Genomic DNA, 141,350 nt, shown 5'->3' with positions numbered 1-141,350 from the left:
GGTGCTCAGAATTCCCACCTTCAGGGAACACTTTCCACGTTGACTTGTTCTGCTATGGCTGTGCACAGCACCGATCATTCCAGGGAATGTTCTAGAGTGCACATCCAATTCTCAGAGCACTGACTAAGCTTTCAGACTTCCCCAGTGTGAGAACTGAGTGTGTGCTCTTCCACACACGCCATATCATGACAGGGAATGACCACCAGTAGTGAGCAGACTCTCTTCCAAGCAGGCTGCTCTAATGTAATTTGGGTTTCTCTCATGGTCAGCTCAGCCGTGAAGTGCCTTGCATCAGGGCAAGTGGTGAGGTCGGGGGCGGGGGGCTCTCTGCCACAAATCTGCAGTCGCCAGTGTTCGCCAGCCCACTGCAGGTGCAAGTGACGCTAATCTGCCTCCACTCACTAAACACGACTGGGAATCACAGAGTCCCTTTCTCTCCACACTCTGTTCTGGCATGAAGTTCCAAGTTTAAAGGGAACACGCAGGGAAGCAGCACTTTGCTACCCCCTTCATTCACTTGTTTGCCCGCGTGCCTGCTACCCCCACAAAGGTGGCAAGGGGAAGAATTGAGGCAGCGCAGGAGCACGGAGAGGTCTTGGGCTGGCCCCGTTTCCACACTAGCATCTGGTTATCTGCTGTGGAAAACGGAAGGCTAGACTAGGTGGACCCTGGCCTAATCCCTTGACCTGTTCCTACGTTCTTATGAAACCCCTCAGGCTTCAGAGAGTCCACAGGGATCCCAACAACACAGTTGGACAAGCACTGAGCTCCCAGAGTTAACTGCATCCATTCCAGCCTCCTGTTGGATGTTTTTGAACCATGATCCAAAAATCTACTGGTCTTCCATTCGGATCTCTCAGAAGGAAATCCAAGCACCACTGGCAACCGTCCCCTGTCCAGCTTGGCCAGTGCTTCCCACTTGTGGCAACTGTGAACAGCCCACTGCGGTGAACAAAGCGGCAGCTTCCTGCTGTCTTGAGGGCTCTGGTTTTGCACCTTGCAGCATACTTTTGTGTAATGGATCCCATACAAATCATTTCATATATATACACACAGGTATATCCACAGAAGAGTGAAGGTAAGTACTTTACCTGGGAGGTTATTCTCATGTGCAAAACAAAATAGAGTTGCTTAATACACTTGACGCCAGTTTCACAATCTGGGCAAGAAGTGTGTGACCGTCTGTGCGAGCGAGACTTTGCTTCCTCGCTTCACTCTCCCGTGCTTGCTGAGTGCCACATAAAAGTCCCTGTACAGGAACGATTTGTAGGCATTGTAGTTATTGGGAAGCAGAGTTTCTCTGAACTTGCATTCATCCTGAAAAGTTGCCTGGAGGCGGTAAAGAAAGAAAAAGAGTGGTTGCAAGATGTGGCGGCATTTACTCAGAGCCATTCCACATCTGGTTCGTGCCCCCCCCCCCATTTGGATTATCAGTGCTGCAAAGGACCAAGCACATGGATGGGGATGGCCAAATAAAGGAATAAATACTCTGGGAAGGGGGGAGGACACCTGATCAGGCAAATTGGCTGTTTCGTTCCTGCAATGGCCTTTTGAGTAACCAAGCAGCTTCTGTAGTCCACACCTTGTGGCAACTCCCTGAAAGTGTCCCTGCTCCGTGTCTCCATGACAAAGAAGGACCTGGGAACTAGGAACCAACTTTAGCATTTAGGAAAGAATGGGCTGCAGCCAAAGCAGCTAATGCAGAAATAAGGGGGCTTTTTGAACTGCCTCACATGTAGTTGCACAAGTGCATGTGGAATAAATTGCACAGTACTGAGGAACTAACCATGTTTTGTGGTTGTCAGCTTGTACAACACATTATGCAAGCACAAAGCCAAGTCAGAATGGGCTGTCTCTTAATGCCAGGTGCAAAGGAGTGGTACAAAGATGCAGGATTACAAGCCAAGGTGGGCCATGTGCAACCTCCTGGCTTTAGAAACAGGCTACCTCAGAACGCCAGCTGCAAGAGAGGGCACCAGGTCTCTTGTGGTCTTGTGTGCTCCCTGCTGGAGGCATTTGGTGGGCCGCTGTGAGATACAGGAAGCAGGTCTAGGTGGGCCTTTGGTCTGATCCTGTGGGGCTCTTCTGATGTTCCTATCTTTATTAGTGCTATGTTTGCATTCCAGTGATGTATATCTTGCCTTTCCAGTGCTTGATCTTACAAAGTGCAGGCATGAACATTCTAACTATGCTCCTGGGCATGGTGGAAAAAGGCCACATCCGTACTTTGTAAGACTGTGCATGAGGTGCTAGCTGATGGGCAGCCCAATCCTGAGCTGCCCGGAGCATGGGGCTGCCGTAGTGCCAAAATGGCTACTGCAGCGTCCAGTGCACAACTGGGCAGCCAATGGCAACTCCTCAGGGGAAGGGAACTTTTGTCCCCTTCCCCCAGGTAAGGGAAGTAGCCCTGCAATGGGGCTACTCAGTTCAGTTCAGTTCTGTAAGACCTTTATTGGCATAAAATACAGAGAAAGAACAAAACAAAACAATAATATACAAAGACAACACAACCTAACCATAAACATCAGTCTTCTCCTCACATACTGCCCAGAGTTCCAGGACTGTCTGGCTATTACCCCAGATAAAAAGGAAGCGACATTATCCAGAGTCTCAGAATCAGGTGTGGAAAGGAGAGACTGAAGCATGATTGAATCCTCCCAGCCCTGCATCCTAGCTAACAATGGGCCTAGATATTTCTTGCGTGACGCATCAAGTAGCGGGCAGTAAAAAAAGATATGCATTAGAGTCTCAGTGCAATCCCTACCACGCCCTCTCTGAGTAGGGAATACCATTGAACCTGCCCGTTAACAAGGCTGATGGAAGAGCGTTACATCTTGCCAGTGTGAAAGCTCTCCGAGCCTGCGGGCACACCAGGTGGTAAAAGAAGGAGGCCGGTTTCCCAGAACTGACTGGAATATGGAGATGGAGTGGAGAGCATGTGGTTCTGGTGGCACTAAACAGCTCTTGTTGTTCGATATCCAGAATTCTTTCTTTGACGATTCTGTAAGCTGCATCACAGCCAATCATACCTAACTCTGCAGTGTCCAGCCCTATTGACTTAATTTTAGTTAGAAGATCAGTGATCTCTATAGGCAGGACTGGATCCAATAATAATTGGTGCATTAGACCAGAGGAGGTAGGGTTAAATTGGGTAACAACCCCTGCTAATTGGGTAAGAGGCACTTTTTCAAGTGGGTGCTCCTCTTTTTAGCAGGGGAGAGTAACTGGCCCACCTCACCCCAGCACTGTCTGTTTTAGTGGCTGTCTGCTGGTATTCATTTGCATCTTTTTAGATTGTGAGCCCTTTTGGGACAGGGAGCCATTTAGTTATTTGATTTTTCTCTGTAAACCGCTTTGTGAACATTTAGTTGAAAAGCGGTATATAAATACTACTACTACTACTACTACTACTACTACTACTACTATTATTATTATTATTATCATTATTATTATTAAATAAAATCCTAAACCAAAATTTCAGTAGTCTTAACCATGCAGTAGTCCTTAATCGAATTAACCCCACCTCAAGACACAGAACCAAATAGGGAACACACCTGGGTAAGCCCAAAATCTTCTGTAAAAAGGAGGCTTGGATGCGTTCTAGTGGTTGGTTAATGACCTTATACCAGACAGGAGAGCCATAAAGAACCTGGGAAAGAACCTTTCCCTTAAATGCCTCCAGAGCGGCCGGAACATAACCATTGCCGCAGGTGAAAAAGAAACGGGAAATGGCTGAGGAAGCTAGTTTGGATGCGTTCTGCACTGCCTTACAATGAAAAGCCCAAGTGAGCCTGTAATGGAAGTTGATACCCAGGTACTTGAAATGCTTAACCTGTTCCATTTTGTTGCCATTACAAGACCACTTAAAAGCTTTCCATCTGTTAGCAAATATCATTATCTTAGATTTAGCATAATTAATCTGCAATTTGTTGGACAAAAAATACTCTGTGGCGTGACTGAGCAGACGTTTCAGGCCAATCCTAGTACGAGATATCAGTACTGCATCATCCGCGTACAGAAGTAGCGGCACTTGGCTTGCGCCAAGCTTTGAACAATGGCCATCTACTTCCTTCAGGGAAGGGGCAAGATCATTTAGAAATAGATTGAAAAGCATGGGGGCCAAGACACAGCCCTGTTTGACCCCTTTGTTAGTGATGGTGGAGTGAGTTCGATTCCCCCTCCAGGAGCATCTAACCCTGCAGGAGGTATTTAAATGGAGAGACCTTTTATCAATCCCCATGTCTTCCAACTTGGCCCAAAGAAATGGGGCTACTCAATTTTGTGGCTGCTCTTGAGCCGGTGCAGAATTGGATAGTCCAGTGTTTGTCCGCGCAGCCCAACATGGGGCTCAGGATCTGGTGGCGCCTCCCTCCACTGATCCTGCCCTCCTCCTGCCATGCCTCCCTCCTGCCCTCTCCCTGTCCTCCCCCACCTCCTCCCTGCCTCCCTCCACACCCTCATTCACTTCTCCGACGCTCGACGCTCGATGGTCCAGGTGACCACTGGGTGGCAGAATGTGGGCCCAGTGCTGGAGCTGGCCCAGTGCGGGCTTACACTGGGCTAGCTGTGACACTGGACCTGCGGTAAGGGCTCACAAACGTGCCTTATGGCACATTTGTGACAGTGCATGCCAGCAGTAAGCCAGCATGCACTGCTCAGGATCAGGCCCTTAATTAGGCCAGACCATGCTGGGCACAAAACAGATCCACGGGGGCACAGCACCAAAAGCTGCCAGGGGAAAGAAACCATGGACATAAGAAGAGCCTTGCTGGATCAGGCCATAGGCCCAGCTAGTCCAGCTTCCTGTATCTCACAGCGGCCCACCACATAATAAGAGGACGCTCTTCCTTTGGAAACAAACTTAAAGCTGGCGGCTGTGTCCTGATCCACCTCTCCTGAGACAGACCTGCCTGTTCTGAACAGGGAAAGGCTGAATGCCAATCGTTAGAAATAAAACTAACAATGCTACTTGGGAGGACTCGCACACCTGTGCAGACTGTGAGCTGTGACAGACAGCAGCTGTGAAACCGGGGGCCTGGTTGTCAGGGTCTCACGGGAGCAGTGCCTCCCTCCTGAGGTGGGGGAAGAGTGAGCAGGGCAGTGAGTGGAGGGAGGGTGAAGGAGGGGCAAGTTCAAGGAGGGTGAGGGAAGAGGAGGTGAGGGAACAACAGGAAGAAGGCTTTGTGGAAAGGGGTGAGGAGCCCTGGAGAGTGGTGCATATGAGAGGAGGGCAGCAGAGGCCAGAAGGAAGCTGGGGGAAGTCTGGGGGGGGGAAGGGCATGAAGAGAATGGGGGGTGGGGGCTTGGAGGGAGGTGCAGAAGCAGGACCCTGGGGGCTCAGGCAAACCTCAGAGACCAGGAGCCGTAGCAATGCCCCATCCCTGCTCCAGCCACCAGCAGGAGACCGGCTTCCTTGAGCCAGCAGCAGCTGCCCTTGAAGGGCAAGTTTGAATCCCAGCCTTCTGGCCCCAGAGGGGATCAGTCTAGGGCAGTGGTTCCCAAACCGTTTGGCATCTCTTTTATAAATGACATTCTGTCAGGATGCACCTCGGTATACCAGATCTCATTTTAAAAAGAGAAAGAAATGTTTTACTTACTTACAAGCAATAATAACCTGAAAAAACCCTCAAACATTTATCTGACACATAAATACAATAAAGTACAAATCAGCAGCAACCATCACCTCCTTCATCTTTACATCTACATCTATAGATCTCCTTTCTTCTCTGGATGTTCTTCCAATCCCCCCACAACATGGACCTGCCCCCCAGGGGCAGGGTGGAGACGAACAAGTGCCCACAGATATAAAGCAGAAGCAAACAAAACGTGGACTTAGTGAATCCAGATAGTATCCCCTCCACCCACACCTCAATGCCAAGCAGACTTGGCCCTTTCCACCATTCCCAGAGATAGTTTTTGTCTACCTCCTGCTTTTGCTGAATGTTCAGACAAAAAACAAACTTGAGATGTTAAAAGATTGCTCATATCTTTGCGACATTTTAGTCAGTCCTAATAAAGGTATTGTGTTACTGTTCCTTTAGGATTTTTTTCCATGTCTTGAGTGACATCTCAATTCATGAGGACTTATCAATGTGTTTTATTGTCCAAGCTTTGAAGTCACTTATTTTGCATGTGTAACTATAGAAAATTTATTTGCCAGACCACTTTCCATATTATCCTGTGGCTGAGCAGCTTAGTTTTGATGTGTGGAATCCCCACAACAAATTTGTTGAGTTTGATCAAAGCTATTGGATTCCTTGAACTTCCTCGTATCTTTGTTTGGTTGAACCTTCAATCTCAGTTCATGTCAGTGTTTCTCAACCAGTGGTACTCGTATTATTGGTGGTACTTGAGGTGGTGTCCACTGGAAGTGGGACCAGCAATGCAACACAACAAACAGCAGTGGGAGACTCAGCTCAGTGGGAAGAGCTTCAGGGTGTGCTTTTTGTGCACTCTAAAAAGCCCTTCCATCCACCCTGAGCCCCTTACCAATGTTCGTTGCATTGTGTTTGGCCTTCCAATCTGGAAGTAACTGGCAATAACATAAGAACAGCCCCACTGGATCAAGCCATAGGCCCATCTAGTCCAGCTTCCTGTATCTCACAGCAGCCCACCAAATGCCCCAGGGAGCACACAAGACAACAAGAGACCTCATCCTGGTGCCCTCCCTTGCATCTGACATAGCCCATTTCTGATATCAGGAAGTTGCACATACACATCATGGCTTGTAACCCGTGATGGATTTTTCCTCCAGAAATTTGTCCAATCCCCTTTTAAAGGCATCTAGGACAGATGCCATCACCACATCCTGTGGCAAAGAGTTCCACAGATTAACTACACACTATATCATTGCCAATTACTTTCAGTGGTACTTCCAATAGGTGGACCAGGCGAAGCGGTACAGCAGGGGACAAAACATTGAGAAACGCTACTTTAGATAAAATTGAGTGGCAACTGTAATTAGGATTTCAGACTGTTTCAGACTGTTCAGAGATATCATTGGCATGATCTCATGAAACCATTGGGCAGGTGTCCATGACATCATCACAGCAAGCACTCCCCTCACACACAGTTGTGCTTCTTTGAACAACCAGCCCCAGGCAGCTGACTGAGAGTTGATATGCAGAGCAAAGTGAGGTCACACTTGGCATGTTGGCAGTCCTTTCTCAAATCCTTATAATGTGTGTGTGTGGAGCTGATTAAAGAACCAAGAAAGAAACTCAGCCAAGGACAGCAGAACGCGCACACCCCGCTACTTACTTCTCACAAGCTTTCCTCCCCTCCCCATTCACTTGATCTCCCAGTTTTCCAGTTGACAGTCTTTATTGAAACAGGTGAGCCCTAATCCCAGACTAATTAGGGCAAACCTGTATTTAAAGAGAGGACTCCTACAGTTACATCTTACTGATCAGTAGTAAGTTTCCTAGGGACTTAAACATGACTAACCTTAGCTGCCCCTTTGTTTAAATTAGGGCTGTCAACTGATCAGATAATTGTTCTGTTGCCTGGTCATCTGCTTCTAAGTGATAGTACTTGAATTTGCTCAATATTTCCTTGAATAGTTGAATCGTGTCCAATATTTCCTATTCTACTTGTGGCCAAATCCTATCCAACTTTCCAGAACTGATGCAGCCACAATGCAGCCCCAAAGTAAGGGAATAAATGTTCCCTTTCCTTGAGGAGACCACAGGATGCAGCATACACCCCATTGCATCAGCTCTGTATTGGGCCTTTAATTGGTCAAACTTAAATTTCTATAGATCAGTGTTTCTCAAGGTTTGTCTTCCGCTGTACCGCTTCACATGGTCCACCTATTCAAAGTACCATCGGAAGTAACTGGAGATGACACCATTGCCATTTACTTCTGGGTTGGGATGCAATGCAACAAACACTAGCAAGAGGCTCAGGGTGAATGGGAGGGGTTTTTTGAGCACAGAAAAGCATGCTTTGAAACTCTGCCCATTGAACCAAGCCTTCTACTCTGCCCATTGAACCAACCCCTGCTAATTGGGTAAGAGGCACTTTTTTAAGTGGGTGCTCCTTTTTTTTAGCAGGGGGAGAGTAACTGGCCCACCTCACCCCAGCACTGTCTGTTCTAGTGGCTGTCTGCTGGTATTCCTTGGCATCTTTTTAGATTGTGAGCCCTTTTGGGACAGGGAGCCATTAGTTATTTGATTTTCTCTGTAAACCGCTTTGTGAACTTTTAGTTGAAAAGCGGTATATAAATACTGTTAATAATACTGTTTGTTGTGTCACGTTTGTGGTCTCCTTGCCAGGTGGCAGGGGTCCAGGGGTCCTGCAAATGCCACCAGGTACCACCTCAAGTACCACTGATGGTACCTGTACAGTTGGCTGAGAAACACTGCTTTAGATAAATGTGCTTATCATCAGTGTAAGTAACATTTAGAGCAGGGCTGGGTGAATCCTGGCCTGAGGGCTGGATCTGGTGTTCGGCTGAATCCTTCCCTCCTCTGACTGCTGCTTCTCATTCTGGAGTGCTGCGGGGCTTCATGTTCGACGCAATGCTCCAGCTGGTTGCATCTTCCCAGAAATCTGGACACAATGCCAGCTGGGGCATTGCACCATAAATGTGACTGGCTGGAGTGTTGCGTCATCCTCATCGGGGAAAAGAAGCTCCATTGGTGCTCTGGAACAAGAAGCACCGGTCACGCCAGGGAACACATTCCCAGCCTGCAGCAGGCAGCACTTTGAGTACTGCTGGTTATTGAAGGACATGCTTGATGGCAATTTAATAATTTTTAAAAATCAGATTAATGTCAGTGGGAAAATCAAGTGCATATTTAAATCTGTTCAGTGGAACAATGAATGGAAATAAAAGGGAATTCACTTTCACTGGACTGTGCTCTTGTCCTTATTCATTCAGAATCTACTTTATTAATTTACATAGACTTGGATAACCAGCTCTTCAGCCTGGAGGGTTCCAGAGCAGCATATGCATTTTGAACATGACAAAATATTGAATAATTGCTAAAAACAATGGAGTCGCAGAGTTGGCATACATAGAATAGCAGACTGACAGCGCAATTCTATGCATGTCTACACAGAAGTAAGTCCCATTTGAGTCAATGGGGCTTACTCCCAGGAAAGTGTGGATAGGATTGGGCTGTAAGGGCCCAATCCTATCCAACTTTCCAGCACAGGGCCCAATCCTATCCAACTTTCCAGCACAGGGCCCAATCCTATCCAAGTTTCCAGTGCCAGTGCAGCCATGCCAATGGGGTGTGTGCTGCATCCTGTGGTGGGGATGCAGTCACACTGGCCGCTTCAAGGTATGGGAATATTTGTTGCCTTACCTTGGGGCTGCATTGCAGCTGCACCGGAGCTGGAAAGTTGGATAGGTTGGCCCTAAAACCTCTATAAGGCCAGGATGGATAAAAAGATGGGCCAAGGGGATTGGCCCTGGAGAACTCTCTTTAAAGCTGGCCACGTTTATTCAGAAAAAAAAATGAGTCTTTGCATTTCCTTTCTATGAAAGCAGCACTATTTCACTTAAAAATAAAAGAAAATTCAAATATAATATATCAAATTCATCCTGGAAACATGACCAGCAGGAAGTAATACAATTAGTCGGATCTACAGATATAAAGACACCGGAACCATGAAAAGCCTCAATGGTCAATCTACACTGGACAGGTTGCTACACCAATTACGTTTTATAGCCAAACCACCCCCGCCCCAGTTTAAATTAGCCCTGGAAAAAACAGATGATGACAACACAGGAAGCCCTTTTCTGCAGTTATCTGACAAGGACCTTGTCTGGATTCTCTGTAAAAACGACCAAAGGGCAAACTTTCCTTGGGAAAATTGCTAGTATGGAAGCTACTGGAGACTAAAATATCCAGGGCTTCAGAGTAAATACGTCTCCTTCACAAATCAGTTTCAACGATAGAAAACCTGCCCCCACCTGTACTCACCGTGCCGTACAGTCTCCCTTTGTTGTTCATGGCGATGAAGAGGGAACTCTTCAAGCCAAACAGACTGACCACACCTCGCTCCACCGTTGATATTTCCAGGAGACCTGAAGAAGCAGAAGATGAAAGGCAGGCTTACTATGGTGTACCATAGCTGCCCACAGAAAAATTAAAAATATCAAAGGAATCCCTTGTTTTAAATCTTCTGTAGAAATTAGTAAAAGGGCATAAGCTTCATGCATTATATTTGTAAACAGTTGTATGAAGTACAGGAATTTATACTGTACACAGAAGTAAGAATTTAAAAACTGTAATATAAGCAGAAAAGTTACGTTTCAATAATGGGTGTGACTAATTAATGCATTTTAACCAATTGCTCACCTGCCCTTTCGCTGAGTCAGAGGACCTTCTGCCCAGACTTACCCCACTGCTTTCAATGGTGGAGATGAAGCTTAATCAAAGAATTTAAATATTTGACTGAATTGTTCCCCAAATTTAAATAATTTTAGATACTATCAAAACCTAGATACAAATGCCTTTTGATGGTCAGACTAGATGAAGCAAGGGCAGTTGTGTGTGTTGTTGTTCATGCGCTTGCCCCAGTTGTGGAGCCTTCACACTGGCCCTGGTGGAGCAGGTAAGTGCAGCACAGGGGTGGGGGGGAAGGGCACAGAGGAGGTTGAATGGGGCAGGGTGAGGATGGAACAGAGAAGAGACGGGGTGAGGTGGGCAGATGGGGCCCGGGAGGGGGCGGGATTGGTGGCACTGGTGGGCCTCATTAGCCTGCATAGACCAATATGGACCTGCGCCAGTCATATTGCTGTTGACAGAGAGCATGCTGCATGCCATGGGTTGCAGGAAACCAGACATCCAAGGAGAGGAAAGAATATTTTTACTAAACTCCCCCCCCCCCCCATAGACTGCCTGATCCTCAATGTGTCTCCTCAGAACTATGCCTGCTGTTTAGCCAGCTTAAGTCTGAGAAGACTCAGGGGTGGGCCTGGACCAGGAAGGGGCAGCTGGATCCAGCATGTGTGGCTGCTGCCAAGATCCTCACCCATGCTGTCCCAAACCACCCCCAGCCTGGCCTGCTTGCCACCCCATCCACTCCGTCTTACCAGCTGCAGCAAAGGTTCTGTGGGCTGGTGTCAGCCATGCACAACCACCAGAACAGCTGCACCAACAGCCCAGGCCTTGCAGGGGCGGATCACGAGTTCCGCCAGTTTAAGGCCCAGACAGAATCGGGCCCTCAGGGAAGTTCAGTTGTTTTAATCTGCTGATTAAACAGTCGTCTGCACATTTGCACTGCACTCAGTGGGGATTACTTCTGAAACATGCAAGCAGTTAGGCTTAAAGCTTATAGCCTGACTTAGCATGTTTTTGTACGAATTTCCAAGGTACTATTAACAACATGAATAAAGTCTACAAGCTTTCAGAGCAATTTTTCTAGAAAGGGCAATACTAGATGTGGTATTGTGATCAGATCTTCCAAGAGTTCTTTTTTTTTTTAAAGTCCAGTAGCACCTATAGAGGAGCCTAAATCTGATTTTGTGTGTGTGTGTGTGTGTGTGTGCGCGCGCGTGCGCGTGTGTGTGTGTGTGTATGAGAGAGAAATTGGTGACATTGCTTTTTAAACATCATCCTTTCAGTCTGGTGGATTAAAATAAACACCCATAATATGAAGTTAGAAAAAGATATCTAACTTTGTGCTTTGTGATTTCTCCGTATTCTCAGCATTTTGGCAAATGGTGATCCCAAATCATGTACTTATAGTGTGTGAGTTCCTGACAGCAAAGCAGCAAAACTCAAGGGAGGGGAAGGAAGGAGTATCAGAAAAAAAGATTTTTCTCCACCCTCCTTTGCTTTTTCAGGATTGTAAAATCAAACTAAGGCTGCAATCCTAACCACACTTTCCTGAGAGTAAGCCCCATTGAACAAAATAGGACCTACTTCTGAGTAGACCTGGTTAGGATTGTGCCCAAAGTTAGTATCACCTTTTGTTAAAATATTTGGGTCAAGTTTCAGCCTGGAGACTTTGGGTGCTGGTTTATCCTAACCCCCCCCCCTCCCAGCAGCAGATGTACCTTAGAATAATTATAAGAAACAGTTGTCTTGAGATTTCAGGCAGAGCAATTATCAGAACTCAGAGTAATTACATGACATCTATGTCATCATTTCACACTGTGATGCAAACTCACTGTACTGGTTTTCTGCATGAACGCCACTGATCCGTCCATCTGGAAATATCTGGAGGTGAAACCCAATGCCCACATTGCAATACAGCCTCCGCTGCCTCTTGATGCCTAGCAAATAGTCGGTCTCCCAGTTGGCTTCAGACTTCTGCCTAGACACTCCAGCAGCAGCAGCCGCAGCAACAGCAAGCGACCTGGACAAGAGAGACTCCCATCCTTGCTCCAGAAGGGTGCCATTTGTCCTGCCCACCACCGGGTACGAGGAAACAATCTCTGCCAGGAGACCCAGGAGAACAAAGGCAGGGAACGTCCAGTGGACACCGGCCTCACAGGACATAGTGATGAGGAGTCTTTGTGCGATTGCCATCCGGTTCACCTCCTGGGCACGTGGTCAGAATTAATGGCCCTAAAAATACCGCCCTTCTTGTTTTTCTCCCTTCAGCATGGCGGCAGTGGCTTATTTTTGGAAAGCAGAGGGAGATTTTGGACATGAAACTGAAGCTTGAGAGCAGTTGGGTCAGGAAGGGAGGCAGAGAGGCACTGCTCGGCCTGTTGGGGACCATGTTTTGAATGCCTCCAGCTCTCCGGTGGGGCAGCCTGCTATATTTGATTGACCTATCTTTATATTTCAAAGGCTGTCCCACCCTGCAGCATCACTCTGACATCAATGCTTGGCCCAAGGTAAGCTAGCTGCAGCTGTAACCCTAGTCCACACCCCGCCCCGGCTCTCAGAAACCTGACCCAGGCTGTGATCCAAGATCTGAGGTAGGAAGAACAGCTCCACTGGATGGATGCAGCAATCACTGCATGCACAGGGGCCGAGCAGTCAGGCAGTTGGATGCCTGCTTTGTGGAGAGACGGCGGCAAGACTGGCATGAGCCTCATGCGCGCAAGAAAAGTGGTACCTGTCACTTCATTCTAGACTCAGCATCCCTGAGCAACAAAGTCCTAACAGGGCTCAGGCATTTTCAGCTGAGCATACATGGCAAGGTTGGCACTGCTGGTTCTGTTCACTGGTTTGTGCCATGAGGACCTCCTTGATCATACCCTCCCTTAGTGAGAACAGCCTCCACAGAGGCCTCCTCTTGCCACTTGCCTGCTCATGCTGAGACACGAGCCGTGGGCTCCTTTGCCTACTTCTCTGTGCCGAGAAGGGCGAGAGATGCCAAGAGCAACCATCAGCCTGTGACTTGGCTGCTCGTTTCAAGGCATGGATCCTGAGCAAGGGGAGAAAGACCCTGCTGCTGCTCTTCATGCTGGAGAGAAGGGGTGATGGCGCTACCTGGGCCAGGACTGAATGTGAGAGTAGCTCCTCAGCGCCGAACAAGGGGAGGCTCTGCCCAACCCTTTTTGTCTTTGGCAGCTGGGAGCAAGAGTGATGAAAAGCTCCGTGTCAAGTCTCTGCTCACATAGGAAGGGTCCCTGCAGAGTCAGATGGTGTCTTGGGATAGAAGACTAGGCTGGGGGTAGATGGGAAGAAGCCTTTGCAGGCCAGATGGGGCTGCTGGCCTCCCCGGCACTTAGGTCAGACACAGCAGGGCTGCACTGAGGGAGAAGGGGCACCTTCAATGATGGCAATTGCTCCAATTTCTTTTCTGTGCCTGAGTAGAAGGGGAAAGGGGGGCTTTCCCCCCCCCTTTTCCTGAGATTTGTAGAGCACATTCTTCTCCTGCTCTAAAGGCATGCTGGGACACATAGACAACCTGTCTGGGAGAAATGACACAGGAATCAATCTCAGGCCCAAACTACATGTTACACTTGAGGACTTTGTCTGGCCTTGTATGTGCTTGCTTGCTTGCTTGCTTGCTTGCTTGCTTGCTTTCTTTCTTTCTTTCTTTCTTTCTTTCTTTCTTTCTTTCTTTCTTTCTTTCTTTCTTTCTTTCTGTGCTTCCCTTCAGCAGCGAGAGGAAAGGGTTTGACTGGGGGCTGCAGTGCAGTAGAGGCAGGGGAAGTTGCTTCAACCTCTTTCCTTTCCTTTGTGGCAGTTCAAGTCAGCCCCCACCCCCTTTGGCTGATACAAAAAAACAGGGAACCAAGCCTGCAAGGACCAACACAACTTCATGTGCCATGTGTGTCTTCTTTGTAGCCAGAGCCTCACCCGAGGAAGCAGCAGGTTGATTGTCCACAAAGGCAGGGATGAGGCCAGCACCCACCTGCTAGCTTTGCTTATGGCACAGAGACTGGGGTCCTGCTCCCAGCAGCTTCCCCAGTTCAAGTTTGCTGGTACTTTACAGATTCCTCACAAGCAAGCAAGTGGATTGATCGAATGAGCCTTCTGCATCCCCTTGCCAAAGGGAAGGAGGGTTTTACCACACAAGATGCTGAGGTGGAGTAAAATGGCATCATTCTACTCTACACATCTGCACTATAGACCAATGAAGTATATCCAGTCTTGGCTCTCTTCCATGCGGTACAAAGCTCACCAAAATACACAAAGGGCACTTGACTGGCACTCAAGTTGGAACTTTCTAAACCAAGAAATAATAGATTTTGATGAATCCATTTTGGAAGAGATGGACAAGAGAGCATCTTGAGGGATTAAGAGCCCAATCCTGAGCTGCCAAGGGCGCATCCTCCGTGCCCAAGGCAGCCGCGGGTGACACCTCGGGAGAAGGGGACTTTCATCCCCTTCCTCCAGATAAAGGAAGTAGCCCCGCAATGGGGCTATTTGATTCACCGCCGAGCGGTAAAAGCCTTTGTGTCGGGCGGCAAGCCCAACACGGAGGCTTGGATCTGGTGGAGCGTCACTCTCTCTCTCCCCGCTCCCTTCCCCCCGACACCTGACACCCCCCTGGCCCCTCCTAACCAAGGAGTTAAGTCAGATAGAGGTTAAAAGAGAAGATGTTTCAGACCTCATTGATAAATTAAAGATCAATAAGTCACCGGGCCCTGATGGCATCCACCCTAGAGTTATTAAGGAATTGAAGAATGAAGTTGCAGATCTCTTGACTAAGGTATGCAACTTGTCCCTCAAAACGACCACGGTGCCAGAAGATTGGAGGATGGCAAATGTCACGCCTATCTTTAAAAAGGGAAAGAGGGGGGACCCGGGAAACTATAGGCCGGTCAGCCTAACATCCATACCGGGTAAGATGGTGGAATGCCTCATCAAAGATAGGATCTCAAAACACATAGACGAACAGGCCTTGCTGAGGGAGAGTCAGCCTGGCTTCTGTAAGGGTAAGTCTTGCCTCACGAACCTTATAGAATTCTTTGAAAAGGTCAACAGGCATGTGAATGCGGGAGAACCCGTGGACATTATATATCTGGACTTTCAGAAGGCGTTCGACACGGTCCCTCACCAAAGGCTACTGAAAAAACTCCACAGTCAGGGAATTAGAGGACAGGTCCTCTCATGGACTGAGAACTGGTTGGAGGCCAGGAAGCAGAGAGTTGGTGTCAATGGGCAATTTTCACAATGGAGAGAGGTGAAAAGCGGTGTGCCCCAAGGATCTGTCCTGGGACTGGTGCTTTTCAACCTCTTCATAAATGACCTGGAGACAGGGTTGAGCAGTGAGATGGCTAGGTTTGCAGACGACACCAAACTTTTCCGAGTGGTGAAGATCAGAAGTGATTGTGAGGAGCTCCAGAAGGATCTCCCCAGAATGGGCAGCAAAATGGCAGATGCGCTTCAATGTCAGTAAGTGTAAAGTCACGCACATTGGGGCAAAAAATCAAAACTTTAGATATAGGCTGATGGGTTCTGAGCTGTCTGTGACAGATCAGGAGAGAGATCTTGGGGTGGTGGTGGACAGGTCGATGAAAGTGTCGACCCAATGTGCGGCGGCAGTGAAGAAGGCCAATTCTATGCTTGGGATCATTAGGAAGGGTATTGAGAACAAAACGGCTAATATTATAATGCCGTTGTACAAATCTATGGTAAGGCCACACCTGGAGTATTGTGTCCAGTTCTGGTTGCCGCATCTCAAAAAAGACATAGTGGAAATGGAAAAGGTGCAAAAGAGAGCGACTAAGATGATTATGGGGCTGGGGCACCTTCCTTATGAGGAAAGGCTACGGCGTTTGGGCCTCTTCAGCCTAGAAAAGAGACGCCTGAGGGGGGACATGATTGAGACATACAAAATTATGCAGGGAATGGACAGAGTGGATAGAGAGATGCTCTTTACACTCTCACCTAATACCAGAACCAGGGGACATCCACTCAAATTGAGTGTTGGGCGGGTTAGGACAGACAAAAGAAAATATTTCTTTACTCAGCGTGTGGTCGGTCTGTGGAACTCCTTGCCACAGGATGTGGTGCTGGCGTCTAGCCTAGACGCCTTTAAAAGGGGATTGGACAAGTTTCTGGAGGAAAAATCCATTACGGGGTACAAGCCATGATGTGTAAGCGCAACCTCCTGATTTTAGAAATGGGCTGTGTCAGATGCAAGGGAGGGCACCAGGATGAGGTCTCTTGTTATCTGGTGTGCTCCCTGGGGCATTTTTTGGGCCGCTGTGAGATACAGGAAGCTGGACTAGATGGGCCTATGGCCTGATCCAGGGGGCTGTTCTTATGTTCTTAACGACAATTCCCAGGAAGCCTTGCAGGTCTCTTGTTATCTGGTGTGCTCCCTGGGGCATTTGGTGGGCTGCTGTGAGATACAGGAAGCTGGACTAGATGGGCCTATGGCCTGATCCAGTGGGGCTGTTCTTATGTTCTTATGACACGCCTCCTCCCTGCCCTCTGCCCACCTTCCTCCACGCCCCTGCTTTCCACTGCTCGGCAACCCATGCAACCGCTGAGTGGCCAAGGCTGGGCACCTGCCCAGCGCTAGGAGCTAAGCCAGCACACGGAGCTCAGGATTGGACTCTAAGATCTGTACATTGCACCCTGAGTTCAAGGGGAATGATTCTGACCTTAAGACATTTGAGTACCTGAAAATATGGCAGTTTTGGTCACCACAGCTCTGGTGCAGAAGAAAGTGACAAAAATGATTACTGGACTGGGGCACCTTCTCTATGAGGAAGGGTTACAGCATTTGGGGCTCTTCAACCTAGAAAAGAGACGCCTGAGGGGGGACATGATTGAGACATACAAAATTATGCACGGGAAGGATAGAGTGGATGGACAGATGCTCCTTACTCTCTCACACAACACCAGAACCAGGGGACAGCCACTAAAATTGAGTGTTGGGAGAGTTAGGTCAGACAAAAGAAATCATTTCTTCATCCAGCCTATAATTAGTTTGTGGAACTCAATCTGGCCTAGATTCCTTTAAAAGGGGATTGGACAAGTTTCTGGAGGAAAAATCCATTACAGGTTACAAGCCATGATGTGTATGTGCAACCTCCTGATTTTAGAAGTGGGTAACCTCAGAATGCCAGATGCAAGGGAGGGCACCAGGATGCAGGTCTCTTGTTGTCTTGTGTGCTCCCTGGGGCATCTGGTGGGGCATCTGGTGAGCCACTATGAGATACAGGAAGCTGGATTGGATGGCCTGATACACTGGGGCTCTTCTTATGTTCTTATGAGAGCCCAGAAGCCCAATAAAGGCACTTTGAATGCCCACTTAGGAGATAAAGTGGAGTATGTATGTGTGTATAATAAATAAATAAATAAATAGCCAGTGCTCATGTCCATCCCATTGTGCCTCTGCCTTTCTCATCCCTCTGCAACATGACACAGTCAACATGCAAGCATCCTCCAGCTGGGACCCTACAGGATGTGGACAGCAGAAGAAGCAGACAGACAGAGATCACTGGACTTCTCTTCCTGTTCGTTCTCTCTGTCACCTCCTGTAGCATTAATCTAGTAGCTCTAAATCTAGTGTTCTCCATGCTATCTTTTAAAATGCCTGCACTTAAAAGGAGATTGGACAAATTTCTGGAGGAAAAGTCCATCACAGGTTACAAGCCATGATGGGTTTGTGCAATCTCCTGATCTTAGAAATAGGCTGCCTCTGAATGCCAGGTGCAAGGGAGGGCACCAAGATGCAGGTGTTTTGTTGTCTTGAGTGCTCCCTGAGGAATCTGGTGGGCCAGTGAGAGATATAAGCCGCTGGACTAGGTGGGCTTTTAGCCTGATCCAGCAGGGCTCTTCTTATGTTCTTATGACACCACTGGCTTCACTGTAGAACTACATCATTCTTTCTTTATCCCATTTGGGACCCCAGTCCTATCTTGCCTATAAGACACTCTGATAATAAAGGGGGTCAAGAATCCAGAGGAAAGATACATACAGTGGGACCTCATCTCCCAAATGCTTGACCTGACACTACCTTCCAGTAAGAATCTCCAAGCAGAACTGCTACCTTGGGTTGTAGGCCCTCTGTGAGGATGTGTGACATCAACAAATGGAGAACTTCTCGTTGTGTTCAGCTCTCATTGCAAGTTGTCTGCTGTGATTTTCATCATGGTGCAGGACGCTTGGCAGTGTTTTAAGGGCTTCTGGTTCAATGTCCCTTTCTCCAATCCTTAAGGGTAAAATCTGTTTTGCTTCAGGCTACTGAAGACATAATGATGAATTCAGCCTCTGCAGTTTCCCACTTGCTTCTTGAAAGCAAAATTATTTGGGCAGAAGTTCCCCACCACTGGAGCAGGCCACTTCTTGATCTGATGGAATGTGGTCGTATGCCTCGATCCCAGACATATGAAGCCCCTGCCTCTTGTCTTCCACTTCTTTATTTCTGGAAGAAGTGGTCTTTGTGCAGCATGTGTGTGAGGAGGAAGAGAGAGAGAGAGAGAGAGAGAGAGAGAGAGAGAGAGAGAGAGAGAGAGAAACTTTGGGAGTTGCCACAGTTGGAATAGGAGCCCAGTTTTTCTTCAGTTCCTACATGGTCTTGGTTGTGGCTTGTAGTTCAGGGAACTTTCACCTCCGGTAGGTCTAACCTCACTTTTAGTTGTAATGAAGATCTGTTCTTGTCTCTCAACCTTGCTTTGGATGACAGGAACTTTGGTGCCCTCTTTTCAACAACAGGGTCCTTACTGTGACTGAAATCAAGTGTGGAATGATGGTGAGGTCTTATGTTCTTATGAAATCTCCAGGGATCATCCAGACCATCAGTATTGGACTCAATACTGTGGACATATGAGACAACTCCAGATTACTACAAGTCTCCAGAGTATTTGGATCCTACTGTCATCATACAACTGACCCACTGCAGCAATGTCAGCTGACCTTTGTATTAGGCTCAGTTTAATACCGTGGTTCCCAAAGTGTGCGCTGTGGCACCTGTGGATGTCAGGTGTCAATCAGGTGCCATGGGATGTCCCTGGCAGCCTCTCCTTCCAAGCTCTCCCAGGAACCACCATCTTGGATAGTGGGAGAGCTGCGAAGAACAGACCACCACAAGTGAAGAGTGCTGTGACTATGGTAATTTTAGGAAACTCTGGCTTAATGGTTTGCTTTTCAAGGGCATTATTAGCAAAACCTTCCTCCCAAATCCATTCTTTACAATCTGTACTGTTGCATCATAATTTCCTCCTGATAATTGCAGCTCCACAATCACACCTGGAGGATTGTGTCTAATTCTGGGCACCCCACATTAGGAAAGATGCTGCCAAACTGAAGCAGGTTCAGAGGAGAGTGACGAGAATGCTCAGGGGGCTGGAGGACAAGCTCTACGAGGAAAGGTTGAGGAAACTCGGCGTGTTCAGCCTGGAGAAGAGGAGGCCAAGAGGGATATGAGAGCTTTCTTCCAATACCTAGAGGGCTGTCGTATGGCAGAAGGGAATCATTTATTCTCAGCTGTCTCTGAAAGCAGAACTAGAACCAAGGGGTTCAAGCTGCAAGAGAGGAGATTTTGATCAGACATCAGGAGAAAATTCCTGAGGGTCAGGGCGGTTAGGCTGTGGAACAGATTGCCAGGGAGGTGGTGGACTCTCCCTCACTGGAGATCTTCAAGCAGAGCCTCAGGGCTCAGCCTATTGTCTTCCTGCTCTTTGGAGATCTCACCTGGGAAGACCAGCCCCTTTTCAATCAGCAAGGAGGGAGGGAGGAGGAACTAGCTGAGAATATGAAGCTAGAGCCTGCTACCACATGAGCCTCTGCATGAAGTATGACCTCTGACAACCAAGTGACTCAGGAACAAAGCTCCAAGGAAAGACAGAGCAAGTTTAGTGTAGTGTTGTCTTCTGTGCTCCCTGGGGCATTTGGTGGACTGCTATGAGATACAGGAAGCCGGACTAGATAGACCTTTGGCCTGATCCTGTGGGGGGGGGGGGGTCTTCTTATGTTCTTAACAGCTAGGCAAGGAAGCCAATGCCATAGATACTACCTTTCACTTCCCTTGAGAAGAGGGGCAGCAAACCAGTGTAAGGTTTTTAAGTACCCCTAAACAAAAACTATGCAGTTAGGCAGCCAAGCAGCAGGGTGGGGGCTATCCAGTGTTTTGCATCAAGTGCCACATGTATGATGATATGCCTCTGGGGCATAAGTCATGGGTGTGTCCTCAGTGCAAGGCGCTCCAGGGACTCAGGGAACATGTCTGCTCCCTTGAAGTCTTGGTTGCCAACCCAGAGAAGCAGATGCAGGCAGAGGAGGACCATGGGGAGACTTCTGGGGATGATCAGGCTTTGTCCCACCCTCAGGTGTGCAGCACCTCAGCTGCCCAGGTGAGAAGTCTTGGGGCTGGAGGATGTCATCGTGGAGAGGAGGGAAACAATCCCCTAGGGGGAACCCCTTCATCAGGGGACGGGCCCGTATACTCAGGATACTCCTCAGCAGAAGGGGGGTCGGGGGCTTCTTGTAGTTGGTGCTTCAATTATCAGAAACGGCGGGGGGGGGGGGTTGCAATGGATGTGAGGACCGCATGGTGACTTGCCTGCCTGGTGCGAAGGTTGTGGACATCACTTCTCCTCTAGACAGGCTGGTAGATAGTGCTGGGGAGGTGGTAGCGGTTGTGTGCATGTTGACATCAATGACGTGGGGAAGTGTAGTCAGGAGGTCCTGGAGGCCAAATGTCAGCTACTGGGTAGGATGCTGAAAACCAGGACCCCAAAGGTAGCGTTCTCGAAAGTGCTACCAGTTCCATGTGCAGGGCCAGCTAGGCAGGCGGAGATCAGGGGTCTCAATGCGTGGATGAGACGGTGGTGTAGGGAGGAGGGGCTTAGATTCGTTTGGCACTGGGGAATGTTTTGGGACAAGCGGGGCCTGTACAAGAGGGATGGGCTTTACTTGGAACCATCCCCAGAATGGAACCAGACTGCTGGTGTATAACATTAAAAAGGTGGCAGAGCAGCTTTTAAACTGACCCCTGGGGGGAAGCCAACAGGACCTGAGGGACATTGCTAAAACTCTGTTCAACATATCACTGTACCCCCGCATTTAATCTAGACACTGCACTGGGATAAAAACTGTTCTTTAAACTACTAATTCTTGTTCTTATCACCCTATATCTTCTTCCTGATGACAATAATTCAAAAAACTGGTAACCAGGATGCGAGGGATCTCTCAGAATTTTTAAGGTTTTCGACATACACCTTGTACTGTAAAGCTCTTCCAAAGAAGGGAGGGAACAGCCAATAATCCTCTGAGCAGTGTTGACAACCCTCTAGAGCGCTCTTCTCTCCACCACTGCACAACTCGCAAACCAAACACAGAGACAATAAGAGAGAATGCTCTCTATGTAGCTGCGATAAAAAAATTACCAACAGTGTCTCAGACAGTTTTTGTCTACTGAGGAGTCTCAAAAAGTTGTTTGGTGTTGTGTGAAAGTGTAAAGAGCATATTTCTTTCCACTCTATCTTCCTTAAAGAGCGTGGGCTCAACAGATAGTCCAGCCAATGAGCTAAACGGATAGCCAATAGTGATGAGAGCCACCAGTAAGGCACTCCAGGAGGCCCTTCCCAGATCTATATTACAGGTGGAGGGCCTCAACCTAAGAGTGACTGGGAAGGACTGGACTAGATGTCTTTAAAAGAGGATTGGACAAATTTCTAGAGGAAAAATCCATTATAGGTTACAAGCCATGATGTGCGTGTGCAACCTCCTGATTTTAGAAATGGGCTATGTGAGAATGCCAGAAGCAAGGGAGGGCACCAGGATGCCGGTCTCTTGCTCTCTTGCGTGCTCCCTGGGGCATTTGTTGGGCCACTGTGAGATACAGGAAGCTGGACTAGATGGGCCCTTGGCCTGATCCAGTGGGCTGTTCTTATGTTCTTCACAGCCACAATTTTCCCCCCAGAATGGCTAAGCACTAAGTGAAGACATAGCATCACTCAGAAAAGACACTGAGGAGGGACTGGCACTCAACAGCAACTGGAAGAAGCACTGCTACTGCCGGTGGGTTTTATATCACCCCAATTTTGCATTTGCTGCCTCCCCCCCAAATCCTACCAAAACAGCATGTGAATGGAGTTGGAAAAATGGGGGAGGGGCATTTTGATTTGGCCCCAACCATTATATCTGTTGCTGAAAAACTGCAATTGTGTTGCATTGTGCTATGTGCTGCCACAAATTTGTCAGAGGTTCATCATGTCTCAACAATTAAAAAATTAGGCCTAACTGCAAAGAAGACCCTGTGGCTGTACACAAGAACAAACCTGCAATTCCCTTTCCTCCCAGCCCTACAGCAAAGGCATCTGTTTGTGACGGCTCTTAGCATATGCAAGATCAAGATCACATTTCGAAAGTATTCTGAAAACCAGTAATAGCCCCAACACTGACAGTGGTTAAATATAAAACATAAGTAATTTGTTCTATTAAAGAGACAGAGGCTTATTTTTGTCAAGTGATGTTATGAAAGCATGTTCTATATCAGCTGGAAGCTGTTGTGACTGTGGGATCTCCACTCCTGTTCATTTAAAAACCAATTATAAATAAACAAGTCATTATCAGTAACAACAAAGGCTTTCAGCTGATTGAAAGATCCATGATTGATTAATAATCCAGTTTTTAATTTAAAAAAAAGAATGATAAAACCAAGGATAGTATTAGAATAGAACTAAAATGGGTCCTGTACCCCCCAAAAAGTCCAGAATGTTTTTACAGTCCAGAACCCTCTGATGGACAGGGACAGCTTGGATGACTACAGGTTGGCCCACCCAGGAGACCAACTGAAGCGGTTGCCTCAGGCAGCAGATGGGTGGGGTTGCCCATCTCTGTTCACCTTCTTGCCTCCACTGCTCCTCCTTCCACTTCCTGGTTTGAAAAAGAGAGGAAGAGGAAGTGTGAAGAGGAGGAGAGTCCTGAGCCGGAACACTGTAGAGTGGGAGGAGCAGAAGCGGAACATCATAGAGAAAGGGGGGCAGCACTTGGCGGGCTGCATCAGTAGAGGCGGGTGAAAACAGATTTGTTTTTTCATGGATTTCGGTGTTTCCAAAGTTAGAAGTACAAAAGGCAATGTTATGTGTTTTTATTCTAAGGGTGCACTTTTATAAATTATAATTATAAATTATTATAATTATTATCTTTAAAATTATCTTTATATCTTTAATAATATAATATCTTTCTAGTATAATAAATTATAAATGCTTTAAAAGTGTACTAGGTAGGTGGTACAGGTGGTATAATGTCACATGCATGTAGAGGTGTTAGAGAAGGGTTCTATTTTTTCACATTAAAAAAAAAATAACAATGAGAAGTGCAGAAAGCAGCGTTATGTGTTTTTATTTTGTTATCACCAAAAAAACCCACTTCTGTGCATCAGGCATCAGCAGGTACTGGGATGGCCCTGGATAGATATATGGGAGGCATACATGGACTCACCAGTCAGTGATGACTTGTGCACTGTATTCCATGTGAATGTGCCCAGAAGATGCACTTGTAACTAGGGCTAACTAGGGCAGATTCCTTTGTTCCAGCTCATTCTCTCCTTTTTAGCTTAGTTGTGTCCAGTGATGTTCTGGGGGGTGGGCAGCAGAATGGTAAGTTTGCAGGTCCTCTATCTACCCTTTTAGTGGCCCCTCCCCCTTGCTTTCAGAGCCATTTTGGGTGGCAAGAGCAATGTGGAGGCAACTCCTCCATGTTGCTGTTGCCACCCACGATGGCTCTGAAGGCTAGGGACCACTTACATGGCATGTTGAGATGCCTGCAAAACTTATTTGTGTGTGTGTGTCCCTTCCAGGGACTGCCTCTGGTTTTGCCTAAGCTGGGATGGGTTGTATGGTGTGTTTTGTTTTTTTAATTAAGGCTGAATGATTAATCAACTGGCAGTCAATCTGATCTTAGGTTGTACAATCACAACAATCATCACTATTGATTATTTACAATTAGTCTTTTTCAAAATGGCAATAGGACCTTTGGGGCCATGTAGAACACGCCCTCGGAATATCACCTGATCAAATGGTGCCAGGAGCAACTTTGTCAAAACCACTGGAGCGTGTTTGCAACAAGAGTAGAACATTGTTCCCAAACAGAGGAGCTTCCACAGACAAAAATGAACACAAAACTGAGCAAGTAGTTTTGACCAAGCCCTAGTATTTAAAGAAAAAAGAATTCTGCACACTAGGAGGAGGGTACAGATTCCACGATCTTGTCACCACATCCCACTTGATTAGAGACCTGCTGATTCATAGAGACCCCCTGCATACAGAATGCAAAGCATAATGCGGGCTCAAGACCTCTAAATAGAGGAGACCCTTTCGTCGCTGCTGTAACTCACAACGATACACTGCTATTCCAAGCATCTCCTGTACAGAATGCCTATTCCGCATGGGATTAGGGCATAGCTTCTGTCTGATGCACATTAGATGGGTGGAATGGAGGGAGGTCAAGGCAAGCATGCGAGGGAGCACTGAAAATCCCCCTTTGGAGCAGACTAGCAGCAGCCATATGCTCACAGCTGGAATGCGCATGGAACTTGCTTCTGTGGAGTCTCCACACTGACCTTTTGCTGCATTCTCGCAGCAGCTGTAACATGGTTGCTCTGAAGCAAATTGACATTCCCAGATGCAGCCCTCAGCTGTCCCCTTCGGCTCCCACCCTTCTCTCTACTTCTTTGCAAAAGGCAACCAGAAAAAGCATGCAGGTTTTTTGTTTTGTTTTTTAAAGATAATTGGAAACAATTCATACTAGAACTCAACTTAGTCCCCTGAAACTGAAGCAGGTTCGGGAATAACTTCATACAGCAAAGCATTAAACTTCTGAAATTCACTGCCACAATATATAAGGGTGCCCACTACTGCAGATGGCTTTGAAAAAGACTGGGGCATAGTCCTGGGGCTACAGATCTGTTGGAATCCAAAAGGGAGTAGAACTCCCATTATTTCACACCATTTCAGGTAGTGATGCCTAAGCTCTGGCCCTCACTCTCCCCCAGTTCACTCTTCCTCCCGCTCAGTTGTTTCACAACTGTCTCAGGAAACCCTGCTCAAAACTTCAGGAAAACCCACTGCCACCAGCCCAAGAACTGGGATCACTAGAGGGATTCCCTGGGCTAAATCCCTCTTCCTATGATACAGAAATATTTCAGTTCTCTTTAATTTCCTCGCAATAGCCCCAATGAGGGGAAAAACAAACTCTCAGAAACTTTGAAAGAAACCCAGACAAGGAAGAATAGAACTTTAGAAAATGTATTAAGATGATCCATTAACCAATATGAAATAACAAAAAGGGGCTTATCTACAATTAAGGTATGGAGTCAAATAAGAGTACTACAACCATAAGAGGTTCCCAGTCCTGCAGGACTCCCCAAGGCAAAACTTTTTGTGAACATGCTGACAAAAGCAACCAGGGGGGAAAAAAAACAACCTAACTCAATCCAGCCACACTTTTCTGCCCAGTCAGAATCAAATAAACTCCCACTATCTATGGTACTCACAACACAGGAGTAAAGCCAATTTCTGCTTAGGTCTCATCCACCAGGAAGAAGAGAGATTCCATTCTCTAAAGCAGTGGTTCTCAAACCTTTTAGCACTGGGACCCACTTTTTAGAATGACAATCTATCAGGACCAGCTGGAAGTGATGTCAACTTCGAAAGTTACAACATCAATCAGGAAAATTCAACAAAATCAAATTAAATCAATTAATTAAGTAAATTAAAAGTTTACAACCAGTATAGGTTTAAAAATGTATTTAAAAGAAGGAAGAAACTTCCTGACCCTCCCAAATATTCCCCCAAACATCCCAAAGGCTGTAATTCTATCCATACCTACCTGGGCATAAGCCACATTGACTATCATTGTTAAAAGCATATACATAGTAGCCTGTTCAAAGTACAGATCTGTAACATTTTCACAAATACAGTCACATACCATGGAAGTATCAGGTTTAATATATTAAAAATAAAATACACATTGAAATGAGTGGGGACTCACCTGAAATTGGCTTGTGATCCACCTGGTGAGTCCTGATCCATGATTTGAGAACCACTGCCCCAGAATATGGCAAATTAAATAAACAATTGAAAAATGAAACAACCAAAAATGACCTCACAAGACCTGTGCTCAGTGGATTTTGGAACCTGTGGAATGGTGAGGGGAAGGGGTTGTGAGAAGAGGAATATGGGGAGGGGCTTAACCTGCTGGAGCCCCTAAGAATGTCATGAGGACATGAGAGTCCGTGCAACAGGTGACATTCAGTGTTATAAAAACACCTCTCCTGGCACTATTCTCCGACCTGGAGAAAATGACCTGCACATTGCATATAAATGACCTGGAGGCAGGGCTAAGTGGCCAGGTGGCCAAGTTTGCAGAGGACACCAAGCTTTTCTGAGTGGTGAAGACCAGAAGCGATTGTGAGGAGCTCCAGAAGGAACTCTCCAAACTGGCAGAATGGGCAGCAAAATGGCAGATGCGTTTTAATGTAAGTAAGTGTAGAGTCATGCACATTGGGGCAAAAAATCAAAACTTCACATTTAGGCTGATGGGTTCTGAGCTGTCTGTGACAGATCAGGAGAGAGATCTTGGGGTGCTGGTGTGACATATGTGAGCACTCACAACTCACGTGCTTTGCCACTGTGCGGGGTGAGACCTGATTTCTTGACATGCTAAATGATTGTGACTTAGAGCAGCTAGTCATGGAGCCCACCAGAGGACAGGTGACTCTGGATTTAATATTGTGCAGTACTCAGGATCTGGTTAGAGATGTCAATGTTACAGAGCCATTGGGGAACAGTGATCATGCTGCGATCCGTTTTGACATGCATGTAGAGGGAAGAGTGCCAAGCAAATCTGACACAAAATCCCTTGACTTCCAAAGGTCAGACTTCCCTCAAATGAGGAGGCTGGTTAGAAGGAGTTGAAAGGGAAGGTAAAAAGAGTCCAATCCCTCCAGAGTGCATGGAGGCTGTTTAAAATAACGGTAGTGGAGGCCCAGCAGAAGTATGTACCGCAAAGAAAGAAGGGCTCAACTAAGTCCAAGGGGTTGCCAGCATGGCTAACGAGCAAAGTTAGAGAAACTGTAAAAGGCAAGGAAGCTCCCTTTTGTAGATGGAAGTCCTGCCCATGAGGAGAGTAAAAAGGAACATAAACTCTGGCAAAAGAAATGTAAGAAGGTGAAACAGGAGACCAAGAAAGACTTTGAGGAACACATGGCCAGCAACATAAAGGGGAATAACAACAGCTTCTTCAAATATGTTACAAGCAGGAAACCCGCCTGTCATACACTCCCAGGGTTTTGGGGGTGCTCAGAGTTCTTGGTTCTTGAACCCTAGAGCCCTCAAGGACCCCTGTTTGGTAGTACTGCCACCACCATGTATGTGACAGTGTCTCAGTCCAGGGACACTGAGACCCTCTAGGCTTAATTCTATCCCTTGCAGGCACTGAGCATTTGCTTTAATTAAAGCCTCAGTCCTCAAATTACCAGTCCTCAATGAGTATTTGGTAGCTTGCTGAACGGCTAGGCAGAATTCTGAACCTTTGTCCCCAACAGACAATGCAACAACTTAGTAAAAGGATTTTTATTTTATTAAGTACATAGGGTTACATAAAGTTACAAAAGGTTGCAAATGCTAGAGGCATTTCTAGGAAACCTATCAGCATTAAAATAACAAAGCTAACTGGCTATCTCTATTATTCCCTAACTCTCACCTGGGTCAGCTTCCCTTTGTAGATCTTTCAGCCAGGTAACCTAAGAGGCCACATGGCCCTGTGGAGCAGGCTCTCCCTCGACCTTTTTCCACCAAAATGACAAAGACACACCCCTTGGCTTTGTTCTTATACTTCTCATGCTAACAGGTCTGAGGTGACTCTGTACTCATTTAAACTGTCCAATCAGAGACCCCTGGGGCCAGAAGTGGGGCTGGATGCTAGTCCTCCTAGCTCTTCCCCTCCCCACTGGAGATTCATGGGCGCCTCTCTGTCTGCTTAGGTGCTACATTAACACCTTCCATTGAGCTGTAAATTCCTTGCAGCTAGGAACTGCAAGCCACTTCTCTGTTGCTTGGTTCAGCCTTTACATGCTACTAGGCCTAAACTGTACATATTCATGACAGCGCCAGAGAAGCGGCTGGTCCTCTCGATGGTGAGGGAGGGAAAGGGGAGATGAACGGAGACTTGGAGATGGCAGATAAATTAAATAAGTTCTTTGCATTTGTCTTCACAGCAGAAGACCTTGGGCAGATATCACTATCCAAATGGTTCCTCCTGACTAAGGAATTAAAGCCCATATTCTAACCAACTTCCCAGCACTGACATAGCTGTGCCATTGGGGCATGTGCTGCATCCTATAGTTGGATGGCAATCACGGAGGCCTCCTCAAGCTCAGGGAATGTTTGTTTTACCTCAGAGCTGCATTGTCCTTGCCTTGGTACTGGAATGTTGGTTAGGATTGTGTCCTAGGTCAGATAGACATTAAAAGAGTAGATGTTAATTAACAAATTAAAGATCAATAAGTTGCCAGGCACAAATGGCATCCAACCAAGTGTTATTAAGGAACTGAAGAGTGAAGGTGCTGATCTTTTAAGGATAATTTGTAACTTTCCCCTTAAAACGGCCACGGTACCAGAGGATTGGATGTCACACCAATCTTTAAAAAAGGAAGGAGAGGGGATCCAGGAAACTATAGGCAGATCAGCCAAACCTCTGTTCCAGGTAAGATGGTAGAAAGCTTCATCAAAGATAAAAATTTTAAACACATAGAAGAACAAGCCTTGCTGACGGAGAATCAGCCTGGCTTCTGTAAGGGTAAGTCTTGCCTCACAGACATTTTAGAAGTCTTTGAAAAGTTCAGCAGGCATGTGAATGCAGGAGAACCCGTGGACATTATATATCTGTATTTTCAAAACACATTTGACATGGTCCCTCACCAGAGGCTGCTGAGAAAACTTCACAGTGAGGGAGTTAGAAGTCAGGGATCTGTCCTGGGACTGGCACTTTTCAACTTGTTCATAAATGATCTGGAGAAAGGGCTAAGTGGCCAAGTTTGCAGATGACACCAAAATTTTCTGAGTGGTGAAGACCAGAAGGATTTGTGAAGAGCTCCAGAAGGATCTCTCCAGACTGGAAGAATAGGCAGCAAAATGGTAGATGCATTTCAATATAAGTAAGTGTAAAGTAATGCACATTGGGGCAAAAAGTTAAAGCTTCACATATCGGACACTCTCAGACATGAGGAGGAGGGGTGCCCAGGATCGCTGCTGGAGTGACAGCAAGCTGGTGCCTCTCCGGCAGCAATCCAGCACCGGACGGGTCCATCTCCTCTCCCCTCCTCCTTCATAGGAGGAGAGGAAATGGGTGCCCTAGAGAGTCAGACTCCTGGAGCACTGTCTCTCTAGGGTGCCCGTTTCCTATCCTCTGGGGGAGATGAGACGGTGCCCTAGGGAGGCAGCATGCTGGGAGTTGCGATGCTGCCTCTCTGCGACACCCTCTCCCCTCCTCCAGAGGAGAGCAAACAGGCAGCCTAGAGCATCAGCACACCAGGAGTCGCAACTCCCAGTGTGCTGCCTCTCTAGGGGGCCCCTTTCCTCTCCTCCTAATAAAGGAGGAGGGGAGAGGGGGCGGCCCAGTCCAGCATTGGATCGCTGCCAGACAGGCTGTAGCTTGCTGTCCCTCCAGCAGCAATCCTGGGCGCCCCTCCTCCATTGGGAGAAGGCTTTTTTTTAAAGGGACAGAAGCCGGGGGAGCTGCTGGCTTCTCTCCCTTTATAGAAAAAAGGTGAACGGGTGGCCGGGAGGTGAGGCTCAAGGAGACGCTCCTGGAAGGTTGGCGCTCAGGGCATTTGCCCTGCTTGCCCCCCTCCAGGTATGCCACTGCTCCGAAGGCAAGGGGAGTGGAGCTCCCCTTCGTTCTGGAGGATGGGAGAGCAACGTTTGCCCATATCAGCAGTTTCACTTAACCATGGGAGTTCCGGAATGGAACGGATATGTTTATGGATACGGGGGCACACCTGTACATGTTATTGCTTATGGAGAAGACCTGGGCTGTTTTTACTACAGCTTTAATCTACTTTCAGTGCTATTCCTGCAAAGCATTCTGGGAGATGAGGGACATTTGTTAAGGAATCAAAGAGCTGCAGTTAGAGTTACTCTTAAACTTCAGTTTCCAGAATGCATTAGCGTAATAAAGTGGTCTTCAACCTTTTTTGGGCCATGACCCCCCAAATAAATAAAAGTAGTGAACTGGGGACCCATCACCAATCTGCCCCCCTACCGGGATCCTATCCTCCCATCCCTGCCCGATCATCACCCACTCCCCACCCTTGTAATGCCCTCCCAGTGTTGTTCACTGTAAGCAAACATTCCTATTAGAGAGGGCAGAAAAAGTTACCATGAAGCCTGGCACTAGTGAAAGCTATTTTAGCACACTTGCTAACAACCTGACCAGGATTGGGACACAATCTCCTGGTACCTGAAGTGGTACACCAGATGCCTCCCCCTCTACCTAGTGGTGCTCTAGTTAAGTGGTATTCAACCTTAATCATTCCCGTAAGTTGCTGTGACCCCACAACAGAGGCTTCACAACCTCATCAGGATCCAGACCCCAAGGCTGAAGAGCACTGGGGGAAATAGGAATGCATTGAAAGGTGGAAATTCCATAGGAATAGGCTGGATAAGCTGAGATTGCGGTACCTGTCATGAAAGGTGGGGGGGACTTCTAGAGATCACCGGCTGATCCAGGGCAGTGATGCATAGTGCCAAGGGCTCACTATCTTCCCATCCCCCATTCTTCCAATCAGTTTGGACGTGCAGCTTGGTGGGACAAGACTTGGTAAATCTAACCTGCTGCCACCAGCCCAAGCGATCCAATTCCCTGGGCAAAACCCCTCTCCAAGAACGGTATTTGGATAATAAGAATAATAATATATTTTATTAAAATGCCCTCACTCTGCCAGTAGCACCTGCAGAGCAGGGAGACTGACCACAGATCCCAGAACATGGCGAACATAAGAACAGCCCCACTGGATCAGGCCATAGGCCCATCTAGTCCAGCTTCCCTTATCTCACAGCAGCCCACCAAATGCCCCAGGGAGCACACCAGAGAACAAGAGACCTGCAAGGCTTCCTGGGAATTGTAGTTAAGAACATAAGAACAGCCCCACTGGATCAGGCCATAGGCCCATCTAGTCCAGCTTCCTGTATCTCACAGTGGCCCCACCAAATGCCCCAGGGAGCACACCAGATAACAAGAGACCTCATCCTGGTGCCCTCTCCTGCATCTGGCATTCTGACATAGCCTATTTCTAAAATCAGGAGGTTGCACATACACATCATGGCTTGTAACCCGTAATGGATTTTTCCTCCAGAAACTTGTCCAATCCCCTTTTAAAGTCATCTAGGCCAGATACCATCACCACATGCTGTGGGGCAAGGAGTTCCGCAGACCAACCACATGTTGAAAGAAATATTTTCTGTCTGTCCTAACTCTCCCAACACTCAATTGTAGTGGATGTCCCTGTTCCAGTGTTGTGTGAGAGTGTAAAGACCATCTCTCTATCCACACTGTCCATCCCCTGCATAATTTTATATGTCTTAATCATGTCCCCCCTCAGGCACCTCTTTTGTAGGCTCAAGAGGCTGAAACGCCGTAGCCTTTCCTCATAAGGAAGGTGTCCCAGCCCAGTAATCATCTTAGTCGCTCTCTTTTGCACCTTTTCCACTATGTCCTTTTTGAGATGGTTGGCAACCTTCAGTCTCCAAACACAGCACCAGGTATTCCCAGGTGGTCTCCCATCCAAGTACTAACCAGGCCTGACCCTGCTTAGCTTCTGAGATCAGATGACCAGAACTGGATGCAATACTCCAGGTGTGGTTTTCCATTGATTTGTACTGTGGCATTATAATATTAACCATCTTATTCTCAATACCTTTTCTAATGATTCTAAGTATAGAATTGACCTTCTTTATTGCCGCTGCACATTGGGTCGACACTTTCATCGACCTGTCCACCACCATCCCAAGCTGCTCTAAGCCAAAAGGTTTAATGAGGAAAACAAATATAAACAGGTTTTGTTCCTCACAGGTTAATGTCCCCTGAATGGTGCTGGCTCTGCAGGGACCTCTGCAGGGACAAGAGCTCCCAGCATCGGGAGGGGGGGACAGACCCACATGAACAGAAGCTGACACTGTCCTGACTGACACTTGGTCCCTGTCTGTCCCTGGAACTCTCCCCAGCAGCCCTCAAACAACTGTCTCATCACAAGTGTGATGCTAGTGTGTCCTGGTGTGTGGAACCCGAAGCCCCTCAGAACTGGAGGGATATCCCTCCACATAACCACAACTGTCTCATTACAAGTGTGATGCTGGTGTGTCCTGGTGTGTGGAACCCGAAGCCCCTCAGAACTGGAGGGAAAATGAAGCCCTCAGAACTGGAGGGATAGCCCTCCAAATAACCACAACTGTCTCATCACAAGTGCGATGCTGGCGTGTCCTGGTGTGTGGAACCCGAAGACCCTTAGAACTGGAGGGATAGCCCTCCAAATAAGCACAACTGTCTCATCACAAGTGCGATGCTGGCGTGTTCTGGGGTGTGGAACCTGAAGCCCCTCAGAACTGGAGGGATAGCCCTCCAAATAACCAAAACTGTTTCATCACAAGTGCGATGCTGGCGTGTCCTGGTGTGTGGAACCTGAAGCCCCTCAGAACTGGAGGGATATCCCTCCACATAACCACAACTGTCTCATCACAAGTGCGATGCTGGCGTGTCCTGGTGTGTGGAACCCGAAGCCCCTCAGAACTGGAGGAATATCCCTCCACATAAGCACAACTGTCTCATCACAAGTGCGATGCTGGTTTGTCCTGGTGTGTGGAACCTGAAGCCCTTCAGAACTGGAGGGATAGCCCTCCAAATAAGCACAACTGTCTCATCACAAGTGTGATGCTGGTGTGTCCTGGTGTGTGGAACCCGAAGCCCCTCAGAACTGGAGGGATAGCCCTCCAAATAACCACAACTGTCTCATCACAAGTGTGATGCTGGTGTGTCCTGGTGTGTGGAACCTGAAGCCCCTCAGAACTGGAGAGAAAATTCTCCACATAACCACAACTGTCTCATCACAAGTGTGATGCTGGTATGTCCTGGTGTGTGGAACCTGAAGCCCCTCAGAACTGGAGGGAAAATCCTCCACATAACCACAACTGTCTCATCACAAGTGCGATGCTGGCGTGTCCTGGTGTGTGGAACCCGAAGACCCTTAGAACTGGAGGGATAGCCCTCCAAATAAGCACAACTGTCTCATCACAAGTGCGATGCTGGCGTGTTCTGGGGTGTGGAACCTGAAGCCCCTCAGAACTGGAGGGATAGCCCTCCAAATAACCAAAACTGTTTCATCACAAGTGCAATGCTGGCGTGTCCTGGTGTGTGGAACCTGAAGCCCCTCAGAACTGGAGGGATAGCCCTCCAAATAACCACAACTGTTTCATCACAAGTGCGATGCTGGCGTGTCCTGGTGTGTGGAACCTGAAGCCCCTCAGAACTGGAGGGATATCCCTCCACATAACCACAACTGTCTCATCACAAGTGCGATGCTGGCATGTCCTGGTGTGTGGAACCCGAAGCCCCTCAGAACTGGAGGAATATCCCTCCACATAAGCACAACTGTCTCATCACAAGTGCGATGCTGGTTTGTCCTGGTGTGTGGAACCTGAAGCCCTTCAGAACTGGAGGGATAGCCCTCCAAATAAGCACAACTGTCTCATCACAAGTGTGATGCTGGTGTGTCCTGGTGTGTGGAACCCGAAGCCCCTCAGAACTGGAGGGATAGCCCTCCAAATAACCACAACTGTCTCATCACAAGTGTGATGCTGGTGTGTCCTGGTGTGTGGAACCCGAAGCCCCTCAGAACTGGAGGGAAAATGAAGCCCTCAGAACTGAAGGGATATCTCTCCACATAACCACAACTGTTTCATCACAAGTGCGATGCTGGCGTGTCCTGGTGTGTGGAACCTGAAGCCCTTCAGAACTGGAGGGATAGCCCTCCAAATAACCACAACTGTCTCATCACAAGTGTGATGCTGGTGTGTCCTGGTGTGTGGAACCCGAAGCCCCTCAGAACTGGAGGGAAAATGAAGCCCTCAGAACTGAAGGGATATCTCTCCACATAACCACAACTGTTTCATCACAAGTGCGATGCTGGCGTGTCCTGGTGTGTGGAACCTGAAGACCCTCAGAACTGGAGGGATAGCCCTTCAAATAACCACAACTGTCTCATCACAAGTGCGATGCTGGCGTGTCCTGGTGTGTGGAACCTGAAGACCCTCAGAACTGGAGGGATAGCCCTCCAAATAACCACAACTGTCTCATCACAAGTGCGATGCTGGTGTGTTCTGGGGTGTGGAACCTGAAGCCCCTCAGAACTGGAGGGATATCCCTCCACATAAGCACAACTGTCTCATCACAAGTGTGATGCTGGTGTGTCCTGGTGTGTGGAACCTGAAGCCCCTCAGAACTTGAGGTAAAATCCTCCACAGTAACCACAACCAGCACATCACAGCTCCCAAATTTAACATTTGTAATAAATATGCTTTGCACTGGTTTTTCTTTCCTGGTCCAAGAAAGAAGTCCTGGAAGTCCAGGCCCTGGGGATTTTGCTCCCATGCCTCCCCTCCCCAGGCCTTCTGGAACCAGGAATGAACCTAATGTGGGCCAATAACTAAGCTCACGTGTGGTCCAAAGAAGACAGAGGCAGTGCTGGTGGCTGGACTATCTGGCTCAGGAGGTGGTATCCTACCTTGCCTGGAGGGGACTGCCCACTCCCCCTAATTATGTTCAAGTTCTTAACTTGGAGCTCTTTTATCATTACAGTATGTCAAAGCCACAGCAAAAGTGAGAAGGGCTGAATACTCAAGAATACTTTCAAGGCATGTTGAACTGCAGGGGAAAGGGCATCGATCTTTGCAACTCAGTGGAATCAGTATCGGGAGTGTATACAGCCCATGAACACCATACCTGTGTAGTTTTACCTTTGTACTATAAATGACACTGTTTGAGAGAGTAATTCCCAAACTGCATCCTGGAAGAAAACTGCTCGTGTGCTGCAAGAAATATTACACCTTGATGGGGCTCCTGCGACCCCTGCAGAGGAAGCTGCTCTGTGACCAGCAGTGGCCCAGTGCTCTGGCCTTGGCTACTCCTAACAAGCCTCTCCAGCAGGTGGATGATTCTGCTGCCTCAAGTGTGCTAGGCACTGAATGCAGAGGCAGCAGAATCACCTGCCAGACAGCACCCAAAACATGGACTCGCCCAGGAACGCTGTGATGGGCTCCTCGGGTCACTATCTTGCACAAGTTAAAAGTAGGTATTGATGACAGATTGAGGTGTGCATCTAATCATAATTGAGACAAAGGCTAACTCCTCGGCTATCAGAAGTTTGGGGAAGATGGATTTATTACACTCTTTACACTGAATTTGAGTCCTTACCAAATGCATTCCGTTTTTAAACACACTGTAATTGGGGTCTCTGATCCAAATTCCAGATAATAAATCACTTTTTAAAAAGCATATAAGGTTTAGCCATGAAAAGCACAAATCAGCCTCTAATAAACAACCCTATCTTAAAAAGTTTGCACCCCTTCCAAGGATGTATTTTTATCTGCAGCTCAAATCACTTACAGGAAGGATGCATAAATAGAGCTCAGCAGGTCTTACTTCCCAGCCCCCAGGCGTTCGGGGCTGCTCTGCTCGCAGTACGACCAGCTTGAAAGCTGTATCCCTGATTTGCGCACTTTAGGAGGACAGCACCATCCACAGCAAGGGAGAATTGCCCAAAAAGGGAAAAACACATCCCAAGTTAAAAATCCAGACTGCGGTTTGACCACAACAGGTCAGCTGTGGCACTCCACATCCTTTTGTACAGCTAGCCAAAGATTGAGGAAAAACATGTGTCACTGATCCTCTGTAATTTTCACTTCTGTTTCCGTGGCAAAGGCTGCAACAGCTGTTTCACCCAGAGAGAGAAAATGACGATTCCTTTGGGCCAGTAGGAGTTCCGTTACAGGCTGCTGTATCAGTCACTGATAATCTGAGCCTTCCTGGCTTGTTAAATATCATGCACCTAGAGAGGAAGGAAGGCCCTTTCCTCAGCCAGAGCATTCCGGGGGCCCAGGGAATGGCTGGTGTTTACATGTTGCTGTTACATTGCTCAAACCAGACGAGTCTCAGGGCCTGGAAGCGATTTGAGAGTTCCCACAAAAGCCTTTTGGAGCAAGGAGTGGAGACCAGCAAGTCAAAATGCAATGAAATAAAAGCCAGGGCCAATGTCAAGGGAACAAGGTACAGAAGAAACAGGAATGCTGCAAGTGTATGGCAAATTGTGAACCAATAAAAATAAAAGGATTTTTTTTACCTTTAATTAGCAGAGGTCAGAATTCTTTAGTAGGGTGTGTCATGTGCAATCCTTACACCTCTGCTGAAATTACAATGGCAACTCTCAATACCAGAAGGGTGTTAGGAGACAAAAGCTCAACAGGCTTGACTTCTGAGATCCAATAGGAAATGAGAGCTTTTAATCCTTTTATGGAAACATAGTTCAGAGCAGTGGTTCTTAAACTTCTTAGTACTGGAACTCATATTTACAAATGACATTTATCAGGACCTACTTAGCTTTATGAGACTTAAAAAAGTGAACTAGAAAGGTCTATTTACAAGTAATATTTTATTTATTTGCAAAAAAACTCAATTGATTTCCCATAATAAGGCAGCCCTAATGAGTAGCCTCAAGGCTTGAGTGGTTTAGTTCTGTTACCCAGCCTTCACCTGTCCCCACTACCTGTCATTGACAGAGCTAAAAGAAAAAGACCCTCAAGCATTTACCTCCCTATATTTAAACCAGCTTGCAAACTGCAGGAGCTCAGCTGTTTGTAAGGTAGTTAGCAGCTGATTTTTGAAAAGCCTTGGGACTGGAGGTAATCAGTTATTTCATCAAACACTTGGGTTTTCACTGGAGGCTCTGTGGAACCTACCAGAAATTGGGTCCCTTCCCACAGTTTGAGAAATGCTGGTCTACAGTATAGCAGTTATGAGCAGAAAGGAAATATGGTGGGGAAATGATGCTGAAGGCAGCAGGCCTTGCAGGGCTGGGAAATACCAGGGATGTGTGCAAGTATGAGCTGTGCTCCAAACTTTCTATGTCAAGTGATATTTAGAAGAAGTCTGTTGTCATCCCCAGGAATCTGGTCTTAAAACATACAAATAGAAAAGCCTCATGCCTACCAAGTCATTTTCCTCTTCATCTCAGACTTCTTTTTATGACCCAGACAGGAGTCTCTCCAATGGCTTTGCTCTGTAAATTGCAGTCTTTAGGTTGCTGTTTTGTCCCCATGAGCTAGCTCCATTGCAATTAAAGACACGAGCCCTGGCCAGTCAGACGTGGACAAGGCAGAATAACCCCACTGGCCGTGTGTAGCACACAGCATGTATGCTTAGAATTACAACTGACCTGCTAGAGCAACAAAAGGAGCTCAGTAACAGCCATTTCTGTGCACAGCTTGTAATTACTCAAAATGTAAAGTCTTGCCAAGAGTTACTACTATTTATGTATTTTGCATGACATCCAAAAGGCAAGAAACTCAAATGTCATAACCCAATACAAAATGTCACTAGAAAGTTTATGGCAACAGATTCAAACCTAGAAATAAGCACTGACCTTTCATATTGACATAAGAAATAGAAATGCATCTACCTAAGCAAGCAATGCATTATTCTGGTTGGGATCCAAAGGGCTGGATAGTGGTGGTCCCCATCAACAGCAGGTTTTCACAGCCCTCCCCCCATTTCTACCATAGTTCCTTCTGCTGCCACTTCAAAATGGTTTCTGAAACCTGACAGATCCTCCCAAATTCCATGCCATGCCATAGGAATGGAAAAAGGATCAGACCACACTACCACTCACATAGGAGTGGAAATGCTGCACACACATCTTTGACCTCAGCCTTTGTTGATCTGACAGCATTTGGGACCTCAGCCTTTGATGGCCATCCTTAACAAGCATCTCCTAGATCAACACAATGCCTTTGCAGAGTCCTTGGGAATCCTTAGTGTTTGGATGTCAAAGTGAGAGTAGAGGAGACACGGAAGATCTGTGGCAGCATATTGCTGAGCTGGTAAAACATCTCTTCAGAAATGCTCTGTAAAAATGAAGAAGTACACAAAGAATGAGTTTTTTTGGCTCAAGCTCTGAATCGGTTCTTGCAAATCTGTACGACGGCAGCACCTCCCCTTTGTGTGCTCTGCCAATCACCACCCTCAAGGAAGAACAGAACAAAAGGGAAGATTCCCAACAACCACAGGAGGACCTTCTTTTTAGGAATCCTGTCTCTGGGAAACATTAATAAACTTCATTTTAAAATGAATGGCACAGTAAACAATGGTCTACTTCAATTTCATTTAAATGAGATAAAGCTCAAGTAACTCATACACCATTCAGAGCGCGATACCATAGTCTTTCGAGACTGAAGGTTGCCAACATGAACTCATACATGACTTTATTCAATCTGATGACACCAACATCTTGTTTAGTTGTGCACTGTTTGCTGCAAACTTCCTTGGGGCTCCGCGTTGCCTCTGTGAGCCTCAGAAAATCTCCTGTATGTAACCAGATAACATTCCTGGTCATGTCCAGGAGCCCTCCACCGCAGATTCGGAACCTGCGAGGAGTTAAATCTGCAAATACAGAGGACAGACCTGTACTCAAAATTACCTGAAAATCCTTATTCCCAAAAAACATGTACATTCCAGTTAAAAATTTCAAGAGGCAGACAGGAACTGAGACTGACTGAGCAGCTTCATTCTCCAGTCTCACACTCACTCTTGGGGATGTATTTAGTAAGTGGAATGGTGGGTGGAACCACTTGCACTATTTAAAAATTTGTGTTTCTTTGCTCTTCTTATTGTTTGCGGAGTGCAAATAGTTGAATTCGTGCAAGACGAGGGACAACTATACCAGTTTTGTTATACAATCACACAGGATTCAAAGATGTTTCGTGTTTACAGAGTTTGGGTGTTAATAGCCTCCAATAGCTAGCACTTACATGTTTATCCTGCCCTTCCTCAAACCACATATATTTTATTCTCACCATAGCTTGGAGAGATGGTGAAGCAGTAAGCACCACAGCAGACCTGGGACTGACATTCAAAGAAGCCTAGCGCAAGCCAGACAGTGTCCACAATGGCAACAGGATTTTTGTTAAACCATAAGAACATTAGCAGGAACTGGGAAATGCCAGTGGCTTATTTTCCTAAATTTTTAAACTCATTTTCTTGAGATTTAACCAACCACCAGCGGAGCTAAGAAGTGCGCCATTTCTATTCGGAACTGCAACAAGGTTTGATTTTTTTTAAATCAACATACCTGTGGTACCAGGAATTGGACAGTTCGAGAAATCCCTCCATCCCAAGAAGCCATTTCCATCATGAACCCTGGAAGATTCAAGCTCACCTTCACTCAAGGATACAACACATCAAGTCAAGCCTCCAATTAGCTACTTCTTAGTCACCTGGTTGGTGGAGGCACTAAACAAATTCCATTAAGCACTTCCTAGACACTGAGAACATAGAAGAACGTGAAAAGGTTCACCTGGGTCAATTGTCCCTCCCTGAAGGGAGCAGGTGCTTCCAGCAGTTTGACTGGTGCAGCACCACACCAGAAGGGAGCTTCTCAGTACAGAATTCCCTGCCGCTGCTCCTCCTCTGGCACCATAGACAGTGGTTAGATAAAGCACAAGCTCTTTCTATCACCACCACCACCACCACCACACAGGCTGCCTTTAACAGAGGACTGACTCAGACAGGAGGCAGAGGGTGCCCTCTTCTCCCAAACCTCCACTTTGACATTTCATTTCATGCATCCACCATTTATGGCGGGTAATGAAGAAAAAGGAAAGGTCACACACTGTTCCACGGGGCCAGCAAAGGAAGGCGTTTGCATTGGGTGGTGACAGGGCCCAAGCAGAGGGCAGCGAATTGATGCTCACCCACCTCCCCCCACTCCACCACTGCAGACGGAGCTGGTCTTCTCATCAGCCCCTTCTTCTGAGTGGCTCTTTAATCAAGCCAGAAAATGCAAGGCAACCATAGGAGTGAACAGTTGTGACAGAGCCCTAAAGAAAAGATTTAAAGATGGATTTGTACTGCAGTAGATACGGCCTTAAGAGAAATGCTTGAACACCACTGTTCAATCAGACCATCACAATACAGTTGGGGGTCCTCAAACGAGAACTCTGCCCAAGCAGGAAGGATGACGAATATTAAGAACAGCCCCACTCTACATCCAGCAGAGTAAAGGTGCCATTGTCAGTCTGTCAGGACTTCTCAGAATTGTAAACCTTTATGCCATCGCCCCGTCTCCTCCTTCCTCTGTGATCAACAAGCAGAAGTAGAGGTCACTGGATCCAGGGTGACCCTCAATGGGTCCATAGGATAAAGGGTCAGATTGTCACTAGGTGAATCCCCCATTATGGCCTCCCAAACAGTTAGCCTCATTGTTTTTGACATTTCATCAGACCACACCATAGGTTGGTTGAACCCACTGCCTCATATGGTGGGTTGGGCAAGGAGGCAAGCTAGCAAGGGGTGCCCAGCATCTGCCCACCAGTTCCCCTGGTCGATCTGCCTGGCTACACCATCCTTTACTGCATGCTGTGCTTGGAGCTCAAGCGAGAAGGATGGTGGCTTTATCGCCCACAGCTCCGCTGCCACTGAGATTTTTCCCAGCCCCACTCAACACCTTTTTTTAAAACCAGAGAGGCCAGGATTTGAACCTCAAACCTACTATGTGCAAGGCATGTTCTAGAGGAATGTGACTGATGCACTAACCTTTGACACACTTAAAAACAAGTTCTGCCCTTTTCAAACACCAAGATATAGTCATTTCCTTAAAAGAAAAAAAAAGGAAATTAATGAAATATTAAAGGCAGCACAACTCAGAAATGTTGCAAGTAACTTTTTCCTTTAGAGCACTGGGCACCACATCCTGGCCTGCAGGTCAGGTCCGGGACCCTGCCACGACCCTTCCTTAGGGTGAACAGAGCTTACAGTTCCACCTGGGGGTCTCTCTTCAGTGCTGCAGATTGCCCCCAACCTTTGCACTAGCCAGCACGCTTTGCGCCCAGATTTCCAGGCATGTGCAGCTGGGTGGTGTGACAGACAGGGGTGATCAGCGGTGCCAAAGGCAGGCCCCCAGGTGGAACAGAAAGCTCAGTCCATGCCAGGGACACCTTTACTAGTGTGCAGTGGTCTCCACTTTGAACACATAAGAACATAAGAACAGCCCCACTGGATCAGGCCAAAGGCCCATCTAGTCCAGCTCCCTATATCTCACAGCGGCCCACCAAATGCCCCAGGGAGCACACCAGATAACAAGAGACCTCATCCTGGTGACCTCCCTTGCACTGGCATTCTGACATAGCCCATTTGTAAAATCAGGAGGTTGCACATACACATCATGGCTTGTACCCCGTAATGGATTTTTCCTCCAGAAACTTGTCCTATTCCCTTTTAAAGGCGTCCAGGCCAGATGCCGTCACCACATCCTGCAGCAAGGAGTTCCACAGACCAACCACACGCTGAGTAAAGAAATATTTTCTTTTGTCTGTCCTAACCCTCCCAACACTCAATTTTAGTGGATGTCCCCTGGTTCTGGTGTTATGTGAGAGTGTAAAGAGCACCTCTCTATCCACTCTGCCCATCCCCTGCATAATTTTGTATGTCTCAATCATGTCCCCCCTCAGGCATCTCTTTTCTAGGCTGAAGAGGCCCAAACGCCGTAGCCTTTCCTCATAAGGAAGATGCCCCAGCCCAGTAATCATCTTAGTCGCTCTTTTGCACCTTTTCCATTTCCACTATGTCCTTTTTGAGATGCGGTGACCTTAACTGGATGCAATACTCCAGGTGTGGCCTTACCATCAATTTGTACAATGACATTATAATATTAGCCGTCTGGTTCTCAATACCTTTTGTAATGATCCCAAGCATAGAATTGGCCTTCTTTACTGCCGCTGCACATTGGGTCGACACTTTCATCGACCTGTCCACCACTACCCCAAGATCTCTCTCCTGATCTGTCACAGCTCAGAACCCATTAGCCTATATGTGAAGTTTTGATTTTTTGCACAACTGCATTTATCTCCAGTCACCTTCTGCTAATGCTCCCCTCTTGTCACATTTCTTGAGAGTACAACATGACTGCTCAGCTATCTGTTTCTTTCATCCTTTCTAGACTTTTCTTTTTCCATCTATCAGGCCACAGTCATACTATATTTTTAAATTTGACATTTTCCACCTGTGTCAGATTCCCCTGTTCCATGATCTGAATTTTTATGTTTTTAACTGTTCTGTGGTCTGCCCTCCTGAATCTTGAAAGAAAGGGAACACATTTTTAAAATATTCCAATATCAAATTCAACATCTCGATCCTTTCAGATCCTAATAGATTTGACCAAATCTTCTGAAGCTCAATTGTAAAATCAAGCCCATCTGTACCTGCTAAAGAATTATTCTCAAATAGATTACAGTGAAATTGTAGTAGACTTAAGCATAACAAGCTTTTGTTAATTTTCTCAGTGCTTCTCATTTTTGGATGACACCCAAAAACTCTGACCCATGAAATGGTCCTTCAAAGTTACGAAGAACCAAAATCCCTGCCTATGGCAGGTTCAGTTGGTTGCTAGTTATAATTCACTACTGAAGATACAAACTAGTACATCTAGATAAAACACAGGCTAAAAGGTGAACCCACAGAAAACCTTGAAACATTTAAAATCAGTTTTCTCATGATGCAAGTTCTTAGTCTGTTTACTTTTCCTTCAGAATTATGTAATGCATGAATCAGAAAGAATCACGTTGGATAACATAATACAGACATTTTCACCAGGCTTAGCGGAAGCAATACTGGACCTCCATTGTAATTTATCTGCCCACACAGCCTATTGCTGACATGCAAGGTGGGTGTTTGCCTGTGGTTTTGATTCCTGCATTGGCGGAGATAAAAACCAGGCTCTAAAAACGAAGGTCCTCTCGCTCCAAAAGTGAATTTGGTGGACAGTGAGGTCAACAGTTGATGTCATAAAAGGGCCCTTTGGAAGAAACAGGATGTGACACATTGAGGAGAATAGGCGTCCTCATCATTTTGGGTCTGCAAAGAATAAAAATAACCACTACAGCATAAAGCACAGTGCACAATTTAAACCCACAATGTTAATCCACTCAGGAGCACAACTATGCCAGAGGGGATTTATGGAGTTCGCACAACAGGAAACTGATGATTCACTCCTGACCTAGTTCAGACATGCAGGTAGATTCATGAGAACCTATCCGAGGAGCATCAAGTGGTGACTTGCAGGTGCGCATGACAGACAAAAGTCTGAAATCATGCTAACCAAGATTAAGTCAAGGCTGACACACAACGTCTGGTCGTGATGTTTTGCGTTTGTACGATAAGTAAACCTACTCATGAAAGTGCGCTTCCATGACCAAGATATAATTTAGAGCAGTTCCGAGCGTGTATAATCCCAATGAATAGTCAACCTTCAAATGAATGGGCACGAACTGACCAGTGTTATTTCCAACCCACAGTTTTTACTTGAATGAGGAGGAGGTGTGGACAGGGGTATGGTCTGGTGGTTGAGCTGGTGCCTGCCTGAAGAAAGCTAAGCAAGTTCAGCTGTGGTCTCAACTTTGTATGGGAGACTGACAGAAAAGAGAAATCTGCTGATGGACTTCATGAAGGCACACTGTGAGAGAGTGTGGAATGTGGAAGAGTCAGAGTTGGATAACATCTTGAGCACTGACTGCAGCTACATGATGGATGCACTTGGACAGAAAACATCTGGTGGACTGAGGGTTCTGCGATTTCCTCCCCCAGAATACTGTAAAAACCCCATTAAAAAATGGTGAACTAGGACTAGCCTGCCTGCGTAAACTGCCTTGAATGCTGAGCAAAAGATATAGAAACTAAAATAATAATGTCTACTAAACAGCACTGTGCTAACTTTGTTCCATATTAGAACTGTTAGACCCAGTTTGGAGAAGGTGAGCAGAACATGATCCATTTCAGCTGATGATGAGTTGATGACTGGGTGATGGCCCTCGGTCTCTTTAATAGTATTCTTGATTCTGCTGCCACTTCCTGTACTAAACATAGTCTTTTCTGGACTCCCCCATAGTTTTATTATCTTTGCTTACTGTTTTTGTACATTGCACATTTTATTATGGAACTTTAAAAGCTACCTTGGGCATTTGTTTCAGCATGAGAACCAAGGAATACAAATTTTTCAAATCAATTAAATACCATATCCACAGATCCTATATCCGCAATGCCCCTCCCATCCTGAGGCTCTTCTGAGCCCTGCAGAGGTCACACACAACTGCCTGTGGCTTCTGCAGGGCTCTGAATGACTGTTACAAAGGAAAAAAGTGATTTCTGGTTTTTCAGCAAAACTAGAAGTGACGTTTTTATGCTTTTAAAAGGCATTGTGAGGGGCTTATAACAGCTATTCTGAGCTCTGTAGAGGCCATGGGCGGATGTGTGCAGCCTCTGCAGGGCTCAGAAGAGCCTTCAGAGGGAGAGGTGTCCCTGGCATTTGCTATTTCAAGTAACCACAGAGGGTTCCAGAATGGAACCCCCATGGAAACCAGGGAATGCCTGTAAATGCTCACATATTGCACATTAAAACTCTCCACAATGCAAAGGCCATATGAAAATACTTTGACAAAAGTGTATGCGGCCTGGGTAGGTTTTACTCATTAGGTCACTGTTTACTATGAACTCACTACGAACTTAAAAACAATGACTATTTTCATTAGGAAATAATGGCCACAAGCTCACTCCCGTGTATTTCAACAGAAGAGACTTCACATGTCTCTTCCGTGGTCATCAGTGGGACTGACAGATGACTGTTTCAAGAACAGGAAAAAACCATGTGCCTGCCTGTCTCCAAGACCTATCCAAACATCACTGCAACCCTGCAATGGTTAACCACTCTGCAAAAATGTTTATACACAAGCAGAAAACAAACTGAAGAGGTTTGCCACAACCACAACATTCAGATTTAATTTCTGGAATGTATCTTTTTCACCCTTCTATTGTGTGTTACTGAACATGGATGTTTTAAATTAGAGTCAGTATCTGCCCTCTTTTACACCTCCTACATGTAAAACCAATTTTAAAAATCATGGGAAATGACTGATGAACTTAATCAGGATTGGCCACTCCGGTAATTTTAAAAATGCTGAAAAAGGAGAAAACTCTCTTGAGTGATATTAAACTCAACACATTCTTTTCTCTCTGGAATGGGCATCATATTTGAAAAGACAACTTTTTTAAATAGACACCAAAGGGAAATCGAAGGAACTAGGAAACCTGTAGGAAATTGTAGAAGGGAAATTCATTGGTGACCGACAACTCACCTCAGACATATCATGCACCAGCAGAAGCGGGATACTAACTGTAGTAATGTCATGCGTGCAACATACTTTGAGGATATTTCGGAGGCCCATGATTGCAGGATCCCGGGCAGTAATATTACCTGACCTCACATTGTCATCCACACAGAGATGAAAAGTAACATGAATTTCAGAGAGGTTTGAATGGCGGGTGATATAAAATTCTCCTGAGAATCATATGATAACAGACAGATTAATCTACAGCCTCCAGTGAGATATTTAAAATTCTATAACAAGGAAAAAAGAGGAAAATGAAGCTTAAAAACCATTTTTTCAGCAAGAGAACTCAGTTCTAAATAGATACAAAATGTGTCCGATCAGATACAAATTAGTGTTAGTATTTACTTTTTTGGCAGCACTACAAGATAGTAAAAGCTACTGTGATACAAACACACACCACATACAGAGGTAACTGGATTCAGGGAGTAAGGAGCAAACCTAACAGAAAAAGCTGAGAATTTCCCTACAAAAGTCGGGGTCCTGATGCTACCCCTAAAGAAAAACCTTGTGCATGCTTTACTCTTGTATGCGCAAGACCGTATTTGGAATACAGGATTCAATGCAGATCAGGGTGATGGTCTGAGCCTCCATAGGCTTGCTTTGTAATTGGCTCCACCTTTCCAAGCTTTCCTAGGAAAAGCACATTTATTCCCCCTGGAGAGTTCTATCTTGCAACATAAGCCGGGGGGGGGGGGGGGGGAGAGGTCACCTACATTCCTTACCTGTTTCCCAAAATGAAGCCTGACAAGGTTTGTATATAATGGGGTGGGGGGCTGACAAAAGCCATGGAGGCCAGAACAGAGAACTGCTAGTTGTGCTATCTTTAAAGGAATGTTATAATTCATCCCGTCAACATTACTCTAATGTCCATGGAGAAGACTTTTAAGATAGGGACAGGGATCCATCATTTCTTTTGCTAGGTAAACTGTTTGGCAAACTTTTTGAAAAGTATGTGTGTGTGAGAGAAGAAGGGCTATTGTCCTCGTGGATGTTCAGGATGCTGCTGTCTACTGGAGTTACCCAGAACAGACACACTCAGCAGGAGAGGCTCACAATAAGCCACAGACACTTTTGTGATGCTTCAGCATAAAAGATACACTCTTGTGATGCTTCAGTATAAAAGATACACCTAACAAGACAGACACCACAACCAGAACTTACCAGGCAAAATATTGGACAGGTTTTGTTCCAGGTTCTTAGACTTCTCTTCACCCTCACTACTTCTGTTTGCTGCATCTGCAGGTAATACAAATTGTGAGTATACATAATGTGCTTCTATAGTACAACTGCAATTAATCAACCACATTCTAACCAAGGTAAGATGACTAATCTTACCCAATCCTATCCAACTTTCCGGTTCCAATGCAAGAGGACAAACATTTTCTTACCTTGAGGAGGCCTCTGGACTGCCTCCTTACTGCAGGATGTAGCACATGCTCCATGGCACAGCTGCATTAGTGCTGGAAAGTTGGATAGGATGGGACCCAAAGCGTAACATTTATACCCTGAACTTTGACAATGCTGGGTGGGATTCAAATTTGAGAATTTTGTGCTTCAGACACCCCATCCACATTTTGGAACACTGTTGATTTTCAACAGCTTTTTCACCACTCAAATCTCTTGAGTTTTGTGTTCAACTGAACACCAGCATTAAAGGGGAAAAGAACATACTCTCCAATTCTCTCCAAGGTAGATCAGTACAGGTTCTCTGACAGAGGGCATTCAATATGCCCACAGAGAAGGGGAAATATTACAGCAGTGTCAGGATCTGATTCTATTCATCTCTGGAACTTCACGCCTCTCCCATTAGATTTCCTGTTCCTGCTCCCCCCTCCAGGTGCTGATCTGCCACCCCCTGTGAGAATCATGTGGATGACAATCCTCTTAGCAGTGACCACTCACTCACACTAGCTCTAGTAATGTACATTAATCCAGGACAGGAACCTAATAGGTTGCACCAAGTAACACTAAATCACCCCTCCAATCAGCAACAGTCCTGCCATTTGACAGACGAGAAACCTTCTGAAAAAAATAGAGAGATCTGCACAGAACACTTAAGCACCATCCTCTGCTTCCAAATAGCCCCTCTGCTATAATCTATTGGTTGCTATAATTTGAGTCTATTTCTGTTGCTGACCTTTCAAACGCACCTAAGCAGTTCCTTGCATACATGAGAGTATGAATAAGCAGCACCTTAACAGAAGGTTGACTGAAAACCACCTGTCATCTTTTTTCAGGCTCTTCACTTTTTGTAAATCTGGGAAAAATCAAGTAACTGATGACCTCCTCACATACTTTTAGCACCCCATCAATATAATTGAGGGGGAAAATCCTGTTATGTTTGCTTCCAGGGCTTCATGGTCAAACTGTACATGGCATTCAACAAGGCTCTGCCCCAGGGGACTGCCACTGTCCCAGTCTGGACCTCCCCCTCAGCTCCCACTTAGGGAAAACAAAAAACAAAAAACAAGTCATCAGTGCCAAACACATGCTTAACACCACAAGCAGCTTGGCCTTTCAGTTATTTGGGGGAAAAAACAGTCTAAAGAATTCTGCACATCCCTGCAGGTGAACTGGTCTACTGGGCACCCCTTTATCAGGAAGTAGGGTAAAAATCTTTGAAATAAAAAAAATAAACTGCGTTAGTGTTCAGCAAAAGCACAAAAGTGTTGAGCTCTCTACTCTGATGTATGAACCAGTTTCTTGCCAGGCAGAGAGAAAGTCTCCACTGGCTGGAGTCTCTGGGACGCTGAGGCCAGGGTAAGAACTTCTGCCACCCAATCCCTACCTTTCTGCTGCCTGAAATTGCTGCAGAGAGACAGGAAGCCATTGGGGGCTGTGATCAGATCTACAGCCTGGCAGAAAAGTTCTGTCCATATCCTCTGCAATTTACATCTGTTGCCAGGTCCCTTGGATTTCAAATGCAGGAGAAGATATTTATTCTGGGTCCAAACACCACCAAAGGGAGTCATCAGGGTGAAGCCAGGGCATGTTTACTCACTTCTGTTTACTCACTGTCTCAGCTTTTGGGTCAGGGATTTAAGCTGGTTATGACTTACTAGTGGAGGAAGGACATTAGGTGAGGCTATAAGGTAAACTTTGCTGGCCTCTTAAAGGAGCCTTCTTTAGGAGGGAAGGTTTGAGAAATGTATTTAGCAATGAAACATCACTGGAAGGGGGCCTGGAGGGCAAAACCAGTTACATTAAATGAGTTGTGATTTTGTTAGGTCTTGTTTGCATTGGATTTTAACTGAATGACATTTTGAGAACTAAACTTGGTTGTATCATTTAGCCCTGCTTTCCAATGTGATAACTTGCTACCCACCCTGTTCTTTGCATATGTACATAGATGCATGTATGTACATGCCTACATTAGTAGTAATCCTATTCCCAGCAAAAGGTTTTGCTAACTATATCATTTCAAATGCAACTAATCAACTGTGACTACAATCCTGACTGTGGATTACTTTGCCACCATGACTGGAGTGTGTGCTTTTAGTGTTCAGGAACAACCCCAATGAAATAAATGGGAACTGCAGCGATAACAAGCGTGCTGCAATCTTATACAGCACACAAACAAAAGTAAGTACTCCTTGGCCTTGCATTTTAAAGTGTGTACATTATCTCTGTTTTATTGGCTTGGAAAGACGCACATGCAAGGAGAGCGACTCCAATGCTTACTGACCAGGCAGCCTCTTGGACTTGCTGCTGTGCTGGACGCGGCCATAAAGTACAACCTGCTGAACAACTTCGAGCTGCTCCTGAATCCCAGGAAAGTGGAAGTCAGTACACTCCTGGCAAACTGTGGCAAAATCTGAAACAAAGAAAGTTTGAGATCAAGGTCAAAGTCTTGCCATGTAAGGATACTCCCTGCGAACAAAAGGCTGGATGTCAGGGAGGAGGGTTCTCATCTAGCTTTATTCCTGACAGGCTAGTTCATTGTCTAAGGATGATTTTTTAAAATACAGAGATGCGTTCTGCCACATTTTTCCCTCACCTGCTGTCTGAAGTCTGTAGTGGTACAGCTCAGGCAGAGGTTTACCACTTCAGTGAGAATTAGGCCAAAGAGTTAAAGGCTGAAAGAAAGGTCTGAGGATTTGTCTGCTTGCAGGCTCCTTCCATAAAAAAGGAAGTCACTGGCTGGGTTCTTCCTCTCCTCCCCCCCCCCCGGCGAAAGTGTACGGGACAAAGAGTTTCTAATGAGAAGGTCTCTAATTTTCAGGGCATGCTGGAGCACGCTGGTTCAGTCGAAAGGAAGATACGTAATTATTTTTGTCACGCCCTAACCACAGAGGAAGGTACAAACCAAGCGTGCACATATTCTGTAGGAAAATACATTCATGGGTTTCAACTCAGGTGGGATTTGTGACCACACACTCACCATAAAGCAGGGATTTCTCCATGGCACAAGCCGTGCCAGTCTCTCCTCCTGCCCTGCCAATCATCCCTTGGCAGATTTCCTGGGTCCGCAGAAGTCACAGCAGCTCTTACTGCCAGAAAAGGAGTCAGTTCCCTCTGGGGTTTTGCTTTTCTCAGGGTAGGATGTTTCTTAGTTTGGGTATATCCTGAACCAGGGTTTCCTGTCCCAACTTTCACCAACTTTTCCCCCCATGCTTTTCTGCAACAATTTCTGCAGTACAGTGGGTACTCCTTACCTGCAGATTTAACCCACGATGGGTTCTGAATACGTGGCAGGAGGACCCACAGAGGATTTCCCAAATGTAAGAGGGAAAGCTCCCGGGCACTCTTCTGAGTTGTGAGGAAGCCATGGCCTCCCTACGACTCAGAATAATTGTCCAAGCCTTTTTACAGGGACTGCTGTTTATCACGTCCAGGAGGTCCTCTGTGGGTTTGACCACGGATTTCTTTATCAGCGGTTTTCAACATCTGTGGGGATTCCAAGAACTGAATCTGTACTGCTCTTCAACCAAGGAACTGGGGTTTCCCTGAAGGGAATGGGCTCCCCTCTCTGCTTCCAGGCAGGAAGCCCCCCCCCCCCCCGCAGATCAACAGAATCTTGGGGCGGGAATGACTGGCAGGTTTCCCAGGTCAACCTTTCCATTCAGAACCAGGGAAGGGAGCTCTTAGGTACTGCCTGCAACCTCAATTACCCCAGTGAGCCTCTGCCTCACCTCTCCCCCACACTACAGCTTTTGGGAGCCTCAACACACGTGAAGCTGGGGGACCTCTCAATGGGGAAGGAAGAAAAGTGTCACAAAGACTGCATATTCCACCCAAACCAATGTTTAGAATTTCCTTTGTGCATGGGAAAAACAAGCCCCAGAATAACCCAGGGCACAGTGATTCTGCAAATTTGGGGTATGTGTGTTGGTGTACTCCAGTCTAGAACAGGGGTGTCCAAGGTTTTTGGCAGGAAGGCCACATCAGGTCTCTTGACACTGCGTTGAGGACTGGGGGGGAGGGGGGAAGAATTAATTTACATTTAAAATTTGAATAAATTTACATAAGTTTACATAAATGAGTATATTAAAGATGAACTTAAATGAATGAATGAAGGTCTTGTGATAGCTCAAGGCCTATGAAAGGCCTTGCACAAAGCAAGACTGGCCTTTCCTTTGCTGCCGCTACTGCATCACAGCTGTGAAACAGCAAGCAGTGGAGGGAGCCCTCATCCCACAGCCCACGTGAGAGGTCAAACAGTCGCCCTCACGCTGAGATCAGTTGCATCGGGCCAGAGCAGGCTCCAACAAATCTCCACAGGGCCAGAGGCTAATTGGAGCCTGGGGGCTCCCCTGAGGCATCGAGGGCTGCAAGTGGCCCCAGGGCCGGGGTTTGGGCACTCCTGGTCTAAAACAGGGGTGTCCAAACTTTTTATTTATTTTTCACATTTTTATACCACCCTTCCTCCAAGGAGCTTAGGATGGTGTACACAGCTGCTCCCCTCTTTTTGTCCTCACAACCCTGTGAGGAAGTGAGGTTGAGAAAAAGTGATTGGCCTAAGGTCACCCAGGAAATTTCATGGCTGAAGGGGGGATTCGAACCTGGATCTTCCAGGTGTAAGTTCACCTCCCAAAGCACTACACCACCCTGGCAGGAAGGCCACATAATCTCTCTGGCACTGTGTCGGGGGCCGAGGAAAAAAATAATTTACATTTCAAATTTGAATATATTTACATAAATGAATATATTAGAGAGGGAACTTATAGGAATGTATAGAGGTCTTGCTATATAGCTCAAGGCCTATAAAAGACCTTGCACAAAGAAAGGCCAGCCTTTCCTTCACTGCCACTGCTGCATCACATGGGCAACAGTAAAACAGTAAACAGTGAAACAGTAAACAGTGGAGGGAGCCCTTGCTCATTTTCATGTTGGGAAGTAGCCAGGGCCTCTGATGGGTGCAGGACTTCAGGTTAACCCTGATTCAGGAACGAAGGCAACAGGACCTGCATGCGGGCACAAGTGACTGAGTGCTATACACATGTCAGACAATCCATCTGAATGTGGAGCTCAGGCTAGGAGCTCAGTCATGTGCCACTTGGAGAGGGATCTACAGTTAATACTGGTCTGGTCCATTAATGAGTTGGCAAGTAAATTCACCAATGTATGAGAACTTCCAGCCACACAATCAACAGGATGCAATTAAATTCACTTCTATCTCCCATTGGGTAAAGGAGTTGATGTTTTTGCAATAATTTTAGCATTCAATTCAACAACAAAAAATCAAATTTCTGTGAGGAAGGACTTGCCTCTTTTGATCCCACTGTATGAACTGATGCGATTGTCCACGAGCAACACAAGGCCACAGAGAGATGTCGAGTAGAGGGACAGGGCTGTCTGTAGTCGGTGGAGTTTGACCCCACTGCGATGGCTGCGCTTGTGCTTACAGAAGTCCAACATGTCGGCCCTCAACAGTCTCAGGTTGTGCATTGTTTTCAGTTGTGCTCCTGAGTAAGGTAAAAAGGAAGGGGGGGGGGAAGGATGAATAAAAGCATCCCACTTAGTAACCAACTGCCCATCATTTTGCCCTCTCTGTAATGTTGGGACCAAAGCCACCCTAGAACACGCTACAAAGCAGCAGCTGCCTCATTTCTTGAAGGAGGAATAGAGATCATCACAAGGATTAAGTGCTCAGTGTCACCAAATTGCAGCTTCCAACCTCCAGCCCAGAGGTCCCCAACCTCCCTCTCTCTCAGCTGAGCTCCCAATAGGGACGACATAACCCAGCAATCACTTCATCGAGTAGGAAAAAGATGGTATGCGGTGGTGGGGAGCATGCATGTAATTATAATTCCACTGAGCTCAGTAAGCCATCAAAATGCCAGATGTGGCCCATGGGCCATAGTTTGGGGGGCCCTGCTCAAACCACTTGCCTGATCACCTCAAAAGGGTTAATATATCCTGGGTGACTTGTGAAATGCACATAGAATAAATCCACAACATCACCCTCTCCCCCCCCCACATCAGAACATACAAACGTAGTTAGACCAAGAGGCAACATTTACGAACACATAATAAAGTGAACGTTTTGCTTTTTATTCCATGTGCAATACTGAACCTAGACGGTACATATGGGCATTTATCTTTGGTTACACAAAATCTACAGCAGGAAAAGTTACTAATCCAGGCATTAGGCACAGCATGGAAATCAGAGATTTTGCTAACTCCAGACTTGGCTGTATACAACGGGGAAACTAACTTTAGAGTACATGTTAGCACAGGTCAGGGGGACTGCGAGGGCTCTCCCACCAAAGACTCTTGCACAGAAGGAGAGCCTGGGGTGGTAGAAGCAGAACCACAATCAGAAGGTCAGGGACATTTCTTCTGCACTAGGCCCTGATTTGGCAGGAAAGAGACACCAAGTGGAGGCTCTTAAGTTCTCCTCTGTAATCCAAGACATTTAGTTCCCAATATACAGAATATGCAACTCCCTAACACTATCTATACAAACTTACTGTAGTCTTCCTCCTACAATGAATCAAAAAGGAACATCAGGAAGAATGTGTGTGGCTTCACCCATTTTGCAGGGCATCACAGAATGGCCCCAAAAGGAGAAAACAATGGAAGTGCAGAAGATGGCGGCTTGTTTGGCCACTGGGGCTCTGCATGCTGAGCCCGCTATTCTTCTGAAGGCTACACTGGCTGTTCATTCCTTTCCAAGGTGTTGGTGATAATCTTTAAAGCTCTCTATGGTATAGGACAGCAATACCTCAAGGATCATCTCTCCCCATACAATCTTGCACATTCCCTACGATCATCAGAGAGGGCACTTCTTAGGATATCACTACTGTTTGAAGTCAAGGGGATGACAACAAAGTGCAGGGCCTTCTCTGTTGTGGCACCACTTCTCTGAAATCAGCTACCAGAAGCCTGGAGGACAGACCCCTCATTACATGGCTTCCAATGGGGTGTCAAGGCCTATTTGTTTTGCTCGACTTTGAGGAGGGAGTAACTTTCTAGGGACCCTTAACTCCTGTTGCTGCTTTATGTTGTCGCAATTTTATCTTAACCTGCTCTTGAATTGCTTAATTGTTTCAATTGGTTTTATTTTAATGCTTTTATTTAGATGTTTTATTTTCTGTATGTTTATTCCTTTGTTGTACATAGCTTTGAGTTTTAGAAAAGCGGGAATCTTTTAAATAAGTAAATAAATATCTAATCACTTTTCAGACAAACTCAGTCCTCTGAATGTATGACCAGGGGTTCAGATCCTAAGTTAATGTATTTCCCAAAATGTGATCCTGCGTGCTCTGCGTGTGTACCAAAACAGCTCAATCTGTATCTGTAAACAAGCACAGTCAACACACAGAAATCCACCAAAACACTCAACTGCCACCGCCTCTAGATTCATTAACACAGGGCTGTGAGAACAGACTCTGAGTAAGATGCTATGTGGATATCATTTCACTTACCCAAATGAATTGTGAAACTTTCTTCCAGTTGTCTCTGGTCTTCAAACAGTCTTCCATTTCCTTCCACAGATTCCCTCCATTGACTGGGTTGAACTTTTAGTTCATCACTGAAAGAAATGAAGAAAAACAATTCATGATAAGCAGCTTCCTCAGTTTTTATTAATTTCTTCCAACTGAAACAGTGTTTTCTTCCAACATAATCTGGAATTTCTTCCAACATAAAACAGTGTTTTATGCCTAGGTGAATACTCTCTAATCACTTGGACTGCAAAAGATAGAAAGGCAAACTGACATTCTGGAAGCTTCTGCTAACTTTTAAGGACTCCTGGATCAGATCAATAGACCTAGAATGATCTTCTGCTGGCTGTCCATTCTGTGAACCTGTAAGACTGTGTTACATACTAAGTTAGAGCACTGATCCATCTAGATCACAACAGTCAACTCTGAATGACACCAGCTTCCTGAGTTTTAAGACGGGGCCCTTCTCAGGACTATGTGGAGATGCTGCCACATGCACTGCTCCACTCTCATGCCATGTGCCTGCTCCACCACCGAGCTAGAGCCCCTTCCTCCATGAGGAAGGCAAGCACATTCCAGGATGCTCAACAAATGGCAAAATAAGCCACTTGTTCCCTCCTCCCAGCAGCCTGGACAAGAACAAGGAAGGCACCATGAAGGTCTCAGGCATAATCATTCAAAACAAAATAAGGTATTTAGTGCCCAACTATCCAGTAGTTACAGAAAGCCCTAATATAGACTTCCTTAAAAAAATAAACCCTCTATTTGATGAATGGGGGAAGGGGTGCCTGTTAATGCTGATGGTCCGTTCAAATATACTGAAATCAATGGAGACATTCAGGTACAAAATGCGAATGACTACTTATTAATGAAGCAGAAACTATAAGTTGTTTCTAAAGTTTGTTAAATCAAGGTTCATTAAAACAAAGATGGTAAGGACTGCAACTAAAGAATCTCAATGGCAGTTTTAGGAGGTTTGCTTTGATCTATAGCCTTCATGCTGTTTGCAATCAAATTCTGCTAACCCAAAACATATCATGATTATCTTTTCTTCATATGTCAAAAACTACAAATCCACACATGCACAAGAAAACATAAGAATGTTAAGGTGCCCAAGTACGACTACATGTCCCGTAAACAGTACGTGTGTTCTTACAGTCTTGCGTAGTGTGTGCACTTATGAATATTTATATACTGCTTTTCAACTTATAGCTCAGCCTTCACACCTCCTTGGTCCTTCAGCCCCAATCTTCCTCCTCTGCAGGCTGAGGAACACTGAAGCTCAAGACATGGCAGCCTAGACACAGTTTTATAAAACTGGCAAGCCCCGTCCCTTGCAAAAATGAATTAAACCTTCAAAACAGAGGCACAAGTCTCAGGAATGCAAATAAGTTCAGCAGCACAAGATTAAGAGGAGTGATGCAGGAGGCTAGTGGTCAAAAGGGGTCAGTATTTGCAAACATAGATTTTATTGATGTTTGGTATATCACCGACTTCAGCCTCAGTTTGACCCAAGTTGCAGATAGATGGAGGCTGAAAGACAAGGGAAAGTGGGTGTGCAGAGGCAACACTGTTCACAAGCACAATACACTAGACTGTGGAATGCGTTTGCTGCCTGCATAATGCAAACGATAAGGTGGGAATCTTTATATATAATTCCCATGCTTTTTTCCGCACATGTTTTATAATGGAAAACATAAAAACCTTGACTCTTCTCGTACAAAGTTTTTTGATCCTAAAATACATACTTATCAAAGGTTTCCCAGAACGCGCAGCTATCCTCAGTACTACTGTAGGATAGCCCCACTAATGCCAATTCCTGGCATCCTGCCCTCCCCATTGTCCTGCACACCAGGACTCAGAGATGGGCTGTGCTTTCCAGGAAGGGCAATGATTCTGGGCATGTCCTTTGCCTGCTAGTCATGGCATGGACTGCTTCAGGAAATCTCAATTTGCCCCTTTTAGAGTGACATAACTACTCAGAGTGCAAGAGATCAGGTCTGCGTAGGGTCATCCCACTTTACAAGGCAGGCTGACACTGCTGGACAGATGCCCAGGGCTGATCCAGGAGATGACCACTGCACATGCAACTTTCAGTAGGGTAAAATAAGTACCCAATAGTGCTGTTTGGATTTTTTAAGTCCTGATGCAGTTTTATCACCCACTCTTGATACTCTTGTTTCTGGATTGCTGTGGTTTGTATCAGCTCATTGTTCCACTTGGTCTCCAACACCTGAAAGATAAGATTGAACTCAGTCCATTTTTTAAAACAACCATTTATCTGAACAATTTATTTGAATTGGATGACTCCACTTACCTGCTGGGATTCAAAGTGCTGAGCTGCCAGCATGTTTACGTCATGATCCGTTAATGACTTCCCCAGTTCTTGCATAACTGTATCCATTTCACCACCTTGCCTAGAAACAAGGACCCATAGCAAAAACAAGTAGCCTCCTGTATATAACCGCCTTTTCTCTTAATATATAATAAACAGCAATCTTTCCCCTAAAACAAACTGATATTATAGTAAGACTCAACCACATAAATAACTTCAGCAGTAAAACAATTCCCACCCATCAGTCTACTTTCTAATTTAAAATAAACTTCTTACAGGTATACTAGTTGGCAACCTTCAGTCTCGAAAGACCATGGCATCGTGCTCTGAAAGGTGGTTCTGGAACAGCGTCTAGTGTGGCTGAAAAGGCCGATTCGGGAGCAACAATCCCTTCCACACTGGGAGCAAGTGCAGTCTGTCCCTGGTCTGTCTCCCTGGCTATGGGCCTTCCTTCTTTGCCTCTTAGCCTCAGACTGTTGGCCAAGTGTCTCTTCAAACTGGGAAAGGCCATGTTGCACAGCCTGCCTCCAAGCGGGCCGCTCAGAGGCCAGGGTTTCCCACTTGTTGAGGTCCTTATCTGTTTAACAGTAACCTGCTTTCATGCTGTATTTGCAAACAGCATTTTTAAAAAATTACATTACGTTATTAATGGTTAAGATCTAAACCAGGGGTGTCCAAACTTTTTGACAGGAGGGCCACATCATCTCTCTGACAATGTGTTGGGGGCCAGGAAAAAAAGCATTAATTTACATTTCAAATTTGAATAAATTTACATAAATGAATATATTAGATGTAACTTAATGAATGAATGAAAATCTTGCAATAGCTCAAGGCCTATAAAAAGTCTTGCAACTGTTACCCTGCACATGCCCAATCTCATCTGATCTTGGAAGCTAAGCAGGGTCAGGCCTGGTTAGTACTTGGATGGGAGACCGCCTGGGAATACTGGGTGCTGTAGGCTTATACCATAGTCTTTTGAGACTGAAGGTTGCCAACAACAAAGCAAGGCCAGCCTTTCCTTTGCTGCTGTATCACAGACATGAAACAGCAAGCAATGGAGGAAGCCCTCATCCCACAGCTCACTCAAGAGGTTGAACAGTTGGCCGTCACACTGAGAGCAGTTGCATCAGGCCAGTGTGGGCTCCAGCAAGTCTCCAGAGGGCCAGAGGCTAATTAGAGACTGGGGGCTCCCTGAAGGCCGGATTGGGAGTCCTTGAGGGCCGCAAGTGGCCCCAGGGCCGGGGTTTGGGCACCAACCACCACTGAATCAGGACTACAGGTGTGTGTCACTTGATGATGGGGATACGTTATCCGATCCCTGTTGTAATGCGAATAGGTCACTAAGCAAACATTCAGCCCCATCTAGTGCCTTTGTTTTGTAAATATACAATCCCTGCCAGACACAAGCTGGATGCACAGGCTACAGGGATAGATTGCCTCTTCTTTGCATTATGAGCTTCTTTGTTGTGTAAACAGACACTCTGTTGCAGGCTATGGGATACCTGACTGTCTCACTAAGAACCTCTTTGTTGTGCTTTGACCACTGTCGTATATGCTGTCCATCATTAGGTTGTTAAGCAATGCACAACTGTAGTTCCAAAAAGTCCAAAGGGGAGCCAGATGTGTTTTTAATTGATAAGCAATTCCATAGCAAAGTTTCAAAAACCTTTATATGACATGTAAATTAGTTGATCAAAAGGAAGAGTCAAAAATTCCACTAGGGCTAGCTTAAGCCTGTTAAGAACATAAGAAGAGCCCCACTGATTTAGGCCAAAGGGAGCCCATCTAGCCCACATTCCTATATCGCAGAGCGGCTCACCAGATGCCTCAGGGAGCACACAAGACAGCAAAATACCTATATCCTGTTGCCACTTTCTTGCATCTAGCATTCTAAGACTGCCTACTTCTAGAACCAGGAGGTTTCACATACCCATCATGGCTTGTAACCCGTGATGGACTTTTCTTCCAGAAATCTGTCCAATCCCCTTAGAAAGACATCTAGATCAGATGTCATCATCACATCCTGTGGCAAGGAGTTCTTAGCTGATCTTTGGCTCCTGGTAGACTTTAAATCTAAGATGGTAATTTTTTAAAACACACAGAATTATACAGGCCTGTAAAATTAAGGGTCAGGAAATCTTTTTTCAATGTCTATGGTGGTTATGTGAATTTGGGATGCCGATTCCAAAAATGGCATTGGTTTTGCCCTCTCACATCTAGTTCTGGAGATGCAGCATAGCCTTGTTAGCGAATGGTTCAAACAGCTTCCTCGTGAGAAAGCCATGGCAGAGGCTTCCTCACAGGGAAACTGCTTAAACCATTCACTAACAAGGTTATGCCAAATCTTGAATCTAGACATGGTAAGGCATAACTTATGCCATTTTTAGGATCACTGCCCCAAATATACTCAGGAAGGGGTCTACCTTTTAAGGCAGCAAATGTGTGTTGGTTGGTATTATCTGTCAAATAAGATGCCAGATTACAAGAACAAGAATACCTTTCTCGTAGTTTTTTCAGTTCTACATCTCTTTCACTTATTAATTCTGAGATGCTAACAAAATAGTTGTGCTCCAGATTTAACAGAGTTTCTGAAGCAGGAGAATGAATCAGATCATGATAAACATCTGCAAAGTCTTCATCCCAGCTGGGATCTTCAGGTCGCGCATGTTCCAACGTAGCCTAAAAAAACAAAATGAGGGTGTGACACCTGCATGTGAAAATGAAAACCTATTCCGTTCAAAAAACATGTATATTAAAAATGGTATACTAGTTGAGTCTCATTATTCATGAGGGTTTCCTTCCAAGAACTCAAGTGGATGGCAAAAAAAGCACTAAATCAAATCAATTTAAAAAACAAAGTCTCTTTGCTCTGGTGATTTAAAAACAGCCTTGCTAACCTTTTGTAATGCACACAGAGGCAATCAGTCTCTCTCCAAGTGCTTAGGTTTCACAAGGAGGCAGCAATCCCTCCCTTCACCAGGAGCCCCAGTGATAATCACTGCCATTTAGCCTTCTTTCAGGGGGAAGGGAAGCAGTGAAGCCTGCAAAGAGAATGCAGAGGACACCAAACTTTTCCGAGTGGTGAAGACCAGAAGTGATTGTGAGAAGCTCCAGAAGGATCTCTCCAAAATTGGGAGAATGGGCAGCAAAATGGTAGATACATTTCAATGTAAGTAAGTGTAAAGTCAAGCACACTGGGGCAAAAAAATCAAAACTTCACATATAGGCTAATGGATTCTGAGCTGTCTGTGACAGATCAGGAGAGAGATCTTAGGGTGGTGGTGGACAGGTTGATGAAAGTGTTGACCCAATGTGCAGCGGCAGTAAAGAAGGTCAATTCTATGCTGGGGATCATTAGAAAAGGTACTGAGAACAAAACAGCTAATATTATAATGCCGTTGTACAAATCTATGATAAGGCCACACCTGGAGTATTGTGTCCAGTTCTGGTCACCACATCTCAAAAAGGACATAGTGGAAATGGAAAAGGTGCAAAAGAGAGCGACTAAGATGATTACGGGGCTGGGGCACCTTCCTTATGAGGAAAGGCTACGGCGTTTGGGCCTCTTCAGCCTAGAAAAGAGACGCCTGAGGGGGGACATGATTGAGACATACAAAATTATGCTCTTTACACTCTCACACAACACCAGAACCAGGGGACATCCACTAAAATTGAGTGTTAGGAGAGTAAGGACAGACAAAAGAAATTATTTCTTTACTCAGTGAGTGGTCGGTCTGTGGAACTCCTTGCCACAGGATGTGGTGACGGCATCTCGCCTGGATGCCTTTAAAAGGGGATTGGACAAGTTTCTGGAGGAAAAATCCATTTCGGGGTACAAGCCATGATGTGCGTGTGCAACTTCCTGATTTTAGAAATGGGCTATGTCAGAATGCCAGATGCAAGGGAGGACACCAAGATGCAGGTCTCCTGTTATCTGGTGTGGTCCCTGGGGCATTTGGTGGGCCGCTGTGAGATGTAGGAAGCTGGACTAGATGGGCACATGGCCTGATCCAGTGCGGCTGTTCTTAATGATTGATGGATTGTCAGCCGGCTGCCCGCTCTGGCATTATTAAAGAAATGTTTTTCTTTAATTTAAAGGGTACTTCTCATCACAGCTGAGATAAACCTAATTATCCACAGATTTTTTCTATCTAATTTTTTTAGATATTACAAGTGATGCATGTAATCACTTGCATGACTGTCTCTCTACAACAGTAAAAAGCAGTTTTTTAAACTGTGATTTTAAAGGGGTGCATTTTTCCATTTCTCCAGGGATCAGCACATTCCTTCTCATTTGTTTGTTTGTGTTGAGTCAAATCCGTCTTAAAAAAATCCACGTATAACAAGGTTGTACCTGTCCGTAGGTGTTCATTATATTTTAATTTGATTACATTCTGAACATTGAGCCTTTGAAACCTTCTTATGTAGTGGTTTCCAAACCCTCTGGTAGAATTTGAGAGCCTGTAAGTCCTTGCATGGGTGGGAGGAAGGCAGCAGCATGACGCCCAGCACTGCGCTGTTGTGGAGGGGCGCAGGGGCACGCTTCCCCTCACCCCTTTGCCTGCAGCAGCCTCCTGGGGATCAGAGGAGCCTGCTGCCAGTTCAGCAAGGCTCTCCATGCGGTGTGGACCTCTGCAAAATGCGATTGTGACCCCTTCCTGTTTCTCAATCGCAAAACCGGAAGTGGTTGCAATTGCATTCTGCAGGGGTCTGCACTGCATGGAGAGCCTTGCTGAGGCTGGTGCCAGGCTCCTCTGACCCTTTGGAGGCTGCTGCAGGTGGGGGTGAATGGAAGTGCACCCCTGAGCCCTGAGCAGAGGTACGATCCAGGGGATCACGTCTCTGCCTTCCCCCCTCCCCACCCCTTAAGGGGCATTGCGACGCCCCAGTTTGAGAATCACTGTTCTTATGTATTGTTTCTCCCCCCTAAGCTATTTTGCTTATATTTTATCTACAACTTATTTAAGTCGGTTCCAGTTCTCTGAAGTGATACCTCTTTGGACAACAAACATTGGAATATAAATCTTCGTTAAAAAACCAAACAATTTAAGCACTGAAGTCATTAAAAAAGTAGGCAATTAGTCCACAAAGCTTTGAATTCTTCTCTTTCTCACACCATTTTTTATTTTCTTCATTTTTTCATACTTAGCATAAGAATGTCTTCATTCAAAATGTTAAGTAATACCAAGCCACCTGGGGTCAGCCACTATCCTCCTTAGCTCAGCAGTTCCCAAACGGTGGGTTTGTAGCCCACCAGTGGATCATGACCCAAATTTTGGTGGTTCGTGAAATTGACAGGCAGATCAGTCTGCATGCATTAAGGATTTAAACAGCCTGCTACTTGGAGGGAGCACTGTTGCCGAATCACCATTATAGCCACAAAAGACTGAACAGCTGATAAAATGAAACATTTTTCAGGTGGATCGCGAGGCTAAAAAGTTTGGGAACCACTGGGTCAGCCGATCTCAAAGGGCCTCTGCAAGGATGAGAAGGAGGAACCTGTATCCACATATATCACCAACAGCTCAACAAAGGAAAGGCAGGATACAAATGTGAATAACTTCTTGTCACGTTGTTTTTGTGCTACTTTATGCTCACAACATTTTTCTCCTACTTGCCGATTCTAGTTCTCTTCGGATTTCTCATGACTACTTTTTATTTCCGTGTAGACAGCACATTTTTGAGGAATGCTCATTAGTTACTTAGCACTTAAACATGAACTCTATAAACATTATGGACATTTCTTACCTCAGTATAAGTTCTGGCCCAAGCATTTGCCAGCTGGTGCAAATCCACTTGGCCAGATTTTACAGCTTCCAGGGCTGCTTCTGCTTCTCTGTCATAATAGTTTATGGTTTCCTCCTCAATGAATTTTTTGAGAGCTTCCTTTAAGTCTGTTATTTAGCAAGAGGGGGTAATCAGTCGATGTTTACATCACAGCCATCATTTCTTCTAAGGAGTGTACATTCATTCTTAAACATGCAATCCAATTCTGTGCATGTGCCCTTGGGAGTAAGTCCCACTTTGTTTAATGGCATTTATGTCCAGGTCAATGTGCATAGAACTACAGCCTGTTTGCTCAAACCATTACATCGTTTCTTTAAAACATCAAAAATGTTATAAACTTATCTGCAACTATTTTTAAAATCTTCAGCTATCACACATGAAAAAACAGATGGGGAACACATAGATCTTGGTGTAACTGTCATTAAATCAGATTCCAATTGTAAAACGTGTTTCTGGCTACTATGATTATATAGGAACCAACTGTGTACAAGCATGTCCAAAATAACCACACAAGAAGATCCAAAATGGCAAATAACCCCTCTTTTACATTGACAGATGAACAACAGCCCTCCAGCACCACACTTGTGCCCACCCTCAGAATGACCTCATATAAGGCAAATTATTTATACAAGAAATCCTCACCGTCTTCTACGAAGCATGGCAAGCTGTGAAGGAGCATGACACGCCCATGCAAATAGCTAGCGTTTTCTTGCACTGGGAACGTCAGTGGAATTGTAAGCACAAAATGCTGATTTCCAGTGCTGAATTCATACACAAAATCTCTCTCCTTACTGCAGATTTTCCCTTGGTTGGCCTTCATTTTTAAGGCTTTCTGCATTCTAAGCAAATGAAAATGTTATATCATTAGTCCTTCAAGTGAATGTGCAGGAAAAGGTAACCCTGGCGGTACATGAATAATTTGAAATGAACCATCATGAACAGCATGATTTAAGTTATGCTGTAAAGCAGGAGTGCCCAAACCCTGGCCCGGGGGCCACTCATGGCCCTTGGGGACTTCCAATCTGGCCCGTGGAGAGCCCCCAGTCTCCAATGAGCCTCTGGCCCTCCAGAGACTTGTTGAAGCCCATGCTGGTCCAATGCAACTGCTCTCAACATGAGAGCAACTGTTCAACCTCTCACATGAGCTATGGGATGAGGGCTCCCTCCACTGCTTGCTGTTCCACATCTGTGATGCAGCAGCAGCAGTGAAGGAAAGGTTGGTCTTGCTTTTTGCAAGGCCTTTTTATAGGCCTTGAGCTACTGCAAGATCATTCATTCATTCACGTTCCATCTCTAACACAGTCATTTATGTAAATTCATTCAAATTTTAAATGTAAATTAATTCTTTTTTTCCTGGCCCCTGACAGAGTGTCAGAGAGATGATGTGGCCTTCCTGCTGAAAAGTTTGGACACCTGTGCTGTAAAGAATGGCAGAGTTAGAGATTTCCATGTGTGAGCTCTGAATGGAGGACACAATGATAAAACTTTGTTCCAGGCCACAGCAAAACCTGAGAATAAGATTAATCAAAAGGAACACTGTGAAACTTGCTGTAGTTCTAGCTCTTAAAAACTGTCTCTGTGCAGGTTTACTTGGAAGTCCCAGTGTGCCTTACTCCCAAGTAAGCATGTGTAGGATGTAGCTCCAGAAGACTTCAAGTTCTGAAGATTTAAAACAAAAGTGAATCTTTACTTTCCCTTCAAAGTCCAGCAGCTGATTGAGACACACATTTATCTCAGCTGAAAGTCCAAACAGCCTGACATCGGGTCCCCACGATGCTCCTTAAGTTATGGGCGAGAAGCCAAAGCGGAGAGCGCGTTGCGTGACCAGGACAGCCAGGGGCCAGAATGAACAGCTGAGCAGAAGGGGCGTTCCAGCGAGTGCCGCTTCTGCACCGACTGCTCCTCCTCCAGGCTGCTGAGACAAACCCGCCTTCCCTGGCAGTGCAGCCTGTGGCAACAGGACGCTTTTCTCTGCCGGTCTTCGCCCCACTGAGCGCCAACGCGGCTGCGTGTGGCACTAACAGCAACACCTGCAGGACACGCAGGGACAGTTGGTCGCAGCTGCCTCAGGACACGTTTGCACGAAGCGGTTTTTGCAGCCGCCACAAGGAGGCTCTTGCGGACTCCTGAAGGAGGAGGCTCTGCCCGCAGGCCCTTTCCAAGGCTCCAGCTGATGCCTCGGCCTGGAGGCTTCCAGGGCGGCTTCTCCAGGCGCTGCTGCTGGCGCGAGGGCAGCCTGGAGGGACGCGCCTGGCTGGAGGCTCCACCTGCACGCGGTGCAGGCCGCAGAGCTGCGAGCCGCTCACCTGTCTCCTCAGCAGCGGCTAGACGCGAGGCCCGAGCGAGAGGGCTGCTGAGCATGTGCAGAGTGCCGGTGGCGTAGACGGAGGGGGCAGAGCAGCCAGCCCGGCAGGGAGGGGGCGAGCGGCCCGGCCCGGCCCGGCCCTTCCCTTCCTAGCCAATCCCGGCGGGGGGGTCAAAACGGAGCCGAATGGCTCCGAAGGGAGGGGCCGCTCACCCCCCTCCGGCTACGTCGCCGCCACCCGCGCGCGCTCGACGGCCGCCCAGCGACGCACACTCGCCTCGCCTCCTCAGCTGCTCCCTCGCGCCTCTGCCGCCACTCCGGAAGCAGCGCCGCGACGGCCGGAAGTCCCGCCCCCCGCGCCGCCAAGTGACGTCGACGCCCCGCGCGCGCCGCCTGTCACCAACGGACGGACGGAGGCGGCGCGGCGATGGCGGCGAGGCCGGCGCGCAGGTGAGCTGCTCCCCGACGCCGGCGCGGCCGAGAGGGCCTCTGAGCACGCGCAGAGCTCCAGCTGCGAGGAGAAGGCCCCGCCGGGCGGCACAGCAACCCGGTGCCGGGAAGCGGGTTGGCGCCGCGCCCTCAGCCGCCTAGTGGGTCGCGCTCCTCGCTACTGAGGCGCGGTCCCGCCCGCCCGCCCGCCCGCGCCAGCGCAGCTGTGCCGAGGGGCGAGCGCCGCGCCGGGGTGGGGAGGCGGTCGCAGAGGCCTCCTGGGGGGGCGCGCCTGCCCGTTCCCGCGGGCTGCGCTGCTGGGAGGCGGTCCCCGGGCTCTGGCACGCAGGCGGCTGTCTCGACGGGGCCCGGAGACGCCTGGCGGGCGGCTCTCTGCGCACGTGCAGTAACTCCTCTTGCTCTGCGCTTTTGCCTTTCCAGGTGCAGGAAGGCGGTGGATTATTCTCAGTCTGGCGGCACAGACGACGACGGTAAGTGCTCGGCAGTGAACCGCAGTGTCCGAAGAGGGGGGAGCTCGTCTGCAGGAAGGCTGCAAAACAGGCTTCAGCTTGTGCAGAACAAAAGAAGACTAGCTGGGCAAACGCAGATTTACGGAATGATGTATGACAGTGCAACGCGGTGGATGTTTACTCGGAAGCAGTCCCGTTCTGAACACGATCGTCTACTCCCAGGGAAGCGGGCACAGCGTCGCAGCGTCTTTTCTTTTGCCAGACTCGGTTCACGAGTGAAAGTTTCACACAGGCGCGTGTAGCTGATCGGCATCTCAAACCTGATCGTGTACATTTCAGTACAAGCCCTCCGCTAGCAGAACTATAGCTTTTTCTCACACCAGGAGCGATGCTTTTGAAGAGTCAGTTTTTCTAACCAAGCGCATGTCCTTGCTTTGAGAAGCAGCTTTTGTCCAGTTTGGAATTATTGCTTGATTTATGGAAGCAGTTATACGTACCCTGCTCTTTTCTAGTATAGTAGTTTCCAAACTTACCGTCGTCACAGCACCCAGTTTGCAGCGGCAGCGTTGCCTTGCTCCCTCGGGTGCGGCCATCTCCTGGGAACTGTAATTTTGTGTAATTCAAGGTGGTAGCACCTGGGAGAGCTGTGAAGGAAAGGCTGCTGGGGACATCCCACAGTGCACAGTTTGGGAACCATTACGCTAGTGTTTACTTTTTAGTAACTGATGACCTGTTGGTGCTTGCTGTCTCTTGCTTCTGTTGTGCTTTGAGCATGCAAGATCACTTCTGTGACTTACAAAAGGAGGGGAGATGTCTCAAGTGGATTCTACCATTTAGATTTTTAGTTTATAATCCTGGCTCTTCCTGTACAGAACTGGCAGTGCACTCCTGAGAGGCAATAAAAGCAGGATGGATTTTTGTGCTGATTGCTTTGGGGTGGGGGGAGCCGCAGGCCGGCCTTCTCCTTTGGTAGTTTATTTTTGATCTGCTTGTTTGCTGACCTGCTTCTGGGCCAATTCACTTACTAGCTACTGAGGAAGACTAACTAGGTGGTTGACAAAGAAAGGGGGTCTGTGGCTGCTCTTCCTCCCCAGTGAATGTCACTTCAGACTCCACCAACAATGTTTGTCCTGAGAGAGTCCTCAGTGTCTTCACTAGGCAGACATGAGAAACATAAGAACAGCCCCACTGGATCAGGCCATAGGCCCATCTAGTCCAGCTTCCTGTATCTCATAGCGGCCCACCAAATGCCCCAGGGAGCACACCTGATAACAAGAGACCTCATCCTGGTGCACTCCCTTGCATCTGGAATCTGACATAACCCATTTCTAAAATCAGGATGTTGCGAATGCACATCATGGCTTGTACCCCGTAATGGATTTTTCCTCCAGAAACTTGTCCAATCCCCTTTTAAAGGCATCCAGGCTAGATGCCAACACCACATCCTGTGGCAAGGAGTTCCACAGACCGACCACACGCTGAGTAAAGAAATATTTTCTTTTGTCTGTCCTAACTCTCCCAACATTCAATTTTAGTGGATATCCCCTGGTTCTGGTATTATGTGAGAGTGTAAAGAGCATCTCCCTATCCACTCTGTCCATCCCCTGCATAATTTTGTATGTCTCAATCATGTCCCCCCTCAGGCGTCTCTTTTCTAGGCTGAAGAGGCCCAAACGCCGTAGCCTTTCCTCATAAGGAAGGTGCCCCAGCCCCGTAATCATCTTAGTCGCTTTCTTTTGCACCTTTTCCATTTCCACTATGTCTTTTTTGAGATACGGCGACCAGAACTGGACACAATACTCCAGGTGTGGCCTTACCATAGATTTGTACAACGGCATTATAATACTAGTCGTTTTGTTCTCAATACCCTTCCTAATGATCCCAAGCATAGAATTGGCCTTCTTCACTGCCGCCGCACATTGGGTCGACACTTTCATCGACCTGTCCACCACCACCCCAAGATCTCTCTCCTGATCTATCACAGACAGTTCAGAACCCACAGCCTATATCTAAAGTTTTGATTTTTTGCCCCAATGTGCATGACTTTACACTTACTGACACTGAAGCACATCTGCCATTTTGCTGCCCATTCTGCCAGTCTGGAGAGATCCTTCTGGAGCTCCTCACAATCACTTCTGGTCTTCACCACTTGGAAAAGTTTGGTGTCGTCCGCAAACTTAGCCACCTCACTGCTCAACCCTGTCTCCAGGTCATTTATGAAGAGGTTGAAAAGCACCAGTCCCGGGACAGATCCTTGGGGCACACCGCTTTTCACTTCTCTCCATTGTGAGAACCATAGATCAGACCTGATCTACCGTATATTTTGTGAGCATAACATGCAGTCTGGTTCCCAGTCTGGGGATGGGGGGTTCTTGACACCAGGCACTGCAAGCCTCTCATATTCCACACAGGCCCTTCTCCCCCCATAGCTGTCCCGTCTTCCCCATGCACGTTTCTCAGCTGAGGTGTTGCCTGGCAAGGTGGAGAGGCCATTGTCACCCCAGCACTGTCTGTTCTAGTGGCTGTCTGCTGGTATTCATTTGCATCTTTTTAGATTGTGAGCTCTTTTGGGACAGGGAGCCATTTAGTTATTTGATTTTTCTCTGTAAACCGCTTTGTGAACTTTTAGTTGAAAAGCGGTATATAAATACTGTTAATAATTGTGGGGGAGGGGGAGGGAAGAGACAGAACACCCTTTACCACACTGGATGCCTTTCAGGAGTTGGGAGAGGCTAGTGCGCGGGGGGGGGGTATTGCCATTGCTCTGCCCTATGGGTAGACCAGAGCTGCGCTACAAGGATATCTGCAAGAGGGATCTGAAAGCCTTAGGAATGAACCTCAACAGATGGGAAACCTTGGCCTCTGAGCGGCCTGCTTGGGGCCAGGCTGTGCAGCTTGGCCTTTCCCAGTTTGGAGAGACACTCGGCCAACAGACTGAGGCAAAGAAGGAAGGCTCATAGCCAGGGAGACAGACCAGGGACATACTACATTTACTCCCAGTGTGGAAGGGATTGTCACTCCCGAATCAGCCTTTTCAGCCAGACTAGATGCTGTGCCAGAACCACCATTCAGAGTGCGATACCATAGTCTTTTGAGACTGAAGGTTGCCAACAGTGCTGTGGCAGTGCCCCTCCTTGGTACACATTCTATTCTCATTCTGCATTCTATTTAAATGAACGCTGAGAAGTATTTTATGATGCGTATTGTGAAAATGCAGGGTTTTTGATGACTGATAAACTTCCATGGAATCAAAGTAAGCTGCTTTTATTAAACAGATGAGGATTTTGCAAGTGTGTCTGTGCCTTCCAACAAGAAGCTGAAGAGTGTGCACTCTGAATTAAAGAAGGAGAAAAAGAAGGTCCCCAAAGAGGAAATAGTGTTAAAGAAAAGATCACCAAACGAAAGGTAAGGAAAAAAAAGGAATAAACTGCTCTGAGCTCCAGTGGGTAGAGTCAGATACAAATCAAATATTATAAGTGCATTGTTGCTTTTCCTAGTACTGGAAGCAATTTGCTTGCATTGTTAGAACATGATTTGTTTTAGATTTTGCAGTATGCTTGCAACTTACATGACTAGTGCAAACTTAAACCTGGTCCCTCCTCCATGACTCCTAAGAAAATTGGGAGGAAGTTCCAGGATTGTGAGTCCCAATATTGAAAAGGATTTCTCCATCTTAACCAGCTTACTAAAGTCATTTCATGCCCTGGATGACCCTTTAGCTCTTGGGGCTTGGGCAACTCTTTTTTTGCCTTGCTGCTCTGTCTGATAGTGTGTGTTTTAACAGTTGTTATTGCTGCCACAGGCTGGCTTATTTTTTCGTTTTGGTTTTTTTAAAAAACTGTTTTAAAGTCTGTTATAAGTGGTCCTTAATCTTGTGAGAAGACTCGGGTATATATTTTTTAGATAAACAAATACAAAAACCGTTGTATTGAAGCATGTTCATAAAATTTAGTGAAGTGTTTTTTCAAATTGTTTCAGAGTTAACTTGGATGACAAACTGTACCAGAGACACTTAGAAGTAGCCTTAGCACTATCAGTCAATGAACCATCCTTAAGCAATTGGAAAGAACAAGGCTCCCAGGAACAAGGTGATTCTTTCCATTTTAGAACCAAAGCGCCTCTCTTGTTCTTCTGGCTGTTCCCGTCCTGGTGTTGCAGTTTCTGGAGGTGATGATCTCTTCCGTATGTTGGTTTAGGCTGCAGGGAGCACTATGTACCTCTCACACATGATTCCTTCCACTTCTTCATGGTCATATCTAGGAGTTTAATCATGGCATTATATTGCTTCACACCACTGCTCCCTATTCCCACAGTAGGTGGGATGAATAGGGAGCAGTGGTGAGGCAAACGGGATGCAGGGGAGAGGGGCACGAGAGGGGTTTGTGGGTATCAGGAAGTTGAATAGTGAGACATCTAAGAGAAGGAAAACTCTGATTCCAAACCTCTACTGTCTTGTGGGTACATCCAGTTGTGGAAAAGGCTTCAGGAGTCAACCTCAAGGCAAAATCAATAGCCGGAGTCCCTGAGGCAGTTCGTGGCTGAACACAAGTCACGCTCTGGCAACTCCTGCGACGCCGCTGGAACCAACCGTATTGGTTTCTGCCTTTCCATTGGATCATTCCTGTGACGTGGAGAGGGGGGATTTGCTGCATGGGTAACAGCCTATCCTCCATACCTTCTTTTACCCAGGCTTCGCGCACTGGAGAGGACACTCCAACTTCGCCATACGGCGTCGGCACAACACGGGAAGCAGCAGTTACCGGTTATAAGTCTTTGCTCAATTGGCGTAGGGCGTGATGTCAGCGGCTGCTTCCGACAGTGGGAGAGATCATTGCATCTCATTGGGCAGCTACCGCCCGCCTTAAGATGGGCAGTCCCCAGCCAGTAAGGTGTTGCCTCACCACGGTCCGTTAACCTCACGGGGTGCGTGGGGTTTAGGGTGAAAACCGACAAGCGGATCGACAACTCTGCACCATGCAATAGAAAACAGAAAACTCCTGCCCTAAAGCTGGGCACCTGGAACGTAAGGACAATGACACCTGGCTTCTCTGATGACCTGCAAGCAATAGACGACGCACGCAAAACAGCTGTCATCGACATGGAGCTGAGCAGACTGCAGATGGACATCGTTGCCCTTCAAGAGACTAGGCTGCCAGATTCCGGATCTGTCAAGGAGAGAAATTTCTCATTTTTCTGGCAGGGAAAACCACCAAACGAAACCAGGGAACATGGTGTTGGCTTTGCGGTCAGAAATACCCCGTGTATTGCTGTCAGAAATACTATACCTACTGTGGGAAGTGAAAGAATTTTGTCCCTGCAGCTCCAGTCATCAGCAGGACCTGTCACTCTCATCAGTGCTTATGCACCGACTCTGTCGTCTCCAACAGAAGCCAAAGACAAATTTTATGATGACCTGGCCACCACTATCAAGAAGATCCCCGTAAAAGAGCCATTGTTTATCCTCGGCGACTTCAATGCTAGACTTGGTGCTGATAACAGTTCGTGGCCCACTTGCTTAGGTCAGTTCGGCACTGGGAAGATGAACGAAAATGGCCAACGCCTGCTAGAGTTTTGCTGTCATCACGGTCTCTGTGTCAGCAACACGTTCTTCAACACAAAGCCCCAACATAGAGTCTCTTGGAGACACCCAAGATCAAAGCACTGGCACCAGCTCGACCTGATTCTCACCAGACGCTCCAGCCTTCCCAGCATCAATATCACATGCAGCTATCAGGGTGCTGCCTGCGACACCGACCACTCCCTGGTGTGCAGCAGAGTGAAACTGCAAACAAAGCGACTGTACCACACGAAAAAGGAAGGAAGACCTCACATTGATACCAGCAAGACCCGGGATCAGAGAAAAGTGGAGGAATTTGCACGAGCGCTTGAGGAATCTCTTCCAGGCCCGGTCGATGCAAACGCATCCAACAGATGGGAACATTTCAAGAATGCCGTTTACAACAACGCCTTGTCCATATTTGGCAAGAAGACCAACAAGACGGCAGACTGGTTTGAAGCCCACTCTGAGGAGTTGACACCAGTCATTGAGGAAAAGAGGAGAGCTCAAGCAGCATACAAGGCCTGTCTCAGTGAGCGCAACCTGCAGGTCCTCCGAGCTGCTCGCAGCAAAGTCCAGCAGATTGCCAGGAGATGTGCTAACGACTACTGGCTCCAGCTCTGTTCCGCGATACAGATAGCAGCTGACATGGGCAACATCAAGGGGATGTATGACGGTATCAAGCAGGCCCTAGGTCCAACGCAGAAGAAAATTGCCCCTCTGATGTCTGCCACAGGCAAGGTCATCCAGGATCGGACGCAGCAGATGGAACGCTGGGTGCAGCACTATTCTGAGCTATACTCCAGAGAAAATGTAGTCACCGAAGAAGCGCTGAACAACATTGAGTGCCTGCCTGTGCTGGAGGAGCTTGACAGTGAACCAACCCTAGAAGAACTTCACGTGGCCCTGGACTCCCTTGCCTTTGGCAAGGCACCTGGAAAAGACAGCATCCCTGCTGAAGTCCTAAAGTGCTGCAAAGAGATCATCGTCACTGAGCTGCATGAAATCCTCTGTCTCTGCTGGAGAGAAGGTGGATTACCTCAAGACATGAGGGATGCAAACATCATCACGCTGTACAAGAACAAAGGTGACAAGAGTGACTGCAACAACTACTGTGGCATCTCTCTCCTTAGTGTTGTAGGAAAGTTGTTTGCCTGAGTTGCACTAAAGAGGCTCCAGGTACTTGCAGAGAGCGTTTATCCAGAATCACAGTGCGGATTCCGAGCCAACAGGTCCACCACTGATATGGTATTCTCCCTTAGACAACTACAGGAGAAATGCAGGGAACAACGACAGCCACTCTTTATAGCCTTCATAGATCTCACGAAGGCCTTTGAACTGGTCAGCAGGGATGGCCTCTTCAAGATTCTCCCCAAGATTGAATGTCCACCCAGGCTCCTCAGCATCATCAGATCGTTCCACAAGAACATGAAGGGCACTGTTGTCTTCGATGGCTCCACATCAGACCCCTTCGACATCCGAAGTGGTGTGAAGCAGGGCTGTGTTTTTGCACCAACCTTGTTTGGGATTTTCTTCGCTGTCCTGCTGAAGCATGCCTTTGGAACTGCAACAGAAGGCATCTATCTCCGGACCAGATCAGACGGAAAGCTCTTCAACCTCTCTAGACTGAGAGCAAAGTCCAAAGTCCAGCTGAAATGTCTGCGTGACTTCCTCTTTGCCGACGATGCAGCTGTCACTACCCACTCTGCCAAAGATCTCCAGCAGCTCATGGATCGTTTTAGCAAGGCCTGCCAAGGTTTTGGACTGACAATCAGCCTGAAGAATACACAGGTCATGGTTCAGGGCGTGGACTCACCTCCCTGCATTACAATCTCTGCACATGAACTGGAGGTTGTCCATGACTTTGTGTACCTTGGCTCAACGATCTCCGACACTCTTTCTCTCGATACCGAGCTAAACAAACGCATTGGTAAAGCAGCTACCACGTTTTCCAGACTCACAAAGAGAGTCTGGTCCAACAAGAAGCTGACGGAACATACCAAGATCCAGGTCTACAGAGCTTGCGTCCTGAGTACACTTCTGTATGCAGCGAGTCATGGACTCTTCACTCACAACAGGAGAGGAAACTGAACGCTTTCCACATGCGCTGCCTCCGACGCATTCTCGGCATCACCTGGCAGGACAAAGTTCCAAACAACACAGTCCTGGAACGTGCTGGAATCCCTAGCATGTACGCACTACTGAAACAGACGCCTGCGTTGGCTCGGTCATGTTGTGAGAATGGATGATGGCCGGATCCCAAAGGATCTCCTCTATGGAGAACTCGTGCAAGGGAAGCGCCCTACAGGTAGACCACAGCTGCGATACAAGGACATCTGCAAGAGGGATCTGAAGGCCTTAGGAGTGGACCTCAACAAGTGGGCTGAGCGGCCCGCTTGGAGGCAGGCTGTGCAGCATGGCCTTTTCCAGTTTGAAGAGACACTTGGCCAACAGTCTGAGGTAAAGAGGCAAAGAAGGAAGGCCCATAGCCAGGGAGACAGACCAGGGACAGACTGCACTTGCTCCCGGTGTGGAAAGCATTGTCACTCCCAAATCGGCCTTTTCAGCCACACTAGACGCTGTTCCAGAACCACCTTTCAGAGTGCGATACCAGAGTCTTTCGAGACTGAAGGTTACCAACTAACTGCTTCACGCCATCAAGGAACTGTGGTGGTGATGTTCAGGCTTTATAGTAGTGATTCCTTTGGAAACAAAGGGGATTTATAAAATTGAGAGTGTTTTTTTGGTTAGACATGGTTTATATATTTGAAAAATATTAACACTGAATGAAAATTACAATATATTAAGTGAATTAATGTATAAGTGCTATACAGGAACTTAATATGCAAGGTGCAGCCTTTTTTCAATGTTTTGGGCTGCCCTGAAACAGAGTGAGACACCAACGTGGGACAAAGGAGGCAAAGGTGTGTACGACTCTGAATTCCCCCTATTCGTGTTGAGATAAATTGGCAAATAAAAGAATCAGTGTATAAATAGGTTGTACCTGTAGTCTCATCTATTTAGCAGATCTTGGAATTTTTGTTCCCTCTCTGAACAGGAGAGAGCCCTGAAATGTTTGCCTCCTCTCTTGGCATGCAAACGCTTTCAAATCATTGTTCCAATTCCATTTTCCTCAGACCTTTATAGGGTTACTAGGCCTAAGTTAAATAATAATACTCAATTAGAGGGAAAATGACATTCTGTTGCACTGTTGTAATAGTGTTAGATGGAAAACATCATGCAGTGGGGTGCAGGAACAATACTTGTCAAATGCATGAAATACTTTACTGCATATATATTTCTATAGATGTAGTGAACTATAACGTGTTTGCAGTGAGTTGGAGATATTAAAATGGCATCTATGAATCAGCATTCCACTTCCTTTTTTAAATGTCTGATAAAACATGTAGAAATGAAAAGTAGAGATAGTGCTTCTCTCAAGCGGCAGTGAGGTTTCCAATGAAGTGCATTAATGTGCATATTTATGAACAAGTAACTGTATGTTTCTCTTCCTTGTTTGCAACTGCATGCAATATTGTTGGCAAGGTCTTTTTTGTAAATAATGTTTGCTTTGTCAGCAGTAACCTTATTTGTAACACGAAAATGAAACTCTGAATGCATTTCCTTTCCTTATGAGGAAAGGCTACGGCGTTTGGGCCTCTTCAGCCTAGAAAAGAGGCGCCTGAGGGGGGACATGATTGAGACATACAAAATTATGCATGGGAAGGATAGAGTGGATAGAGAGATGCTCTTTACCCTCTCACACGACACCAGAACCAGGGGACATCCACTAAAATTGAGTGTTGGGAGAGTTAGGACAGACAAAAGAAAATATTTCTTTACTCAGTGTGTGGTCGGTCTGTGGAACTCCTTGCCACAGGATGTGGTGACGGCGTCTGGCCTGGATGCCTTTAAAAGGGGTTTGGAGAAGTTTTTGGAGGAAAAATCCATTACGGGTTACAAGTCATGAAGTGTATCTGAAACCTCCTGATTTTAGAAATGGGCTATGTCAGAATGCCAGGTGCAAGGGAGGCACCAGGATGCAGGTCTCTTGTTATCTGGTGTGCTCCCTGGGGTGTTTGGTGGGCCACTGTGTGATACAGGAAGCTGGACTAGATGGGCCTATGGCCTGATCCAGTGGGGCTGTTCTTATGTTCTTATTTCTCCCAGTTGCAACTGGCGTACATACTGCTGCATAGCAGCAAGAATTTAAATCCACAGTGAAATTTAGCAAGGAAAGATGTGGATTGAGTTTCTGCATGTGGGTTGGTGGTTCTTTGGGGCTAAACATTTGTTTTTATCCATGGTCCAGAGGAGATCCCTATGTGTATGAGTTGCATTGCCTGTTTTTGAACCACAGCAGCTTCCAAACCCCAAAAGGTGGTGAGCTACTACTCTGTTTTTAAAAAGTGGCTAACCTCTTCAACTGGAGGAGGTGCTGGGAGGGTAAGGGAGCCCCTGATGTGTGGGCTGAGCTTGTTTGAGTTGTGCGCACATGTGTGAAAGCTCACTTGCAACAGAGCAGAAGCAAACACTGATTTTTCCCTACGTTTTTCCAATCTTTGTGGTATTAAGCTAATGTACAATTACAGCTCTAGATGGAAGCACAAATGAATGTGACAGGGCTGTGGGAGATTTCAGACAAGGAGCAGCAGCAGCCGAGCTGAAATTACAGACTAAAGACACAAATGGAGACGGCACTGACAGCTACGAGCCAGCAACTGCTTCACGTAAGTATTTCTTCCCCTCACACCTTCTGAAACCTCAAATCATTTAATGCAAAAACTGCCTTAGATAGAGTAACAACAATAAATGCCATGCTGAGGTTTCAGCTCCCTTTACTAAATTGTGACATCGGTGGTGATTGGTTTTCGGCAGTTTCCACAAATTTGTGCCACATTTTAATGTGGCATGGATGAAGTCTTATCTCAGCCCTTAGCTCACTGGATATAAATTCTATAAATAAATATAAGTCCTCAGATAATTAAAAAAAAAAAATCTCTGGTTTCAGTTGAAGAATCAGAGAGTGATTCTAGCTTTAGTGAAGATGACTGTGATGAATTTGTTGTGAAGAAGAAAATAAAACAAAATAGGAAGGAAGGAGGGAAGTTAAATGCTGAAACCAAAAAACGCACAACAAAGCCATCCAAACGAAAAACAAATGGTATGGGTAAGTAAATTTGTTTCATTCTTTTCTGTAGCCCATTATGCCACTGAGCTTCTCTGTGTCTAAGGAATTCCATAATGGTGCTCTATTTCATGTATTAAAAAGAAGAAAGTTAAAATTCAGTTTGTGCTCACTAAATAATGGAAATTACAGTAAGACTTCAGTATCCAGGAACCCGGCATTGTAGATTAAACTAACCGTGGATACCGGGGTTGCCATTTAAATGCCTGTAAAGAAGTAAAAAGTAGGAAAATTTGTGTTTCTTACCATTGCGCAGTAAACCACACGGTTTCCAAGTTTGTTGGCGCCAAATATTACCCATTTCCGGGTCTGTGGAAGTTCCTAGCTCTTCCCTTGGTTGCCCCAGAATGCATCAGTATAGCTTTATACAGCATTTAGCCAATTGATAGGGCTGACTGTAATCCCATTTCATTGCTGTACAAAGCTATACAGCATTCTGTCACTAGATGGGGCTGAATGTAATCTGATTACATTGTCGTACAGAGCTATACAGCATTAGTTACTAGATAGGACTAAATGTAATCCCATTACATTGCCTTATCTAGTGGCTGAATGCTGAACAGCTCTACAGCAAAATTTATTTGGTATCATCTATCCATTTTTTGATGAGATTTTTTTTCTCTTTCAATCGTCTGACTAGTAAAATCTCAGTCAGCTTTGCCAAAAGCATCATGTTCTTCAGACCCAATTGGAAAGCCTTTGAAAACCTCAAGCCCTTTAGCAGTCAAGAAGCCCACTTGGATACCTCCAGGTATATTCGATATATTATATTTAATATAATATATTTTAGATATGTCTATATTAGATATATTTCCAAACAGAAACAGCATTACGTGTTCAAAAAAAATCTCACACTATGTAATAATACTACGTTGTCTCATGGATCTATTAGTTCCTTCCCTCCTACATTTAGGGCCCAATCCTGTATAGTGCACACTGGCTCAACGCTGGCGCACACTGATGCAGACATGCCATAAGGCTCGTTTGCGGGGCCCTAGCACCAGTGCTAGCCCGGCTCTGGGCTAGTGCCAGGCGAGCACCGGCAGTCGCACGGATTGCTGGGCAGCAGAGAGGTAGGTGGGGATGTGGGCAGACATGGGTAGGAGGCATTCCAAGGTGGGGAGCTGGAATGCCGTGGAAAGGGAACAGGGCAGAAGGGAGGTGGGATCACCAGCCCGAAACAGAGGCTCAAAATCCCTCAGGTCAACATAGGATTGAGTAGCCCCATTGCAGGGCTATTTGGCTTACCCGGGGGAAGGGGACAAAAGTCCCCTGAGGAGGAGCTGGTGCTGCCTGCAGGATGCAGCAGCAGCCATTTTCGGCGCCACTGCACCCCTGGGTGCCAGGAGTGCAGGATTGGGCTGTGGGTTTTTTGAGAAGACATTATTGCACAAATTGCTTTTGCCACAACCTCCTTGTTTTGAGATTTGGGCTTATTTATATTTAAAGGAAACTTGCCAGTTGATCATTACCTCTGCAGGTGCTTAGTTGTCAATGCAAAGTCCTGGCTGACATGCTAAGAATTTTCTTCTGAAGCCTGTAAACCCCTTATAGTCATCTGAATGGATTGTCCCATTCGAAAGCAACCATTTGAGGCCCCTGCACGCTGTGCCTTTAACTCTGTCCCTTCCCCCTTGCATGGATTCAGCAGCTGAGGAAGTGTGTACAGTGTCCTAAACCAAATGTGAACCACCTTGAGGACCACTTAAGAGGTGGAAAGACAGCTACAAGTATCTAGATAGGTACGTTTAAATCTAGAGATTTGTACTGAGTTTAAAAATGAGTGCATTCTGGATGCTGGCCTCCGCCTGACATGAACAAGATCCATGGCCGTCTGAAAGCAAAGTAGTGGTGCTCATTATTTTTCCTGCCTGGGGAAAAGCATGTTTGTCAGTAAAACTGAAAAGTGGACTAGAGTCTTTCTTAATGTCTGTTCTTACTAATCTTTCCAGCTGCATCAGGAAACCGTGCCAACCAACAGGAAAGAGTCCCTGCGATGTCACCCACTCAAGGGCTCAGACTTGGCCTCTCCAGATTGGCAAGAGTGAAGCCCCTGCACCCAAGTTTTGCCAGCACCTGAGGGTGCCTGTGCTGGTTTTTAGTGGTTTGCAACCTGAAATGAAAGGACCAGGTGGGGTGAAGGGGGACATTCTTATCTTTTGCTAAACAGAAAATCTGTTGTAGACAATTTATCATTCTAAACTGGAAGATGCTATTGCATTTTTAAAAATGTCCATACAGTTGGGTGTGAGCTGATGACAATATTGGTGAAGTAGTGCCCCTTCTCCATTTCACCATTGAAATGTTCAGATCATCGGCAAAATCATCTTCGTTTCGTGAATGTGTGGTGGCTTGATTCTTCATGTATTCCTGGCTTGGTTGAGAGTGTAACTGTCAGCCTGGGCCAGCTGTCTCTGGTTCTGTGACCACAGTTTTTAAACACTTCAGAGACTTGATATACACGGTGGAGCTCATTTGTGTAACTTAGATATTTGGATAAAAGCAACCTTCAGATTCTAACTTGGTATTTTCCTTCCTTTGTTAGACCAAATAAACAATATTGCTTTTAGAAGCTTATAATGTTATTTTCCTGACCCAAGCCAGCAAATATTATTCCTCAGATATTTGTTAGAGCTATTTGATTTTTGTGAGTGTATCAATAAATATTATGCATAATTGTGATTTTTATAGTGAAATAAAATATTTTTAGAAATGGCCCAAAGCTGCTTGTGTAAGCTGTTTCTATTTTAATTCTTTCTTAATTCATATTACCAACTTTAACTGTTATATAGCTGTAGTAACATTACAGTATTGTTGTATTTATTGTTGTATATTCTAATTGTAACTGGTTCATTTACATTTAGCTAAAAGTAGCTACTCTGGCCTTTTCGGTGTGGGGGGGTTAGGGCCCAATCCTGTCCAGTTTTCCAGGGCCGGTGCAGCTGTGCCAATGGGGCGTGCACTGCATGCTGTGGTGGAGGGACAGCCCCAGAGGCCTCCTCAAGACATGCAAACATTTGTTCCCTTACCTTGGGGCTGTACTGTGGCTGCTGGCTGCTTTCCAGCCCTGTGCTGGAAAGTCGGATAGGATTGGTGCCTTTAGGTATTTGCAACATATAGAAATTCATTAAGGAGTTCCAGACCTCTAAGTGAAATGCTTTCAGAATTAGCATTATATTTATATTTTCCTTCTGAAGGGTCAGCATTACAAAAGCCTGCATTTGCAGTTGACTCAAATACTGCTGAGGTGAGCACACTTGTTAGTGACGTACTTCAGAATGCTCCTGTGTCATAAGAACATGAGAACAGCCCTGCTGGATCTAGCCATAGGTCCATCTAGTCCAGCTTCCAATGTCTCACATGGCCCACCAGAGGCTTCAAGGAGCACACAAGAAAACAAGAGACTTGCGTCCTGGTGCCCTCTTGCATCATAGAGATTGGAATAGAGACCCTCAAATTAGGCAGTTCTCTGGATTAGGAATGTGCTTTAATGTCTGCTGGGTTAGAATGACTCTATCTCCAGCTCTCTTCCCCCAAGAGTAGGTTGGGAACTCTTGCATGGGTGGTGTTTTCCCCAGCCTGCAAGCTTCTGGCACAGGAGAAGCAAAGGCTTTGTTTATCCTGTTCAGGGGTACATGCATAATTATTTAGTGGGTGGATCCTATAAAAGTTACTTTAGTTGGCAACTTTCAGTCTCGGAAGACTCTGGTATTGTGCTCTGAATGGTGGTTCTGAAACAGCGTCTAGTGTGGCTGAAAAGGCCGATTTGGAAGTGACAATCCCTTCCACACTGGGAGCAAGTGCAGTCTGTCCCTGGTCTGTCTCCCTGGCTATGGGCCTTCCTTCTTTGCCTCTTTGCCTCAGACTGTTGGCCAAGTGTCTCTTCAAACTGGAAAAGGCCATGCTGCACAGCCTGCCTCCAAGTGGGCCGCTCAGAGGCCAGGGTTTCCCACCTGTTGAGGTCCACTCCTAAGGCCTTCAGATCCCTCTTGCAGATGTCCTTGTATCGCAGCTGTGGTCTACCTGTAGGGTGCTTTCCCTGCACGAGTTCTCCATAGAGGAGATCCTTTGGGATCCAGCCATCATCCATTCTCACGACATGACCGAGCCAATGCAGGCGTCTCTGTTTCAGCAGTGCATACATGCTAGGGATTCCAGCACGTTCCAGGACTGTGTTGTTTGGAACTTTGTCCTGCCAGGTGATGCCGAGGATGCGTTGGAGGCAGCGCATGTGGAAAGTGTTCAGTTTCTTCTCCTGTTGTGAGTGAAGAGTCCATGACTCGCTGCAGTACAGAAGTGTACTCAGGATGCAAGCTCTGTAGACCTGGATCTTGGTATGTTCCGTCAGCTTCTTGTTGAACCAGACTCTCTTTGTGAGTCTGGAAAACAGTGGTAGCTGCTTTACCGATGCATTTGTTTAGCTCAGTATCGAGAGAAAGAGTGTCGGAGATCGTTGAGCCAAGGTACACAAAGTCATGGACAATCTCCAGTTCATGTGCAGAGATTGTAATGCAGGGAGGTGAGTCCACATCCTGAACCATGACCTGTGTTTTCTTCAGGCTGATCGTCAGTCCAAAATCTTGGCAAGCCTTGCTAAGACGATCCATGAGCTGCTGGAGATCTTTGGCAGAGTGGGTAGTGACAGCTGCATCGTCAGCAAAGAGGAAGTCACGCAGACATTTCAGCTGGACTTTGGACTTTGCTCTCAGTCTGGAGAGGTTGAAGAGCTTTCCGTCTGATCTGGTCCGGAGATAGATGCCTTCTGTTGCAGTTCCAAAGGCCTGCTTCAGCAGGACAGCAAAGAAAATATTTATATACCACTTTTCAACAAAAATGTTCACAAAGCAGTTGACATAAAATAAAAGATGGTTCTTGGTCCCAAAGGGCTCACAGTCTTTAAAAGAAAGGAAGTTCGGGAACAGCTGTCTTGTCTTTAAGTTGCCCAGTCGCTATTGGCAGCCCTGATCTTATTCCAGGCAAGTGGCTGTGGTGGGATTTTATTCTTCTCAAAAATATTTCCTGCCATGCCTCAGCCCTTGAAGCATTCAGAAGGTAGGAAGTCAGAAGGTAGGAGGAGCCCCTCCAGGCCATCATCAGAAGATAGTGAAACATGGCTGGTTCAATCCATCCCAAGCGCTGTGGTCAGCAAGCCACCACTTTCCTTGATCCTGTTCTCAAGAATTCCAGCTTTCATATATGACACTGTTACATCACAGACGCCTTCTGAAAAATTCCACTGGCACCTCATGTACCTACTGTGCCCTATGGTTGGCTCTGGACTCTGTAATTAAAACAATTAGAAAAATTGACAGCTTGTAATAGGATGCTGCTGCTTTGATCTACCAGCACAGTGAGTTTGTTTGAACGGGCAGCTGGAGTTTACTGTTCTCACGACGACCTCCTGAGCACTATGGGAATGCCACAGAAAAAGAAACTGTCGCTCAGTGAGCACCACAAGACGCGGCCTGCCGCCGAGCATAAGTTGAACACGGGTGATGGTCAGAACACTGTTGGGGGTTCAGGTGCTCAAAGAACCACCGCTTGCCCTCCTCCGTGTACCCTGAGTGTCTCTGGGGTTCCTGCTGTAGAAATGGGCGATTCACTAGAAATCTCATGGAAGACATTTTTATCTGTATTAAGATCAATTGAAGAAGGCTCAGAAAACAAGGTGAATGCCTTGGTTCCACAGCTAGTAACATCTCAACCCGTTCTGGCAAGGTAGGGAAGCTGCCTGCCATTCATTCCTTATCTGTTATAGCAAATAATACAACTAACAGAGGGACTGCTCCTATGTATCCTTCCTAGGAAACAAGAGCTAAGTTGATGACCCTATTGCAGGTTCCATCGCCCTCCAGAAGCAAGGCAATCAACCTATAGATGCATGGTCTTTGGGGTAGTAGCCCCTGGTTTGTAGAATCTACCCCTGAAAGGCTCACAGGATGCGTGCCATTTGTCCTTGATGATGGCAGTTACAAGCTTTCTGTTTCACCAGAACTTCTGAGCTATTGATTCCTTTAAAAAAAGTCACATTTTTGGACCCATGTTCTTATTATTGCCCTATTGCAGTGGTTCTCAAACTGGTGGGTTGCGACCCACCAGTTTGTGTAATGCTTCTGCTGTTCCTTCAAGGGGCGGGGGAAGGGGAGGGAGGCAACGACGCGATCCTCAGGATTGCATTGCTAAGGGGGGCAAGGGGGGGTGCTTTACACTTACTTTCAGAAGGCAGGGCTGCAGCAGGCTACAGGAGGTGCGGGCAACCCTGCACAGCACTCCCCAAGGCTTGGAACTTTCATTAAAAGCGGGCACAAACACTTCCGTTTTACAGGAGGTGCTTTGTGCCCTCTTTTGGCGAACGTTCCAAGCCTCGGGGAACGCTGTGCAGGGTTGTCTGCACCTGCTGCAGCCCTGCCTTCTGAAAGTAAGTGCAAAGCACCCCCCTTGCATCGTTGCCCTAGCCCCTCTACCACAAGAATTTACTGAGGGAGTAAAGCTCCCTCAAAGTTTGAGAACCACTGCCCTATTGCTTAAATGACGCTATTCCAGCTGACTTGAAAGTAGGATAATATATGTATGTATATTGGCAACCTTCAGTCTCGAAAGACTATGGTATCGCGCTCTGAAAGGTGGTTCTGGCACAGCGTCTAGTGTGGCTGAAATGGCCAATCCGGGAGTGACAATCCCTTCCACACTGGGAGCAAATGCAGCCTGTCCCTGGTCTGTCTCCCTGGCTATGGGCCTTCCTTCTTTGCCTCTCTGCCTCAGACTGTTGGCAAAGTGTCTCTTCAAACTGGGAAAGGCCATGCTGCACAGCCTGCCTCCAAGCGGGCCGCTCAGAGGCCAGGGTTTCCCACTTGTTGAGGTCCATCTCTAAGGCCTTCAGATCCCTCTTGCAGATGTCCTTGTATCGCAGCTGTGGTCTACCTGTAGGGCGCTTTCCTTGCACAAGTTCTCCATAGAGGAGATCCTTTGGGATCCGGCCATCATCCATTCTCACGACATGACCAAGCCAACGCAGGCATCTCTGTTTCAGCAGTGCATAAATGCTAGGGATTCCAGCACGTTCCAGGACTGTGTTGTTTGGAACTTTGTCCTGCCAGGTGATGCCGAGGATGCGTCGGAGGCAGCGCATGTGGAAAGCGCTCAGTTTCCTCTCCTGTTGTGAGCGAAGAGTCCATGACTCGCTGCAGTACAGAAGTGTACTCAGGACGCAAGCTCGGTAGACCTGGATCTTGGTATGTTCCGTCAGCTTCTTGTTGGACCAGACTCTCTTTGCGAGTCTGGAAAACGTGGTAGCTGCTTTACCGATGCACTTGTTTAGCTCGGTATCGAGAGAAAGAGTGTCGGAGATCGTTGAGCCAAGGTACACAAAGTCATGGACAACCTCCAGTTCATGCTCAGAGATTGTAATGCAGGGAGGTGAGTCCACATCCTGAACCATGACCTGTGTTTTCTTCAGGCTGATTGTCAGTCCAAAATCTTGGCAGGCCTTGCTAAAACGATCCATGAGCTGCTGGAGATCTTTGGCAGAGTGGGTAGTGACAGCTGCATCGTCGGCAAAGAGGAAGTCATGCAGACATTTCAGCTGGACTTTGGATTTTGCTCTCAGTCTGGAGAGGTTGAAGAGCTTTCCGTCTGATCTGGTCCGGAGATAGATGCCTTCTGTTGCAGTTCCAAAGGCCTGCTTCAGCAGGACAGCGAAGAAAATCCCAAACAAGGTTGGTGCAAGAACACAGCCCTGCTTTACTCCGCTTCGGATGTCAAAAGGGTCTGATGTGGAGCCATCGAAGACAACAGTGCCCTTCTTGTCCTTGTGGAAAGATCTGATGATGCTGAGGAGCCTGGGTGGACATCCGATCTTGGGGAGAATCTTGAAGAGGCCGTCTCTGCTGACCAGGTCGAAAGCCTTTGTGAGATCTATGAAGGCTATAAAGAGTGGCTGTCGTTGTTCCCTGCATTTCTCCTGCAGTTGTCTAAGGGAGAATACCATATCAGTGGTGGACCTGTTGGCTCGGAATCCACACTGCGATTCTGGATAGACGCTCTCTGCAAGTACCTGGAGCCTCTGTAGTGCAACTCGGGCAAACAGTTTTCCTACAACGCTAAGGAAAGAGATGCCGCAGTAGTTGTTGCAGTCACTCTTGTCACCTTTGTTCTTGTACAGCGTGATGATGTTTGCATCCCTCATGTCTTGAGGTACTCCACCTTCTCTCCAGCAGAGACAGAGGATTTCATGCAGCTCAGTGACGATGATCTCTTTGCAGCACTTTAGGACTTCAGCAGGGATGCTGTCTTTTCCAGGTGCCTTGCCAAAGGCAAGGGTGTCCAGGGCCACGTGAAGTTCTTCTAGGGTTGGTTCACTGTCAAGCTCCTCCAGCACAGGCAGGCACTCAATGTTGTTCAGTGCTTCTTCGGTGACTACATTTTCTCTGGAATATAGCTCAGAGTAGTGCTGCACCCAGCGTTCCATCTGCTGCGCCCAATCCTGGATGACCTCGCCTGTGGCAGACTTCAGAGGGGCAATTTTCCTCTGTGTTGGACCTAGGGCCTGCTTGATACCGTCATACATCCCCTTGATGTTGCCCGTGTCAGCTGCTATCTGTATCTCGGAACAGAGCTGGAGCCAGTAGTCGTTAGCACATCTCCTGGCAGTCTGTTGGACTTTGCTGCGAGCAGTTCGGAGGACCTGCAGGTTGCGCTCACTGGGACAGGCCTTGTATGCTGCTTGAGCTCTCCTCTTTTCCTCAATGACTGGTGTCAACTCCTCAGAGTGGGCTTCAAACCAGTCTGCCGCCTTGTTGGTCTTCTTGCCAAATATGGACAAGGCGGTGTTGTAAACGGTATTCTTGAAATGTTCCCATCTGTTGGATGCGTTTGCGTCAGCCGGGCCTGGAAGAGATTCCTCAAGCGCTTGTGCAAATTCCTCCACTTTTCTCTGATCCCGGGTCTTGCTGGTATCAATGCGAGGTCTTCCTTCCTTTTTCGTGTGATACAGTCGCTTTGTTTGCAGTTTCACTCTGCTGCACACCAGGGAGTGGTCAGTGTCGCAGGCAGCACCATGATAACTGCGTGTGATCTTCATGCTGGGAAGGCTGGAGCATCTGGTGAGGATCAGGTCAAGCTGGTGCCAGTGCTTTGATCTTAGATGTCTCCAAGAGACTCTATGTTGGGGCTTTGTGTTGAAGAACGTGTTGCTGACACAGAGACCGTGATGACAGCAAAACTCTAGCAGGCGTTGGCCATTTTCGTTCATCCTCCCAGTGCCAAACTGACCTAAGCAAGTGGGCCATGAACTGTTATCAGCACCAACTCTAGCATTGAAATCGCCGAGGATGAACAATGGCTCTTTTACAGGGATTTTCTTGACAGTGGTGGCCAGGTCATCATAGAATTTGTCTTTGGCTTCTGCTGGAGACGACAGAGTCGGTGCATAAGCACTGATGAGAGTGACAGGTCCTGCTGATGACTGGAGCTGCAGGGACAAGGTCTTGCAGTTCCCAGAAAAAGGGAACCACTGTATTGTGACAGCATGAATGAGAGTTTACCATGACTTCACATAAGAAAAACAAATTCAAAATGTATGGAACTGTTTGGTTCCTCAAAGGGCTCCTCTTTGAGTCTAAACTTAATCCTGTGCCTAGGTAGCAGCTGTGAGGACAAAAGGGCTGTACTGTCTTTTCGTTACGTATTCTAGTTAGGTTGTATCTGGTCAGAACTATGATGTGAGAAGTCAGAGATGATAACCCCTCTTTTTGCCATGGGAGTGTGTGGTAACACCAGACACGTTTGGATCATCTTTCTATTGTTTAAATTAAATCACTTTATTTTAATGAGTGTAAAATCAGGTAGTCTTACATCATTCTCTGTAGTCTTGAGTAGAAAACATGTATCTCTATAACTATAGGCAATCCTCCAACCCACTTCAGGAGATCCAACATACAGATGTCACAAATTAAGGACAGCAGCACTGCACTTTCATGCAGGCACAACCTGCCCTGATGTTTTCATGCAGACGCAATAGCGCTGATTTTGCAGAGGGAGAGAGCCACTGTTCTGGAGACACAGAAGTCATGGGTAAAGGAGAATCAGTACAGTGCTTAACAGAACTGTTTCATGTTTCTCCACAACCACAACAAACATAAATTGTAACTTGATGGCAAGGGCAGCTCCCCCATCGAAGGCCCATTTTGTACATTATACAACAGAAAAGATAAGGTTGCCACAGAGTTTACATTCACTAGGGCAGGTGTGTCAAACTCATTTCATACTGAGGGCTGAATAGCACTCATGACCAGGCCAACGCAGGCATCTCTGTTTCAGCAGTGTGTGCACACTGGGGATTCCAGCTCGTTCCAGGACTGTGTTGTTTGAGACTTTGAGTGTTGTTGTCCTTTGATAATGTCCTACATATTTGAGAGTGAAACATGGGAAGGTCTAAACTAGCTGAATGTGATCCAAAATTCTGTAAGAATTCTGTACCTCAGGACTTCCAGTTCGCCTCTGCAACTTCTGGTCACGTCTGGGAGATGTTCTGAGGTACAGGGAGGCCCACACCCTGTGCCTCAAAACATCTGCCAGGCGCAACCAGAAGCTGATGACGCGAACCCAGAGATGCTTCTGGTTGTGTCCGGTGGCCCTCAAAGGCAAAGGGAGGCATCCATGGATGGTGGAATCGACAGATGAGGAGGGCCCACTGCGTTCTGAATTTCACACATTTTTCAAAAGCTGGCAAACAGAGTCCAGCTATGTAGAATAAGCGACACTCTTCCCGTTTGGAGCAGGGGAAGCTGCCTTCTGCTTTCAGACCGTTGGTCCAATATTGTTGACTGACTGGTGGTGGCTTCCCACTGTTTCAGGCAGGAGTTTTTCTGCTGCGCTGGGAGGTGTCAGTGACGGAAGCTGGGACTTTCTGCTTGCAAAGGATGTGTTCTGCTGCTGGGCTACAGCCCCTTCCCTTAATTCTCTTCCTTCTCTTGCTCTCTGGATTGCACCAAATGAGCTGACTGCTTGAATAAACAATAAGAAATTCCAAACTCAACCAACCTTCATGTCAAAGGCCATGCAGAATTTTTCTTCTAGTCAACCGTACCAGTTAGATAACTAGTCTTGATTCCTTTTCCTCCATAAAAGCCCTGTCTTGGCTTGTGTCTCCATGGGGAGACAAATATGTGGGGGTTTCCTAGGAGCAGGCCTGCTTAACTCCGCCCCCTCCAATGATGTGAGCATTAGTTCTACCCCCCACCCATGGCCAGTGTGTGTTTGCCTTGACAAGTGCTGAGCCCTGTTTCTGACTGCCTCTCTGAAACATTTGCCAAATCCTAACAGGCGTCAGAGCTTAGATGATGCACTTTGTGGTTAAGTGTCACCAATTTAGTTTACAGATGCTTAGGTTTTTGCCACCATGGGGCAGAGTGCTCTTGCCTATCTCAGGCAACAAGTTGTCTTGAATTCTAGCAGAGGGCCCAAAGGCAACATGCAGGCAGAAATGCCAGTGTCTGCATAACTTTAGACACATTCTGGAACCTTCAACTCTGCCAGAACCTTGTGGTGTCATCTGATGTCATACTCCTCACAGAGCCTCCATTGTCTTCAATGGGGGATCTGCTCTTACATAATCCACAAAAATGTACCCCTGAACACAAGACCTTTGTACTAAATGTGAGCTTCTTTATGGGTGGGAAGGGGTTTCCGGGAGGGGTTACCAAGCCTTGGAGTGGCATCAGAATGGAAAAACCAGATGTGTGTTTGCTGGAATATGTTTCAATGAGGAATTTGATAGTGTTCATTTTGTGTTCATGTTGTTTCATTCTGAACCTGTTCACTTGAAATATTAAAATGGCCAGGGGGAACAGACAAATCTCAAGCCTGGTTCAGTCATTCTTCTTGGAAGAGTCCACATCATGCCACTGATGTCTGTTGTCACCTCTGTTCAAGTCAGCACATCTATTAATGCAGAACTTCCAATTTTCTTGAGAACAGCAGTAATTAACAGCCAAATAACCACACATGTGGACTGCTGTGGATGCCACTGTTCCTTTGGTTTTTGAAACACGCCTGCTGAAAGAGGAACATGAAGGGAAAGGGAAAGGGCCTGTCTACTCTGCAAATATGCTGCATCTATGGCAGTGTGGCAGCAGGCATGTTGGGATTCCACATGTGACTGTAAGTGGAAAAGCCACAGGTGCAAGGAACTTATCTGGAAAGGCCTTTAGTGTCAATGCACAAAGTTAAATTGGAGGCAGTGTTGCACATCATGAAGGACACACCTGGGTTGGTCATCAACAGCAGGATGTTTGGTGGTCAATGTGTAATTCTCAAACCAGCATCTCTGGTCCTTTCACAAAGTAGTAGTATGTAGCCAAACAGCTTTTAGAAAGCAAAGCTATACGATTTTTCTTTTTATAAAAACTAACAAACACAACAAAACCTCTTGGTAGACTGTGATACTGACCAGCCTCAAGCTCATATGCTTCCATGAGAATTTTGCCCCCCATTTGGTGAGCGTCCCCTCACATATTGCCTTTTTTCCTCTATCAGCATATGAAGACCAGTTCCCTTTGTCCAAAGGAAATCATGTCATTTCTTGATGCATCTCACCCACTTTAATTTTCTTCTGCACTATAGAAAGTCTTATTTTATGGATAGTCTAAATAACTTCACACAAATACTTGGAGCTTACATTCCTAAGTTTTTAGAAGCAATGCACTGACAGAATCTGTTCTACTGTAATTGTCTAGGAAGAAGATTGTCACCAAGTCTGAAAAAATCAGGAAAGGCAGATCCAGTGCTCTCCCTGTTATACTGAAACCTGGGGAAAAATCAAATGTAATAATCCAAAAGGTGAGCAACGGTCATACAGCTGCATGCCTGTAATTCTCATCTTGTGACCCACCACAACCCAGTTTTTGGTGGTTTGCGAAACTGTCAGGGCAGATTACGCTATGTGCATCAAGGTTTAAACAGCCTGCTACTTGGGGGTGAGGGGTGGGTGGGGGGTGAGCACTATTGCCCAATCACCATTATAGCCACAGAGGCTTGAGTGTATGGTAAAGGGAAACTTTTTTTAGGTGGGTCTCAGTGCTAAAAAGTTTGAAAACCGCTGTACTAAAGTAATCATTAATTCGTGATAAGACATATATGAACCAGTTTGATAGCTGAGAGAATTTAAGATTGTACTTTTGAGCAAGATTGAGGAGATTTATTGTGTATGAAATGATAAGACCACTCATTCTAAGGACACTGAGTTTACATTTTTAAAATTATGAATCAATTTTGAAAATGTTTTGGTAGAAATAAGATAAGTGTGTGTCCATGGAAGATTATTCATGTGTTTGAAAATATGGCTTACCCAAAAAGACTTAAAGCTTCTTGACAAATAGGAAGGGAAAGGAAGAAATTCCGCAAAGCCTGTTCTGGATGTTTTCAAGGCATTATAAACAAAAGCACTGAACATAAAAAAATTAAATGAAAGGGAGAGAAATTCAGAGAAAAGGTAGTAGAGCAAGAAAAGAAATTAGTGGAGTATTTGGAAAAAAGGATGAGGCAGAGTCAAAGCTGGGCAGCATTTTAGCAGAGAGAACTTCTCTTGACAAGTGAGTTACTGATGTTGAGAAACAACTGGAAGGGGCAACATAATCAGGGTGCATAAATAAATGGCAACAAGGACACTGTTTTATAACATCAAAACAGTTGGAAAAATACTCATTGGAATATAAACTTTAATAGCGTCCAGTGTGATGTGTTGTTTTTACTTTTGTAATTTTTGTATTTTTGCATAATAAAATTATTTTAAAAAATGGTTACTTCTTTCACTGTGGAGCATTCAGATGCAAAGAATCCAGGCAAGAGCTTGAGCCAAGATTGCTCCCTAGAAGACACCCAATATTTTTCTGTGGCTGTATGTTGGGAGAGAGGCATTGGAGTGTTGAAGGCAAGGTGGGCTGCTGCCCGGGAAATCCTTGACTCCCATTCCGATCTTTGCACTGAGGGAACCTCTGATAAGCTTGAGGAAGCTTGGCCAGAATAAAGGTTGAGAACAGTATCTCTGAAACTTGGACCAAGGCGTTATTTGGTTACATTTATAATTTTCATGTGTTAGTAGTTCTTATGGCTCTTCATGCACACTGTATGCTTCCTCTGATTCTGTTCTACCACATAGGAAAGAGAACGGAGTGCTGTTGTTCACAATCCAAAGCAAGATGGAGACAAAATTAGGATTGGATCAGGTCAGCCTGATTCCTGTGGTAAGCAAAACTGAGCATTCTTAGCTCTTTGATATTGAAATGAAAGCTGACCTCCACTGCAGCTTTTGTCTAATAGCTTGGCTAGGTATTGAAAAACCTTATGCAGCTCCGTGAAAGTGGCCACTGTGCCTCAGGCTCAGCAGAGCTCCTGGATCAATAGAACATTTGGGCCCCAGGGAAGGGATGCCAGGCCGGCGGAGACAGGAGCTGCAGGGTCTCAGAGTCTTGTTCTGTCCGTGGGACTACGAGAAAGTGGTCCAAGGTTGAGAGAAGAGGCCAGCAACAGGAGCAGAGATGAATTTGGTTTCTGGAACTGTACAGGTTCTGAGGGCCAGAGTGGGGGGCAGGGAGGAGGAATTTCCCAGGAAGGAGGCTGGACAGACAAAAATCCTCACCTGTTTTCTTTCCACTGACAATACATGTCCTTGCAGTGCAGATTTACTCTTTGCTTTTATTTTTCCATGCAGGAAAGACTCCTAAAGGAGACATGGGCCATGCTGCAAGCAAAGGCAAGACAGATCAAGCATCCACCGAGACCGATTACACCCAACTTTCTTTGGTAAGAAGCCGGTGTGCATTTATAATGGTGCCTGACATGACACATTCTAAGTGCTGGTTCAATTGCTGGGCTGTAAAGTCCTCATTGATTCTGAAGCAGGCCAGTTTCAACTGTTCAGCGCCAACAGTAGGCTGCATTTAAAACTCCACATTTCTTTGCTTGCTGTTACAGTCTCTACTTGAGCCGAAAGCATCAGTCCAAAGACCCTGGGAAGCGCTTCCTCTGGTTCCTCAGGAGAACGTGTCCCTGGCACACAAGCTCAAAAAAGGAAACTTAGGGCTGACAAATCATAAGGACCGACATCAGCAGGTGAGATCGACACTGAAGGCTTGATTTATTTTCCAGTCATCATGTCCTCCTTCTCAGCAGGGTCTGGATCAGTTGGGGAGGACTCGTGGGACTGCCTTGCTGGGGCTTACTTGCTTCCAGAAGGCTGGAATTTGGGGTAAGGGGTTCCACTCTGTTGTGACTGAGTTGTGATTTTGTGTGTGTGTGAAGGTGCCTCAGTTCAACATGCTTGGGAATTGCTTGTCACTTCCCAAACACAGCTCAGGAGTTTGGGTGGCCACTCCTTAAAGTTACCTTGCAAAGCTGTTCCTTGATTTTGGAGCTGAGAATGGCCATGCAGCCTTGTCTCCCTGGCAAGCAGCAAGGTGTAGAAGCCAGTGGACAGCAGAGCAGTGTCTGAGTGCAGTGTTAACTGCCACAATACGCATTTCTGTTTGTGCAGCGGCAGCTGAATCTGAGCGGAGGGATCAGGATTCTGAATTTTGGTCCCCTTGGCTGTTTGTTCCCAGTGAATTTTGGTCCTGTTTGAATTTTGGTCTGTTGACTGCTTGCTCCCAGTGAAAAGATGCCCTGACCCAAGTGGAACTGGTAAAGGAAAAAGAACCCCAAAAGCAAACAGGAGCTGTGCCTACCCCTTCCTCTGTTCCAAGCTTTGAGTAGCCCTCAAAGGAAACACACACATGCTAGTTTGTCTCTCTCGTGAATGGCCTTCTGGCTACTGCAGCCTGAGGGAACTGGTCTGAGCCATAATGCAGGACAGGGAGGGGGCGTTCTGAGAGGGACCTGTCGATAGTTTGGCTGCTGACCCTTCGCCATCAGTTGATGTGGGAAGCGTCGGGTGATGGCTCTTGAGGAGTGTTGCAGCATCCTGAACGAACTCTGTTTCCCAGTCTTCTGATGGCTGAAGCGCTTGTGTGTGTGTGTGTGTGTGTGTGTGTGTGTGTGCGCACTGAAAATTAGAGTTAGAAATGTACACACTAGGCCTGTGGCCACATCCTTTCTATGATAGCAATTTCTATGATAGCACTTTCTATGATAGCACTTTTAAAAAAAATCGAGAACTATATCAAATTTTACAATTAACTGTGCAATCCTATTGTATGTCTACTCAGAAGTAAACCACTACTGAGTTCAATGGGGCTTACTCCCATGTGAATCTGTGTAAGATTACAGCCTAACTGCAAAATTCTATGAATGTCTACTCAGAAGCAAGTGTCACTGAATTCAATAGGACTTACTCCCAGGCAGGTGTTGATTGCAGCCTACGTTTCATATTGCAACAAAAAATTCATATCACCAATTATAATATTCTACAGTGCCTTCTTTCTTTAATTTCTGATGGGGTGGTAGATAGCCAGTCAGTAATTTGCTTATGTTGGTTAGATATGAAATAGGAAGGACAGAACCAAATTCCTGACTCCTCCATCTAGCACAGGTTTGCTTGGCTTTGAGCCTTTTCAAAAGCCTGCTTGTGCCATTGACCTGCAGGGCACACATCCTCCTAGCCAGGAGCTCTGTAGAACAGATGTGTCTTAAGTGTGTCTTTTCTTAATCCTGCGAAGCATAGAGGCCATGCTTCTGCTGGTCTTTGTAGAGTTCTAGTAGATTGCATTGTCTCCCCAAGTTCCAGACAGTTGCAGTGGCGCTTTTACACAGGTCTATCTATAGTTGTTTTGCGTAGACACAATAGTGCTGGACTGGCAACAGCTGGCTGTTTCGACCTACATGCTTTCTGACTTCCAAGCAAACCTCCAAAACAAAGCAGTATGTATGCTGGATACTCAGTGGGCGGTTAGCACCCCCACTCACCTTTCTATCTTGCCCTTCCTTCAAGGAGCTCAGGGCCACGTACAAGGTTCTCTTCCTCTCATTTAATCCTCACAACAACCTTGTGAGGTATGCTGGGCTGAGAAATGGTGACTTGTTCATTTTTCCAGTTAGAGTATCTACTGTGAAATTGAACATCCCTGTAGCATTTTTTTTAAAATCACACCTTTGCCCCTGAATGCCTTTGTCCTGGTTCAGAGCAGAGCCTGAGCAGGAGAGGCCCCTGCTGCCATTCCCAGTGGTCCTGCCAGCTGCTGCGCCATCTTGCAAGTGCCCCCACCAGCCCCTTCTCCGCGTGACACGTTGCACACTCCGCTGCTCCCCACCCACTGCTCACTCCCCCTCTCTTTCTCCAGCAGTGCCTCTTCTTGGACTTGCTGGTTCCGCTCTGCTGCTCCAAATCCAAGAAGAAACCAGTCATTTCTGGAGGGAGGGTGAGTGCGCAGATGGCGTGGCCAGCATGCAGAATGGGTTGGAAGGGGCCTCTCCCCAGGTGACTGCAGCCAGTGTGAGGACTTCCGCTGCTTGTACGTGTGAACGAGCCAACACCGGAGGCAGAACTCCCATCCCATTCAAATGCGATTCTTCTCAGTGGAGTCAAGTCTCCCATTCAGGCACCAGTCAGTGTACAACACATGCTGCATCAGCCTTTCTAATTTAAGCAAGCATGACTAGGTCAGCTTTCCCCTGCATGGGTGGGAGTGGTACTCCAGCCCCTTAGCCATCCTGTTTCCTTCCTCTGCACGTGGGTGGTTTTCACAGTTTCCCTCCAATGATGAATGAGGTGGTTAGATTTCTAATGCATCGTCAATAGTGGGGAGGGAAGCAGGACATATTGGATGTTCATATGGTAGAATTATGGTGATTTATTTTATTTTTGGTCTCTTGAAAGTTGTAATGTTTGTCCACTTCTGTATCCCAAGCTGGATTGCATGATTGAAGAATATGGGGCCTTATGCTCATCATCCATAATTTGGATGCTCGCAGAGCATAACAATAAATAAATAATAATAGCAATGCCTGTTGTAAGATCGCCCAAACTGACTATAAAGAATGTCATGATGAAGTTGCAGCTCTGGTTCACTGGAATCTTTGCAAACAACACAATTTACTTGCACACCGAATTCCTGGGATCATAAACTTGATAAAAACACGGAGACAACCAAGTAATGATCCTTTGGGATCCTTTGATTACAGCAGTCAAACACCTAGAACACAAAAGCCAGATAGAACAGTGCAGTTGACAAAAAGATAAACCAAGTTTGGATCGTTGATATTGCCATCCCAGGTGACAGGAGAACTGGAGACAAAGAACATGAGATGATGACAAGATATCAACTTGGGCGTATCCAGGAGGAGAAGGTCAGCATTGTGTCGGTTGTGACTGCAGCCCTCGGAGAAGAAACACCTTGACTTTTGGGCTTGAGCAAATTCCACCAGCTCAGCTCCAGAAACAACATTGTCTGGAGCAGCAAGAATCCTATGAAGATGCCTCCCAGGATCTTGCCTGGATCCCAAATTGCAGAATATGATCAACCCAGCACAGGCTGTGATGAAGTGTGATTCAATACTAATATTTCTGCATCTATGTTTGATGGACGCAGAGCGTTATGATCTGACCCATATGGGATTTCCATGGAAGCAGCTATACCAATACAGCATAAAGACTGACCTGTCCCTTTCTATGCTCAGCGTGAATTTTCAGCGGCTGGTTGCAGAAGTCTGATCTGAGAGTGTGTTTCTCCCCCTCAAAGGTGATGGCCCCTTGCAGGAATGAAAAGCCCTTTCCCCAGGGGCCAGTAAGGCTGTCTCCAAGTTGCACTGGGAAAGGAGTGGCTCACTCCCCGCTCTCCAGAGGAATGCCAAACCAGGTGTGTGACTTTCCTTCATTGCAAGCCTGCCTCTCAGCAAACAGAAGTAAGGCAGAGGAATGGAGGATGGTGGAGACCAGCCTGCCTGGCTGGGTAATCCCTCTTTAGCTGTCCGTTCCATGACCCTCTCCAGCACTGTCTTATAAGGAAATACACATGGGACTCACTTCACTTATCACAGGAAGAGTAAAATTAAGTCATTTCTACAACAGATACAAAAGCTCAGATCTGATGCATGTGGCATCCAGTGCGCCCTGATGACTAGACATGCCTGGAATGACCACCGTTCCTTTCCTGTGTGTCAGCACAGGGTGGGTTAGAGGTTCCCAAACTGTGTGCCAGGCACACTTGGAGGGGTGCCACGTGACCTCTTCTTATGTCCTTTTCCTTTTCTCATCCTTTGCAGAAGTGTCAATTACATCTTTTCTGATAAAAGGGTGTGGCTTTCCTAAAGAGGAGGGAAAACAACCTGATGCCCAAAATGCAAATACAGGCTGAAGATTCAAAGATGTGCTCAACGATTCTGACTTTCACACCTCACCGTTCAAGGCTAAAGTTGGAGCCTGTGTGTCTGGTGTGAATTTCAGTGCTTAGCAGAGTGTTGCAGGGGGGCAACCTTCGAGCTTCTGTGGCAAATCCAATTTTTGGTCACCAGAATGTGCAAGGATCTCCTGAAATGCATGCCAGATTTTAAAGCCGCAGTTTCGAGTCACATTTTTCAATAGTTTTATTAATTTAATGAGCGTACATTCTGCCCGGGCCCTCAAGGCAGCAGCAAAGCAGGTCAACTACAAAATACTGTAGTGGAACAGATACAGACATACCTCAGATAGTGCAGCTTCCTTTAGTGTTGATCCACTGCAGTGCGCTCTGTTTGAGGCTTTCTACCCAATGGGAGCAGACCATTCTGGGCCAATCAACACCTGTTTCCTGCCTGTTAATTAATGAGCAACTTACAGCATGCTTTCTCACAACACTCCACTTTAGGGGAAAGTATCCCCCATGCTCTTAAAGGTAGTGCTCTAATGGTGCAATTTTACACACATATTCAGGATTCTAAAAAATAGGCTTGATGAAACAGATGATGTTTGGACTTTTTCTCCCCTTCCAGTTTGGCGGCTTCTTGCCTTCCTGACTGTTCTGCCTTTTGCTTTCTCTCTCTTTCCTGTTCTGCAGCTGTATAGCTGGAACGTTCTACATTTTCCTTTTCCTAAAGCACAATCATTTTTGAAAGGAAAAAGTTGTTCTGAAACCCTCCCACCACACAAAATAAGCAGAGCGAAGGGTTTTGAGGGCAAAATGAGAAGGCTTGAGCAGTGTTTTCAACCAGAATGCTTCCAGCTTTTCTCGCTACGTTTCCAAGCAGTAACAACTATAGCAAAGGTGTGATAAATATTGTTAGTCCAAACAGTTCTGTAATTGAAACTATCCTTTTCTGAGGGCATCTTGGCTTGTGATTTTTGACAGAGAAGAATGCTTTTCCTCTTTTTTCATGAGAGAAGAAAGAACACACCAGTTCTCAGGAGAAAAGCTTTGCAGAAATGAACCTCCCTGACGACTGTGTTGCGTGACTCTCAACTCCTCCAAGATTTCCTTGGCACGTCAGCAGATACGATCATTGTCATAGTTAGCTTTGTTGCTGTTGTGCTCAAGGCAGTCCAAGTGTGTGAGACAAGTAGAGCCAGATTAAAATATGGATCTACTCAGGAAATGCTCTGTAAAAATAACCCAAAAACTCATTTGTGGAGGCAATTTGACTTGGATGCTTTTGAATTAGAGAAAAGAGTGGTGTCGGATTTAACTTTTCAGAGTGAACATTTCAATGCAGACAGATCTAAAACATGGAGCTCTGTCATTATGGGGGGTGAAAGACTCACCCAAAACAGTTGGGGTCTCAGTTTCTGCAGCAACACCTGTTGTTTACCAAGAAGAAGAACTCGACAGATTCAGCCAAAGGTAACTGTCATGGGAATTCTTTCCCACAGTGTCTGTGTGTTAGTTGATAAGGCTGTGAACGGTCATTTCATTATGGAACATAAGCAAATCTGAGCAAATATTCAGTTGCTAGATTAACCCATTAGTGAAAAGGAGCACTTTTTAAAAAATGGGAGAAAATACTTAAGAAGACATTTATTAAAGCAAGCCCGAGTGTTCATTTCAGCAATAGGATGGTTTAAAAAGTGATTATACTTCTGTCTAAAGCCTAGTTGCCAATACCATGTCTCTAGGTGATAATGCGAAATTATTTCAAAAACTTACTAAATATGCAGTTCATTGACTCCAAAATCATTGAGTTGGAAGTTTTAATTTAAAAGGTTGCTATAAAATAAGGATTATTTTATAATCAGCATTTTAATTAATTCAGCATTTTTAATTACTGAACAATAAAGCATCAGGATATTTAAAAGTTGAAATATCAATTTTTCAGGGTTTTTTTGCTCGATCATCTTAAATGCAACTTTTCCCAAGCCTTGGAAATATCCAGGCTGAGAGCTTCCTGTTGCTTCTTCCTTTTCCTCGAAAGTCCAGCACAATGTCAGAGACAGACCTCTACTGTCCCCCAAGTGTACTGTGTTTATTATGAAGAAGGGATGGGGGGGGTTGGTCTCACACACCCTCCCCTATCCGAGACATTTGAGGTACCAAGGAGAAGTGTGAGAGTGTCATCTTCACATCCTGTGGGTTGGCTGGGAAGGGGCAGGCAGTGCTCACCAGGGTTACATTAGTGTGGTCACCCTGGTAACTCTGCAGCTGACTTTCTGGGTCGCTGGACAAACTGCTGTCCTCCCTTGATGTATGAAAACAGCACAGGAGATTTTCACCAAGCAACTATGTTTTTAATGTGTTTTAACCTTGTTTTGTAAGCCGCCTTGAGTCCCTTCGGGGAGAAAGGTGGGGTAAAAATAAAGTATAATAATAATAATAATACTGCCCGCCTTTTCTCAAGGCAGTTCTACTGTGGAACATGCCAGCAGGGCTGTCCAAACCAAGCCTAAGGGGCCCTGGCCAAGCAGTCCAGAATTCAGGTGACTTACCCCCAGCCAATGTACCGTGGCATAGTGGTTGAAAATTGCTGGATTAGGGTGAGAGCTAGTGACTGGCCCCAGCCGTCATGCCTGAACAAGGATTTGAACTTGGGGTTCCCTCTTCCAAGTCCAACATTTTATCTGTTACAAGGGCCTCTGTATCACACACACACTCACCAATCTTGTCAACCCTCTTTGCATGGGGGCGGGCGGGGGGGCGAAGCAGGTCCAGCAGTCCTCTACACTCTACAGGTCATGTGTGATGTGACAGTATTACGTGTACAGCTGTATGGCTGCATGCCTCAACTTTAGGATGTGCCCTCATGCCCAGTTTTTCACAGGAAATGAACCAGGCCTACACACATGTCATGCCACACATGTTACCTTGTGTAAGGTGCAGGAGAGGCACCTGCCTGCTCTCTCACCATGGAAAGAGGATTGGCAGACTGGGGGGGGGGGGTTGTTTGTGTGTGACCTGGCACTCCGTCATTGCCTGGTTGCCTGGTTTTATGCAAAACTTTTCTGGACTTTGTTTTTAAGGGTGGGTGGCCTGGTTCTTCTGGGAGTTTTGAGAACTGCTGAACAAATAGCACTTTGTTCTTATGTTCCTATTCTGCAAAGAAAAAAAGACGGGGTATGAGTGATGTGGTGAGGATTCTGCTCCACAAATCCCATCAGTACTGACGAGAGACTCCTATGCTGCTAAATACTGTAGGCATTTAGCTCAGAGGTCAGGCTAACCATGAAGATGACCTAATAAAAGACCGAGATCTCTGACCAACGCAGCAGAACATCCTGCTCTGGGACAGCTTTCATTTGTTAAACTTGTGAAAGAGAATTTCCCACTGAACCTGCCCCATATTAATGAAGGAATGATAGTGGCTGGTGGGATTTTTTTTTTTTTTTTGCCCCAAGCACCAGACTGCGTTCCGTCCTCTCCTGTCCTGGAATGGTGTCATTGAGCTAAACCAGCTCATCTCATTGATATAAACAGTGATGCTAAAATTATTGAAACCGTCTCCCATTCCTTGTCTAAGCAGATTCTGAGATGGTTCATGGCACAGCCTGTGTCTTCATTTGGGGCATCTACTTACTGTCAGAGCAGTAGTGGAACAGCACAGATGCCTGCACATAATTTGAAACTTGTTTTCCAGCCACCACAAGCCGAGGTTCTGTCTCAGTCTCAGCTGTCGTCTCAGGAGAGCAGCCGTCTGGGAACCCACAAAGTTTTCCGTCAGGTACCTGAACAAGAAAGTTCCAGCACTTCCTTCCAAGGGCCACCTTTGCACTCTGAAAAAAAACACCTTGTCAGGCTGACCACACTTGACACTGGTCACACTTGACAGGGCTCAGGCAACTGATTTTGAGGCATCATTAAGGAGCAACACATCTATTCAGTTGATTACTATATTTTTACCTCTATGAAGTTTTGCAGCCTCAGATCCCCAAGTGTCTCAAGCCCAAGCTTTTTACTGTCTCGCCAGGAAAGTTCCCTACAAGAATTCCAATCCAATCCAGCAGCAGTTCGGAAACTTTTCAGTCTCCAGAGCCCTTCACACTCCTAAATGGAGTCTTGGGGAGCCCTGCCAGTGCATGCGCAGAGGCTCAGGAAGTCCCAGAGTGCCGGTGCATGCGCAGAGTAAAACAGAGCTGAGCAACTACTCCTGGTGTGCTTGTGGAGCCCCTAAAGGAGGCTCAGCATTTTCAGGGACCCCGGGGTTCCCAGGAGCACACATTGCAAATTGCTGCAGGGCAGCATGCAGAGCCCTTTTCAAGAATCTGGACTTCTCTGATCTTCGACTGGGTTCCTCGGGAAGAGGAGTCTTCTCTCTGGGACTGCTCGTCCTGAAGAGCCAGTGAAGAGTTTGAATTTGTGTTGGTACGAAGGGTTCTGGGCTTGCGGCCCCCTTTGCTGGCTTGGGAACCCTCTCCTTTGGGTGCATGATATGCCGTCCATCGATGGATTTACATTCAGAGAGATCTAATCCTGGACTTGTATAGCTCCAAGCTGGATCGGAGCACAGACATGGAAGGAGATATTAGCTAGAATTCAAAGAGCTGTGCAGCTGGCTCCATTGGCCCAAGTTAACTTTAGCCTTCCATTTCTTGAACAGAAACATTGCAAACTGTTTGTGAAGCTGAGTGGAAGTTCAAATGTAGTTTGTGGCTTAGCATTTGGGGAAGAGGGAGGGGTTCCTGCTAACTGAAGGGGAAAAAACCCATCTCTAAAAAAAGTTCCATGTCTAATGTATTCACTTAAATTTTATATTTAATTTTTTTTTTCTAGCCCTGAACACTGAGCAGATATTTGATGTGGCCCATTGGCCGAAAAGTTTAGAGATTCCTGTCTTAGACAGAAGGCTGTCAGGTAGCCTCAAAATAAAAATATGATGATGGTTGAGCGGTGCCAAGATGATAGATTGTAATTTTCATAGCTCTTTTAAATTTTTTTATTTCTTGGAGTTTGCCCCCCCCCCATTTGAAAATTTAGCAGAACTTGAACAAGTCTATGCTTTGGTCTTCCAGTTTTCCAAGGCCTTGAATGAGCAGTTTTGAAATTTGAAACTCTAGTAAACTTGCAGTCACTAAGGGGGGTTCGTTTTAGGTTTCACACGAGACTGTGCAAATGCTTGGGTGCAGTGAGCATTCCTCGTGCTGTGCCTGAGTGTCCACGTAGGCTGGCATGGAGGGAGAGGGTGGCCCCTCCTTTGCCTCACACCCCCCGGGAATACCAGAAGATTTGGGAGAGAGGAGCACACAGTGGCAGCCAGAAATGATGGCGGACTGCGCACGCCAAGCAAAACTGGTGGACTCCTGATTCTAAATGCACAGGGAATGTCTTTTTCACTCCAGCATGGCTGTCTGGGAAAAGCAAGTTCCAGCTGTTGGTGTTTGCACTGCTTTTCTGTTCTTTCCCTCCAGAAGCTGAGCAGCAGCGTCAGTGCACTTCCTCACCTAGAATGCCAAACGAAGGCCAGTTTGGTTCCAAGCACCATCAAGCCCCACCTGCAGGATGCGACCCTTCCACAGATAGCCACCAAGAACTTGAAGAACATGAATGCAGCACATCAGGTAAGGGGGAATGTGGAGGTGTTTGCGTTTCATGGTTGTTGTAAGAGGAAGCTGGGGGAGTGCAGTGCACAGGCCTGAAGAGAGGGGGCAGGGGGCAGAATCTCCAGGGCCCAGGCTGCAGGGAGGCCGGCCAGGACAAAGTCATCCCATCCTGGCAAATGCTGTTCTTTCATTTCAGTCTTGCTCAATTCAACACTTGCTTAAAAAAATGTACAACATCTGATTTGAAGGAACCTTCAGGAAAGGGGGCAAGCAGGCATCTTGTCTGGGCCCAGTGCCAGCTCTCTGCGGCCCTGATAGTTTGCGTCTGTGGATGTCAATGTCTGGATGTCACAGTAAGGTCAGAAACAGGTGAATGGCAACATTTATCTAGAAATTGTGACCAGAGGCGTAGCTAGGTCATTTGACACCCGGGGCCCATAAATTTTTGTCACCCCATACGACAGAATAATTCATTATTAATAATTAATTAATTAATTACTTAATAATTATTTATATCTATATAATTAATTATAATAATTAATTATATTAATTAATTCACATTTTTATACCACCCTTCCTCTGAGCAACTCAGGATGGTGTGCACAGTTCCTCCCCTTATTTTGTGCTCACAACAACCCCGTGAGGTAGGTGAGACTGACAGAATAATAGTCATGACATGAAATAAAATGCAGTGGCCAGAACATGGCCAGAAATTAAATGCAGTGAATATTTCCCCACAAGCAATGGATGAAATTCTGCATCAAATGGTATATGACATGATGGGATTATTCCTAAAAGCCACGATTTCCATAACTTTGGTCACTAGGGTGTCACCCTCCCCCCAGGATGTCTCATTGGCCTATTTTGGTTCTCAAACTTTTAACACTGGGAACCACTTTTTAGAATGACTGTCTGTCCAGGACCCACTGGAAGTGACGTCATGGCTGGAAGTGACATCATCAAGCAAAATAAAGTAAATAAAGTAAAATAATTACCCTTGCCCGGCTTGGCTGATAAGAGCTGCCCAGGGTGGACTGGCTGAGTGGATGGGGAGGGTGGTCAACTCTTCCTTGATGGAGGGGACGTTGCCACTCGCTTTGAAACGGGCGGTGGTTCGCCCCCTCCTGAAGAAGCCCTCCCTGGATTCCACTGTGTTGAATAACTATCGGCCAGTCTCCAACATCCCGTTTCTGGGCAAGGTAATTGAGCGGGTGGTGGCTTCCCAGCTCCAGAGGGTCTTGGATGAAGCGGATTATCTGGATCCTTTTCAATCTGGTGTCAGGCCGGGCTTTGGGACGGAAACTGCCTTGGTCGCCTTGGTGGATGACCTACGCCGGGGACTGGACAGGGGGAGTGCATCCCTGTTGGTCCTGCTGGACCTCTCAGCGGCTTTCGATACCATCGACCATGGTATCCTTCTGGGCCAATTGGCCGAGTTGGGAGCTGGAGGCACTGTTTTGCAGTGGTTCCGCTCCTACTTGGAGGGTCGGTCCCAGATGGTGGTGCTGGGGGATGCCTGTTCGACACCCTGGCCCTTGAGGTGCGGGGTGCCACAGGGCTCAATTCTGTCCCCCATGCTATTTAACATCTACATGAAACTGCTGGGAGAGGTCATCCGGGGGTTTGGAGTGGGGTGTCATCAATATGCTGATGACACCCAGCTCTATCTCTCCTTTCCTCCAGACTCCAGGGTGGCAGTTGAGGGCCTGGAGCACTGTCTGGAAGCAGTGAGGATCTGGATGGGGGTTAACAAGCTGAAATTAAATCTGGATAAGACAGAGGCTCTCCTGGTTCAGAAATCCTCGATGCAGGTGCTGGATTATCAGCTTGCTCTGAATGGGGTTGCACTCCCTCTGAAGGAGCAGGTCCGCAGCTTGGGGGTCCACCTGGACTCGCAGCTGCTCCTGGATTCCCAGGTGGCGGCTGTGGCTAGGGGGGGCCTTCGCTCAGCTTCGGCTTGTGCGCCAGCTGCGGCCGTACTTGGATCGTGCAGACCTGGCCACAGTGATCCATGCCACGGTGACATCGAGGTTAGATTATTGTAATGCGCTTTATGTGGGGCTGCCCCTGAAGACGGTTCGGAAACTGCAATTAGTGCAGAATGCGGCAGCCCGTGTGGTTACTGGAGGTAGGTGGTTTGACTCTGTCAGCCCACTTCTCCAGGGGCTACATTGGCTGCCCATTCATTTCCGGGCCCAATTCAAGGTGCTGGTTTTTACCTTTAAAGCCCTATACTGCTCTGGGCCAGGGTATCTTAGAGATTGCCTGCTTCCGTACAATCTGGCTTGTCTTCTTAGGTCATCAGAGAAGGCCTTTTTACAATTGTCGCCACCTAGGGAGTTATGTGGGGCGGCGGCAGGAAATAGGGCCTTCTCAGTAGTGGCACCAACATTATGGAACTCCCTTCCCCTTGACTTAAGAATGGCTCCCTCTCTTGAGACTTTTCGGCGGGGCCTGAAGACCCTTCTGTTTAAACAAGCCTTCTGAGTTCATGGCCTTTTTAACATCTTTTTAAACATCTTTTCTACATCTCTTAGTATTTTTTGCAGCCCTGATTCCTATGATCTGCTGCTCTATGCTCCTTTTACCTGATTTTTTATCTGATTACTGTTTTTATGATATTTGTTAACATGTTAATGTTTTTATCTGTTTTTTAATATTATGTTTTAATCAGCTTTTAACCTGTTGTAAGCCGCCCTGGGTCCCTTTGAGGAGAAGGGTGGGGTATAAATAAAGTTTATTATTATTATTATTATTATTATTATTATTATTATTATTTAAATTAAATTAAATTAAATTAAATTAAAGAAAAACAAATAATTAAATAAGGGGAAGCCAGCCCTGTTTCACCAATTTAATTTTCTCTGTAGCCTGCCTGCAATAACACCCTCCCCCAAAAATATCAGTGAAATTTTCAGCCCTCCCCAGTGCCCAGTTCAGTGCAAATTCTTCTATTTCAAGCATAGCACTATCAGGACCCACCTGGCTTTGCAAGTCTAAAAACAAATAAAAATTGACCTTACCAGCTGAAGCCTCTGTTTTATTCTTTGGGGGGGGGGGTGCTGCCTTCTGGAGCATTTATTTAGCTCCACTTTCATCAGATTTGGACCGTGGAGCTAGCCTTGCAATTCCCTTTGCCTGACCTGACCAGGAGCCAATGCACGTTTGCTTACTCGCGAGTATATGCAACCTGTGGCTTACTTTCGCTTTCCATAGGGCTCAATATATTTGTCTGCTTGGAGGGAGGGACCTCATTCTTGGGTGTTTTTGGGGGGCTGCTTTCATTGGATAGGAACTATTCTGGTGTCATTGGATTCCTCTCAGCCTTGCCTTTCCGACGGACTAAGGCAAGTTTGCCTACTCGCAAGTAAACACGTGATATGGCTCAGTTTCACTTTCCATAGGGCTCAATACATTTTTTGTTTCCAGGTTTTTTGCCAATAACCTTTGATGGAAAGGAGATATTCCAGTCTAGTTTTTTGCATTGCATTCAGCCGGAAATTCCGCATTCAACGGTATATAGCATGATGGGGTTTGTCCTAACCTCTGCGATGTTAGTGATGTTGGGTCATTTATGGTGTCACACCCCCCCCAGGCTGGTATCTGGGGCGGACTGTCCCCCCCACCCCTCACTAGCTACGTCACTGATTGTGATGATGTGAAGAGCTGTAGAGGGAGATGTCAAGCCATACTGAGTTTTCCACTATGTGCCTAACAACACAATCTTATACGTGTCAACTCAGAAGTAAGTCCCACTGAGTTGGCCTTACTCCCAGTAGTAGTACAGGTAGCCTGCACCAGTACAGATGCATTGAGTAGTATAGGTGTCTGCACCAGAAGATGCCCCCAAGCTCTTTGCTGGCCCTGCTACAGCAGACCAGGGCTTCTCTTCTGAATTTTTGTTTTTAATCCAGAGCAGGACGACTCCGAAGGACTCCTTTCATAGAAGGGAGCTGAGATGGTGAAGGCAAGTTCTTTTTTTCTTTTTTTTAATTATGATTACTACTTGGCAGGAAAACAGAAGCCAAGGTCAGTTGTTTCCTTCGAGTCTACCTGACAATACCAGGGTGCTGTCCAGCAAGACAGAATCAGAGAAAGCCCACAGCGTGAAGTTGCCTCTAACTGCAACAGGTACAGCACAACTGTGTACTTGCAAAGAGAGAGAATTTGATGGGGATAATCTTGTGGCAAATGCTTTGTGCTTGGTAAAGGTCTCTGTGTCACTGGAACCCATGTAGCATGGGGGCTAAGGCTGAAATCCTATGCATATTTTCTTGAAAGTAAGCCCCACTAAATACAAGAGGACTTCCTTTTGAGTGGACATGCGTAGGATTGTGCTGTGAGTATATAAAGATGAGGTGGGAAGTCCCTAATTCAAATCTTGCCTCAGTAGGGATCTGATGTCAGCCATTGTCCTTTCTGCCTGAGTCCCACCCAAATCTGCAATGTGGAGATGATGGGACTGGCCTGCATGACACACTGAGGCAGGAGGAGAAGAATTTAAACCGGGGATGTCACTCCTTTCATACAGAGGGCTGATTAGCATCCATGGTACCTGTTGAAGGCCAGAAGTCACATCATTCAGAAGATGATGGCCAGAAATGAGCACTTTGTTCTCACATGGAAATTCATTCGTTGCAAAGGACAGAAGAGAAAATGTGCAAATCTTGTTCATATTTCCAAGATAAGAGAGAGCCTTATCAAGCTGGGAGAGCACAATTATAATGGGGGCTGGAGAAATTGCTTCTGATGGTGCATTTGGCCCGCAGGCCTTATGTTTGACACCCCTGGTCTAAACTATAACATCTTGGGAGGGTATGGAGGCAAAGAAAGAAGAAATAAGATTTCTTTAATAAGACTCATTTCTGTAACAAAAATGTTCAATTCCCCCCCCCCCCCCCGGAAATCAGAAGCCTTGAAGAATTTTAAAAACCAGTTAACGCTGTACGAACAACGAGAAATTAAGGACTATAAAGAGCTATGGTTTCTTGGACTTGGAGCAAAGAAAATTGAAGGCTACATTGATGACGAGATCGGCAGTTCCTATGACGATGATCACGGCTCCTACAAAAAGGTGAGAGGCTGTGATGGCGACACTGTTCTGACATCCAACAGATGAAGACATGGGGTGGAAAACATGCACTGCTAATATTGTATGAGAGCTTTGCAAAGAGGGATGGGGAGGGTTAGAGAAGTCACTGGGTTCTGTGGATCCTGTTAAGAAGTCCAAATGCTGGTGGCTTTTGATGCTTGCTTCAGATGTGAGCTTTGCAGCTTGAAAGGTGCTTCTCCAGCTTGGAGTTGGATACTGTCAAGAAGGCAATTCTGTTGCCTCACCAGCGCCCCTCCCACCCTCACCCGGTTTGCTGCTCCAGCAACAGCAGTGGGAAGAAGCAGCAGCATAGCTAGAGAGGGGTCACAGCACTAAGTTTTTGCAGACATCTGAACATATGTGCAAGTGGCCTCCCCCCCCCCCTTTGGAGTTATTTTGAGGGTGGTGAGAGCAAAATAGAGGCATTACCAGACTGGGTCATCTCCAAACTGGGTGGGGAGGAGGGAGGAATGGGGGGAGCACAGAGGCTGCAGGAGGGGTGGATGTGGCAGTGATGGTGTGTGCCGGATCCTCTTTGCCCCCTCCCTGCCCCCTTTCTCTCCTCAAACTTGTGCCAGTTACAGAGCTGGAGCAGGTCAGAGGAGACCCATTGCAGAGCAGGAGGCTTATGGAGGGGTATGAAGAAATAATTCCCCTTACTCCCTCCAAAGTCTCCTAGTCCACCCCCCCCCCCACTATATACAGTGCACCCATTTTTGGCATGGCTGCATTGGTGAGGGGGAGAGGATGATGATGTTCTTATTACACCTCAGCTGCCCCAAAGAGATCAAGAGAGAAATGTGCCTGGCCCACAGGCTAGTCTGGAAAGGAAATGCTTCTGCCAGAGCGCTGCATGCAGAGGCGACAAGTCTGTTTACAGAGAACAACGAGGGGCCGTGGAGTTGGGATTGTCCAAAATCTTCCCAAATCCTTCCTCACCTATAAAGAAATCCAATGGGGGGAGGGGGCTTATTTCCTCCCTTTAGATTCTGGTTGGATAAGGGGGGGGCTAGCCTACATGTGTTTATTCATTAAGCGTATCACATGCGTTAACTTTGTCCCTCTGTTGGGGTTTGCACAGAGCATATTGAGCAAAGGCTGCTGTAGCATCAGTGCTTAAAGCCCTCCAAAGGCAGAGCACACAACCTTTACACTAGAATTGGCAGGGGGCACCCTTTGTTTTCCCAGCCCAGCAGCCTGGTCTGTTTTCCCCCATCACTCCATTTGCTCCCTACCTGGGTTCTGGGGGTGACTTGCATTGTGGCCCTTGAGCCTCAATTGCTGGAGATCTCCATGTGGGCAGCCGGGGGTTCGCTGCCTGTCCAGAACTGCAAGGAAGGCGGGTGAAATCTCTGGCATTCTGCTCTGGACTGCATTTGGCTTCGTGGGGCACAAGCCGAATTCAGCCTGGAGCCCAGGCTAAGGCAACCTAACAGATGCACATGGTGGAGAATTGTGGGAAGAGTCCTGGAAAAACGGACTGGTGTTTCGCATGCAGAAGTCCTGTACTTTCGCGGGAAAAGAGTCTGGTGTCACTTCTCTCCTCTCCACATTTCTGTCGCTTCCTGTAGGTTCTCAACGATCACATAGCGTACAGATATGAAGTGCTGTCTGTTATTGGGAAAGGGTCATTTGGGCACGTTGTTAAGTGCTTGGACCACAAGACGGGTGAAAAAGTGGCAGTGAAAATCATAAGGAACAAAAAGAGGTAGGGCAGCTCCACCTTTTAATGTGTTCGATTGATAAACCAAAAGGGAGGGTGGAACAGAACCAAGGATTAAAGACCATTTGCCAGCCCAAGACTTTGGAGGCTGAAGGGTGCCTCCACCCCAGGGCCTGGATGCTGGGCTCTGGCAGATACAGTGGCCCCTATCCTGAAGGAACGAACACCTAGTTCACTGCTGGAAGGCCCGAGTGGTTGATCTCCAAGTGCAACCCGTCTCACCGAATGGAACCTTCCTGCCTCTCATAATTCTCAAAGGATGAGAGGGAGATGGGCAGGCAGCCATGGCCAGCAAGGCAGAGACAGCTCACTATCTAACGGCCAAATCCTGCAGGGCCAGCAAACATTTTGCCAGCAGAGACTGCTTTATGGCAGCTGTAAAAGGGTCTCTGGCAGTGCGCAAAGCCTCCGAGTCTTACCCCTGGGTGAGACATGCATAAGACACCATTGGCATGAGTAGCCACTCCCATTCCCAGTTGCCTCCCTCCTCCACTTTCCACCTGCTCCATCCTGGGCAAGCAGAGGTCACCAGCTGTCGGCGCTTGATGACCTTCCCCCTAACCCACACCAGTTACGTTGGCTCCTATTGGTAATATATTTTAAATTAACATGTTTTTAATATACACGTGGACTTCCAGGAATTCAGCCCCCGCGTCAATTGAGAGCTGCCTGCGCTTGCACGGTGCTCATGTTCTCTCCATGAGAATAACACTTGTAGATGCGAGCCAACTTCTTTTGGCACTTCATATGACTGTTTCCTCTCCCCGCCCACCCCCCCAGATTCCATAACCAGGCCCTGGTGGAAGTCAGCATCCTCAGTGCTCTGCGGCAGAAAGATGAAGACAACACTTTCAATGTTGTTCACATGAAAGAATATTTCTACTTCCGGAATCACTTCTGCATCTCCTTTGAACTGTTAGGGTAAAAGCCCATTTTCTCACCTAAGACAGCTCTTTATATAGCAGATGGTTCACATGCATTGTTTTAGTAACCTCTGCAAAGGATAGTATCATCTCCGGACTAGAGATGGGAGGGGAGAAACTATCTTTCACCGATATTTCTCTAAGAGCTCAATCCTATCCTCCCCCTTCTCTGCTGCTGCAGCTGTGCCAAAAAGTGCATCCTGTATCCAGCAAGGAGGGGGGGTCTTCAGAGGGGAAAGAGGATTTAAATCCCCTCACTGCTCTGTAAGCCTCCAACTCCACAATAGACCTTCTTGGACATGCGTCAGCTCTTTCACTAGCACAAGTCCGTGGAGAGAAAGAGGGCAGGGAGGCTGCAAAAAGTGGGGATAACATCCAGCACATCTCATCACTGCCAGATCCACTCCTCCTGTAGCCTCCTTGCCAGCATCTCTCCCCCCTCCCTACCCCCACCATTCCGTACGTGCTCCGGTGGGTCCAGGCACGTCCGACAACATCCCAGGAGCACTGCTGCCTCTTGTGGTAGCACTCCCAATATGGCCATGGGCACAAATGGCCCATCCACCCATTTGAAGGTAGTGTGGCTGCTCCCATCAATCAGCTGGGCTGCAGTCAGCCGGATGGTGGAGCATTGGCCAGTGATGCTGTTGGCTGCCACTCACTACTGGCAGGCAGGCTTAGATAGACATCACCTGGCAGAGAGAGGCTGGGGCTGGGCGCAGCTCTGTGCAGAGGCCCAGAGACAGCAAGAGGGGGGCACAGGAGGAGGACAAAGGAGGCAGATGGGGGTGAAGACAGACAGGAAAAGCCAAAACAGGGAAGGAAGACAAAGCAGAAGAAGGGGCATGACCCAGAAGAGCCCATGAGGGGAGTCCAGGGCAGTCTAGAAAGGACTTAGTTGCAAAGGAGTGTAAAGAAGAGGAAAGCAGGCAGAAGCCCAAGAGGAAGGAAGCAGCAAATGCCCTAAGCCAAGGCAGTGGTGCAAGCCCCGCATGTCAGGTTCATGATCAGAATAGCCTGATCAGGGGCCCTGAACTGATCCTTCAGAGGGACTGAGCAGAGACTGCGACCCAGGAGGCAGCTTGGGGATTGTGACACCCCAGAGGCCTTACCTGGAACTTCACTGACCCCCAAAGCAGCCTGCTTCCAGGGGGAATGAACAGAGAGGGTGAAGTTAATCTGGGAAGGAAGATCGACCTCACCCCTTTTGCTGTCCATCATCACCGGGCCCAATACAAACTCTGAGAGCACCATCCTTGTGGCACAGCCGCCGTGTCAACAAGCTTCCCAAATCTCCTGGAGGGAGAGCTTCCTCCATGAGGGGAGGAGGAGGTGGCTATGACAAGTGTGTGGCTGGGACAGCCATGCACTCTTTATGGAGGATTCATACAATACAATGCCACCCCTCCCTGGCCCTCCGATATTTTCCCTGTGCTTAAGCAGTTGCATTTTTTATGCAAGAAATATGCAAGAAAACCATACTTGTTGAGAACAGTGGTGAAGCTGCACAATAACTATGTGTGAGGCTCAGCACTATGTGGGTTCTAGAGGTATCGGCTCAGCACTTCTTTTGGGTTCGAGAGGTATCTGCCTAGATGCAGGAGCCCCCAAAACATGCTGTATCAACTTGGAAGTTGCGCCTGGGACTCCAAGTGAAAAGCCATTGACTGGCTGGTGCAACAAGGAGGACATCTGGAAGTGCCTGCAGAGACTTCCTGCCATTTCACGGGTAGCTCTGGGTCACACGCTTTGGTTGACCAAAGTTCTGGCACTTCAGACCAAGTGGTTCGGGGCACACTCATTCTGCTTAAACCTGTCAGTTACAAGTAGACATGTTTGCAATTTAAATAGTTGGCCGTATCAAATTTAAATATATTTGTTCTTTTCCCACAGTATAAATTTGTATGAATTAATCAAGAAAAATAATTTCCAAGGTTTTACCTCAAATTTGATTCGTCGATTCACCCTGTGTATATTAAGATGTTTGCAGTTGCTCTATACAGAGAAAATCATCCACTGTGATCTAAAACCCGTAAGTTCAGTGCTTTTAATACTGATGAAACATGTGCTGTTTATGCTTGGCAAGTTAAACCTTCTGGCTAGAGGAAGAACCTTCTTACACCTGCTCCTGCACACTGTGACCTGTAGACCTGTTACTCGAGCGTAACAGTATTGTCTCAGGTGTGCACTGATGTATAGACAAAGTCTTCAGACAAGATCAGAGAAAGAAAATGTTGTTCCTGGTCATCATCCCTCACATGTCTGAGTCCTGTGACATCATATAATATACAACATGTTGCACCGTTCTTGGGTATCCTTTCCACAACCAGGTGGGATAGAAAGGCTGATTTTTAATCATCCTACATATTTTGGATCATCATAGATCCAAATGGTACAACATAGCTACTTTTAAGAACTCTCTGCTGTTTCAGACTATATATTCTCCTACAATAAGGGAGTCAAGTGCTCTGTGAAGTTTTAATACATCAAAGAAAAGTCAGGGTCAAACATAGCTGTAAAAAGTCATCGAAGTACATGTAGAAAAATAGCAGCCACAAGTATTGGAATTTCAGTCTGTTACACTTTAATGGTTTCTATATCAAAGTAAGTTATCTATTGGGGTGGCCAAATTGCAGCTCACGAACCACTTGTGGTTCTTTCAGATGTGCAACTCACAGAAATGTGTTGGCTGAGTTCCTTTTTGCATCACAATTAATATAAAAGGTAAATAAGAAATTTTCAAGCTTTGAAATTATTTACCGAGTATAAACTGAGAGTTCACTGGATTAAAACATGTTTACACTTACGTGCTCCTTAAATATTGCAACTCTTAAACATCTCCATTGCAGCTCTCAATCTCTACTGCGGCTCTTGAACATCTGAAGTTTTGTGTGTGTGTGGCTCTTACATTAAGTAAGTTTGGCCACCCCTGATGTGTAACTCCTACCTAAACCTGCTCAACCAAGTTGTGTGTTGCAGTAAGTTCAAGCAAATGCAGTTCCCTAATTCAAGAACTGCAGCTTGCTACATGAGAAGCGCTCTGGGAAAGCAGCTTCCTGTATAAATGGACTTCATATTTGCCAGCTCATGACCCTGGGTTTGCAAAAAAGCCTGCTTCTACTGTACAGTTCTGTGCACTCAGTATTGCATGTACTTGGGTTGCTGGTGCCTACATGCCCTGGTCACATATTAACTGTACTGGGTACACTTGTGTCACTGTTATCTTGTACCTGTGCACAGTGTGCATAGATTATTGATCTGTAAAAATGAACCCAGGTGCAGCCCTTCAGAAGGAAATGTCTGCCTAGGTATGGAACCTCTGTCTCTGGGTATCATATAAATGAGAACAATTCTTTTGCTAGCGTTCTGTGACCTGGAAGGACACCATCTGTGTGCATGTGTAAGCACCTGTGCCCCAGTTTAAACTTTAAACATGGCACCAAGAACATGGAATTGCATATGAGTAAAGTGGTTTTGTTTTTTGAAGACGTGCCTGCACAATATTTAAACCAGACCCTTAAGGCATTTGCTATATTGGGTGACCCACAGGCATGTAGCATTAATGCAGGAGCAGTTGGCAGTCTGAACGACCACACTGCTGGAGTGCTAACATGATACGTATATGGACTGATGCAGGTGGTCAGTGCATTTGAACGTGATGGGATGCATAGCGATGCAGCTGGGTGCTCTGCCTGTGGCCCACATCATGTGTCAATTGGACCTGGCAGAGAAAGTGGATGCAAAGAGATCTCAATAAGGAATCCTCCAATAAACACATCTCTGCTGAGGAGTGATGGTTATGGATGGAACTCAGAGCTATTTTCATAAGCATAAGACTGGCATTGAACTGGGTCAGTGCCAACTATCACTCTCTCATACAATATGTCCAACCACAGGTCTTGTTGACAGATATTTGGATGACTGCACAAGAAGGCAGGTCAAAGCAGGCTCTTGCCAAACTGTGACCAAGTGGTCAACCCTTCCTGTGTGGAGTAAACACTTCACAAAATGAGTTGCACTTGGCAGAAGATGGGACTTCAAAACGCTGGGCTTTTGTGCCTCATGGACAATGCTGTACTCCAGTCTCAACCTGTTCATTCCCCCTTGTAAAAATCAGCTCCTCGTTACTTTGCTAACCTGGCGGGTGTCTACTGATATTTTCTCCCCGCTCTGCCCCTTTCTTTCCTTCTAGGAGAACATTTTAATCAACCAATCCCAATCTGGGCAACTCTCCTTTAAAGTTATCGACTTTGGATCAAGCTGCTACGAACACCAAAGAGGTTTGCAGAAAAGTCAAGTAGATGTAATTTTCTTCCTTAGATTTCATAATTTTAATTGTGATATAATTTCCCTATGCAGTGAACCCAAGGGGGGCATCCATTGGTTGGGGGGATGCGGGTTGCAGGGGGGCCAGAGGGTCTTTCCCCTCCATTCTGCCACCTCCAGCCCACTGCAGATACAGCCCTCACTGACCCATTTTCCTCCTGCTAAAAGGTGAGCCACCTGCTTCCTTGCTGTGCTCTTCATGTGGTTCCTGCAAACACGGAAATGCAGGGCTTCCACTTTGGCTTGCAGGGACTCCTCCATTCGCTCAGTCCCTCTCAATGGAGCATGGACATCCTGCAGAAGGAAACAGGAGAGGACCGCAGGAAGTGGCTGCTCTTTTTGCTGTGTGTAGGCAGCAGAACTGAGGCATTTCTGGTTGTGCTGCTGCTGAGGGAGCCCTTGCTCTAATAGGCTCCAGAAATAAAGGATGTGGTCTGCTTCTTTAGCAACTACTGTAGGCATATCTGTCTTGCAGATGCATTGTCATAAATGCATTTGGATTTGATGATCTTTTGGCACAGATGGACACCCTCCTCCCTTATTGGTCTGTTCAATTGAGGTGCACATACAAGACTAAGGGCACTCCCTGCAGACAATGCTATTGGTAAAGAAAGCTCAGCCTTGCCCAAGTAATATAGATTGATTTCTGGCAGGCTTCATGCCTTCAAGCAAGACTGGCTGAGTGCTACAGCGGCTGTACATCACTCTTTGCTGCTCTTTGCTGAAACTCTTCTATCTAGTAAATTCAAGCCCACAGTGAGAACAGAGTGAGTGAGCTCTCTATTTGCATGGCAGATTTGAGTGAAGCAAGAGCTTTGCTAAGTCACCTGTGTGAAAAACACTCCCTCTCTATGACTATTCACACTTACCTGGGAGAAAGCCCTATGGAATACACTGGGACTTCTCAAGGGAGAAATCATTCTATGTAGGGGGAAAGTAAGTGACTTGATCAGATCTTGGTGACTGCAAAAAATGACAGACAAAAAGGCAGGCTGCTGTGTTGCTCCATTAAAAAAAATCCCAAGGAAAATAAAGGAATTATCGCTTTGAGAGTCCAGCTACAAAGCGAGGGGCCAGCTTCCAAGTGTCACTGAATGCTTCCTTAGTCTAAATGTTCAACAAAAATTGGAGTGAGGAAAGCAGGAAAAGTTGTTTCTGATAAACAGAATGGAAGAAGGCCTGCCTGCAATAGGACAGTCTTAAGACTATGGTTCAGGCTGCAATCCCGCACTTAACTTCCCTGGGAGTAAGACTGACTGAACTCATGCTCAGGACTGCACTGTCAGGAACTCTTGCCAGACTCATCAAGTTGTTTTGTCTCAGGTGTCTCATCTCTGGCTGAGAATATAAAAGGCAGCAGATTCCTGTCTCTGTGTCTACCACTAACAGGAGCATAGTGCAAGTTCCTGTGCAAAGCACAAGTAAAGAAAAATGGGGTACTTGTATTAGCAAAGCTGGAGATCCGTTGTAGATGACCCATACACAGAAAATAATGTTAACTGTATTTCTGGGGTGAGTTCTGTTCCACTGACTGGCACCTTGATTTTTACGGTGGTCCCTTTGTGCTTATTTCTAGTGTACACATATGTCCAGAGTCGATTTTACCGTTCACCAGAAGTGATTCTTGGTCACCCCTATGCAACCCCAATTGATATGTGGAGTTTGGGCTGTATCATAGCTGAGCTCTACACAGGGTACCCACTCTTCCCTGGAGAAAATGAGACAGAGCAGCTGGCGTGTATCATGGAGGTAACATCTACTCTAAAAGTATTAAGAGCAATACGGTGATACTGGGATTCAAAGAGACATCTTGGCTGCAAGAACTTGCATAGGCCCAATGGGATGTCTGACTTTTCCTCTTTGACCAGAGGGCCACTGCGCCACAGGAACGTGTGAAAATAGCCTCAGGCATGTGCTTATTGCCCAAGGCACTCTGGCGCTCTACAGAGGGGAGGCTGAGTTCATTGCTGCCGCATGTCTTGTCTCCCTATTTGAAAAAATGGGGCTTATTGTCGGCTGGCCTGTGCAAATGGCCTCGAGTCAACAAGACTCAAGTCTATGAGCCTAGGAGAAAGACAAAATATAAATACTGTAATAAATAATAAAATATGTATATATTTGCAAATAAACGGCTCATCCCCTTAGGTCTCTGGCTTGTCCCCTTAGGTCAGGGGTGTCCAAAGTTTATGGCAGGAGGGCCACATCATCTCTCTGACACTGTGTCGGGGGCCAGGGGAAGAAAGGATTAATTTACATTTAAAATTTGAATAAATCTACATACATTCACATAAATGTATGTATTAAAGATGAACTTCTATGAATGAATGAAGGTCTTGCAATAGCTCAAGGCCTTGCACAAAGCAAGGCTGGCCTTTCATAAGAACATAAGAATTTGTGTTCCTTTATGTTAAGGAAGGGATAGAATCCAGCAAAGTAGAGATTGAAGGTGGGTCCGACTCCACCGTAGAATCTCTGTGGGTTAAATTACCAGGCTTGTGCAGCGATGTAATACTGGGGGCGTGCTATCGTCCTCCAGACCAGAAATCTGATGGGGACCTTGAAATGAGGAAACAGATCAGGGAGGTGACAAGGAGGGACAGGGTTGTAATCATGGGGGACTTCAATTATCCTCATATTGACTGCGTCAATTTGTGTTCCAAAATAATTTGTGTTTCCAAAATAAGGAAACCGGATTTCTTGACGTGCTAAATGACTGTGGCTTAGATCAGCTAGTCACGGAGCCCACCAGAGGACAGGTGACTCTGGATTTAATTTTGTGCGGTACGCAGGACCTGGTTAGAGATGTAAACGTTACTGAGCCATTGGGGAACAGTGATCATGCTGCGATCCGTTTTGACGTGCATGTTGGGGGAAGAATACCAGGCAAATCTCTAACAAAAACCCTTGACTTCCGACGGGCGGACTTCCCTCAAATGAGGAGGCTGGTTAGAAGGAGGTTGAAAGGGAGGGTAAAAAGAGTCCAGTCTCTCCCGAGTGCATGGAGGCTGCTTAAAACAACAGTAATAGAGGCCCAGCAGAGGTGTATACGGCAAAGAAAGAAGGCTTCCACTAAATCCAGGAGGGTGCCCACATGGCTAACCAGCCAAGTTAGAGAGGCTGTGAAGGGCAAGGAAGCTTCCTTCCGTAAATGGAAGTCTTGCCCTAATGAGGAGAATAAAAAGGAACATAAACTGTGGCAAAAGAAATGTAAGAAGGTGATACTGGAGGCCAAGCGAGACTATGAGGAACGCATGGCCAGCAACATTAAGGGGAATAATAAAAGCTTCTTCAAATATGTTAGAAGCAGGAAACCCGCCAGAGAAGCGGTTGGCTCTCTGGATGGTGAGGGAGGGAAAGGGGAGATAAAAGGAGACTTAGAGATGGCAGAGAAATTAAATGAGTTCTTTGCATCTGTCTTCACGGCAGAAGACCTCGGGCAGATACCGCTGCCCGAACGGCCCCTCCTGACCGAGGAGTTAAGTCAGATAGAGGTTAAAAGAGAAGATGTTTCAGACCTCACTGATAAATTAGAGATCAATAAGTCACCGGGCCCTGATGGCATCCACCCAAGGGTTATTAAGGAATTGAAGAATGAAGTTGCAGATCTCTTGACTAAGGTATGCAACTTGTCCCTCAAAACGGCCATGGTGCCAGAAGATTGGAGGATGGCAAATGTCACGCCTATTTTTAAAAAGGGAAAGAGGGGGGACCCGGGAAACTATAGGCCAGTCAGCCTAACATCCATACTGGGTAAGATGGTGGAATGCCTCATCAAAGATAGGATCTCAAAACACATAGATGAACAGGCCTTGCTGAGGGAGAGTTAGCATGGCTTCTGTAAGGGTAAGTCTTGCCTCACGAACCTTATAGAATTCTTTGAAAAGGTGAACAGGCATGTGGATGCGGGAGAACCCGTGGACATTATATATCTGGACTTTCAGAAGGCGTTTGACACGGTCCCTCACCAAAGGCTACTGAAAAAACTCCACAGTCAGGGAATTAGAGGAAAGGTCCTCTCGTGGATTGAGAACTGGTTGAAGGCCAGGAAGCAGAGAGTGGGTGTCAATGGGCAATTTTCACAATGGAGAGAGGTGAAAAGCGGTGTGCCCCAAGGATCTGTCCTGGGACCGGTGCTTTTCAACCTCTTCATAAATGACCTGGAGACAGGGTTGAGCAGTGAAGTGGCTAAGTTTGCAGACGACACCAAACTTTTCCATATTGGATTCCAAAATCCAATATGGGGTACAAGCCATGATGTGTATGCGCAACCTCCTGATTTTAGAAATGGGTTAAGTCAGAATGCCAGCTGTGAGATACAGGAAGCTGGACTAGATGGGCCTATGGCCTGATCCAGTGGGGCTGTTCACCAAATGCCCCAGGGAGCACACCAGATAACAAGAGACCTCATCCTGGTGCCCTCCCCTGCATCTGGCATTCTGACTTAACCCATTTCCAAAATCAGGAGGTTGTGCATACACATCATGGCTTGTAACCCGTAATGGATTTTTCCTCCAGAAACTTGTCCAATCCCCTTTTAAAGGTGTCCAGGCCAGGCACCATCACCACATCCTGTGGCAAGGAGTTCCACAGACCAACCACACGCTGAGTAAAGAAATATTTTCTTTTGTCTGTTTTCTTTTTCTTTTCCTTTGCTGCCGCTACTGCATCACAGATGTGAAACTGCAGGCAGTGGAGGAAGCGCTCATCCCACAGCTCATGCAAGAGGTCAAACAGTCGCCCTCACACTGAGAGCAGTTGTGTCGGGCCAGTGTGGGCTCCAGCAAATCTCTGGAGGGCCAGAGGCTCAATGGAGACCAGGGGCTCCCTGAGGGCCGCATTGGGAGTCTTTTGGGGCTGCAAGTGGCCCCAGGGCCGGGGTTGGGCACCCCTGCCTTAAGTCATTGGAAAAGGCCCTCTTATGAGTGCCGCTGCTCAGGGAGGTGCAGGAGGTGACGGTAAGAAGTCTGAGAAATCTCTTCTCAGTAGTGGCACCAACATTATGGAACTTTGTCCCTCTTGATTTTCCCACTCTCAGGGAGGCTCTAAACTGACATGAGTGTTTCTGTGTTTCTGTGTGAAAGGTGTTGGGGCTTCCACCTGCTGATTTCATCCAAAGTGCATCGAGAAGGCGGACATTCTTTGGTGAGCCCCTGTCACTCACTGGTTGATCAATCTGGTGCCCACCATCAATGGGGTGGGAGGGGTACTTGTGTAAGGAGGACTTGAATGTTTAGAGACCTCTGGCACCCTATGGAGAGGGTGCAATGCACTCCTTCATGTTATGCACAGAAATGCACTAGGCATATCCAGTGGGTCCTTAACAGGGAAGTCTTAAGCAGTCAGAAATGAGACTGTTGGGCTCATTTTCTCCTGTTGCAGCTGTGACCCCAAGTACAGCCTTCAGCTTTTTCCCAAAAGCAGGAACAGCTGGCCACTTCTAGGGGAGGAGGAAAAGGGGTGCATTTGAGGTGCATTGAGGTGCCTTGCTGGGGGAATGGCTTTTTACCCATCTCTGATGGCTTTGGGAGGAGTCTGTTTGTTTCCCCATCCTGACACTCCCTGTTTACTTTTGTACCACAGAGCTCCGTGGGAGTCCTTTGTGCTCAGCCACCCCTGAGCTACTCATACCCACTTCTTTTGCCTCCCCCCCCCCCGAAACTGGCTCCTTGATGTGATGAAACCTTTTATAAATGAAGACAATTTAATGAAAATATTTCTGTCCCACGTTTCTCTCCTTGAGGAACTCAAGTCAGTCTACAATATCAGCTCACAGGAAGTGGCATTATTCTGAGTCAGAGCAGGGTGTCTGTCTGGTCAGTGAAGTTTACACAGACTGGCAGTGGCTCTCCAGAACCTTTCCAAAAGGGTCTTTCCATATTCCTAGCTGGAGACTTCAGGGATTGAAGTTGGAATCGAGAGCATGCGCCCAGCCATCTAACCACTGCTCTTTCTTTAAAGGCATTTGCTTTCATGTATCATCAAACCCTCTTATTATGTGGGCTCTTCAGATAATTTCTTGAGGTGTAAATCTGCAAATAGGGAAGACAGGTTATTACTCAGGATAAATATTATCCTTGTAAAGGACGCTTAAGTCTTCTGTGGACCTCCCTTTCAGCGCCCCAGTTTTGGGCGACTTGCAAATGTGTGTATTCTTTTAAATGTTTGCTTTCCTGTCTTGAAGATTCTAATGGGTTGCCAAAGAGCGTAACAAACAGCAGGGGGAAAGTGAGGAACCCAAACAGCAAGGATCTGAACTCGGTCCTGAGGGTCTACGACGGCTCTTTTCTGGACTTCCTGAAAAAATGCCTTGTGTAAGACAGTCTCTCTTTTGCTAAGCATGTGCAGATTCTTGCATCCTGGTTTGTCTGACCTGTTGCCATCGTCAATATGTAGGTCTTGGCTATGGGAGCAATACGTTGTTTTATATTCCCTGCGTGACAGTACTATTTTGTAGGAAGCATCAGACCACATGGAGTGGTCATTTCCAAATAATTTTCCAGGGGAAACTTGGGTCAGTATTTGTGGACTTGTCAACATATTGGGAGTTATTCGGGGGGGGGGGGAAGATGTGCACACCCAGGTGACTGGAAGTAGATTCTGAAGGCCTGGAACTCTTCACTCTCCAGGGTTCCTCTTGCTCCTTTTAAATGCCTGTTAACTCATCTCCTCACACTGGACAACAGATCTCCTGCTTCCTTTGAAGCTCCAGGATCTTAGGGCAGCTGGAGGGCAGAGGCTGTATCTAGTTTATTTTCTGTCCAGTGCCTAGCTGGGCATGTGACAACAAATAATGGGATGAAAGGATTCTTTAGACACAGATATTTCTGTTAGGCATTATTACTGCACATAACTCCAGCATGGAAACATGGAGGTAAAGGGTTAAATACCCTCAATCTCTGCACATTAGTCCAGATCTGAGCCATGGTTATGCGCTAGATGCCAGCTGCTTCCAGGGTGTAAAAGTAGGTCTAGCTAGGCTCTCATTATTGCCAGTTGACGCATGCTAGACACCCTGCCCCCTTAGCATTTGGGCTTAAGTGCACCTCCCAACTTGTGTAGAATGTGTTGTGTGATACGTCCTTTGCGTATATCCATCTGCATACATGATGTGTCCTCCTTTTGTGTGTGTAGCGTCACGTGTGGAGTCCTTGCACCAGGGAAACTGTGCAAGTTGTCCAATGGTCCTTTTCTCATTTATAATATTCACCTTAACTATTACGTGTTCTATAATGACACCCATGCCTGTTTTCTTCAAGGTGGAAACCTGCCCTGCGCATGACCCCAGAGGAAGCCATGCACCACACCTGGCTACAGGAGACACATGCACATAAAGCAAAACAAAAAGTCAAGACTGCCCCAAAGCTGAATGACAAATTCTTCATCACCCCAGAGAAGAAGAAGGAGAATATCCATAAAAATCCACCGCCAGAAAGAGGTGATCTTGTGGTTCTTTCTTTTCACAAAGGGTTGTATCCATAGACATTTACTCATTTTTAACAGCCAAATTATCCTTCCCCCCCCCCCCCCACCGATGCAGCAGCACCAAAATGATGAGTTGCCAGGCAGCACATTCCTCGTCTGCACAGCACACCTGCAGTTGCTGGGGGGGCAAACATAGCCATGGTCGGGCACAGCAGCTCTTTCTGCCTTTGAGGGTGTCTGAGTAATCTGATCCTCTGAAACCTTGGGTGGAAATGAATTAATTGGTGTTTACTGGAGAAGGTCCTAGAAGAAGACAAGGTGCCCAGGCAAGAGGAAGCTGATGGCATCAACCCTGGCCTGAGAGGTCTATTTCTCTCTTGCACTTTCTTACAGCTGTGCTGGCGACCTCCCTCTTTGGTAGAAAGGCAGGATATAAACAAACAAATCCTGGATTCTGTATACTGACATTTTAATTTTTGTCTTTTTTTCTCTTTCTGCAGATGAGGCCACTTGGCACCACCCCACTGAAGAAGTCAAGTGTGACCCCCCTGAAAAGTTGCCAGGTGCAAATCCAAAACTGTCTCCCATTGTATCCTCTCCAGAAGTAAACGAAGATGAAAATCAGGAGCCAAGTAAACTGGACACTCCAGAAAAAGACCTGGAAAACCCCATGGACAAAGCTCTTAAAAGAGAGCAGAGAGACTACAGGAACGAGAAGGTGATGCACAGAAATACCAGCATCTTGCCACCCATTAAGTACAAGCAGTGACTGGACCTCTTTCCATACCTTCGTGGTATTTTTTTAGGTAGCTATTTTGCTGTACCATGTTCAAGAACAGAAATTTAATGGATAAATGCCCACATATGGTCTGTGCACATTTCCTGGCATTATTGTAAAGGGTGTGTGGAGGAAGACTGGAAACGGCTGGCAATGTGTATTTTGCTGTATAGTTTTGTGCTTTAAAGTTTGGTCTGGAATGTGAAGCAGGCTCATTTCACTTTGCCCTCTGCAATGCAAAGATGAGTGCGACCTACGCATTGTCTCCAGGACGTTTCTTATGTCACCTGTTGTGATGAACATTCTCATGTGACATATATGTTTGCAGCAGTCATAATTGCAGAGCCCTTCCAGGTGTCCTAAGAGCAGAGAAGCTCCAAAAGCAAATGATAAAAACATTTCCAACCAGTTTGCCTTGCAGATCCCCTGATTTTCCCCAACCAGGTTAGAAAGTTCATTTTGTTGTGAGTGCCTCTCTCTTTTGCATCCTCTGCCACATGAACCACAGGGAGAGGTGTTCATGATAGTGCAAGAGAAGCTCATGATTTCAGCTTCATGTGTGGAAACTCTGACCTGCACCAGCTGTTTTCCCCCAGAATATGTCCCCGGAGCTGCCAGTGCAGCCTGCACTACATCCTGCAGGTGTCAGTGACTGGGATTTAATTTACGTGTGTGTTTTTTTTCTTGGAAAAATCTTGTACGTATGTTCCACAGGGTGGATCAATGCAAGAACAGACTGGTGCAGACACAGCTCAAGCCCCTTTCATTCTTAAAAAGTGAACTCAGCATATCCCCCTCACTCAGCAGCACACACCAGCTCTGCGATTTGCCCAACCTTAACTAGTGAACTGAAGGGTGTCAGCCAGGTTTGCAGACTGAGCACTGGTTCTGGCCCAAACTGCAGGATGAAACCTCTTTCACTAATAGGCTGCTGTGTGTTTTGTAACACGGCCTGACCCATCAGGCTCTTGCAATGATCTGAGCAATGAAAAAATCAGCACTTGCTAACAATAGCTCACTTTTGCACTCAGTTTCTCCAGATCTAATAGTGTGTCAATATTCCAGTTGTATAGATGGGGGAACAGAAGTAGATTTCACTCTGGATATTCTGATTGTAAATCCAAGATTCTGTTGGTTCAGGCTGGCTGTTTAGTACGGACACTTGGTGCTCTCTCTCTCTCTCTCTCTCTCTCTCTCTCTCTCTCTCTCATGTTTTCCATCCTTTCTCAAGTGAGCTCAGGATGACGTGCAGTTATTTCGTTTTAGCTTCTCTGCAGTCCTCTGAACCAGGTTAGGCTGAGAGAAGCCATCCAGTGAACCACACGCTGAACAGACATTTGAACCCAGGGCTTTCCAATCCTAACCCAACTGTCTGTACAGTGCCAATGACAGTCCCTTCATTCCACATTTTGAGAATGGAAGCTGGGGACCAGATTCAGAGGATTCAAGAGAGATTGCTAGGCATGCACTGGCTGGCGACCTTTGCAGTCATCTTCAGCCATCACCAATCCGTGGGTGCTGTGCCCAGAAGCTGTTCCCGTGGACCCATATGTTGAAGGGCCACAGCGACAACAGGATCAGAGAGTCATTCCAGGAATGTCCCAGTGTTGCAATTACAGGAAGAAATTCTGCTCATGTTCAGAGTGGGTCGCTGGATAATTGTTGACCACAAGGAAGGTTGGGCTTCAATGAACACATCTCAGTGGGGGGGGGGGGCAGAATTTCAGTGCAGCCAGCTGTGAACATGGCACCTGGATATTGGCTGAACAAGGATCCGGACAGGAACCAGCGAGGTCCAAGGTGAACAGTGTCATGCACAGGCAGAAGTCAGGGGCCAGGATGAGCAGCGCAGCAGAAGCACAGGGTGAGGTCGGGGTCATGACTGCATTGGGAGGATCTAGTTTTGGTTCTAGCAGTCAGAAACACTCAGGACTCTGATTTTTCCTGACTGCGGGGCTCAAGTGCTGTATTGCCAACTATTACCTCAATAGAAGGATTGACTGTTCTATCTATTATTGCATTACTTTTGCCTCCTGCAATTGCCTGTTACTGCTTCTGAGCAGCCCACGTGGAGGCAGGCTGTGCAGCATGGCCTTTCCCAGTTTGAAGAGACACTTGGCCAACAGACTGAGGCAAAGAAGGAAGGCCCATAGCCAGGGAGACAGACCAGGGACAGACCGCACTTGCTCCCAGTGTGGAAGGGATTGTCACTCCCGAATTGGCCTTTTCAGCCACACTAGACGCTGTTCCAGAACCACCTTTCAGAGCGCGATACCAGAGTCTCTCGAGACTGAAGGTTGCCAACACATGGGGCTTCGATCCATTGCTGTATTGCCTGGTATTGCTTCAGCTGAAGCACTGACCATTGGCCGTTTTAGATATGCATTTTAGATATGCAGGGTGAGTGTGAACTGCTTGCACTGGATTTACCTTCTAAAGGCTGAAAGGGCAATGCATGGGGAGGGAGGCTGGCTGAGCTGTGCTGGCCGAAGAGACTCAAAACATGCTGAAGAAGAACTTGCTTTGCTTGATAAGGGGCGGCCTGGACTTTGGAGTGAGAGCTTTTAATATGGAAATGTTGACATGTAAGAAACCCTACTGGTGCGCAAGGCTTTGAAAGAGTTAGTAGGTATGAAAGTGGGGGAGAGCCAGTTGGGTAATGGGAGGGGTGCCAGGTCAGTCAGTGAAGGGGCTGCTGAGTGCAGCAGAGCTCAGTTGAGCCAACTGCTCCCCTTGTAAGATGCTTTAGTGGCACAAGGTGGCACCTGGGGGTCCTGCTGTTTTATCCCCTGGCCTGAGCCCACCAGTTGCTCTATTGCTGCCTAGTTCTGATCCTGACATATGATGAACTGGTGGATTCCCTGTCCCGCATCCATTCTTACTCATTTAAAATACGATTTGAAAGATGACCAATAATGGCTTTTGAAATAATTATGCAAAAGAAATGGTGATGGGTGAGTTTAGGGCAAGTGATGCCATTTGGAAGAAACAACTCTCCCAGTTTTAATGCGACCTGCTTGAACGTCAGTCTTCCAGACCAGGAGAGAAGATGGCTTTGACCTGCCTCTCTCTTTACACACACACACACACACACACACACACACACACACACACACATTTCTATTGCAAAGCAGCTATTTTAATGTTATCTGCAATCATGCTGACGTTACTGCTTTGTAATGGAAACATTGTGAGAGGGGCAGGGAAGGCACCAGAGACCAGCTCAGGTGGGTATTGGCTGAGGGCCCACCTGGCCAGATGGACTTCTGAACCTCAGTAAAAATGACAGTGGTTGTGTCCGATGCACCAAGAAGGGGTGATGGGAGCCTTAATGGGGGGGGAGCTCAGTGCAGGGGTTGGCCCCAGACACCCAGCAGCCTGGCACTAGCACAGGAAAGAGGGGAGCAGCAGTTTCAAGCTGTATGTGTATTGACTGCAAACAGTTCTTATTGCTGTGAGGTGGAAATGATCCTCACAGCCACAAGCAGATATCCCACTTTCACCGCAGCACTCACTGCCAGGCAGTGGCGCAGCTAATGATCGTGTAGCCCAGTGCCAAGTTCAAAATGTTGCCCCGGAAATGACGTCACAACCGGAAGTGACATCATGCCCAGGCTTTCTAAAACATGAAAATTGGGGGGAACCCACCTCCTCCCCCCAGCAGCTCACCACCCACTTCCTCTGCTGCTTCCCCCCAGTCAGTGGCATAGCTAAGGCACTGTATCTGCTAGCTGGGGTCAAAGAAGATTTTGTAGTCCCCCCTGAATGACAAAATCAAATTTAATTAAGTAAATAAATAAAAGTTATTGGTTACATGTTGTATCATAATAACGTCTCATTGGCACTCAGAACAATCAGTCTCATAGGTCAGTTTGGAGTTAAGCAAATCCACTTATTGTTCCACAAGGCAGTTGTGTTTTCATTTTCTGGTTAATAACTTCTTTCTTTCCTGGCCATAACTTTTGATAGAATACAGATATTCCAGTGCAGTTTCTTTCATTGCATTCTGCATTAAATTACCTTTCGAATGATATATAACATGATGGTATTATTCATACATACCAAGATTTTCACAATTTTGGTCACTAGTGTCAAGCTCAGCTTCTTGCCCCCCTAAAGCTTTATGCCCAGGGCAACTGCTATCCCCTGCACCCCCTTAGCTAAGCCACTGCTTTCAGGCCACAATTTTAATCATGTCATTGGCTTTGGCATCATTGTTTTTTTAATCCTTCCCTCCACTAAAGAGCACACATGGGTGATGCCGTGATACAGAATGCACCCCTCTCCCAATATGTTCTACTTGACTGGGAAAAAAATCTCCCATTCAGGCCAATATAATCTTTTTCTACAGGGCAAATAACACCCATGGGAGAATGTGATCCAGATTGAGACCATGGCAAGGGGAGGGTTAAAGACACTCTACAGTTCCAATCTGGATTAGGATTCTATATGCACTATTTACAGTGGGTGGAGGAACCAGGCATGCTTGGGTCCTGGTTAGGTTGCACCTAAAAATAGTTGCACCTATTTTGATTCGGTGTCTGGCTGAAGTTTGAGGAGAAGACTCGTCTCTTCTTCCCAGCAATTATTGAACTTTTGTGCTCTTCCAACTCATTACCATGAGTTTAGTGTAATCCTGAGGCAAGGCCATGAAAGCCACTTATGCTAACAAACCAAATATTATATTATAGTGCTTAGCATGTTCATAAACAAATTAGTTTAAAACAAATTATTAGTTTATATGTTACAGCTATAGGGAAAATGTTCATATGTTTAGCATGCTCACAAACAAGCTTAAATCCATTTTGTTCTCTCTGCCTGGAGAAGGCCTGAAACAGCAAGACAGCTTTTGCTCTGAAGCTTTTGCTGAAATTGCAAACAGTGGCAGTTTTGGCTAAAAATAGCAAGGAATGCTTAGCATCCAGCAAAGATAAGAGTTCCAAACAATGAACGCTTCATGAAAAAGGGAGTATGAGGGAGTGAAACAGACTCCCAGCTTCTTCCCTGCTAGGAAAACACATGGGGGGAAAAGAGATTTTTGCATTTTAAAACATTCAAGCTTCCTTAAACCAGAGAGAAAAAGGCTTTTTGGATTTTTAGAACATAATTCAGACAGGCTTTCCCTTTTAAACCAAAATGTCTAGTAAGCACTGGGAAGAGCTATTTACACCAAAGCTTCAGGTCAACAAGTGCTATTTAGAAAGTTTCATGTCAAAAGACCACAAAGTATCATAGAAGTGCCAATGTTTGTATGTATTCTTCAATATTTTAATAATTGTGGCTTAAAAGTGTAAATTAATGTTAGTGGCAATATGTAGTAGTTTAAAATGAGTTTTAGCGGTTAGAATGGTTTTGATTATGCTTAAGTCTCAGATGTGACTCAAAAGCAACCTTGAGAGGCAGATGTCTGGCAAAAGCCATTCCAGCTCTAATCAGGGTCTGTCTCAGCCTGTATCTCTGCAAACTTGAAAACTCCAAGCTTTGCAGAATTTGTTGCACCTCAAGGAGGCTTTTGGCTACAACATACGGGAGAGCAAATAGGGAGTAGTTTCTTAAAAGCAGACTTTGCAACATTAAAGTGAGGGAAAATGTTATCTGTTGGCACCAGAATGCAGGGAAAACGGAATATGAGGCTGAGAAGACACACATCTAGCAACATTAGATGGAAATGCCTTAGTAATGTAATTTTTATCTGTTGGCAAACGGAAATAGGGATACAGACACCTGTAAACAGCAGCTAGACAGAAGATAACAGAAACATCTATGGGAAAGTCCCCTGATCAGCAAAACATCATGAGAGCCTCTGTTTGAGCTAAAAGCTGACAGAAGGGGCTGGATTTAGTTAAAATGAATGAGAAAGGTCTCTTAAAATCCTTTTGTACAATAAGAGGTTAGTTTGTCTTGTACTGGATATATGTTTACACCACTATACATCTCAAAAGGTAACAGATCACATATGGAATCACACATGGAATAGAGGCAAGCCAGAGGACTTGATTTAGACAATTTTGGCACAGAGCCCCATGGTGTCTGGAAGAAGGAATGTTAAAGATAAGCAGGTGGCTCTTGCCAAGGTCAAAGATAAGTGTAGAGACATACCAAAGGCCAATAACTGAGTAAACAGTGCCACCTAGTGGTTGTTGGAATCTTTACATTGTATATGTCTCAATGTACATTTTTGCCTTTTTTGGAATCTGTAACTTGAAACCAACCAATCAAATGCTTGTAAAGTTATCTGTGGCCAACCCTGAGAAAGCCCCATCTCTGATGTCACACATCAGCCAATGAGAAGTGTAAGACTCCTCAAACAAAGGAGCCAGAATAGAATATAAGCAGGAGGGTCAGGCTGGAAAACTGCTCTCTCTGAGGGCTCTGAGAGCTCCCACATGGCTCTCATCACTCTCTTCACTTTGGACAGGTGTCCCTGAGAAGCCTGTTGCTGGCAACGAAATAAAGCTTGCAGACGATCACCACACTTGCCTACTGAGTTTGCTTTTGGACATTGCTTTTGACCTTGCAACAATCCTAGTGGATTGTGCAGTAAAACATTAGTCTCTGCCATTTAATTTTTTTAAAAAAAGAACACATCTGGAAAACAGCCTTATCAAAGGAATTGCAATATTTAAAATATTTACTATAGAATGGATTGCTTCAATCAAAAGGCAACTCCTCACCTAAGAGCTCATTGGACTAAAAGGCCTAGAAACGACCATTCCAAACAACATTAAGTATTTCCTTCTTTTATTCATATGACTGCTCAGCAGGGGGTTTGTAAAACTCATAATATCATCTCTGACAAATGAGTGCTGTGGCCTTTAAGGGTGGACAGGGGTCTGGTGTGAAGGCAGAGGAGCCCTGTCCGCTGTGAAAGAGGGTGGGGGAGGCTGTGGCCTTCACAGGTTGTGCAGCAGCCAGTCCAGCACCGGCAACCGCACAAAGTTGCCCAGGGCCTCCCCCAGCTGCCTTTCCTTCTCATACTTCAGCACGGCCTGCATCACTTCCCCCACGCTGTAGCCCCTCTCCACTGCCACGGAGGAAAGCTGCTGAAGCTGTTGCAAAGGAACAAAACCAAGACCAGTCATGAACATGAGTAGCTGACTGACTCCAGGGTCACTAAGGATTCATTAAAAAAACTAATGATTAGGGGAAAGAGGACAGTAATGATCAAAGATTAGGGAAAAGAGGACAGTATCTCGCAATAATCAATATCCACCAAGACACTTAGCTGATACGCTAGATAGATAAAATATTGGCAGACTGGTTTATGCAAGCCACATATAAGTACACAAACCATAGTTTGGACTTCCAGAAACAGAGGAGGTAACCTGTGGTTTATTGCTACTTGTCTCCTTTTGTTGCCCGTGCGCTCAGGATTCAGCTTCATAAGGTCAATCATTTGCTCCTGCTGCCATGGTATAGCAGCTTCCTGAGACACAGGAATAACTCTAACTACCCTATCAACAGTTTATGAAATCAGACCTAAAATGAAACCACAGTTAGCACTACCTGCAATCCCCTCCCTTAACCTGAATTACCTATAAAGATACTACCACTGCATTCTTTGATTGCATAATCCAGTCCTAGGAAACAGTGCCTATTTTATTTATTTATTTATTCATTCATTCATTCTATTTATATTCCGCCTTTCTCCCTGAAGGGCACCCAAGGGACTATATATATAGTGCAATGGCTATATCCACTGGACAGTGCCTATAACCATAAAGGACAAATAGAAGCAGACTCAGAATCATGGCCAAACTGTGGGACCAAAAAAAGAAAAACATGGGAACAGGGCCCAGCACCAGGAACTAATGAAAGGAAGGCAGTGCAGGACTGGCAACCTAGAGTGCTGCTTACAGCATAAACTTGAATTTTCCTTTTTACATTTCCTTTCTTAATGGCACTGAAAGGCGAGAGCTTGTAATGCAAGTTTAAGACAAAATAGAGACTAAAGAAAGTAATGTTGGGTGAAGGTTGACCATAACCATCAGTGCAGACTTGCTCCATCAGGGCCAAATGAGGCATCACCTGGAGTCTGTGGGATTAGAACTCCCAACACCTTTTTTTCCCCCTTTTTTCAAAAAGCAGTTAGAACATTGACCTTTATCTCCATGACTAACAGGCTGGGGTGGGAATTTAAGCTGGGGAACTGGTGCAGGGGCAAAAGCTTTAGAAACCTTCCCATATCTCCTTGCTTTCTGGAAAAGACGGCAGATTTCTGACCACGTAACTCTTGTGTCTCCTGTAGCCCGGATTGTCTCTCCCATCATGACTTCAGACAGATGCTCCTACCCTACGACCAATTAATAGCTTGAAAGTTGTTTTCTCCTAAGGGAGCTCTGGGAACCGACACTCTGTGAAGAGGACTGGGGATGTCGAGCAGAAAAGTCGCAGTGCCCTGCCAAGCTACAATCCCCAGGATTGTTTTGGGTAGACCATAAAAATCAAATCGATATCAAACAGATGTACTCATAGGTCTGTACTGTAGATACAGGCAAGGAGTCATTGGGCCAATACTGTACCAAACTATTCCTCATACTGAATTCTTCCTCATCTTACTGGACAAGGAGTTTCTATAATCTGAAAGCTGAGCTAGCAAGAGCAAAAGGCCTCTGAAAGTCGTGGGCTCCAAGCGTGCTTCGGGGTGGCACCAGCAGACCGTTTCTAGCATGCCTTTCCCAGCCACCAGCCAAATGGCTGGAACAGGTGGAGTGAATAAGAGGAGGAGGAGAATGGAGCAAAAGGAGTGGGTGTTCAGTAATTCCCAGGAAATTCTATCAATAACGGCCTTGTCTGATTTACCTAGGAAATACGAGAGAGCAGAACTGAGTGCTTCTTAAGACACAAGCAGAACTGCAACGCTGCTCTCGATGCCCCGTTTCCACTGCTACTCTTTCCAGTTATTTTGTTCCTTACCTTGTTGAGTGTCTCTTCGTCATCGTCCATGAAGTACAGCACAGGGACGTTCAACTGCGAGGCAGCCACCCACTGGAGAATGGCTTGCAGTTGCTTGTTGTGCATGTTCTCGGGCGCGTTCTGGTTGGTGACAACGACTTTGCGGCCAGACGCGGTGTCTTCCCCGGACCCAACACGACTTTCCGCTGGCTCTGTGGTCTTGGAAAACAGGGGCATGTCTTCCCCGTCTCCCATGTCTCCGAGACCGGCCTCAGGATTGCTGTATTTGGCGATCATGAGGCACAGCTTGGTCACCGTGTCCACCAGGTTGTCAATAAATGGCCCGCTGCCACCCTCCTTCTTGTTGACATCAAACTGGTCCAGGATCATTTTTGTCAGTCCAGATATGGCGTCCTCATAGGAGTGGTCCACTTCTGCGTGGCTGGAAGGCCCTGCTCCCTCGGGGGACTTGTAGGCAGCCCTGACGGCTTCATCGGCCATGGAAGTCCCAGCATTGCCCCCCAGCTTGTTGACGGTCTCATTGATCAGCTTCTGCATGAGCATCACCACCACGCTCGACATGTCGTTGTCAGCACTTGGCTCGCCCTGCTCGTCGTCACCCTGCTTCAGCGAGTCAAATTTCCCGAAGGCGGTGACGTTGCCACCTTTGTCTTGAGACAAGAATCCCAAGCCGCCACCCGCTGCCCGGCTGGACCTGCCGCCCTCGGCCGCTTCCTTCATGGCATTCTCCTGCTGCACCAAGTGGTACTGAATCAGCAGTAAGGCTGTCACAATCAGGTCTCTTGCCCACGAATCTGTGGAGAGGTTAGCAAGGTCTTGGTTTTCCGAATTGAAGAGGGCACTTCCCATCAGCCGGCTGTCAATAGGCTTTGATGGGGGGTTTGATCCTGTGTTGTCGTTCTGTTGTTTCTGGTGCCACATGCTGAGACCCTCCTTGATAATGTGGTGGCCAACGGCTTCTGCACAGGTCCTCTCCTCTTTAGGCTGCTCGGTTTTTGTGGCAGAAAACCTCATGTTCTGCGTCTTGGCGTCCCCCCCTGTCTTGACACTTGCAAAGGCCATGCTCTGAGACTTTACCTTCTCGCTGACCTGCTTCTGCACAATCAAGGCATTATGCAGACGGTTCAGCATGGCCTGGACAATCTCGGCTGCCTTTTGGCTCCCTTGGGTGAAGAGGCTCCGCTTCACGGCAGAAACGAAGTCGGAGTCGGTCATGAGTGTCCCAGTGACGTCGTGCAAGTTCTTCATGCAGGAGTCAATCAAGTCGGACACCACCTCCTTGGAGTGCTTCAGCAGGACCTTTTTGAGCACCGCACAAGCAATGCTGGAGTCACTCACTTTCACTTTCATGGTCTTCATGACAGAAACCATCATGTCTGAGACCACATTGTTGGCGTACACCAAGATGCCTTTGCTCAGCGAGTTGGTGTACTCATCCGCCCCAAAGCGCTTCCTGTGGTTGCAGCCGGTTGCCCTGTGAGTGAAAGGCTCACTTTTATTAGGGGCTTCTGCATTCTCCTCTTTGTAATAAAAAGCGGTCTTCTTCTGAGAAGAGGGACTCCCCTCGTGGTTGCATTCTCCCATCTTGGAGGGGCTGTGCTTGCTGTCCTCCGTGCCTACCCCAATCGACCGGTGGCTGTGGTCTCCTCCAGCGGCAGTGTACACCGTCTTATGAATGCAGGTGTTGCCGCCATCTGACCGGTCATTCATCTCCTTGCGGGCCATGGCGATGGCGAGGTTGGAAAGCCGATTGCAATAATAGGAGACTTCATCTGGATCAGGATTTGTGTTGGGGGAAGTTGTACCGTCACTTTCTTCTTCCTTTGATTCCTTTTGACAAGCAGTCTTCATGGACAAGTGGAAGTTGGGAGAGCCTCTGTTGGAGCTGACATTCACACTAAACTCCTCATCGCAGATGCTGTAGCCACCAGGGGAGTGTGTATTGCGCTGCCTCCCCAAGGACGGGTCCCTCGACCTTGCACCACCAGCATTGTTGCTGGAATTCAGCACATTATTGATCCCAATGGCACACTTCTCCAGGTCTTTCCGGAGCCAGCTCAAGACTTTGAGCGGATCAGAAGAATTTTGCTGGAACAGTTTGGCTGAGTCAGTCTAAGGAGTGGAACAAAAGACCATTTTACAATAGCTTAATTCCCATGATTATCATATGTTCAATTGGGGGAAAAAGTTATTTAATTGTCAGATAAGATCTGCCCTGAACAGTACAGGTGCCCTGCCAAAGGACAATTTTCAGTTTTGGAAAACCAGCACGTATCTTAAGTTGTGAGCCTAACAGCACAATCCTAACTTGCGCTGGAACAGGCAGGCCACCAGGCCTACGCTGTATCCAGTGCAAGTTTTGGGCCAAAAGGGAAACTTTTCCCCTTACCCCAGGGAGAGTCAAAGTGGCCCTAGTAGGTCTACTTGGATCTGTGCCGCCTCAGGAGGTGGCACAAACCCAAGCAGAGTGGAGCGGTCTGGAGCCACTCCGTACTGCCTGGGGAATGGGACTAGTATCTGGCATAACCGCCGGGTCCTGGCCCCACATCCTGCTCCCCACCCACCCCCAAGAACACCCCCTGCCCTGGAATACCTCCCTCCCGCCTAATCCCCGTCCCCCTCATGCTTCCTAAGCCCTGTGTTGGCCGAGCTCGGCCAATGCAATCTTACCATGCAGGGTCTGGATCCGGAATGGGGAGGCCAGCACAACTCCTTGTGCTGCTCTCCCTAACTTTTAAGTCAATGCAAACATGCCTTACGGCCTAACCCGGAGGTCAGGATTGCACCCTCGGACTGCTTAGGGTCAAACTACAGTGCATTCCAATTACACAACATGACTAGATGGGTGTTAGCTTTGCTCGTACACAGCAAGAAGGTGGGCTGCTGAATGTGGTGAAACTGTGTGGGAGAAGGTGAGCATTTCCCCCACTGCATTTCTGATGATCCTGTTGATACCCCTCCCCCACATGCTCATTTTAGTTGTGTGTTTTTTCTCAGGTAGTAACAGCGTGGGGAGGGGTGTGTGCAGTTGGGATCCAAACCACAGTGGGGCAAAGAACATCCGCTTCTCTACCCCACCACAGTTTTATCACATTGAACAACCCATGCACTTGCTGTTGAGAGACAAAGCTAACCCTCATCCGGCCAGACTGTGCCATTTAGGGGCTCACCTCATTTGACCCATAGACAAGCCCTGACACAACTAGCAGTCTCCTGTGGGGCAACTCTTGCTGGACTATAACACTCCCCGCAATTTTCAATGTCTTTCTTCTCATGGCACACTGACCTCTGTGGTCTTTGCCTCTTGTGATGTCATTTCTGGCTTCTGGGAGACTTCCCGGTTCTGCGACTCAGTTTCTAGGGCAACTGTAGTCACAAATGGCCTGTTCCTCTTCCTCTGCTGGTGGAGGAATTCGTTTACTGCCGACAGTTGCCCTAGAAACCAAGTTGCAGAACCCGGAAGGGTTTATAGATATTTTCAACTGCTATGTGCCAAACTGCTGTGGCACACCTGTGGACCTTTCACAGCACACCAATTTGCTGCAGCACACCAGCTGAAAATTGCTGCTTCAGCCTGTAGGCTGAGAAGCCTGTGTTTGCATACTCTTCTCCATCAACAACTCGCTGCACACAGAAAACAAAGATGTCAGGGAAGAAATAGGTTCAAAATCCAGAACATCTTCTTGATATGCTGGTTTTCTATGTGTAGGAATTGTTCTTTTAATATGGGGACCATTTCAAGCACAACAGCCTCCCTCTGAAACCTTCTGCAGCTAAAGTATGCACTCGCCCATAAGTGGTGGCTCTGCCTCTTTCAATCATCTTTCACCCAGTCATATGGACTGGCATGAAGAGTTGCAGCATTCCCACATGAGACGAACCCCTCCCCTCCACACCTTCCTTGAACCTGGCAAGGCCGGGCCATGGCCTGCTGACAACAAAGGATGCCGGGAACCTCTTCACTGGGAAGGGCCCTTCTTTGCTCATTTCAGCTATTTCTCCAATGGGATGAGCTTTGTATTTACGCTGCATTTAAAAACAGCAAAACAAACAAAAAAACCTCTTCTTCAGAAAGTGATCACATCAGAAGAACATTCAGCAACTCCTTACTGTCCAGTTCTGCTCTGCCTCATCTGTGGGTGTGTAGCGATCGACTTTGCACAGTCCACTTTGGCTCTGTAACCAGTCAATGCTGTCTGTCATCTGGGAGAAGAAACAGCCATTAGAGTGAAACTGACAAACATCAGGTACAGGCTCACAGGGCCGATCTTAGGAGCTGCGCAGCCCAATTGGAAACATCTATTTGTGGGGCTCCAGGTTCACAGCCAAAGTCTGTAAAAACTTATAGATAGTAATAAAATGTCAAAATATAAACAAACACTACTGACTTTTTAAGAATTCATAAGGAGAATAATGTTGGTGTACCTCCCTCCCTGCTGCCCAACAGTCTCCCTGCCTGAGCTGACCAGGGTGATTTCAGGGGAAGCATTGGAGTCCCCCCGCTTATTAGTGCCGAGGGACTTCAATGCTCATGCCGAGGCACCTGCAGCAGGTGCAGCTCAGGATTTCATGGCCACCATGACAACCATGGGGCTGTCCCAGAAGATCTTGACCCCAACACATACTGTAGGACACGTGCTGGACCTGGTGTTTACAGCTGGGCATGGGGGTAGTGATCTGGATTTAGAGGAGGTCAAGATCACTCCGTTGTCATGCACAGATCACTTCCTGGTAAGGTTTAGGCTTGTTGCAGCTTCTTGCCTTTGCAGAGGCATTCTATGGTCCGCCCTCGGAGGCTAACGGATCCCGAAGGTTTCCTGAGGGCTCTGGGGGATTTTCCCACTGCCAAGACTGGCATCTCATCTGAGGCCCTGGTTGACCTCTGGAATGGGGAAATGACCAGGACAGTGGAGGAGATTGCTCTGGAGCGACCTCTGCCACGTCGTAGACTCAGAGCAGCTCCTTGGTTCACTGAGGAGCTGTGAATGATGAAGCGGCAGGGCAGGCGTCTAGAGCGACAGTGGCAGAAAACTTGTGATGAATCTGATCGGACACGGAGTAGAGCTCATTACAGAGCCTATTCCGTGGTGGTGGTAGCAGCGAAGAGATCTTTCTTCTCTGCTACCATTGTGTCTGCTGAGAACCATCCGGCAGAGCTGTTCCGTGTGGTTCGGGGCCTCCTTCATCAGGCCCCTCCAGTAGACCAGGAGGAACACAAGGTCAGCCGCTGTGACGTGTTTGCACAACATTTTGCAGATAAAATCGATCGTATTCATCATGATTTGGATGACATATTGACAATGTCTGACGATGTCCCCTTGGCAACTGCTTGTCCAGTGTTGTGGGATTCTTTTCAGCTTGTACAGCCTGAGGATGTGGACAGACTCCTTTGGAGTGTGAGGCCATCTGCCTGCCTGCTTGACCTTGCCCAGCTTGGCTGTTAAGAGCTGCCCGGGATGGACTGACTGAGTGGACGGGGAGGGTGGTCAACTCTTCCTTGATGGAGGGGATGTTACCACGTGCTTTGAAACAGGCGGTGGTTTGCCCCCTCCTGAAGAGGCCCTCCCTGGATTCTACTGTGTTAGATAACTACCGGCCAGTCTCCAACATCCAGTTTCTGGGCAAGGTAATTGAGCGGGTGGTGGCGTCTCAACTCCAGAGGGTCTTGGATGAAGCGGATTATCTGGATCCTTTTGAATCTGGTTTCAGGCCGGGCTTTGGGACGGAAACTGCCCTGGTCACCTTGGTGGATGACCTACGCCGGGGACTGGACAGGGGGAGTGCATCCCTGTTGGTCCTGCTGGACCTCTCAGCGGCTTTCAATACCATCGACCATGGTATCCTTCTGGGCCGATTGGCCGAGTTGCGAGTTGGAGGCACTGTTTTGCGGTGGTTCCGCTCCTACTTGGAGGATCGGTCCCAGATGGTGGTGCTGGGGGATGCCTGTTCGACACCCTGGCCCTTGAGATGCGGGGTGCCACAGGGCTCAATTCTGTCCCCCATGCTATTTAACATCTACATGAGACCGCTGGGAGAGGTCATCCAGGGGTTTGGAGTGGGGTGCCTTCAATATGCCGATGACACCCAGCTCTATCTCTCCTTTCCTCCAGACTCCAGGGTGGCAGTTGAGGGCCTGGAGCGCTGTCTGGAGGTAGTGAGAATCTGGATGGGGGCTAACAAGCTGAAATTAAATCCGGATAAGACAGAGGCTCTCCTGGTTCAGAAATCCTCGATGCAGGTGCTGGACTATCGGCTTGCGCTGAATGGGGTTGCACTCCCCCTGAAGGAGCAGGTCCACAGCTTGGGGGTCCACCTGGACTTGCAGCTGCTCCTGGATTCCCAGGTGGCGGCTGTGGCTAGGGGGGCCTTTGCTCAGCTTCGGCTGGTGCGCCAACTGCAGCCGTACTTGGATCGTGTAGACCTGGCCACAGTGATCCATGCCATGGTGACATCAGGGCTAGATTATTGTAACATGCTCTATGTGGGGCTGCCCTTGAAGACGGTTCGGAAACTGCAACTGGTGCAGAATGCGGCGGCCCGTGTAGTTACTGGAAGTAGGCGGTTCGACTCAGTCAGTCCGCTTCTCCAGGGGCTACATTGGCTGCCCATTCGTTTCTGGGCCCAATTCAAGGTGCTGGTTTTGACCTTTAAAGCCCTATACTGCTCTGGGCCAGGGTATCTTAGAGACCGCCTACTTCCGTACAATCTGGCTTGACCTCTTAGATCATCAGAGAAGGCCTTTTTACAAGTGCTGCCGCCTAGGGAGGTACGTGGGGTGGCGGCAAGAAATAGGGCCTTCTCAGTAGTGGCACCAACACTATGGAATTCCCTTCCCCTTGACTTAAGAACTGCTCCCTCTCTTGAGACTTTTCGGCGAGGCCTGAAGACCTTTCTGTTTAGACAAACCTTCTGATTTCCTGGCCTTTTTAACATCTTTTAACATCTTTTTTAACATCTGGTTACAGGCCTGATCCTTTTATAATTTGCTGTGCTATGCTCTTTTACCTGACTATTTTTTTATCTGACTACTGTTTTTATGATATGTTGTTAATATGCTTTTATCTGTTTTTAAATTGTTTTTTAATTTGTTTTAACCTTGTTTGTAAGCTGCCTTGAGTCCCTCTGGGGAGAAAGGTGGGGTGAAAATAAAGTTGTTAATAATAATAATAATAATAATAATAATAATAATAATAATAATAATAATAATAATAATAATAATAATAATAATAATTGTTGCTGTTCTCTATAAAACCTGCTGTGTGGTGTTAGGTGTCTGTTGCAATGTATTGTTGTGTGTGTTTGACTACATGACCCTAGCGTGGGGCCCCCTTAGGCATGGGGCCCATTTGGGAACAATTGGTCCAAGCTGGCCCTGCAAATTCATTGCACAAAGTTCTTAGCCACTTTCAGTTCCAAACTGCCGCATTTTTCAAAATGGAAGAGACAGGCTGAGAAAGAATGCCCCACTTCCCCACTTACCAGTTCTACTGACCACAACTTTCAATTCCACAGGACACAGAATACGGTCTTGGGCACAGAGCCGTGGGTTTCATTTTTTAAAATGCCACATTTCTAGCCCTAATGGTTGGGGAAATAACTTGAAAGTGTGTGGATAATGCCTCCTCAAATCTTGGAAGCCAGCAGGTGGCTGAGTAAGATTTTTAGTGGTTGACGGGAGGCATAGGTGCCCCGCCTCATTTCTTGCACGTTTCTCTAGAAAAGCTGAATATATTGTGCAAAAATAATATAAAATTTTGACAGGTTGCAGAATCAGAGGCTTTTGCACAAAATTTGAGGTTTGTTTGTATTCAGCACTGAGACACACATAGCTCTTGCCACGTGCAGCTCATCTGATCCATTTAGGCACAATGCAGGAGAAGACTCCTATGTGCTGCCCCACTGCAGTGAATGTAAGCTGCACAAGAACCCACTGCCCCCAGCCTGTGCTTTACAACGGAAGCTGATGGAGGGCCCAATCCTATCCAGTTTTCCAGTACTGGTGCAGCTGTGCCAATGGGGCACGCACTGCAACCTGTGGTGGGGAGCCAATCACAGAGGCCCCCTTGAGGTATGGTAACATTCGTTGTCTTACCTCGGGGCTGCATTGCAGCTGCACCGCTGTTGGAAAGTCAGATAGGATTGAGCCCTTAAGCAATGCACGGGCACCAGCACCAGCTGAATGGGTGCAAACTCAAGGCCTTGCTTCTGAGAACCCGGCCACTTGTGATGCAGTTTACATGGCAGGCACTCAGGTTCTGCATGCAGAGAACGTAGACGTCTCCTTCCCACAAACTGCCCAGGCAGGCAAGGGAAGCTTGAAAGCTTCAAGAACTGTCCCGTCCCCCCATTCCATGACCTTCCAAGTTCCCATAAGCAGGAGAGAGCTGAGAGCTGTCACACTCACCGGAAGAGGTTCCTGGCAAACAGGAGCAGTCTCCTCACTGTCCACTGGCTGTAAACAAACACACACACAAACAAACCCCTCAACCACTGCCACTGTTGACCTCAATCTTTCTGACTCCCCCCTCCATGCCTGCCCACAATACACACCAATGGATTCTTTACAAATCCAGCTGGGAGATGGCCAGACTGCCAGGCACGTGAATGTGGCACTCTGGGGTTGCTTCCTTCCTGGGAGGGCATGTGAACACGAGTGGTGAGCCTCTGCTGCAGAACTCCCCAGTCCTCTCTGCCCACAGGCAAAGCTTCTGGAAGGGAGCTGGAGGGCCAAACCCACCACGATGATGGCTGACCACACAGAGGAATGAAGCAGGGCACTGAGGCACCCGAGGGGGTACTGATCTTCCACCCCACTCCCTGCAGGTCTTTCCCCAGTATCACTTTTCCCTGCACTGAGTTCTGGTTAGAGAAGGTGATCCCTGCTGGAAGGAAGATGCCGAACGGAGCATTCTTTGCTGGCAAATCATGTTCGCTCTAAGCATCAGACCTTGTCCCCACTCCGTATGCGAAGGAGCCTCTTTCAGAGGGGGGCGGGTTGGCTGCTGTCACATCTGGCTGGCCCTTCCTAGAGCACTCCTTACCATATGAGCAACATCCTGTGTAACTGGACTGGGAGTCCATATCAATGGCTGCAGCAACTAAGGGAGGCTTGAGATTGGTTACCACTACTACTATGCTGGTGCAAACTCACATCAGGACTTGTGCCAGGTTGCTGGGGGCCCGGGGACAACTGAGCCCTCCAGGCCCTGGCCCCCACGCCCTGGTGGTACATTGGGTATGACCACAGCTACCAGTACTGACAGTGGTGGGTCCTCTTCACCCAGTGCCTAACTGGCAGGTCCCTGACACCATCCCTCTGATGTGGCAAGCTCAACACTCACATCCTAGCCAAAGGAGGCGATAGTTGAGATGCCTTCATGATTCCCAGTCACAGTCTTTTCGTCCTCTGTAATTTTGTGGGTTCTACCCTCCCCCCCCCCGCTTTTGACAAAAACTCACCATGGTTTATCATATGTCTGGCAGGCCCACGGCACGTCTCTGAAAAGTTGTAACTGGAGCTCACAACTTCTAGGAATGACTTCCATAGGATGCCATACAGAATCAGAATCTACTGCAGAAGAACAAAACAACAGTTATTTGTTTGTTTTGCACTTTTCTATATTGCCCTTCTTCCAAGGAGTTCAGGGTGGTATATATGGTTCAACCCCTCCTTTTGTCCTCACAACAACCCTGTGAGGTAGGTGAGGCTGAGAAGGAGTGACTAGTCCAAGACCACCCAGGATGCTTTGTGGCTGAGGGGGATTTGAACTTGGATCATCCAGATCTCAGTCCATCACTAGAACCACTACACCATCCTGGCTATCAGGATGACATCTCTTTGTCAGATCACAGCACCTTCTTTGCAAATGCCCCTTCCTCAGGATAAGAATATTCTGGACCCCCACCATTGAAGGGGGAAGCTTCTCCTCCACCAACCCCACTGACTCAAAAGGAATGGAGCCTCTTGTGCTCCAGGCAGCTCCCACTCACTTCAGTGACGGGGTGTTTAGACAGAAGCGTCTCCTCGTGGATCGGGCCCTTTGCGAGCGTCCTCGTTGGAGGAGGAACAAAACCAAAATATTAAGCAGGATGTGTACCATAATTTCTAGAGCAGTTTGCTCTTCATTAAACCTCCCATCTAACCTCAAGAATCTTTTAACTACCCGTAGAAATGTTCTGAAATAAAAATATCCTTATGTGCTTTGATAAAGATTAAAATGTTCCTACGCTGTAGATTGAATTGACCTACACTTGTTATCTTTAGAAAGAAACACATGCATTTTAAGGGCTCACATTTTGGCAAAAAATTGGGCAGAATATGTGCCCTAAAATAGAATGTGTGTGTGTGTGTGTGTGTGTGGTGTGTGTGTGTGTGTGTGTGTGGTGCTAGCACAGAATCTGACTTCAGTTGCACAGTTAGATATATTTATACCTGAAGCAATTTGCCAAATGCTGCTGACTGAGGCCAATTGGAAGGAGAGTAGAGGCAGTGGGTGTTCCATTGTGGAAGACAGAAAGAGAGAAGAAGAGGTGAG

General features: G+C 46.8%; 6 protein-coding genes and 1 pseudogene across 11 annotated transcripts; 4 read left to right on the top strand and 3 right to left on the bottom strand.

The window, feature by feature from the left end:
* Nucleotides 1-1,152: 1,152 nt before the first annotated feature.
* Nucleotides 1,153-12,491, bottom strand: FGF6 (fibroblast growth factor 6). The gene is made up of 3 exons (XM_066632707.1): nucleotides 12,131-12,491; nucleotides 9,936-10,039; nucleotides 1,153-1,329 (listed from the first exon to the last, which is right to left on the bottom strand). Exons 1-3 carry the CDS (start codon nucleotides 12,489-12,491, stop codon nucleotides 1,153-1,155), a joined length of 642 nt encoding a protein of 213 aa, XP_066488804.1.
* Nucleotides 12,492-37,010: 24,519 nt separating this feature from the next.
* Nucleotides 37,011-65,442, bottom strand: FERRY3 (FERRY endosomal RAB5 effector complex subunit 3). 4 transcript variants are annotated; one of them, XM_066631731.1, is made up of 14 exons: nucleotides 65,340-65,442; nucleotides 63,464-63,660; nucleotides 62,783-62,928; nucleotides 59,532-59,713; nucleotides 57,017-57,116; nucleotides 56,814-56,932; nucleotides 54,682-54,788; nucleotides 52,519-52,716; nucleotides 49,497-49,625; nucleotides 46,973-47,047; nucleotides 45,776-45,978; nucleotides 41,187-41,244; nucleotides 39,724-39,791; nucleotides 37,011-38,500 (listed from the first exon to the last, which is right to left on the bottom strand). In XM_066631731.1, the coding sequence occupies exons 2-14, from the start codon at nucleotides 63,657-63,659 to the stop codon at nucleotides 38,408-38,410; spliced, it is 1,674 nt and encodes a 557-aa protein (XP_066487828.1). In that variant the 5' UTR covers nucleotide 63,660; nucleotides 65,340-65,442; the 3' UTR covers nucleotides 37,011-38,407. The 4 variants fall into 4 exon arrangements, with proteins under 4 accessions (XP_066487828.1, XP_066487826.1, XP_066487827.1 ...); XM_066631729.1 differs by lacking the exon at nucleotides 65,340-65,442 and adding an exon at nucleotides 65,128-65,209; XM_066631730.1 differs by lacking the exon at nucleotides 65,340-65,442 and adding an exon at nucleotides 64,548-65,103.
* LOC136656291 (5S ribosomal RNA) lies at nucleotides 57,879-57,995 on the top strand (annotated as a pseudogene).
* Nucleotides 65,443-65,480: 38 nt separating the features above from the next.
* On the top strand, nucleotides 65,481-79,482 carry RAD51AP1 (RAD51 associated protein 1). 2 transcript variants are annotated; one of them, XM_066631734.1, is made up of 8 exons: nucleotides 65,481-65,576; nucleotides 65,997-66,046; nucleotides 69,301-69,430; nucleotides 70,004-70,113; nucleotides 76,175-76,312; nucleotides 76,594-76,746; nucleotides 77,411-77,521; nucleotides 78,723-79,482. In XM_066631734.1, exons 1-8 carry the CDS (start codon nucleotides 65,554-65,556, stop codon nucleotides 78,848-78,850), a joined length of 843 nt encoding a protein of 280 aa, XP_066487831.1. In that variant the 5' UTR covers nucleotides 65,481-65,553; the 3' UTR covers nucleotides 78,851-79,482. The 2 variants fall into 2 exon arrangements, with proteins under 2 accessions (XP_066487831.1, XP_066487830.1); XM_066631733.1 differs by having other exon boundaries at nucleotides 65,482-65,576; nucleotides 76,594-76,752.
* Nucleotides 79,483-82,186: 2,704 nt separating this feature from the next.
* Nucleotides 82,187-100,430, top strand: LOC136656115 (uncharacterized). Its single transcript, XM_066632954.1, has 7 exons — nucleotides 82,187-82,488; nucleotides 89,505-89,607; nucleotides 90,926-91,010; nucleotides 91,478-91,569; nucleotides 94,044-94,118; nucleotides 99,736-99,819; nucleotides 100,308-100,430. Exons 1-7 carry the CDS (start codon nucleotides 82,187-82,189, stop codon nucleotides 100,428-100,430), a joined length of 864 nt encoding a protein of 287 aa, XP_066489051.1.
* On the top strand, nucleotides 91,808-122,014 carry DYRK4 (dual specificity tyrosine phosphorylation regulated kinase 4). 2 transcript variants are annotated; one of them, XM_066632321.1, is made up of 14 exons: nucleotides 91,838-91,878; nucleotides 99,736-99,819; nucleotides 101,504-101,653; nucleotides 105,649-105,766; nucleotides 106,546-106,709; nucleotides 108,299-108,435; nucleotides 109,231-109,371; nucleotides 111,267-111,405; nucleotides 113,566-113,653; nucleotides 115,276-115,448; nucleotides 118,781-118,841; nucleotides 119,881-120,010; nucleotides 120,956-121,134; nucleotides 121,622-122,014. In XM_066632321.1, exons 3-14 carry the CDS (start codon nucleotides 101,636-101,638, stop codon nucleotides 121,888-121,890), a joined length of 1,617 nt encoding a protein of 538 aa, XP_066488418.1. In that variant the 5' UTR covers nucleotides 91,838-91,878; nucleotides 99,736-99,819; nucleotides 101,504-101,635; the 3' UTR covers nucleotides 121,891-122,014. The 2 variants fall into 2 exon arrangements, with proteins under 2 accessions (XP_066488419.1, XP_066488418.1); XM_066632322.1 differs by lacking the exon at nucleotides 99,736-99,819 and having other exon boundaries at nucleotides 91,808-91,878.
* A 6,778-nt stretch (nucleotides 122,015-128,792) lies between these two features.
* Nucleotides 128,793-135,018, bottom strand: AKAP3 (A-kinase anchoring protein 3). Its single transcript, XM_066632684.1, has 3 exons — nucleotides 134,926-135,018; nucleotides 130,816-132,927; nucleotides 128,793-128,948 (listed from the first exon to the last, which is right to left on the bottom strand). Exons 1-3 carry the CDS (start codon nucleotides 135,016-135,018, stop codon nucleotides 128,793-128,795), a joined length of 2,361 nt encoding a protein of 786 aa, XP_066488781.1.
* Nucleotides 135,019-141,350: the final 6,332 nt, after the last annotated feature.

Source organism: Tiliqua scincoides, chromosome 6 (assembly GCF_035046505.1).
Source record: "Tiliqua scincoides isolate rTilSci1 chromosome 6, rTilSci1.hap2, whole genome shotgun sequence".
NCBI classification, from domain to species: Eukaryota; Metazoa; Chordata; class Lepidosauria; order Squamata; family Scincidae; genus Tiliqua; species Tiliqua scincoides.
Note: the sequence above shows the minus strand (reverse complement) of the source record. Positions and strands in the feature narration are given on the sequence as shown.

Coding starts and splice junctions, on each gene's coding strand:
- FGF6 (XM_066632707.1), bottom strand. CDS start 12,491: ATGGCAATCGCACAAAGACTCCTCATCACTATGTCCTGTGAGGCCGGT. Junction 10,040..12,130: donor TCATGCAGAAAACCAGTACA/GTGAGTTTGCAT, acceptor CTGCTTCTTCAG/GTCTCCTGGAAATATCAACG. Junction 1,330..9,935: donor AAGGGAGACTGTACGGCACG/GTGAGTACAGGT, acceptor TACCGCCTCCAG/GCAACTTTTCAGGATGAATG.
- FERRY3 (XM_066631731.1), bottom strand. CDS start 63,659: ATGCAGAAAGCCTTAAAAATGAAGGCCAACCAAGGGAAAATCTGCAGT. Junction 41,245..45,775: donor TGGTGCATGATATGTCTGAG/GTGAGTTGTCGG, acceptor TTTTCTTTTAAG/GAAATGACTATATCTTGGTG. Junction 39,792..41,186: donor TGTTTTTAAGTGTGTCAAAG/GTTAGTGCATCA, acceptor TGAATCTTCCAG/GGTTCATGATGGAAATGGCT.
- RAD51AP1 (XM_066631733.1), top strand. CDS start 65,554: ATGGCGGCGAGGCCGGCGCGCAG. Junction 66,047..69,300: donor TGGCGGCACAGACGACGACG/GTAAGTGCTCGG, acceptor TTTATTAAACAG/ATGAGGATTTTGCAAGTGTG. Junction 77,522..78,722: donor GCCCACTTGGATACCTCCAG/GTATATTCGATA, acceptor TAATCTTTCCAG/CTGCATCAGGAAACCGTGCC.
- LOC136656115 (XM_066632954.1), top strand. CDS start 82,187: ATGCCACAGAAAAAGAAACTGTCGCTCAGTGAGCACCACAAGACGCGG. Junction 91,570..94,043: donor ATTACACCCAACTTTCTTTG/GTAAGAAGCCGG, acceptor TTTCTCCAGCAG/TGCCTCTTCTTGGACTTGCT. Junction 99,820..100,307: donor CCCACAAAGTTTTCCGTCAG/GTACCTGAACAA, acceptor CGGGGTTCCCAG/GAGCACACATTGCAAATTGC.
- DYRK4 (XM_066632322.1), top strand. Junction 109,372..111,266: donor ATCTCCTTTGAACTGTTAGG/GTAAAAGCCCAT, acceptor CTTTTCCCACAG/TATAAATTTGTATGAATTAA. Junction 120,011..120,955: donor TTCCTGAAAAAATGCCTTGT/GTAAGACAGTCT, acceptor GTTTTCTTCAAG/GTGGAAACCTGCCCTGCGCA.
- AKAP3 (XM_066632684.1), bottom strand. CDS start 135,018: ATGACAGACAGCATTGACTGGTTACAGAGCCAAAGTGGACTGTGCAAA. Junction 132,928..134,925: donor AGGCAGAGCAGAACTGGACA/GTAAGGAGTTGC, acceptor TCCACTCCTTAG/ACTGACTCAGCCAAACTGTT. Junction 128,949..130,815: donor ACGAAGAGACACTCAACAAG/GTAAGGAACAAA, acceptor CCTTTGCAACAG/CTTCAGCAGCTTTCCTCCGT.